This window comes from Chionomys nivalis, chromosome 6 (genome assembly GCF_950005125.1).
Source record: "Chionomys nivalis chromosome 6, mChiNiv1.1, whole genome shotgun sequence".
Lineage (NCBI taxonomy): Eukaryota > Metazoa > Chordata > Mammalia > Rodentia > Cricetidae > Chionomys > Chionomys nivalis.
The window spans coordinates 58,430,867-58,575,045 of NC_080091.1; positions in this window are offsets into that span (position 1 = coordinate 58,430,867).

A 144,179-nucleotide genomic window follows, 5' to 3' on the forward strand; every position below is an offset into this window, starting at 1 on the left:
TCATAGCAAAAGAATAAAGAAGAGACAAAGACAATGTGAAACATATTCAAGTAAAATTGAAAAATTTCCCTGTTTTTCTCTTTATCTACTCCGGTAACACAGAATTCACAGTAACACATGCTTATAACACTAGCACGTGGGAGGTAGAGGTGGAGAGATCATGAGTGTAAGGCCAACATGGGCCACATATGTAGAACCTGCCAAAACCAAGCAAGCAAGCAAATAAGCAAACAAAATAAATCAAATAATTTGGAATTTATTCTTTGTTATATAGTATGAAAAAACTATATAGCTTCATCTTTTGAAAGATGAAATATGCTTGCATTGTCCTTTACTCTGGTAGAGTTAGAGAACCTTCACTTCATCTTTGTTCAGTAGAAATCCTATGCTTATTCTGCAAGTAACTTCTGCTTGCTGCTTTAGCACAGGACTTCTGCACAGAGCTGTGGTTTGGATGGGAAGCTCTTTCCTCACTCCCACAAGAGGCCACTGATTTGGAGTTTGGTCTTCAATTGGTAGTGACTGAGAAGTGATTGGATCATGAGGGTACTAACTCTAGCAATGGCTCAATTCATTGCTAAGTTCACAGCTGGCATTGACCACTGCGAGACAGTCTAATTGGAGGAAGTAGGACAGTAGGGGTGTGTCCTTGAAAGAAAAATCTTTTTCCCAGCCCCTTTTTTTAACCCATGCTCTGCTTTCCAGCTGCCGTGGTGAGTAGCTTTGTTCTGCCATGCCCTTCCATCATGAAGTTCTCTCTTGCTGTGACTGTGAAACCACAGAACCAAGCTATCAGTAGAACAAAATTTCTCAAACCTGGAACTGTTATAAATCTCTGTTTCAATCTGATTTCTTACTTGGCAGGAAGCCAACTAACATAAGCACCATTACAGTTCCTTGTTGTGCAATGAACTTCCTGTGGGTTTGGATTTTAACTTTTGCTTTAAGATTCTCTACAAGGAGCTTTGTTTTAAGGACCTTGCAATTAACGAGGACTGGATTACAGTGAGAGACACACTGGTTGCCTCAGGGTAAAGTGGAATAGTCTTACAAATATCTGAAACCATGCAAATCTAATTCACCCGATCTTATCCAATTGTCTAATTGAGGTATTCAAAAGACAGAGTGCGAGAGGTTAGGACACGACGTTGTTTTTAACTGGATTGAGTAGGACCACAGATGTTCATGTCCAGTCCCAGGATAAGCATTGTCTGCTGGTGCCATTCCTGCTTCAGTTGTTCCGTATTGCCGAGACATCTCCCGCCAGCTACCTGTGTTGAAGGTGATTGCCCATTCCTGGGGTGTCTTGTCTTTTATTTCATGAATAATTCCAAAAATGTTAAACAAACCAAACACAAGGTAAATATCTTATTCTTAGCAAACGGGAAAATTGTCTGGGATGCTATGCAAATACTTTGTTCCTTTACATTCAGGTCAACATTGAACAAATCACTGGCTAATTAAACACCTTTATGTTTTCAGAGAGAGTCATGGAAATACTAGTCATAATTCAAGAAATGATATGGGCAAGATATAGCCAAAAGTCATAGGCATCTGAATCAGACATATATAGCACTTTCTGCATTATGTCGTCATTTCAGACTTTCTTATTAGCCTCTGGCTCTCATGACCAATAATCATCCCATAGACAATGCATGCTCAACATATTGTAAGTCCATCTTGCTCTTCTTTAATTCTTTGTCTCCATTTCTTCATCTTGCTCTTTCTCTGACTTCTGAGGTTACTTTGAGAATAAGTATTCTTCATACATTTCTAACTAGGACCCTGGATGATAGTCTTGATTCCTTTGTCATCAAACCCAATAACGCCCCATAGCAGACACGGCTTGTCATCTACTCCAAATTTATTTCCTCCTTTTACATAATTAAAACTCCTGTTTTTGTTTAAGTCATGTAATGTGCTCCAATAAAAATACCCTCACAGAGTTCCTGTACTTTAGAGGCAACCATGTGATCTACTGATGGCTAATGGATGGGAAGTCTCTAAGGATGTCTAGGAACACCATTGTTTTCCTCATATAAATAAGCACACCAAATTGGTTAATACTTTTTCTTCCCTTTAGCTCTTTCGTAATGTGTGTGTGTGTGTGTGTGTGTGTGTGTGTGTATGTGTGCGCATAGGCAGAGGGTGACAAAGCAAACACATGGAGTTCAGAGGACATTCTGGAGTGTCAGCTTCCACCTTGTTTGAAGCAGATGGTTTTTGCTACTGCACCTAGCTTTATATGGATTCTGGGGACTTGAACTCCAGTCCTCATGCGTTCAAATCAAGTGCTTTATCCACTGAGTTGTCTCCTCAGTTCCCACTTTTACCTTTCTTTCTTATCTCTTTGCCTAAGCATAGGTACAATGCCTACAAATAGAATTCTCAGTTTTTTCAACCATGATGATAAGAATAATGTGATATGAATTAGGATGTAGGGTGAGGATTAAGGAGGATGGAGATGATATTTGGTGATTCTCTTCAGTAGACAGAGTTGGTTAGTCTGTCACCAGCCTTTTGTAATGGGAGAAAAATAAAACCCTTTCATGAGAGATCCACTAAAGGGCTCCTCCCAATGACATGCAAAGCAATCCTAATACACAAGGCCAAGTTCGTTAGTTTGCCTTGTATATCATTGGCAGGAGCCCTTTAGTGGATCTCTCTCCTCCTCTCTACACTCACTGTGATTTCCTTGGTTTATGCCCCTTTCCCAGAGTGAGAGCAGCAGCCTCTTGATTGAGCTTTTCCCTGTCACTACTGTTCCTTTTTTTATTCATTTTACTTAATGTGGTTATACTGCTTGCAGTGAGTCATTACAGCTACCCCAAATATACAAACATCTTCTCATAGTTTTTATTTAAATTCAAGCACTTCATGGATTACAAGACTTGACATACCTTCATTATCCCATCTCTTTCCATTCTTCCTTGAACTTTGAGCTCAAATCATGTTAAAAAACTTTTTCTTTTCCTCCCTTTCCTTCCTCCTCCTCCTCCTCCTCCTCCTCCTCCTCCTCCTCCTCCTCCTCCTCCTCCTCCTCCTCCCCCTCTTCCTCCTTCTTTTGTTGCTGCTTTTTGAGACAGGGTTTCTCTGTATAGCTTTGGAGCCTGTCCTGGAGCTTGCTCTGTAGACCTCAAATTTGCAGAGATCCACCTGCCTCTGCTTCCTGAGTGCTGGGATTAAAGGTGTGTGCCACCGAGCCAGGTGGTGGTGGGGCATGCCTTTAATCCCAGCACTCAGCACTCGGGAGGCAGAGGCAGAGGCAGGTGGATCTCTGTGAGTTCAAGACCAACCTGGTCTACAATACAAGAGCTAGTTTCAGGACAGGCTCCAAAGCTACAGAGAAACCCTGTCTTGAAAAACAAAAAACAAGCCGGGCGGTGGTGGCGCACGCCTTTAATCCCAGCACTTGGGAGGCAGAGGCAGGCGGATCTCTGTGAGTTCGAGACCAGCCTGGTCTACAAGAGCTAGTTCCAGGACAGGCTCCAAAACCACAGAGAAACCCTGTATCGAAAAACCAAAAAAAAAAAAAAAAAAAAAAAAAAAAAAAAAAAAAAAAGAAAAACAAAAGACAAAAACAAAATGAAACAAAGAAAAGTGTGTGCCATCACTCTCCGGCTTCTTCTTTTTAATTTTTGAGACACAGTCTCAATATGTAGCCTTGGTTGTCCTGGAACTCACTGTATATACTAGGCTGGCCTTGAATGTAGATACTCTCCTGACTCTTCCTCTGGAGTGCTGAGATTAAATGTGAAAGTTGAACCATCATACTGAACTTGTAATTTTCTGACTATGTCTGTTCTCTGGAGCATTGAAATTGCATTAAATGCAGCCATGGATATTAGGAACATGAACAGATATAACTGTGTTCCAATGATATTTTATTTCTCAGCATTGGGCTGGATTTGGCCAGTAACCTGCAGAGTGCCAGTGCCTGATCTGAATAGTCATGAACATGCAGATATGACAAGGAATTCCTATTGCTGTAATGGCTAGAGTTCCTTGATGTACGGAGATCACAGAGTGACAAAGTCTCATGACAGTGTGAAAGGCATTTTGATGCAACAGAAGCAGAGGAAGCTGATGCATTAATCCATGCTCCTTATGATTCCAAGACAGTCCTCCAATGCATTTAGCCATAGCTGGGCTCTGTGCCGTGAGCAACTTGGTTCAGTTTTGTTTCTTCTCTTTGGATATTTAATGCTGGTGAATCTTGTCTAGTCCTTTCTCTACCCAGCATGTGACATTTTCCCTTTGTTATCAACTTCCCCGTTCCAGGAAGTCATTAACAACTTTGTTTTTCTTGTAGTTTGTTAGGTCCCATTAGGGGAAGGGGTCAGTCTCCCGTGGGATCTCCACAATCTTGATAAATCAGTAAATTGCCTTGCTCCTAAGCAAAGATGCCTTTGGCCTCTCAAAGCTACGCTGTTTAGGGGTTTATCAAAGAATTATCCTAAACATAAACATAAGACCCCGGGCTTTTAAGTTCTCCTTCTAGAATATGTCTTCGTTGATATGGACAGGACACAGGTGGTGGGAATGATTGATCCCATGAGAGGATCGGATACAAGAATGTGAAGTTTTCATGACCACCACCTTTATGACAACTTGTAGTCTCATTAAAAGATAATTCCCACTTGGCTTTAACAATATAGTCTAAAGAGTTATCTACTTATGTCAAGGTCTCATAAAATAGCAAACCAGCAACTCTATTTTTAGTGTTCCTTCTTGCTTGCTGGAGAAAATTGTATGCTAGGAAAATTAGAGTATTGGTAGCCTCTTCCTCTGCCTAGTTCTGGTAGCAGCTTCAATAATAATACGACCAACAATTTCCTAGCTCTTTGCCTAAAGCATTGTTAGTCTTTTATACATATTTATTTTATTTTGTGTCTTGGACCTTCTAACACTTAATAATATAATTTACTTTGATTACCCCGCGGATGAGACTCTCCAGGACTCAATTAAAAAAAAAAATTAATGCATTTAATTTTGGTAGAAGTATGCAACAAGACACCAGGTGACTCAGCTAAGTAAAAGAAGGGTTCCTAATTATGCATTTTAATCAAATTGTGCTCTGAGTGCCCTTCTGGGGTTACCTTCTGCAGAAATCTAGAGTCATTGAGGAGTGCTGACTCAGTTTTCCCCAGTTGCAAAGTGGGGGATTATCTGTCTGTATTTAAGGCACCCTGAGGTTTCTAAATATTTAAAATTCATATTCACAACTCTTCCCAGAGCATAGTGTTTAGGGATGCTTAGCGATGAATGACTCCCCACCCCCAGGCGGTATTCTGAATTCCACTCAGCATCACCTGCTGTTTTATTGCTCACTTGTTCATAATTGCTTTTGTGTAACTAGAGTTTGTGGGATAAGGGAAAAACCGAGTAGGCACATCTCCAGACATAGAGTCCACCGAGCACCTGGGCACCATTTTAAAAATTATTTTAAAATTGGTTAACTGCTTGTTTTCCTTCTTTCTTATAAGAGGATTTTGCTCGTTGGACTGGGTTTATTTGTTCTGTTTCTCTTCACATTGATGACTGCAATATGAGAATGAATGGTAGGTCTGTCCAGAGGGACATAGGCATGAGGAAGCCATGCTCTCTTTCCTCATTTGAAGTAGCACAGCAATGAAGAAACCAGCTATTTATTTTATATATAATTAATCTCTGAGTATAGCACAACATGGTCTTCAACTCTCAATCTTCCTACCTCACCCTTCTGCTTCTGGGACTTCATGCTTTTCCGAATTTTAAGTCAGGGGTCTACCTAACAGGTTCTCATAGTATGTGCCAGAGAAATATGCCTTATGTTGGCAGCAGTAGGAAGGGAAGAGAACCATTTTTTAAATGCTGAGTTTTACTCAAAACCAGGAGACCGGTGACAGAGGAGCCATCTTGAAATTAGCCAGATCATTCGATTTTGATTAATGAGACTCAAAGAAGAGCTCATGTGTGTTTATGTTCCCATGTATATGTACATATGAGAGTGTTCATCTCTGTATGTGTATATGTGAGGTCCAGAGTTTAATGCTAGGTGCCTTCTTCAGTGGTTCTTCACCTTAGTTTTGAGACGGAGTCTCTCACCAAGCACACAGCATGCTGAGTTGCTAGTCTGGCTAGCTAAACTTTAGGTGTGAAAGGAGCCTGTACTTTTGTTTCCAAGCTGCCCAGGCCTGAATTATCACACAGAAACTGTGTTAATTACAACACTGCTTGGCCCATTAGCTCTAGTTTCTATTGGCTAATTCTTACATCTTAATTTAACCCATTTCTATTAATCTGTGTGTCACCATGTGGCAGTGGTTTACCCGGTAAAATTCCCAGTGTCTGTCTCCGGTGGATCCTTGGCGTCTCTTGGACTCTGCTTTCTTCCTTCCAGAATTCAGTTCTGTCTTTTCTGCATGCCTAAGTTTTGCCCTATCAGGCCAAGGCAGTTTCTTTATTCATTAACCAATACATGAAACACATAGAAGGGACTCCTACATCACATTAGGAGTGGGTATATAGGCAGGTCCAATTTTCACAATAAATGAATCTGCTTCTGCTACTTACCTGACTCCCAGAGTCTATATCATTGACTCCATGTCTTCTTGCCTCTCCCACAAAAGTTTTCCATATAGAGCTGCCTGCAACACCTTAACATAAGAGAATATAAACTGGAAAGGAAGAAGTCAAAGTATTGCTATTTGGAGATGATATGATAGCATGCATAAATGACCCCAATTATTCTACCAGGAACTGTAGATAAACTGCTGATAAATACCTCCAGTGAAGCTGTTGGATATAAGAATCAGTAGGGCTCCTATATAAAAATGACAAATGGGCTGGGAAAGAAATTAGGGAAATAGCATCCTTTACAATAGCCACAAATAATTAAAATACCTCAGGGTAATTCTATCTGGGGCAGTGAAAGACTTGAATGATAAAAGCTTCAAGTCTTTGAAGGAGGAACTTGAAGAAGATATCAAAAGATGGAAAGATCTCCTATATTCATGGATTAGTAGGATTAACATAGTAAAACATGGCCATTCTACCAGAGGCAATCTACAAATTCAATGCAATCCCCATCAAACTTCCATTGCTATTCTTTACAGGTCTTCCAAAAACAACATTCATCTTCATATAAAAACAACAACAACAACAACAACAACAACAAAAACAAGCAAAAAACCCGGGATAGCTAAAACAATTCTGAACAATAAAAGAATTGTGGGAGGTATCACCATCACAGATTGCAAGTTTTATGTACTATAGAACTACGGTAATAAAAACCACATGGTATTGTCATTAAAAACAGACATGTTAATAGATGGAATTGAATTGAAGACCCAGACATAAATCCAAACACATATGGACACCTGATTTTTTATAATGAAGCCAGGAATAAACAATGGCAAAAAGAAAGCATCTTCAACAGATGGTGCTGGCATAACTGGATGTCAGCATGTAGAAAAATGCAAATAGATTCATATCTATCACCCTTCTCAAAACTCAAGTTCAAGTGGATCAAAGACCTTAACATACAACCATAAATATTGAACTGGAAGAAGAGAAAGTGGGGAATAGCCTTGAACACACTGGCACAGGAAACAACTTTCCGAGCAGAATACCAATGGGCAGGCACTAGGATCAACAATTAATAAATGAACTTCACGAAATGGAAAAAGCTTCTGTAAGGCAAAGGACACTGTTAATAGTGAAAAAGGCAGCCCACAGAATGGGAAAAGATTTTTCATCAACTCCACATATGACAGAGGTCTAGTATCTAAAATATATAAAGAATTAAAGAAACTGGACATCAACAAACCAAATAAGCTAAATAAAAATGGGGTACACATCTAAACAGAATTCTCAAAAGAAGCAACTCAAATGACTGAGAAACACTTTAATGTTCAACCTCCTTTATCATCAGGGAAATGCAAATCAAAACAGCTCTGAGATTCAATCTTATATCTGTCAGAATGGCAAAGATCAAAATACACTGATGACAGCTTATGTTGGAGAAGATGTGGAGCAAGAAGAACACTCCTCCATTGCTGGTTGGAGTGCAAATTTGCACAAACACTTTGACAATCATTATGGGGGTTTCTCAGAAAACTGGGAATTGATATACCTCGATATAGCTATACTATTCTTGGGCATATACCCAAAGGACCCTCCATCCTATCACAAGGAAACTGGAAACAACCTAGATGTCCTTCAAATGAAGAATGGATAAAGAAAATGTGGTACATTTACACAATGGAGTATTATTCAGCTATAAAAACATAAAACCAATGACATCATGAGATTTGCAGGCAAATAAATGGAACTTGAAAAAAAATCACTGAGTGAGGTAACACAGACTAAGAAAGATAAACATAATACTCACTTATAAATGGATATTATCTGTAAAGCAAAAGATAATCATGCTGTGGACCATATACCCAGAGAGGCTAAGCAACAAGGATAGCTTTAGAGGGGCTGTGGGGATCTCCTTGGGAATGGGAAATAGAATAGATTTCTAGAGTGGACAGGGACAGGTGAGATTGGGAATAGGAGGGATCAAGTTGCGGGGAGGGAGAAAATATGGGGAGAAAATACTGGCAGAAACAACTAGATTTGAGAGCCATTTTGGGAACTAGGTGGAAACCTAGTGCAAGGGAAACTCCATGGTATCTACAAAATTAACCCTACCAAGGACTCCTAGTAATGGGGAACATGGAGCCTGGACTGGGCATCTTCTGTAATCAGTCAAGGCCTAAAGTGAAGGGATTGGGATATCAACCCAGTCTCAAAACCTTAGACCCATAACTCACCCTGCCTGTCGAGTGTTCTGAGTGTTTTGCCTAGCAGAATCCTCATCAAAGAAACCAGAGAGACTTTATCCAGCAACTGATGGGAGCAGATGCAGAGTCCCATATCCAAACAAAAGATGGAGCCAGTGGAGTCTTGCGGAGGATGAAGAGGAAGTATAGAAGGATCCAGAGGGGTCAGGGAAACCAAAAGAACACAACCCACAGAATCAATTGACCAGGATTCATGGGGGTTCATGGAGACCAGGGAGCCTCTAGGGTTCTGACCTAGATCCTCTGAATGTTTTATAGCTGAATACCTTGGTCTTCTTGTGGGAATCCTAACTGTGTAAGTGGGGGTGAGGGGTGGTCACCGACTGTTTTGCCTACTTATAGGACCCTTTCCCTTCTACTAGCTTGCCTCATCCAACCTTGATGTGATATTAGATAATATGTGTCTGGTCTTATAGTAACATAGTATGATGTGGGAGGCTTGTTTTTTGTTTTTTGTTTCCTGAAGGGAGAAGGAGGGAGGGTGGATCTGGGGGAGAGGGGAAGTAAGGAAAGAGACTTGGGGGAGAAGAGGGAAACTGCAGTCAGGATGTAATATATGAGCAAAGAATAAAAAAAAATAAGTCGTTAGAATATTTTAAGAATGAAAAGCAAAACAAAGGATGGGGCAGGATCCTGTGAAAACCCTCCTAAGAACCACAAGAAAATGAGAAGTGGTGCACCATGGGTAATAGGTTTACAAGAAAGAAAAGAAATAGAAAAGGAAGCAGAAGCAGTATTTGACGTAAGAATGATTAAGAATTCTAGTAAATTAAAGTCAGGCATCCTGTCACAGAGTCAAGAAGCCTAGAAAACGCCAAACATGATAAGTGATTTCCCAGAAAAAAAGAGAAAAATCCTCAATAAACTCAATCATATAATATATAGACTTTAGAAAAATTTCATAAGGATCCTGAAATAAGTAAGAGGGACACAACACAATGCTGTAGAATGGCAATGGTCAAAACGATATGTTGTTTTTCCTAGGAAACCAGGCAAGCAAGAAGATAGCAGAGAAAGTGTATGAGGTTTGGAAAGAGAGACAGAAAAAAAACCAGCAACCTAGAGTGCTGTATTGTGTGAAATTATTCTTCAAAGGAAGAATAGAAATAAAATCTTTGCCAATATGAATTGGAGAAATTTATTGTCAATGTACCTGCCTTACAAGAAATGTTAAAAGAAACAGTTCAGAGAGAATTAAAATAACACCTCAGAAACTAGGTCTATATAAAGGGAAGCCATCAGTAAGAGTACACAAACCTTGTATGTTTTGATTTTAATTTAATAAAGAATAGTTTGTTCAAAACAACAACTGTAATAGTATATTTGGCAATGCATACTTAGTTTATATATGCATATATAAAATGCTTGCATACAAATAAAGTTATTCAGAATTTAAAATTAAGTAGGTATAATAATCACATCCATTTTCTAAAGAAGGAAATTACATCATCTTTGTCAGTAGATACAGAGAAAGCTCTTAACAAAAATCCAACATCACTCATGCAAAACAAAAACAAAAAAAGTATGCTAAAAATGAAGAGTATCTTCCTGAATTTTGGGGAAAAAAAGCATTTGAAAAGCCAGGAACTGATACATTACTTAGTGGTAAGAAAACCCAGTTTTCCTAATGAGAAGAATGTCTTTTCTTAGCATTGTGTTTCAACAACATATTGAAATTCCTGCTGATACAGTAAGAGTTAGAAATAAGGAATAATATATATGAATTGGAAAGACAAAGTGACTTTTTATGTAGGTGAGATTTGATACTGTCCATATTTTGAACTTGGTTATTTTAAAATGTATGTGGAGTGGTTCCATCAGAATTTTGTTTTGCATTTCCCTGATAATCTATAAAGTGAAGTATCATCTAGTCACGTGCTTAATAGCGGTGTACACATGTCCACGAGGCATCCATTCATTCCTTTCAGAAAATAGAATTGTTTATTTTCTTCTATTTGTCCTTGGTATAGTTAATCTACAAGTTATTCTTTATAAAGTAATTACACAAAAAGTCAACCATTGCCCTCTATCTCAGCAATAAGGTATACACTTTAAAAGTATATAGTGCTATTTGTTTTCACTTTCTCCAAAGTAAAACACCACATATGCATCTAACAAAAGAAGTACATTATCTTTATGTTGGCAACTACTAAATTATGCTAAAGCCAAGGGAATGTTAAATAAATGAAGAGAGAGAGAGAAAACTTATATTTGTGGAAAGGAAGACTTAATATCAATACATCAATTTTCTCAACTTGGTCTTGATTCACATAGTCAATTCAATTCTTATCAAAATTCCAGGAATTCACTTTTAGAATATCGATTTGAATACTGACAAGGTGATATATATATATATATATATATATATATATATATATATATGTATGTATGTATGTATGTGTGTGTGTGTGTGTGTGTGTGTTTGTGTGTGTGCATTGGTGTGGAGCCACCCACTGGAGCATGGGAACTCATCAGTGGGATTGGTGTGGAGCCACATACGTACACACTCATCTGTCTATCTATCTGCACGTGTGTATGTGTTCGCATGCATGTGTGTGCATTGGTGCGGAGCCATTCACTGGAGCATGGGAATCATCAGTGGGAATGCTCTCAGGAGAGAATGTGGCTCCTCCCCAGTAGCCATCAACTGTTAACAGCTCCTCATTAAGAGGCAGGGCATGGAGAGCACCTCTCTTCTCTCTTCTCAGAATTTGGGTTGCTTGATCTGCTATAGGTAACCCAGATGCCATGAGCTCATGAGTGCAAAAGCCATGCCATGCCCAGTGGGCAACATTTCCCTGCATTCTCCCCATCCTCTGGTACTTTTGCCCCCTCTTCCTTGGTGTTCCCAGAGCCTCCGTGGGGTGGAGCAGTTTTAAAGATGTCCCATTAGGGCTGAATGCTCAGTCTCCTCTGTGTATTTTGACCAATTATCTATCTCTGCATTGGTTTGTGAGGGCAGAGAGAATTTTGCTCTATCCTCAATGTTCAGACTGTATTTAATGTAAAAGTTCAGAATTTCTTACCAACAATCCCAGTCCTGTTGATAGTTCATCTCCTTCCCTAGTTCTTGCTTTATTTCAATGATGACTTGACAAGTTTTCTTTTGATTCATTCACCATCTATTCACAATTGAATCTTTGCAATAAAAGTTTGCTAAGCATATTCTTTATGCCTGGAACTGTGTTCATAATCTAATTAAATATTAGTTTCTATTCTCAAACTCAGGCACTTATGGGTACCTAGGGTTCAGCATTTGCCTCTAATGAGTTCATTTGTCTGCTAGTGGTGTACCTCACCATCTCCCCATGAGTTTTTGGGAGCAATTGTCACTACTTGGACATGAAACACCTCTTTGGCTAATTGTGAGAAAGGGTTGAGAGCCACATGCTTACAATACTGATACTTCTTCAGGAGGCTGTGATGTGCTAACCAGGCTTGTATTTGTCAAAGACACCTAGATTTGGGTGGGAATGCTAAATATTTGGGTCTCTCTTGCTTTTCTCTTAAGCCAATTAGTTACATGCATACCTCTGCTTTGGGGGAGCCATTATTTTTCGCATTACTGTCTTCTGAGTCAATGGTTCTGTGGAGTTTGTAAAATCCATGTCTACTGAGGATATTTCTGCTTAGGCCTTCCATTATTGGTACCCCCTCCTTGTCTGCTTAGCTTTGACTTGTCCCTACAGGTTCAGTGTCATCAAGTCTGCAAACTGGGCTAGGGAGATTCTTGTGGGAGTGATTTTACCCCATACCTTTATTGGCTTTTCCCACCAAGTGACCATCAATTTGTAGGGAAAGAAATGTATGCTTTTGAGATACAGTAAGCCTAATAATGTCTCCTGGATTTGACATTTTGTAGCTGTTAGACTTAAAAAGTCCAATTTCCAGTTCAAGCCTGAGTATCTTCACTGGGGACAATGATAGCTATTTTACTGGATTTTACTTGCTAAGTCTGTATACTTTCCAAATATATAATAGCGGGAAAGCATTCATGTCTGGTTCTGTCACGTATGTAGCAGTCACTATTAGGGGAATTATGGAGGTAGTTCAGTTGACAAATTACTTTGTATAAGCTGTATAAGTACAGGAAGTTGAATTTGATCCCTAATACCCACAGAAATATAAGCATAGTAGCGTATGATTATAACCCCAGAGCTGGAGAGTGGAGAGAGATGGCCTGGGTTTCCTCACCAAACAGTCTAGCTTACTTGGTGATCTCTGGATCAGTGAATGACCTGTCACACAAAAACAAGGCAGATGACTCCTGAAGAGATACCTGAAGTTGACTTCTAAACTCCACATTTGTGTGTACACCCCCATAAACACCCACATGTGTATCTCATGCATACACACACACACACACAGACATGATGTTACTATTATGTTGCATAATATATATATATAAAATGTTGCTTTTCTTACACTCATCTTTTTTGAAGACTTTCTCAGAAGCACAGGGGTTTGATACTATCATCAATGACCAAAATAAAACAAAACAGAATGTAAATGTTCTTTATAGGCTCCAGTGTCAACACTGGTGATCAATATTATGGTTATAGAAAGGAGAGTGGCCTATTTAGAAGCCCCTATTGTAACTGGAGGTTTCTCTACCGCCTACCAGTTCACGAATTCACTCTGCGTTTTAATATTAATTACAGATTGTTTGTCTGATGGTTCAGGCTTATTACTAACTAGCTTTTACATCTTAAATTAACCAATTTCTATTAATCTATGCATTGCCATATGACCGTGACGTTTTCTCTGGTAGCTGCTAGCATCTCCCTGACTCCACCCTTTTCTCCCTGTGTCTGTTTGGATTCCCACCCAGCTATATTCTGCCCTGCCATAGTCCAAAGTAGCTTCTTTATTAACCAATGGTAATATAACACACTCACAGCATCCAGAGGGACTTCCCACATTACCATACCTCCCCAGTGGTGCCGGCCTTTGGAGGCCCTACTGTGACATGGAGAATGTCACCCCTGTAGAGCTAGAGGCTTTCCTAATTTGACAGAGGAGAACGATGTGCTTCTTGGCCCCTAACCTCCCCCTCTCTCTTATCAGCACCCTGACATCTTCTATTGCTTTGTGCAGATAGGGGTAGTGTCTGATCCTGCTTTGCTGTCTACAATGTCAGTTCCCCAGAGGGCTCAGATATCTGATTAAAGGCTGATCCCTGGAGGAGTGACTTTTTTATTTTATTTTATTTCATTTCATTTCATTTTATTTTTCCCATTATTGAGGTGGATCTCTGCAGTTGATGCAGGAACCAAACAATTTTTGTGGCACAGAAGCAATCTGTCGTCTTTGCTCATTTATGTCTCCGGTGCAGAAGGAAGAAGCTCCAGTGGATAAGCTCATCCTCCCCTGTCACTAGATTCCCATACCTCTTCTGTTCAGTCCACAGAACTCTCCATTCATGTTTGCAGTGATTTCAGCTTTAAAATGATGCAGTCATTTGGTGGAAACTTCATTAATCTTCTCAGGTTTTTCCCTCCTCGTTTTACTCTGAAAAATTATTAAAGGCAGTGTGATGTAGTAGCCTGCTTCCTATAGTAGTGTACTTCGGTGTTGGCTCAAATCCCAGGTCTATTAATTTCCAGCTATGTTTCTGGGGAAAAGATATTCAGTGTGCCAGAGCTCCAGTTTTCCCTTTGGGCAAGAAAGGATGATAACATGTGCCTTTGGGGTTGTTTGAAAGATTGAAAAAGATAGTTTATGAAGCATCTCAGTAGCTGTTAGTTACTCTTTGTGATTTTGTTCCAAGCTTCTGTAAAACTATACTCCTTAGCAGGAGAGGCAGGGCAGGATGAAATGGTGGCCATGGTATGTTCAGCATCAGGCAGGTACCACCTTAGTAAACAAAGCATAACGAGACAGAGGAATACGAAATAATAAATTGTCCCATAATTCTAGAGGCTAGGAGACCAAAACCAGATGTCAGCAATGAATGCCTGCTTATAAAGCTCAGTAGTAATTCTCTAGTTCCTTAGCTCATAGGCATGTCACTATGGTCATATGGCATGTCCTTTCTATGTATCTTCACATAACCTTGTCAATGTTCATATCTGTCTCTGAGTCCAAATTTCTTCTTATTATAAGGACACCTGTCATATCAGATCACAGTCCACCAAAATTTCCATATCATAATGTGATCATCTGCAAAAACTGTATTTCTATATAAGGCAACATTTACAGGCATTTATGTATTCTTTGGTATATCTTTTGATGGACCATGGAACTTACAGCAGCCACCAATGTATTTCCTTATATTTCATTCATTCTCTTTAAGGGTAATGGAGTCTTCCTTTCTTTGTGTGTTCTCTTTTCTCCACAGATATGGTTCTTCTTGCTTCTTCCGAGAAATGAAGAGACTTATCTTAATTAGACTACCCTGATAGTTCCCTATCATCCATCTATCTATCTATCTATCTATCTATCTATCTATCTATCTATCTATCTATCATCTATCTATCTATCTATCTATCTATCTATCTATCTATCTATCTATCTATCTATCATCTCTCATCATTCATCTACCATCTCTGCTTCTAAACATAGGTTTCTTTCTCACTTTGAATTTACATTTCTCCACAGGCATCAGACACGTGTGTGATCTCTTTGAAAGTTATTATAGTTTAGATTTCTAACTTACTGGATAATGAAAAGACATTGAAAGCCATGTAGATACATTCTGCTGAGGAAATATATACAGATTCTTTTATTTTATTTAAAATATTAGCTCCCTAGTGAAAGAAACAGCTCTATCCGTGAAAGCAATGTCATTTGTGATCAAATCATTTAGGAACATTCCCTGGTCCAGCAGCAACACTGGTGTATGCTCAGAAAATCATTTTAATTTACCAACTGTTCTGAAATGATCTGACCAAGCAGAAAGCATTAATCCGAATCACGGTACAAATAGACATGGAATTAGGGTCATGAACCTTGGAGAACATGAGGAGGAATCATCTTTCCTCTGCCTGGAATGGCTCCTTTTATCATTGTTCAGTGTTTTTTGTTCTTTTATTTGTAACTAATGGCACACAGAGTTCAGGTCTGTTGGTCTTAATCTACAAACTAAGCCATTAGCAGGCCCAGTCTGCATGATGGCATACCAATTAAAATTAGGAGATTAAAGAGTAATGTTCCTTGCCTGAGATCAGTTTGCATACCAATGACAATTTCTCCAGCTATTGAATGAAGGGATGCTTAAATGACAGTGAACTTGATACCATTAAATTTCAGGGACAGTAAATGGGGAAGATCAGAATAGGGGCAATGGGCCAGTCAGCTAGAGGGCTGGGAATTAAAAGAGACAGAAGGTTTTTTAATTAACTTGTTTTTATTATTTATTCATTTATGTTTACTTGCCAACAACAGTAGAACTCCATCTAAACTAAAAGTGAGTTGGAGGCTGGATTATAGCTCTGTCCATATTCTGTAAAGTGCTTACTGTATAATCACGAAGACCTAAGTCTGACATCCAGATCCCTCCTAATAAACCTGAGTGCCATTGTACCCATTTGTTATTCCAGTATTGGGGATGCAGGGACAAGTGGACAAGTGGAGAAATAGTTTCCTCAGGTTCCTGGATGGAATGAACCTCTCTCAAAATCAAAACAAAAACTAAGGATGACCTCTGGAATATGCATGCCGAGTTAGACTTTGGGACGTGATAGTTGAATTCTATATTTTTTTCCATTTAAGAAGAACACCAGAGCTCTTGTTTTGTTTCTGTGAAATAAGAAAAGTATACCTAAGCCTGCATTACTGTGAAGGCTGGAACGATGGTAAAAAACAAAAGTGGTCTAGGTTCAGGGAGCAGTCTGACTAAGGTTTTGCACAGTGTCTGAAGGAAGAAATATGAGCTCACTCAGTTTAGTATAAAATTAGAGAGTGTAAACTGCCCCCAGACACACTAGGCCCCTCGTGGACTGTGTGTCTATACTCAGTGATGTCTACGCCAAGATAATTCAGCATCTGAAGAAATTAAATAAGAACTTAGTTTGAGGTACTTAGAAAACCACTTCAAACAACCAAACTTACCAGCTATAGATACACCGTACAAAGCCCTGCTTTATTTTTCTTGATATTTTAGACTTTTCATCTCCCACTTCAACAAATTACTTCTAGAAGTCTTTCTGAAACTGAGTGAGTCCAGATGTTTTGTCTCATGGTACAGTTGTTGTTGTTTTGTTTCCTTTCTTATGCAAGTAAGATTTCCCAGTTTTCTACCATCTTGCCAGGACTTTACCAAAGGCTTTGGTTTATGGAGAAAGTAGATAGCTGTACAGTACATACTGGACTATTGGAGTGGATAAGAGGAGATAAAAAAGAAGGCTAAGAGAATCTATGCATTCATATTTCTTGTCCATTGTCCTTTGGTGGTTGGAAAATGTGGAAGGTTTGGAAGAATGTCAGTTACCCCTTTTGTTCTGCTTATTCTTGAACCACAACATTGACAACAGTGTTATGCTCAACATCAAAGTTAGACTGCTGCCTCTTGCCTGGGTTCCAGAATTCGCCTGTGGTCAGGGAGTAGAATGTATTCTCTGCAAAGAAAACTTATATGCATCATACCCTGACTCCCAGGTACCTATTATTTCAGTCATACAAAATCAGATCTCTTGGGAATTTAGGCTAAGACACATAGTAGGAGTTTTGACTATAATAAGTGGTTAGTTTTTTTTATCATGGTTGAGTGGGACAGAAATAAACACAGAAATTTAGGAAAAGAAACAGTGAAAGCAGAAAATTAAAGCAAGATAGAAAGACAACCATTAAGAACTAAAAGACAGGTTTTCATATCTAAACATAATTTTCAGAGAAGCCCAACTATGTTCAATTTGTTTTTCTTTGGATCCCCACAAAAGTACCTGGTTTTGTTTTTGTTTTCTTGAGCTAACTCAGTGAACATCTGTTCTCATAATAGAGAGTTGACAATGGAATAATCTTCAACTTTGGATGTCATTTATTTAAGTAGTAGCCTTGAATGGGGAACCATTTCTCACGTGAGCTGCAACTCTTATACATATTGTCTAACTTTTTTTGCCTATCTCTTCCCCAAAGGTATATATGTACAAATATACATTTGACATATATAATATATACGACACATGTCAACATTCCTTTCACTGTTTCTTAAGCAAGACTATTTGGGTGTTTCCCTCTCCACGTCCTTTTACTTGTTACCAGTATACTGACTTCACATGTCTTTGGAGCCAGATTGTGGAGGGTGTTTGCAGAGGTGTTTTGTTGTCCGTCTACAGTGATATATTCTATTCTGTAAGATATGCCTACTTGGAGTGTGTAAGCTGGCTTCATCCATAAACATGATTAAGTTCCATGATAACCATAAAAATAAAGATTTCAATAAGACTGAATTTGTAGCTTGAATAGAGATAAATGTTAGTGAGTGGAACAGATGAACACATCCTTTTAAGATAAATGCTTTACGAACAATGAGCAAGTCTATATAAAAGCCACCTCATGGGGTACTTTCCACTGACTCATTACTTGTTTTTAACTGCATGAATAAGACAGTTTAACCCTGTGTCTTGCAGACCATCACTGGGAATGGCTCCATTGCATCTGCTTGGCAGATGCACAATGTGTTTGCAAGTAGAGTCCTGAGCCTGTAGTATGGAGGAGTGGTGGGCTGTATCCCACCGCCTGGCTAGCTTAATCCTGGAATAACCACAAAGAAATTGTATTCATTTAAACACTGCCTGGCCCATTATATCTAGCCTCTTCTTGGCTAGCTCTCAAATCTTGATTTAACTCATTTCTAATAATCTGTGTTTACCACGAGGTCTTGACTTACTGGGAAAGATTCAGTATGTCTGACTTGGTGGCTGGCTCCATGGCGGCTCTTTCTGACTCTGCCTTCTTTCTCCCGGCATTCTGATTTGTCTACTCTGCCTATCTGAGTTTTGCCCTATCAAAAGGCCAAGGCAGTCTCTTTATTTAACCAATGAAAGTAACACATAGACAAAAGAACCTCCTACACCACTGAGCCCTGTGTGTGGCAAGCAATGCATTCTGAGAAATTCAGACCTGCTTTGTTTTCAGGGATGATACCCTGATCAGGCCAATCTGTTGTGTCAATTGCGAAGAAGAGTCTGCAGGGAGAAGGGCTTTGAGAAACTCTGGGAAATAAAATACAGGAATATTAAGCAACCTCTGGTTGAAGAAACAGTCCTTGCCAGTCATGGTTGTAGTTGTGTTTGGTTTAAGGACCTGAAGAATTCAGGTTTAGTAAACTTCCCTTTCTTTGGATATTCTGTGAGTATTTAGCCTTTTGAACAGGCAATTTCAGTTATCATGGCAAGAATATATTAGGTCTTAACTTTATGCTACTAATCTTCCTTTTGAAACATATAGATTCTCAATGGCAGATGAATTTCCTGGGGCAGGGAAGAGCTCATGTCACATAGTCTGTGTCTGTAGCCACCATGTGTGACTTCTGGCTTCCTCTCAGATTTGTATCTGATATTAGAGTAGATTGCAAATGTGTCTGAGCTACATTTTAAATCATTTTTGACTGTATTATTGCTTCTTGAATAGAATCATCTGATGAAAATATGTCTCCAAATTTATGACGGGCAGACCTACAAAGATCATAAAGTTTCAATTGTTTTTTTCTTCTGTTGGCCATACTTTTGGCAAACAACCCAGTCTCTGTGTTTTGAAGATGATTTAATGATCAGACTGTTTACAAAAACATAGCTGTGCTAGGGAATTGAGGCTCTCTGGTACTTACAAGAGAAAACTGTTGAGTCCTGGCTGGAGTTCCCATACCGTTTATAAGTCCTGGAGCTAAACAGAGACATATTACTTGAGCCTGGTGCTCAAGAAGAACTGAAGGTCAGAGAAAGTTGAAATCCAAAGCCAGAAGAAAGTTCAAACCAACCTGAAACTGGAAGAGGGCTGACTGTGAAGAACTAGAATTCAGGCATATTATCCCAATTAGAACATGGAGAAACTTCTGTCGATGTTTTACCAGTCTTTGTACAGCAGACATGGTCAACATTATAAGACATCAACAGCCTGCCCTACTGTTATGGAAATAAACCAAAGATTCGTGTAGGAAATGATGGAGACCAGTTTAGCCTTAGTACAAAGGATGCAGTGGAGTCATTGTCTCTTATCTCACATTGTGGCATCTTACTCCATCATCTATCCCTGTAATTCCCTGTTACAGGTTGATTTTAAATACCTACCTTCTTTCTCCATATTTACCTGTTATATAGCAAGAATATAGATATAATTACTCATTTGGTGTTTTCAAAGTCTGGCTATCTTATCAAAGGTCTTGAATATTGGGACGTAAGTGAGATGACAGTACCTAATTCTCTTTGTTGGGATAGGCAATTCTTGGGCTCAGAACTAGAATACACTCTATGTCTTTCTCTATGTGTGTTTATTTTTTACTCTCACAATAGTCTAATATAGGCATGTGGATTTCCTATATTTTTAACTAAACTTTACAGCAGATGGCTTATAGTATGACCACAAGAAAAGTGGAGTATCATGTGAGATGCTTGTCAGGGCCAGGCAGGGAGGATGCTTATGAAAGTCCTATTCCCATCCTCCAGCTAGATTTGGTCAAGTGGCCTCAATGCAACTGCAGGGGTTGAAAAATGCTTTTACTGTGTTTTTTAGAAAAGAACCCAGTGTGGTACTTTGATAAGATTGGGCAAGGGAAGTCAAGAATCTGGGAAAAGCAGGAAGCAGTCTTATCTCCCAGTGGGTGATGTGTGCATGGTTTCCATGTATTTGGCAAGTCTTATGGATAAGCGCACTTTGGGGATTATTGGTTGGAACAGGACATAGCAATTGGGTTTAATGTAATAATATCTAATTGTGCTGCTAACTTAGAAACAAAAAAAAAACCAGAAACAGAAATTAATTAAGAAGAGCCATATTTATGAAAGCCTGTAGTATTTGAAAACAATACATAGACATTGGGAAGGAATAAGATAAAAATTATTTTTAAAATACCAATTTAGAAAATCTATGCCCATGGCGGAGAAGTTAGAAGATTAATCCATTAGAAAATAATATGACAATGATGGCTTTTGGTAAGTTGTCGTGAATTCCTGGCAGAACCTTCTAGTAGATGCCTGTCTAGGGGGATTTATGGGTGGAAAGTTAAGGAATAGACACAGTGAACACTTTAGACACAGGTGGAGACATACCTACAGAGTGAGAGAGAAAGATCTAGAACTGAGTTTGGGAAAAGCCTTTTGGAGGATGCCCAAACACATGCTATATATTAGTTCAGCCTTATAGCAGAGTCAGGAGGGAAGATAGGAGCAGATACAACAAATTGAGATTTTTAAAGAAGTTGGCTAACTCTTGTCACCATTTATTTAATCGTTCCTTTTATTGTTAACGCTTTGATCCTTGTTACCCCTTTTCAGGGTAAAGCAGTTGGTATTTCACTAAGGAAAAGTCAGCAAAACACTGACCTGCATAAATTTTTACTCTGATGTAAGTACATATTGCTTAGAAATGTGATACTTAGTCTATTTCTGTTCATAGATCTATCTATATCACAAAGGAAGTTGAGGGAGAAGCATTTCTCATAGAGAGCTGCTAGAAGAGTTCATTTATTCCCCAATATTACTTAGTCTTTTATAGCCAAATTCTGAAGTCATTGTTTTATTAAAATACATGGAAGAGCTATAATGAACCAGGTTTGTGAGATGTATTGTCTGCCTTGAGTTGTTCATTTTCTTGCATAACTTTAACCTGTTTTGAAGGCAGATTAGCAACAATTAACAACCCCAAAGGAAAAGTTAAATAATTAATAGTGAATTAACAGATGGTACCACAGCTACAGGGTGCAGTAGGAAGCAGAAGGAACGCATACTGGAGAGGAGATAATTCTGGCACGTTTTCTCCCCCTTGCTATGTTGCATAGTTAAGACTCTCAGAATGCGTTTTGAAGAAATCCTCTTAGTTAAAAAACCTCTGATAGGAGTGCATGAGTGGGCTTCTTTAACCAGGGACTCGGAGCTGTGTTTCTGGGCTTCTCTATAGAAAACTATCAGTGAGGATTTAATATAAGAAAGAAGATTAGGATGAACTATTTTCTGACACAAGTTTTTTAAGAGAATGTAGAGAAACTGGGCCATAGACTGAGGAAGCCTAACTTCCCACCACTCTCACCAACTGGAGAAGTTCCCAAGATACCTAAAGACAGAGGAAAATTCCTCTCTCTCTTTTTGACTGTTATTGTTTTGTGGTGAAAAAAATACTGTTTGAATGGCCATGAGAGCTGTTATCTGGAAAAAGGTTTTAGAAGGAGTGTATCTCTGTGTGTGTATGCATATATGTATATATATATATATGTATATGTGCATATATATGTGTATGTATAAACATGCGTATATTATTTGTTTTTCTTTCTGACTGTGTGTATATATATGTAGGTGTGTATGTGTGTGTGACATACATATATACTTGCATACAGATGGAGAGAGAGAAAGGGAGAGAGAGAAGTTGAAAAGATTTAGATTAAAATACACTTAATACATTAAAAACTATCAAGGAGACATTTGGTTAATTTGCTTACTAGTAAAGTCAATATGGTCTTTTTTGATTTGTAGAATTCCTGACATATATGGGAGGAAGCTCAGGTGAAAACACAGACTGTAGTATGTAGAGAACATTATTTCTCTTTTATTCAGCAGACATTTAACATACTCTGAGTATAGTTTGGATGATGGTCCCTAGAGTTCTTATTTGTTAATAAGAATAGCAAAAGACATGATGAAATTATTTCAAATAGTTTTTTCAAGTATTCTTGGAAATATCTTCTAGTAATGAGTTAAAGTAGTAAATTTATCAATAATTTGGCTTTTAGAATAAAACATTTTAAATTCCTAACTTCATTTGACTTTGTGGTCCTAGAAACACTAGGGACTCAACAGAGAAACCCTTTTGCTTTCTGTGAACATGATGGTAGGTTAGAAAGTTGGAATGTACTAACACATGAGCGCTGTCCCATCAGAGGGTCCTTAAAATCTAGAGAGATGTTGTTTAGGAGTCAGCCTTGCACAAACCTGCAGGATAGGGAGTCAATAAGGTTTAAAAAAATTCAGCACCCTTGACTGATGCTGATTGTGAGAGTGCACACAGCAATAATACACTATGTGTCTCACAGAAGGTTTTGGTTTGAGTAGTAGAGACTGAGTGTGAAGAAACTGGACAGAAACTGTACAAAACAACAACAAAAAAACTAGATAAACTAGAAGATTATGGGTTATCACCATAGAGACATTCCAAAGGGAGCCTGATGTTATTGTGGGAAGGAAATCTTATGGGTGCATGAAAAATGATTGGTTTTTTATGTCTGAGCCGTCAGATGGGTAAATGTGGTAGGAATAGATGTTGTCTTGATGCATGACTTGGGAAACAGCCAATACTTTATTGTGTAGATGTGAATCAAACCAGTTAGAATACAAGGGATATGGAGGATGAACTGTTGACTGTGTCTTTTTTGGTTAGACAAACAAATATGAACCATAAAAGGCAGAGTGCCTGTCTTTATGGTGATTTCTATATTTAGATAAAGACAGTAAGAATGTGGATATACGGATGGACAGAAGTGAAGATACACAATAAAAGGAAGAACTCGTCAGAAGTCAACAGAGATTTTTTTAAAGGAGAGGATTGGAAGGTCCACCTGGTTTGAGATGTTGAGATGGACCAGATATTGAAGGGGCCACTGAGAAATCAAGGAAGGGAAGACAGTGTTCATTGCTTAGAGAGAGCACAGCTGGCACAAGGGAGAGCGGCACTGAGCAATTGGAGACTTCAGCATGGAGACTTGATGATGGCCCTTGGCAGTATGCTTGTGATCCTTCTTGTCTCAAGGTTGCTTTGGGTGAACACAGTATGAAAGTATGGCACACGCTGGTGAGCAACTTCTAAGATTAGATTATAAAAGACAACTCTCTCCTCCCCTCCTCTCTCACCTTCTCTGCTCTCTCCTCCCTCTCTCTTACACGTATTATTTCCTCTTGAATATGCTAGCTGCTATCCTGTTAGCATCTTCCTGAAGACACATGGGGTGAGCAAATGTAGCCTCCTACCAATGGTCTGACAAGTAAGTTTAGAAATAGGTTCTCCTTTTCCTGTCCACCTTCAGATTAGAGAAGCCCCTGCCACAGTTTGGCAGCTGCCACGTGAGAGTGTATACCCACTCAGCCACCACTTCCAGAATCCCAGCCCTTTAAAATTGCGCCTCATGATAAATGTGGTAAGCATCTAAATTTGATGTCACTTGTGTAGCAATAGTAAGGAATTAATTTTATTTAGGTATAATGACCCTTGAGCCAAAGAATGGGGAGGCCTTGGTTATGACCATTGTCTTGAAGGTTGCCTGAGAAACCTAGTGACATAGGTGTTCAGTGATCCTTCTATTGATGTCTTCTCCAAAGACAGTAGGTATTTCCAGTCTTTTTGAGCTTAAGATGTAGATTCAATAGAATCAAGAGGCCATTCTATTTGTAGCTGTCTTGAAAACAAAGCCAAGGCTACTTTTTAAATCCTTGATGAAACAACATTACGCTGTTCAGTTCCAAATGGAGGAAAGGACACGTGGCATACTGATGTCTATTTTTGTTCAGTCTAGTCAGCATTTGTAACTGCAAGAAGCAGTTCTGTGTTCAATGCTGCGAAGCAAGGGCTTCGGCCAAGGTACCAGTTCCTATCCTCTGTCACTTACAATGCAGGGTGGAGATGAGTTACTTCAGTCTTTGCCCAAATTCGTTCCACCTGCTTTCTCTTGGCCAGATGGTGTGCAGTTGGTGCTGATGATCAGGTGGCTGGCATTGCAGAACCAGAGACAAGCACAGGGTTTTCTCTCTGTCTTAACAAACGCATGCACTCTGTGGGTTGCTTCGGGCCTGTATTAGTTACTTTTCTTATTGGTGTAACCATATAATTTGAAAAGGCAACTTAAGGAAGGGGATGTTAGTTTTGGCTCTTGGTCCATCTTGGTCCCAGACGTTGTGGTGGTGTTGCTTGAAGCACCTGGTCATAGTGCCCCTGCAGTCAGAAAGGAGAGAGAGAGAGAGAGAGGGAGGGAGGGAGGGAGGGAGGGAGGGAGGGAGGGAAGGAGGGAGGGAGGGAAAGAGAGAGAGAGAGAGAGAGAGAGAGAGAGAGAGAGAGAGAGAGAGAGAGAGAGATATGCTGGTGTTTATTTTATTTTCTCCATTTGATTTAGTACTAGACCATAGCCCATGTAGTAATATCCAATTAGCTAATTAAGAAACCCCCTCATTGGCATTTCTAGAATTTGTCTCCTAGATGAATTTTGGGTTTTGTTGTTATTAAGGTTGTGCAAAGCAGGGAGTGGGAGGCTTGCTTATAGTCAAGTCCCTGTAAAGACAATAAACTAGAGGAACCTAAGGGACAGAATTGTTTATTTTATTTTATTTTATTTATTATTATTTTTTAGAGTCTTGGGTTTTGCTGTGTTTCCCTGGCTGACCTGAAGAGCACCATGCAGATTTGGTTGGCCTTGAGCTTGTAGTGTTCCTTTTGACTTTGCCTCTAGAGTGCTGAGGTTTCCAGTAATGAACCACCAATGCCAAACTTTGCTCAGAGATGGTCTTAACATATTGGCTGTCCTCCTAAAGGTACTGAAACTCTGGATCCACTATGATCTCTACTCACTATATCATATTAGTAGATTTATGATATTGGAAGCAAGTTTAGATTTTCATAATTTAAAATTTTCCTAGTTTCACATATTCCATAAAATAAAAAAGCATGGCTTAAAATAAAAAAGGATTTTGAGTAGCTACACATGATCCTTTTTTGTTTCAAGTTTCATTTATATATACTTATATAGGTAAATGTATTTATCATCTCCCCAGTTCCCATCTTGTGTCCCCAAGCCATAGTGACTTCCATTCTAGTCCCTGCTTTCATAGGTTTATGATTTTTAAGATTTATACATGAAAGTAAGATTATCTAACAATTGTCTTTCTGTGCCTGGCCAGAAAGTCTCTTTCAATGCTATGTACATGTTCTGTATACTTTCCTTCAGGAAAAAAAATAAAAATGGGAACTACCTTTGAATGTTTCCTTATCTCTAGCAGAAGCAAAACCCCATTCCCTGTCAGTAATAGGGAAGCACCATGCTTAATTTGGGAATGCTTTCTCAAGAGCCTCCTAAACACACACACATGCATGCACGCATGCATGTGCGCATGCACACTCTCTTATACACTCACACACAGAGGGGGGGGAAGGAGGGAGGGACAGAGAGAACGATACAAATGTAAGGCAGAGTCTTAGAGGTGTATCACTGTAAGGTGCCTTTGAGACCTGGGACCTCATTTGGAATTTTGAGCTGTCTTCCTGGGCAGGCCCATCATCTCAGAGAAGAAGGAGGTCAGCTGGGTGCGCCAAGGCAGAACTGATTGCTTATACTGCCAATGGCTGCAGAAGGGGCCAGCAACAGTTGGAAGACAGGAGGACAGAAACAGCTGTACCCAAGCTGTCTCTAATCACATTCACTCAGTAAAAGCTTGGTTATTTACCATAGGAATGACTGGTAAGGGCTACAGCATCTTTCATTCTTCCAAATAATTTTGCTAGACTTTTCCTTCCCCTCGGTTTAAAGAGCCAGGTGTTGAAAAAGCACATTTGAAGATGGGTCTGTATCTTTCGTCAAAATTTCAAGCACTAAGAGAGTTGTCTGCTTCTTGAAAAAGGGAACAAGTCAGTTCCCTAGAACCCTGCTAAATCTGTGTTGCTGCCCTAGAAAGATGAACCAGCCAAAGCCCTCATTTGTCTGATGGCAGTCATCCCAGGTTAACTATGTTTCTGAGTCAGTCCAGGTGATTGCCACTGGATTCAGTTTCCCGATGGTTCACTGAAGAGACTGTACTACCCCATTAGTGCTCAGACTGACATTAACAGGTCAATAAAGACCTCATAAAGTCCTTTATACGCTCGTGTCAGCTAGCACATAGTAAGACACTGGTAGCTGTTATATGGGGGCTGGCTGAATGGCGCTCACTGTCAGAACCTTGTCGGTGCTAGGTCCCTAAACAGACGTGTCGCTGTGACACACGGGGAATGTGCTGTTTTATAAAGCTCCACTCAGGTAGAATTGCTGCTTGTAATTTCACCGATGAGAGGTGAGAGCTTCTATCTGACATGGCAGTTCCTAAGACTTGTTTTTGAACCAGACAGATGAGTTGAATTCCATCATTTGTTTCTTACATGAAATGAGCATGTGTTCCTTGATCTTACTGAACCTTGGTTTCTGTCATATATCCAGTGGAATAAATGATAAAAGAATTAAAAAAAATCTAAGTGAGAAATAAAGATGAAGTAATATGAATGAAATTAAATCAAGTGAAGGGAATGCCTTTAAACCTTCCCAGTTATATGTCATCATACTTTTGGCCTATACAATACACACAAAGTGCTTAGAATGTTGTTTAGAACACACTGAACTTCCGGGAAGTACTCTGTGCTATCACTGAGCTACTCTAGCCTATGTACTAGTAGGAAAACTGGTGATGCCCCTCTGAGCTGTCTATGAGTTAATTGTGAGAGGGAGATCGTGTGTTCTACAGCTTGCTTTGTAGTCAAAGGTACATTTTTAGAGCCCATGGAAAAGTCTGGAGGAGGCACCCTTGTCGATTGGATTTTGGCAAAACAAGTAGACAAGTTCATGAATTTCTTTTCAGAGTAAGCACCTTGAAGAGGCCAACCCCCTACTCTCTCCTTGCTGTCCTTTCTCTGCTCTTTCAGTATTTGTCTCGGGAGAACCTGACATCTCAGGCAACATCTACTGACCTTGCAAGCACCGTCTTTTACAGAAAGAGTCCCATTAAGCGTAATCTAAAAATAAAGATAGTAATAAAGTATGAGATCTTTTTCTTCCTGCTTTTTTATTTGCTATTTGAGTACTTTCAAACTGACACAATGTATTGGTAAGTCCAGGCAACAGGGGCCAGGTGCCATTGCTTTTGCCAATCTGATCAACTGGCAATGGTTTCCTGGCAATGGTTTTCTTCTGAAGGCAGTGCAATGCGCCATGGTTAACAGGACAACATCCAGTGGATTATTTAAAATGATTGGTCTAGGTTCAGGGGCACAGGTGAGGTGATAGTACTTGTTCTGAGTGCTTCCCCACAGGTGAGGCAATAGTACTTGTTCTGAGTTCTTCAGCGATGCCTTAAGGTTTGGATGGACAGCAATGAAGGAAACACTCTTTTGAAAAAAGTTGTGATTGATGCATCTTGACTTATTCTGAAATACATTTGTGGGTGGCTTTTCATTTTGTTTTCCAAATTTTTAACTTATTTAGTACATATATTAGCAAACTGGTTACCCACCTAGGAAAATAAAATTTTGTAGACAATATATAAGGCACAACAAGCTCACCGTCTTGTTCTCTGTCTCTCTTCATTTATCAATCCTGTTTCACCTCCAGACTTCAGCATCTTGAGCTGGATTATCATCCCCAATTTTGTGGGGAAAGAGAAAGACTTCATCTCACCAACTGCCATTCTTAAAACATTTATGTACTCTCCCAAGGGTGAGATGAGTTGATGGCAAATAAGACAAAAAGAAGAGCCTAAATGGCAAAACAGATAGACAAATATTGCCAGTGAGAGAAAAGAAGAATTTTTAATTTGGAGAGAGTTTTCACATTTTTTTTTGAGACAATCTTCTACTATATAACCATGGCTGGCCTGGAACTCCCTATGTATACCAGTCTGATCTCCAACTCAAGAGCTCGGCCTGTTTCTGCATTCTGAGTGCTGTACAATAAAGGTGTGTACCACCATCCCTGGCTTTGGAGATAGTGTTCTAAAGCTGAGACCCAAGATGACAGACTTTTCTTGATTTTTTTGGGGGGGGAATTTGGTAGATACATCCACCCTTTTTTATCTTTGGTAATTATAAGAACTTCTGACTATGACCGTCTCATGGCCATCTTGTCCCATCTGTTTTATCTGCTTTACTTCCTAAACACATTTTTACTGAAATGAACATCTCTGCTAAAGCCCTTGTGCCGCAGTGAACCTCTCTGTTAGGAGCTCTCAGTGCCTCAGAATGGCTTGGGAAGTATGTGACACTATGTGAATTTAAATTTGAAGATGGGCAGTGATTCAATTTGTATGCATGATTTTCACAGATGTATTTCCCTGGATTCCTGTGAGTAACATGCCGTCAGCGGTCAGTTTCTCCTATGTCATGAAATACTATTAGTTAGTTGCCATCAATGATTTAAATGATATCATTTAAATTAATATCCAAGACTTGGGAGTGTCCAGAGTGTCCTGCATGTCACTAAGCAAACACAGGTCTACGTGGAAAAGCCTCTGTCCCTCCACATAGCATCTGAACTTCACACAGGCATCTTTAGTTTCATTTGCTCGCCTCTCGAGAAGTGTCCATGGATACTAACCTCTTGCCACTGTCTGCCTTTTTAATATTCTTTCTATTAGAAATGGTTTTTTTATAGCCTACCCTACTCATTGGTTCAATAAGCCCCTGAAATATTTTAAGGACTCAGGTAAAGCATCCAGTCTTCTATGAAGTCTGCTTTGATAACCTATTCTACCTCAGGTAGAGGTGAGTGTTCACACTATTGCACAAACATTTGTAATAATGGGGGTATTTCTCTCTTTGTCTCTTATTCATTTCACTGTGTCACCATAGAAGGTGCCTAGTGCATTCACCAGGATAGTTCAGTACCTGCCGTGAGAACCAACTGTTTCCAAATGCAAGAAATTTACAACAACCAAGTCTTCTTATTGCCATGTTCCTTGCCTACTGATAATTGACTCAGACTTTTCTCTACAAGCCCAGGGTAAGAGAGCAGCCAGTACCTTGAGCATGGTTATTGGCGACATAGTTTGTTCAATCCCAATGTCACTCATGTTCCTGATGCATTAATTATAGCTGAAAACATGTTCCCACTGAATCCCAGGGAAGCCTAGACATGCAGAATAACATGCATGGACAGAAGAGAGAGGACTAGAAATATTTGACAAATAGAACTTCTTAGGATCACATAGACCCAATGGAAAACCAATTTTAGCTATTGATCTGGAATTACCTAAGGCTCTATTTAACTGAACACACTTGATGTAACCTGTCTTCACAATTTACTGTTCCTTGGTAAAGAAGGGATAGGTTGATGTTGGGCACTACCTTTTTTTTTTTTTTTTTTATCATATCTTGTTCCTTCAGTTCCTACAGGTAAGTTCATGGGTTGGGGGGGGGGGTCCAGAAGCAGCACAGAGTACTCTATATTTTCAGTTCGGTAGAAAGTCCATTATATTTGCATACCTAAGAATTCTTTGTGTTGGGAGCTTCATATGTAACATACCATTGTGAGTCTTAATAACCTCGTGAGCTGGGTATTTTCCAGATGGGGAAATAGCATACGAGAGAGGATAAATAGCTTGCTCAAGGTCACAGAGTGAAAATGTGGCACAGCTAAATTTCATTCCAGCTCATCCTCTGAATCAGTAACTCCTGCTCTTTTCTTTATTTCCGCAGCATTGTGCAAGAGCCTCTGGGGTTGTATTAACCTCTGTTAAAATTAAACATATCTTTAAGTGGTCCCCACTACTGTATGAGGGCAGTTCAGGTCTTAGGCTTGTTTTCTGATACACAAGTCACCTTTCTTTTTGTTTTAAACATTTCTCTCTCTAGGCTTTCAAGGGTTTATCTTCATATACAGTTCTGTTCCAACAACACGAGGGCATTTTGCAGTGACAGTGCACTTTAATTCAGAAAAATGGATGGCACAGTCGTTCCCCTGTGCGGGAGATTTACACTTATTTCTTCCTCTCTGTTAACAGGATTTATTCATCAGCCCTACAAAACACATGCCAACGGCTGCACTTTCTCCTTCCTCCATTGCCCCCAAAATAGCGATTGGTACTTAATAAATAATCATCGTTATGACTGGAAGTGCCTGCTGTAACCAGATCAAACAAGGCAATCAGCTTTTATTTTAGAAAGCAATGAAGTCTAGTTAGTTTACTACATCTCTTTCTGAGAGCTTGAGTGGGGGTTTCAGCCACAATGGTGCCACTTTATATTATGAATTTCTATCTATGGAATAGACCCAAATTAACATTTGATGATTTCTTCATTGCTTTCTGACATTTTTTTTCTCATAGGCAGAGTCTAATAAAGAAGTCAGTTAGAGCTATTAGACCTATTTTAGACGGATTTTTTGATGCATATCTTCACTTAGATTATGAAATTTAAATCATTTCTGCTATCAATATGAATACTAATGATACAGCCTGCCAGATGGAAGGCTGTCATGAATTTTCACTTTTCTCTTACAGTGGGCTGTAAATCTTAAGGAAATGACTTCTTGGTGACCTATGTTGGTGTCAGCGTTAGAGCCTTCTGTCCACACTGATTCCAATGTCATAAGTACCTGGAAGGCAGGCAACTCTTAATTAAATGTCATTTTCTTTTCCCATTATTGAACTGCAGCAGAGTGCAGACGTTCCCCTCATTGTGTGTGGTGAAGGATCTGCGCTGGCTCTTGTCACCAGTGGGCTCTTTCAGAGCTATTTGAATGCTTTGGTGTCACGCAGTTTCTCTTTTTTTAAGGGGAACTGTCTTCCTCGGTGTGTATTTCAGATACGAATACCCTGTTTCCTTAGCTCTTTGTTCTCCATTTTGACAAAACACGTTCTGTAGGTTTCTGCCTCATTTTTAACATTTTTTCCCCTCTAGCAATTGATGTTTTAGTTCTCTTCAGGAGTGCTAATCTCCATCTGAGCGCTACACTGGATAAGGCTCCCTTTCTTCCCCCTGGGGATGCATCAGTATTCAGAAGAAATCTTCCCAAGGACTTGTGTTTCCAACCAGGGCTGGGGAGATTGTGATAACTGTGTTGCTTATCGCCACATCACTTAGATTTCTTAGGAGTTTTTATTTGTCTTTTGTTTTTAAGACTGAGCCAAACTTTGAAACTTATTATGGCTTATTCTGAAACCAAAAAGGATATAAATATGAAATTAAATGAAAGATTTTTCAAAGCTTCTAGTCCTTGGAAGCCCAGAGGAGAGAGAGGTTTAATAAAAAACACAAGAAAAATAGGTAGGTGAGCTAATAAATAGTTCCAATAGAAATCTTAGAAATGCTACAGGTAAGACAACCTTTTCTATTTATTGAGTTACTTTTTTCTCACTGGTTATTTGTTTATTGATTTGTTTTCCTGTTAAGTCAACAGCCCAAATGATGAGCATGCTAGCCTCTTGTTGTTACAGCGTACTACACTGTGCTTCCCCGCAAGCTTCATTAAAATCATATCTAAAGTATGATAATCAGGAAATGACTAATAACACCAAACACGGAACAACCGTTCTGTGGAGCTGTTTGCGATTGTGGACTTTTCCACCAGCTCTGTTTTATTCTCTGCCTTACGTCCACCGCAGGGAAGCAAACCCCTTCACATTTATTTTTTTCGCCAAGCATCAAGGACCACCGTTTCATAGAAACAAAGGCATCAACAAAACATTTCAAACCATTAAAATAATTTTCCAACATGATTTCAGTAATTACCATATTTCAGTTCAACAATTGTAATTAAACCTGACCTTTAAGCTAATTATGGCTTGACATTTATGATTTTAAGCTGACTTTCCCTCTGGTGATGGTGTGCTATATTCAGGTTCCAATGAATAGTTGTGTAGTGTTTACCTGTAGTCAAAGGGTCTCTGTTTGCGATTTGGAGAGGACCACTTCACCCAGCGTCCTGCCATTGGAAGTATAATAGTGCCACTCTGAAGGGGCATTATCCACAACAATATCAGGCTGATGTTGAAATTTTGTAAGAGTGTTTGTATATAATTATAGAGACAGCAAAAAAAAAAAAAAAAAAAAATCCCTGCTGGAAATTTTCAAAGAATAGGCCAAAAATTAACTCAGAGTTTGAGTACAGATAAGTGGGCTTTCTCAGAGAATGATAATTTGTGGGAGGTAAACAGAATAAAGAATCCCAGTCACTGTGTGAGAAAAGCTGAGTCAAAGAAGATTCAGGCAGGGGCAGGGGGAAGCAGGAAGGAGGGGTCTGATCTTTTGGGCCCTTAAAAGACTGAACACTTGGTACAATTTTTCAGTTTTTAAAACACGTCTCTTCCAATTGATTTAAAACTCAGTTTCTCCTTTTCTGATAATATTAACAACGGTTAATGTTTACCACACAGTTACTATGTGGCAGGTGCCTATGTTCAATTCTTCATAGACATTATCTTAGTTGCGCCAAAGGCCCGTGAGGTTGGTAATACTCTGGGATTTAACAGTCAATCCACAGTACTTTGATTTCCAGCAAGATTTCTATTTCAAAGTCGGAGAAATAAGATGGCATTTTGAAACTATTGCAAGGTAAGCCCACCAAGACCACCACATGGATACTCTTAATGCCCAAAAGAAAGTCTTGATTGCCAGCCAGTGACTACACAGGGAACTTGCCCAAATCATGCAGTTCTGAGCCTAACAGCTCTTGATCTTTTATGCATGGAAGCAACATCCTGTTTGGTACACTTTAGTTAGCAAGAAGCAGCAATGTTAGCACATCTAGGGACTTTTTTCTTGGATAGTTTTCTCAAACTATGGACTAGGCCTTTGTTCTTATTTTTGGCAGTTTTGGGAGTCTATATGCTGACTTTTAAGGTTAGAATGGTGCCTCTACCATGGTATCAGTTGCACTAAGGTCTGGGGGGCCTGTTACATTTCCCATTGGTTCTATGGGCATAAGTAAATCCATGGACTCATCTAGGAGCAGGGGTGTAGAGGCCGCATTATATAGGCCATAGACTTACATTGCGTGACAGACAAAATTCTGAGTGATCTGGCAAGGCACAATTTGCACCTTCCACACAGAAGGTGGTCGTCTAGCCTTTGATAGGGATAGTGAGACAACCTGACGCCATCCAAAGCAAGTGGTCAGGATATTGCTAATGACATTCTGCCCCTTCTGTTGTAATTTAGGAAGAGGTGTTTTTCAGTGCCGGAGCTGGCACAGGTGGGGACGTGACCTAAGTCATTCTCCCTGCTACCTAAGAAACAGAATGCTAATGAACTTCCCTGTCAGTTTATGTTTTGATATAAAAGCTGTTTGGATAATAAATGTGGGTGATCTTCAGGATTCGAACAAACCCTGAGACTCCCTCTTGATATTATCGTGTGAACTGTGTCTCAATTATTACTGCACCTCCATTCTGGTACAAGAAATGGTTTATGTCTGGGTTGCTCCCTGACACAGGGGGTATGTTGTCCCATCAGCACTAACAATTTACCAGAATTTACTCTCTGTTTTCATAGCCAGGAAGGCAGTTGAACAAGCAGGGTCCTATAATGAGGATTAGGGGAAAAAAGGTCAATGACTCAGCAATGGCTGTAAGTAAAGAAATTAACCAGGGTGGCTAGGAAGAGGAAGTGCATATCTTGATATCATTTGTCAGATTCTTGGTGTCTCTTTTAGTTTTCTTTAAGGTTATTTCTGACCATGTCCTAACGTTCTCTAATGGCCCCTGACTGGTTGACATGAAAGCAACAAGTTTGGCCCAGTGTCATACAGAGATTTTTTTATTTCATGAAGAGGAGGCCAAGTCTCCCGTGATTCTGAAGAACAACCTCTGCTAAGGAGTCTACCTGGGCCTTTAGACAGGAAATAGAATTTCTAGATGGTCTAGGCTATGTCTACATGAACACTGAGTTCCTTAAGTTTCTTGTACCCCATAATTAGGGCTGAAGTTCCAACTGCAGCAGAGCCTGGGTTGCCCACACCAACAGGGGGAGTGAGAAGCGAGCACTCAGAAGTCCATGGTTTAGATAGGCCTTGCCCTCTTCTCCATTGTATATAAACATTTACGGTGTGACTGACATACATGAGAATGTCCAGGCGTGGTCTTTAGTGCAAGTTCTTGAGAAAATGCACACTTGGTTAAGCCATTAGTGCTAGCAAGCCAAGTTGTCTCTCGGTCCTAGAATTAGACTTGACCACCATTTCTGAAGTTAACATGGTATTTATGACTGCAGGCATCTGTATAGGGGGAACTATCTGGGGGTTATTTTGGGGACATTAAGCAGGTATCCTTTCATTGGTAATCCTCCAAGATGAACTTACAGTTTTTAGGATTGAAAGTTGAGATTATTGTTTAATTAATTCCAATCCCCCAAAAACATGGAGGTTGGGGCTGATGAGCTGGATGATTCTAGTTGGAGGTTTCTTTTGGATAGTAAATTTGCTGCCCGAGTCTTGATCATTTACATATAACCTGACTTCACAGGTTCTACCAGTTTCCCAATAACGATTTTCAGTTTTCTGCCAGGCCCTAACCTTTATAAATATGAGACTATATTTCCCAAGACCACAGGTAGATTGTGTTGGTTTTCTTTCTAGGACTATGGAGGAGTAAGTGTGCTCCAGGAGGCATCAGTTGTGTTAAGGTCCAGGAGTCTGTTAAAAAGAACGGATGTCTAGTAACTTTGTCTCGCTTCCACTTATATGGTCACGTCTCTGTTGATCAGAGGTTATTTGTATTACATTTAGGGATGACAAAGAACAGCCCAGCCTGCTTTTCCGATTTCCATAGTCAGTCCTAAGGGCCATAACAAGAAAGCTGCAAATAGGAAGGAGTAAGAAGCAGGGAGACAGACTTCTTCCGTCCCCACTACACCACAGTTTCCTACATGGGAGAAAGAAGCGAGGAGGATAGTAATCCCAGGGGAAGGGAGGGAGGGAGGGAGGGAGAGAGGGAGGGAGGGAGGGAGGGAGGGAGGGAGGGAGGGAGGGAGGAAGGAAGAAAGGAAGGAGATGAGTCAATGTGAGAAATGATGACATTCAGCTTGGAGGGTGGGAGTGGGTAGGTAGTGAGATTAATCAATCAGGATCCTAAGAAGTCCCTTGAAAGTCTGGCTTTCACAGGTTCACCACTATAGACAGTGTGGCACGTGCATTACAGGTGGGAAAAAGGCCACGTGAATGGAGCCATGGTAGTCTTTTCTTACTATGAAGGTAGGGAGCCGCTGAGAGATTCTCAGTAAACCAGGCTCCTGTTACATGTGGGAAGAGGACTAGGTCTTTGCCTTGTATCAAATTCAGACAGTTATTTGGCTTCATCTTGCTCGCTTCATTAGCATAGCAGGAAGGAACATTCGGGGGCCTGGTACATGGGAATTCCTGGTGGTGAGAAATCAGGAGAATGCTGATTTTCAAAAGTTAGAGTTCAGCTCAGCAGCCGTTACCATTCCAGTCTGGGATCAGGGGTCTGCCTCAGACCATTGGTTAGGTGGTAGTGTCACAGGTCACTTGTTCCCTCCCTCCCTCCCTCCCTCCCTCCCTCCCTCCCTCCCTCCCTCCCTCCCTCCCTCCCTCCCTCCCTCCCTCCCTCCCTCCCTCCCTTCCTTCCTTCCTCCTCCTCCACCTCCTCCTCCTTCTTCTTTCTTTCTTTCTTTCTTCTTCTTTCTTTCTTTCTTTCTTTCTTTCTTTCTTTCTTTCTTTCTTTCTTTCTTTCTTTTTTCTACCTGCAATGCTTTGAACTGGTGATAAATGCTTTTGATTGAGTGAGTCCAGCTCTTGATAAACATTTACCTTTTACTGAAGGGAGTCACCTGACTTTTAAAAAAGATTGATCGACTTAATTAATTTTGTGTGTGCATGTGTGTTGCGTCTATGTGTGTGAGTACATGAATAAACATGCGTGAAGGTGCACAAATACCTGTGCCTGGATGTAGAGGCTAGAAGATTCCACTGGGGTCTTCTACCACTCTACCTATTTCATTGAGACAAAGTTTCTCCCTGAACCTGGATTTGTGTTTTCTTGACTAGCCTGAACTCCAGGTGGCCCTGGAGAGCCTCTGTCTCTGCTTCCATGGTCCATCTGTCTCTGTCCCTCTTGTAGATGGCAGTCCAGGAGTGCACAGGATGCCTGGTTGTTATGTTGGTGCTGAGACAAAACTCTATTACTCTTGGTTGTGGGATAAATATTCTTATCCACTGAGCCCTCCCTCTAACCCTTAATGTGACTTCTTGATTCCTCATCTTTTTATGGCAATTCCTGAGAAGGATCGGATTTGGAAGACAGTGCTATTAGAGACAGTGGAGACCCTAGAGAGGGCAAAGACTCCTTGCTTTGGTGGAATTCCACTAGCATGCTGCTGAGGCAGTCATATTGGTGACCACTCCAGCTGCAACTACTGGGCAGAGACCTTGGAGCACACCTGCTGATACTGACCTTGAAAATAACTGGTGGGATGCACTTGAGGTTTGCTATGTTTTGTTTGTGGGTGGTTTTTATACGTTGGGGTCTTCTGTCCAACTGTGCCAGACCTCATCTGTTTAAACATGTTTTATGAGTGAGATGTCGAACAGGGGTCGCACAGCTCTCATCCCTGGTGGATTTATTACCTGGATCTCACAGCTCCTTGGCAACTCAAGACCAAATTCTGCCAACTGTATGATGTGTAAAAGAACTAGCCAGATTGCCACTTCTGATGTGTTATTGACCTGTAACTATGCCAGGAAGACTCAGCAAACATAAATCTGATGGGAATTTATGGTGGCAGATGAAAGTGTTGTCAATGACGAGCTGTCTCTATCACTTAGAAAACACCAACTTATTGAGAACCAAAGAGCTGGTCTGCCATAAGTTAAGATATCCCATGCGACTTGCCTTTAACCAAAGCTGTCTAAATATTTACTGTGTATTTATTTGCCTCCATAGCTCAGAACCTTTCCCAAACAATATCTCTATATTTCTCTGCCAGCAGCTTATTCTTTGTCAGGAATGATCTTTCTCAGGCCCTTTGATTTGACTGAATGACATATGATATTTAGATAAACTGTGCTTTGTATTCTCTGGCTTGGATCATGGAGTTTGGTGACATGTTTTATGGGGGATCGCCTGTGATGAGGGAAAAGGTCATTGAAAAGATGTTCAGACAGAGTTGCTTGGCCTCTATCAGCCCATCTGAACCTCCACTTTCGACCTGTTTCCTGACCGGGTTTGCTAATTGGGTCTTCAGTGGAAAGCAAGACACAATGCTCAGCCTTGCTAACTGTTTGTTTAGCTGGAACATGAAAATCAATCTACAGATGACCAAAAGGGCACAGCAAACAACATCCCTGTGGAGTTGACTGTTTTTGACCTTGACACTCAACAGATGTGGTCTGAGAGCTTCTGCAACCTGTGTGCAGATGTGGTTCACATAAATAACATGATATTTGCTTCTTGCATGAAGATTTTCTTCACCATGTATAGGGCTGCAGGGAGATGGATAAAAGTATAGAAGCAGAATAAAACAGTGATCTTGGATGGCTGCTTGGGTCCTGTTGAAATCATTGGTTGTATTCGGATGTTATTCCATGTATCTTCTTTTGACTGATGAAATGAGAAGCTTTTATAGCTTATGGAAGAAAAGAATATGCACACACACAAATGCATAAATACACATGTACATTCACATACATACACATATATAATAATATACACAAGCAATCACACATATATACATATATATATACAACCATACATAATACATAAATAATCACACACATCCATACAGCTATATAACACATACACATATACACCTGTATTCACACACATACACACACACATTTCTCTGGATAAATTTCTTAGACTGTTTTGGAAGAAATGGCTTATTTGGATACATATTTTGTCAAATATGGCTGTCTGTATACTGGGGTAATATTTGTGCTTTCTGGGTCCTAAAATTCTTAACCCTCTAACTCAACTCTCATTACCATATAAAACAATTGATCATATCTGAAAATTATAAGTAGGATAGGATTATTCATGATATTTGAAATGAAAAAGCAAAAAGCTATTGACTTTTCTGTAGTGGCATTTCATTTGTATTTTAACAAATAAATGCCACTAACTTAATCATTGGTGTGGATTTAGAAATCTGCATAGGGAAATGTGTTAGAATTTAGTCTCCTAGTGCCTGATTTTCTAAGGTACAACTGATCAGAAGGATTCCAAACAGTGAGTCTCCTTTTCATTTTACCTTGTTCACTTAATGATTGAATTCTTTGCTCTTTTGTTGGGTGCTTAATGTTGGAGTGGAAACAAGGCAAGGGAACTTATTTTAATCAGGGGATATTTTTAAGGCTTGCAGCAGTAAGTTACATTAGCTCTATCCAGAAAGGCATTTCTTTTCTTTATTCTCAACCAACCCAACCTGACATACTTTCTTTTTTAACAAAGGTAGGAAAAGGAAGAGAGGCAATAAAGGAGGAATAAATTGAGAATAATGCGGCAGATGCCTTTCTCGCTGTCTATAATTGCGCGAAGAAACAATGCGGAGCAGTCAAACTCGGTGGATTCTGTCTAGTTTATTAGTTCCCCCTGCATCTCAAGCTGTCTCACTGCTCCAATTTTAGACAACACATGACATCATAATTGCTTCTGGCATTTTACAGTAATAGATAACCGTGAGAGTCGTCTGAGCTCGCTCTCCCCACTCCTCTCACCTTATGAGCACATCTTTGGGAAACAGCAACGTCCTGTTTGCCGTGTGTGCACATTTCACGGTGATACTTTTTCACTGGACTGCCTGAAAAGATCTTCTGCCTGATTTAAGTTTTAAAGCAGTTTTCTCCAACACATGGGGTGATAGATTTCGAGCATCTCACAGTCACTTACTAACTTACATGGGATGGTATGACTGTCCAAGGTGCTGAACTGAAAAAAAAATCAGCAAAATTAGCCAAGATGAGAAAAGCAATGACACTGTTCTCAGAAAATCCAGATCCGTAAAATGCCACCTTGACCACCTTGTTGTAGGCTTAAAATAGTCTCTTGAGTCTCGTAATACTTGCAGAGATTTAGTCTCTGCCTGAATGACCTCTGCTAAGCGCTGAAGATCCAGCACACTAACCAGTGTGTGTGTGTGTGTGGGGGTGGGGTGGGGAGCTATATGGAGCTACGAATGAAAATGTGAGTTTAAAATTGACCCAGCACTGGGTGATAAGGACATTTTTATAAATACGTGAAGCTGATGTAAGCATTGACTGCTATGAGGAAGATTAGCATTGTTAAACTGTGTCACAGTCTAAATACTGCATGCCTTGAATATTTATTATGTTCCTTAATCTTGCTGAGCAAACAGACTATATTTACCAACAAAAAGAAAGAGCTTCCCTTTTATGGTCCATTGTGCCCCCAAAGACTGCCATTGGGAGAAATGGCAGGCTTGACCCACCCAGTGAAACCCCTCCTCTGCAGACAGAAAAAAAAAGGAACCAGAGATGAAAAGTGATTTGCCCAAGGTCACCTCGCTAGCAAGTGGTGGTGCTTAGCCTGGCTTTCTGGACCTCTTATTCCGAGAAAATTGCCTTCCCATTGAGACAAGTGTTCTCATACTTGAGGCACGTGACAGTTCTTCAGAGCCGTACAGTGATACTGAGCAATTCGGAGTCAGTCTTGAGCACTAGCCTCTCAGAGGAAGGAACACATTTTCTAACTCTTCTGCTTCATGAACCATGACTGGTAGACTGTGGTATGACTTTCCCTTTAACCCACCAGAGTGCATGATGGGCTTGTTCCCTCATGACTGCCACCACCATTATTTACAGGTGGATTGGGTACAGTGGGAATAAACATTCTCTTCTATTATATAGTTAATTATTTCTTTGTGTCACCTTATAGTCCCATGTAATATTATTTTTCCTATATTAGACATGTTTAAGAATGATATTATTACTTCCATGTTACAGAAGAGTGGGCAAGGTATTGAAGAGATCTCAGATAAATAAAACTAGCTGTTCAACTAATTGACTAGTAACAAAGAAATTTATCTAGCTCTGACCCTAGTCTCTTTCTCCTTCCATGCCTTGCATATGGATACTGATTAATAAATTTCATATGAATGAATGAACCAAAGCTTACATTTAAATGCCTCCCATTTTACATCCAGAAATACCTTAACTGCAGGTATCCTGATATAAATTTGCTATTACCTCCTACAGATCTGCTTTTCAAATTCTGATCCCTATTTCACTAAGAGATACTCTACCTATCTTATTACTCAAAGCACGTCATTAACAATTCAGGAGTTATCATCTATGACAAATGATAGAAACTACACCAAAACCATGTATATAGTGTGGTTACATCTATATACAAATATAGGAAGTACCACTCATTATATACTGACAAAAATCAAATCAGTAGTGGCCCATTGATTTTTTTTTTTCTGATGGAAATCAGTGGAATAAGGAAGGAGTCAATTGTAAAGGGAACCTTTGTGAGTTCAATTTTTTTTATTTATAATTGTTTTTTATGTTTTTACTGTTTGATTATTTGTTTGAGGCATGGTCTCACATAACCCATTCTTGCCTTAAATTCTCTAAGTACTTGAGGATGACTTTGAACTTCTGACCCTCCAGTCTACCTCCCGAGTGTGGGGACAACAGACATGCTCTACCCATTCCCATTTTATGCAGTCCTAGGGTCAGAACCCAGAGCCTTGAACATGCTACGGAAGCTCTCTTTCAACTGAACTATTTCACTAGATCTTTTGTGCATTATCCTGATTATATTTATTTCATCTTTATTTAAAATAATGCCCCAAAGAATTCTTTGAACAGCATGGCCCCAGGATGGAAAACTAAACACCTGTGGAAAGAGCTCAACCATAAGTAGCCTGAACATCTCAAATGTTGGCAAATGGGTTGCTTAAAACCCTGCTTTCCCTTCCCTCCATGAGAAGTGAGGACACATCCATGATTTCCAGTTGTTTAAAGGTGGTCACAGGATAGTCCTGCTTGGTGGGTTATGAGGAAAAACAGTGAGTTCAAGTTTTGCCCCATTGCTAAAAAGAGAACAGTTACCCACCCGACTTATGCTAATTTTCCTTACCGAAATACTTTTGTAGATGTTTCTATGTTCAAGCTACAACCATGTGGAGGATAGTTCCCCAGAGAACAGCAGAGTCAAAATTTTGAAGCAATATGATTCTGCGAATAACTGGGTAGAGTGGACTTGTTCACAAACCTCGCGAATTGCTTAAGGGACCTTACACAGGGGTCATAGCTTTCTTCTTCTCTTTAAAGCCATACTGTTTCTGTGTCTTTTACAACGAGAGCTCAGTCTTTCCCTGTATTCATTTGGATAAATACAGTAAACAGAAGACTTTTCAGAGAAGAGAGATTCTGTATGGACATGTGCTTAAAGGAGAAAGGGATTTAGGTTCACATTTTCTAAGTGGTGTAGGAAAGGGGATTTCAATGAAATGATGAGATTGGGCAAAGGTTTAGGATTTCCAGCAGAAATTAGCCATAGAGTTTTACCCTCTCACTCAACTATAGACAATTTCAATTTCATCTTTTCCTACCTCATACCACACAGATGTAGACTATCCTAATTTTAGAAGGTTAGTTTATATACACTCTAGCCTAAAGATATTTAAAATCTTGTAGGGTTTTGATAAAATACTTAAAACTATTTTTAGATGTTCTGGCGAAATTGACTATTACAATTAATCTTATTTTATTACACTGCCCCTAATCCTTGAAACATCACTGTGGTGAAATGAGGATAACTGAAGGACTGTGCTGTGAGACAGCCCAGTCGGGAAGGCCTGAATCATCTGGAGTGCATAGATTTAAGAGCACAAATCGTCTGAATGCCTTTCCATCTTCCACAGGAACCTACATTTTGTAGGTCAATGAGTACTCTTAAGGATACCTTTACGCTTCATATACCTTCCCACCTCACCCAAGGTGGCAACACAATTCTGGTATGTTTGGGCTCATGATTGCAATGGTTTGCTCTATAGTGAAGAAAGTGCTGGAACTATCTATGATCTCATTCTAATGTACGAAACTGTGATAGTTAATTTAGTCTCTCAGCTTGATTGGATTGAATTTTGGTTGAGAGATTAATACGTTACATCCTTGGATGGGTCTGCAAGAAGATTAGGTCATGGAGGTGCTGATACAATCAGTGGTTTCCACCCACTGATGGATTCAGAATCTGAGTAGACTATTAGAGGGTGGCAGGCCTGCAGAGGGTGAGGCAAGGTTAGAAGTGTGCCACCAAAGTCACTCCTTTGAAAGAAGCCCTTAGGCCCTCCCTGCTACTCCAGGATGTCTGTCATGAGATGCTTTTTTTTTTTTTTTTTTGGACCACAGTGTTCTACTTCACCAAAGTCCACAGTAAAGGAGGAAACTGATAATGGATTGAAACTTGGACAAGCCAAGCAAAAATAAAGCTTGCTGCGTTGAAAGTTGTTCTCGCACATATTCTAACAGTGTCAAAATGGTTCATCGACATAAGGAGGCTCCATTTTATACACAAGGAACACGGGAATTTTGAAGAGATTGCTGGATTAGCATTTTCCCTGTAGATCATTGTAGATCCAGTATGCAAACTTAGGTTTCTTGAGTCTAACTCTGGTATAACTCAGACTTTCCTGTCAATAGTTTGCTTCCGGCAGACATTGCTGGCCAATGTCTCTGCAGGGTTGAGAGGAACGTGTTGTTTCTGGGACTATACAACTGAGGCATAGGCCATCATAACAACACATTTCCTCCAACAAGACCACACCTACTCTGACAAGGCCAAAGCTCCTAATAGTGCTGCTGCTTGTGATGTTTTGGGGCCATTTTCATTCAAACCACAACACTGACAATGACTTAGTGCCCATTGATGAACCTTGTGTGTTACCTACTCAGCAGATTTTTAGATTCTGTCTCTTCTATTTTGTACAATGAGGCTGACGTAAAGAAACCTTACTCTTGAAGCATTTCAGAAACTTCACTTCTTACAGCAAGATCCACATATAGCTAACTCAACTGACATGTTGAAGTTTGTAAGACAAGAAAGAAAATACAATATTTATTCTGGCACCACCCATTGTCTCACCACCAGCATATTTTGTCCCAACTAGCTGTGTGCTACTTTGCCCTCCCCTGGAGGCTGCCACATATTAATAGTTTTAGAAAATCCTAATGATTGTGAGGTAAAGATTTAAGAAAAGCTCTTACTGTTTGATGAGACAGATGCTTCAAAAATTTTATGAAGAAAAATAAATAACAGAGTATCTGTCACCACAATCCTGGTTGTGTCTTTCTAATAATTCTAAGAGGTAAAAATAGTACCACTACTCAGATTAATGGCATCAAAAGCTGATACACAGAAAAAGAAAGTGTCAGATCCAATAGTGTAGTTAATAAGTTTTGTGAAACCAGGATTCTCTAATTTCAGTTGTATTCAGAGCAAATCATGATTAATCATATCTTTAGTGTCTGTGTGCCTTCACTTCTAATAACATATTAAAAATGTTCAGAGAAATTGAACTAGTAACTTAGCTGGTAAAATGCAGTGACAACAGACATATGGAAAGATGATTTATTTTTATAAAAAGACAAATGAAAAATTAGGAGAATATTGTTTTAGGATTAAGGTCTTATAGTCTTTGTAGCAAACATTCTGTGATGGGATACACAAAATATTTTCTAAAATGAGAATTGCTATGTACAAATAAAACTTTTTAGAAATAAGAACAAGCTGAATGTGTCCAGAGTACTATAGCCCACTGACTTCTGCTTTATGATATTTATAGAATATGACACAAATGTGAATAGAATGAATAAGAGAAATGAAGAACGTATCAAAGATCACATTAAAGGAAAAGTAAGTTTTAGTGTAATACACATGATAGAAAACAACTGTAAAAGACATGATAATTATATATTTACACAGGCATTTCAGGTTATGTTGCTAGGGAAATTCCCAGAAATCCACAAGGATGACCCCAGCTAAGACCCTAAGCAGTAGAGGAAAAGGAGCTCGAACTGTCCTTACCCTGTAGTCAGACTGATGAATATCTTAAGTATCACCATAGAACCTTCATGCAGAAACTGAGAGAATCAGAGGCAACGACCCACAGTGGAGCACTGAGCTGAGCTCCCAAAGTCTAGTTGAAGAGTGGGAGGAGTAAAAATATGAGCAAAGAGGTCAAGACCATAATGGGGACACCCACTGATGGTCTACCTGAGCTAATGGGAGTTCACTAACTCCAACCGGGCAGGGAAGGAACCAGCATAGGTCCAAACTAGTCCCTCTGAAAGTGTGTGACAGTTATATACTGGACAGTCTGCGGGGCCACTAGAAATGGCACCAGGATTTATTCCTACTGTTTGTACTGACTTTTTGGGAGCCCATTCTCTTTGGGTTGATGCCTTGCTCAGTCTAGATATAGTAGGGAGGGCCTTGGACCTTCCCCAAAGCAATGTGAGTGCCTTACCCTCTCTGAGGAGTGGATGAAGGGTAGGGTGTGGGGAGTTGGAAGGAATGGGAGGAGGGGAAGGAGTGGGAAGTGGGATTGGTATGTAAAATGAAAAAGATTGTTTTCTTTTTAAAAAATGAAATTAAAAAGTGGAAAAACCTAAAAGAGGCTGTGAATTTGAGAGAGAGCAAGGGAGGAGATGTATATGGGAGAAGGTTGGAGGGAGGAACGGGAAAGAAAAATAATGTAATTATATTTTGACTTCAAAAAATTAAAAACTGAAGGTGGAAACTTAAAAAAAGAAAATAGTGCATAAATTGTCATGTATTGTTATGGGAAAAGTATAGAATGAAACTTAGGAAGCTATTTATATGGAGTACTTTTAAGATACAATTGTAATTGAACAGAGCATATTGACACTTTCTGTAAATGTTCTTTTTTGACTGGTTGTGCATATATCAACACATTTTTTTATATTTAAAGAAGGAAATAGTAGTTTGTAGAAAATAAGAAGGAATGTGAAAGAAGGCAAAGAAGATTTTCTCAGTTGTTTCTTTGTTATTCTTTCCCAATTTCATATATGAACATGTAATGTAAACACATATAATACTTAATTTGATCATATTCTTTCATTGTCCTTTCTTATTTCCCTACTCTCACCAAACCCTCACTTCCTCCAACAAGTCCTCTAACTTTTAGATATTTCTCTGTGACCCACTGCATTTATTTTCAATATCTTGGTTGAGCATGAGTAGGAAGATTATTACTTGAGAAATGGCAAATTTCTCTGGCTACACCACTAAGGAATATAATGTCTCCTACCTTGGATGAGGTTAGTGTCTGTCAGCTTGACACAAACTAAAGTCACCTCGTAATAAGGGACCTTGATTGATGCATTCCCGCCACAGATTGGCTTGCAGGCACATTTATGGCAGCATTTGCTTGTTTTGAGCAGGTTTGTGCAGGCATAACCTCTACTGCTCTGAGTTCTTGGGTCCAGTAGCCTTGAAATGTCCAGAAGACAATGTTTCACATCATTTTAGTCTAGCTCCTATGTTTTTTTCTGACCCCTCTTCCATGATGTACTCTGAGCCTTAGAAGTAGTGACATATAGGCTGGAGACCATGTTGTTATCTGTGGTCTGTGCTGCTGGAAACCATGTGAAGTCCATGATCCATGTTGTCAATGGCTGATATGGGCAATGATGCTTCTTTCAAAGTGTTACGGATGACTGTAGACTCATAACTAAGAATGAAAGACATTGTAGGCTTCTGTGACAACCTCTACCCAAAAGCAACAACAACAAAAAAAAAAAAAAAAAAGAGAAAGAAAAAAATGAAAGGAAGTTCAGAGAGGAAGCTATTGAAGAGAATCTTTAAAATTTTTGATCAAGATGATGAAGCGTAGCTCTTCATAGTTCATGGCTTCTTGTGAGGTGGGGTGGGGAAGGACTCAGTTACTTTTAAGGGACTGACCACTGGAATTTGAGCATGCTCTAATGAGTATATGGACAACTCATATACAAATATGACTTGTGTGGGGGAGGTGTTGTAAGGGAGAGGGCTGTTTGTTCATCCTGGCCTCCCAGCTAGCTTAGCCCCGAAATAACCACACGGAAACTGTGTTCATTAAATCACTGCAGGGCCTATTAGCTCTGACATCTGATTGGCTAACTCTTACACCTTGATTTAGCCCATTTCATTTCTTTTAATCTGTAAATCACCATGTAGCAGTGGCTTACCAGGAAAGATTTGGCATGTCTGATTCTGGCGGCTCCATTGTGTCTCTTCCTGACTCTGCTTTCTTCCTCCCAACATTCAGTTCTGTCTTCCCCGCATACCTAAGTTCTAACCTATCAACTAGGCCAAGGCAGTTCCTTTATTCATTAACCAATGAAAGAAACACATGGACAGAAGGACAGGGGAGGTGCTGGGAGGGCACATGGTTGGGAGGGTGGACCTGGGAGAAATGGGAAGCAAGTGTGATTGGGGTGCATTATACAAAATTCCAAAATAATAAAATATTATGATGGGGAAAATTACACACACACATTTAAACACACACACATTTAAATACACACACACACACATAACACACACAAAAGTGGTAACACAGGTTCTCTGTTTAGAGCTGAACACTCCAGGGAATTCTTGTCATCACTGTGACCTTTTATGAGTTTCTCTTTCACTGCTGCCCATTGGAAATGAAAGCTTCTCTGGCTAAGTCTGGGAGCAGCACTAACGTATAGACATTACTACTTAGTGGGCAGTTTGAAAATATTTCCATTTTTATCAGGACAACCGTAGAGGGTTCCTAGCTAAGGGCCTATGACCTCAATAGATGTTTTAGCAACTTTTCTGTTACCTTGATAAAATACCTTGACTTAAAAGCAGAAGGAAGGGTTTATTTGCATTCGTGGTTTCAGAGGAGTAAGAGTCAGCCATGGATGCAAGGCTGAAGCTGTGGTAGCCAACGGGGAAAGAGGAGAGCTTGTGGCCTCAACTGCAAGTACGAAGCAGTAAGAATGACCTGGCAGGGCCAAGAAGTTTCTAAGTGACAAAGTATGTCCCTGCCTCCAGTGAGCATCATCAGTACCCAAAGAGGCCATACAACAGATGACTCAGAAGCCCTGCCTTTCCTATTAACATTTTGGTTACTTCCGTGTCTGCTAGCATTTCCCTACCTTTCTGGTGAAAAACCTTTCTTCTGCCATTGTTGTTTCCCCTCCCCTTGGAGCTTTGTTTCACTCCTAGCTGCTTCTCTTCCCAGGGTTTCCCCTCTGATCTCATCTGGTGTCTGTGCTCTGCTGTGTCTGTCTTCCCTAGGTTTCTCTGCTTCAGTAGTTATAACACTTAGAGAGAAGACTGACTCCCTCAGGTCGCAATCCCTCCTGCCACAGAAGATGGGACAAATACTGGTGTCCGGGGTTTTACCAATATAAAACAAAACAGCAAAACAAAATCCATAATTCTGAACTGCAATGAAGAGAAGCCGAGTCTCTGTCACTTGATGCCCCCCTTACAAGGAGCATCATCCAGCTGCCCAATTCCTTTGCCTACTCTTCCTCCACATTTTTGTCTTCTAGGAATGTTTATCTTGGCATATAAGGTCATGACAACATTTAAAAAATTCTTTCCCAAGTCCTATTTGGATTTCATATAAAGGGAATGACTAATGAATCTTTAGTCTCTCAACTTCCTATCCAAAGTTTTCATACCTTTGACACATGCTGAACTAGCAATACTATTGGAAATGTAATTTTGGGGTGGAGGTGATGAAGGCAAATGCATTCTTTTTCTTCAATTTTTAGTGGTTTTGCTGGTGGCGAAAGACATTGCTATCAATTAGAAATGACTGGAATCTTAGGCCTGGGGAACTGTCTCCAGATAACAGTTAGAAGATTCCGATTTCTTCTGCTATCTACATTGCCCCAGGTGGTCTCTCCTGCATGTGAGATTAGCTGAAAAATTCATGCGTGTCTGACTTCATAAACATTTATAGCCCTTATCCATTTCATCAGGAAACAGGAGGTTAAAATTTGTACTTACATCCTTCCAGCTTCTCTGAGGAGGTTGACTTTTCTTCTGCTGGGAGAAAGCTTTCCCAGGGCAGAAGAGATACCTGACCCAGCAGGTGTGGAGCCAGACATCACAGGTTCACACTGCTTTTGATTATAAGCCTGGCATTGAAAGTTCACACTGTACCCACAAAAAGACAAGTTTAAAGACCAGCAATCGCAGAATAGCTCGGTACTCATCCATCTCTATAACGACACATTTTCCTCACATTTTCACTTCAGTCGTTATCACTGGCTGCAGGATGGTTCCATTGCAAGTCCTCTGCTAGAGGAGTAAACACTCCTAGCTACTGAGGCATTTTTCTAGCTCCAAGGTCTTTCTGTTGTGCTTTAATTTGATCTAATTCCCCCAGATGGACACTTCTGTAACCCAGACACCCTAGCCGTTTCCTTGTTCTCCTGGAGAAGTAAGCGAACTCCTGAGTCTGATAAGCTACCCTTTGAACGCAGAACAGCAGCAGTCAGGACTATTATTGCACAGAAATTCAACAACATAGTAGCGACTACTCACTACCTGTATCAAACTGGCAAAATCTAACGGCATAGAAGCCATTTTAATAATCCCTGATATTAAGTCACTCTGGACTTCTCTGTATTTGGGGGGGTGGGTGAGAACAGTTTGATTATTTCCTTTCAGGCATATTTTCAATGAAGCAACCCCAGTTTTAGACTGAGTTATTGCATGCCCTTATTGCTGCAGTGATGTGCAGTAGGAGCTCAGGCCCCCGAGTGCTGACAGTGCACGGGAAAATTTTAACAGAATGCATTCTGAGGGGAAAGATAAGCAGTATATGTTCTTTGCCTTCCTTTTTTTTAAGATAGTCTATTCCAACTTCCCATTATTTCTTCCTTCACTTTCTTTTAAAACCCACGGGTAATAATGTAGAACAAGGTCCAGGCCCCGTGTAGGGGACTGTGTTGACTCAAGTCTGACCTCTCCCAAATTGCCATTCTGGTCTTTTGGAAACGACGACCAATAAGCAGCACCTGGGCCCACACTTGTCCGATTCCATCACATCGTGCTCTTTGGCTTCCTTGCAAAGCTCTTTTCCGTTATGATAAAGTAGTGTGTATTTGGAAGACTCAGGGATGGCCTGACTTTCTGGCTCTTCTGCCTCGGTCAATATGTCAATAATCAGTGGGGGTGCTTGCTCGTCTCCATTCACCCCTGGCCTCGGGACGCACTTTTCAGTTTAGGTCCTGATCACGCTGGGCTTAGCTTCCACATGCACCTCTTGTTACAGCTGTGACCGTGCTCTAAAATAATGAGACCAGCCAGGGCAGAGCGCTCTGCGGAGAGCTCCGGCTTCTTCCGTGATCAGCAGTTCTTGGGTTTGGCCTCTGGTATTTTTATAAAGTTCTACTTTCAGACTTTAACCGCATCCTGCCTGTTCTGAGTGCTGGGGTGCCTTTGCTGGGGGATGCGTTTTCTTTTGATGATGGTTCCCTCATGTGTGTGGTTTTGAGATTGTTTCTTAAAGGATCTGTAGGCCAAACCCCAACATGTATTTGTCCTCTGATTAAAGGACAATCCTTTGCATATAATTCAAGCTTGAGAAAGGGATTTGTGGATGTTTGATCTCCATATAGAGAATAAAAAAAACTTTCCTTGATAATGACCAGTGTACTGAAGATAATTTTAAACCAAAATAAAATATTACTATCACCAAACTGAAGAAAAAAAAGCTTGTGACCTTTCTTTATGTGGGGAAGCAAAAACATGGATTTTGTTAGCTCAAGAAAACTATTATTTGGAGTTTAAAATTCATCCATAGGCATTATGGTAAATGCATCTATCACATAAGACCTACAGAGGATAATTAAAGCAGTTAACAGGATAGTTGCAAGTGAATGGTGATCGTTATTGTTACTGTTGCTCTCCTGAAAATTCAAGGATCTGATGGCTTAGGATAAAGCTCAGCTGGTAGAGTTGTTACCTGGTATGCAGACAGCCCTGGGATTGATTCTCAGTGCCGCACACAACAGTATAGCGATGATGTCTATAACCCAGCACTTGAGTAGTGGAGGAAGAGCGAGCGATCAGGTAATTACGGTAAATGTTTCATTCTGTTGCCGTGATAAAACACTTTGACTAAAATAAGTGTGGAGAGGGAAGGGTTTAGTTTGTCTTACATTTCTGGGTCACATATTCCATCATGGAGGGACACGAAGGAGGGAACTCTACGCAGAAACTGTGAAGGGATGTTGCTCACTCGGGCTAGCTCTCGGGAGGTCTGTACCACTTGCCTTAGGAGATGGCCTCACTCAGACTGGGCCCTTCCACATCAACAGAGACAATCCCATTGGCAGGTCCACAGCACACAACTCAATTGCCACTAGAAAGACTACTATTCAATTGACACCATTTTTCAGTGAGTTCTAGTCTGTGTCAAGTTAACAGTTAATGTTAACTAGGCTAAACATCTAACATCCTTGGTCACGTAGCAAGCAACCATAGCACGAAGCCAATTATGGAGGGATATATGAGACTCCATCTCAATAACAATAGTATTTGTAGAAATGCAGGTGAATTCAACTGAGGACTTTCAGAGAGAAAACGTAAAGTTTTGTTGAGATATTAACTATATAGCCCCCATATCTTAGCTAAGATATTAACTATATAACCCCCCATATTTTAAATAATTTGAGCAAAGCAACTGTGATGGTTTAAAAAACCATGTAAATTCTATAATATTCTTCCTACTAAGAAGTATTGTGGGATTTAACTTTTTCTGGCTGAATATGGATGCACCTCAGTTCCTGCTTGTATTGACTAACTGAAATAGAGCTGTGGCATCCCTGACTAGGTCATAAAAGCCAGCATAGCAGACAGTGTTTAGCCTTTGAATGCTTTATTAGGATTCAGTCATATAAAGGAGGTTGGCCAACGACAATAGCCCATGAAGTCCCAGCTGAGAGCCACTCTCAAGGCCCACTCTTACGAATAAAAACATTTTAGAGGTAACTGTCCTAGCCGCCCAGTGATTGCAGTCACATTAGAAAGCTTGATTTTGACTCATCCATCTATAGAGTTCCAAGAGATGGAATAATACCAAGTGATTCCTGTCATTATACCAATAAATGTAGTTATTTATGCATAAATATATGATCAGAACTCACAGTCAAAACACTGGCATTAGAATCAACTTCCCTTGATTTTGACCAAAACTTTATCTCACTAAATTAAATTATTGACTAATATTTGTCTTAAGTGAGAATTCACAGTTTATTTAGCTGGAAAGAATATTAGAGATTGTTTAAATCCAATTATTATGCAACCAAATCAACTAGACACCAGGGAGTTCATTATTTTGGACTGTGGTAAACACACATCAACCTCTTCTAAACTCGCTAGCTAAGTGTTGCATTGCAGACGGCAACAAGAGTCCACACGGAAGTGCAGGCACTCCTGCATGTAATTGACCACCAATGCATGGTTACCTTTTTATCAAGTTCACATAATCAAATAATTTGAACTTCTGCTTGATATTGGAATGCCTGAATTATGCCTGAGGAGTGAATTTATTTTCTGGAATCTAGTTCCTTTTGTGCTTTGTCAACGAAATTGGAATGTTCAGTGAAATGCGCACAGGAGTGCACATGCCTATGCTTATTCGTTTGTGTAGTGTTACTGTTAGAGTCTGAAAGCGCCCCCCCCTTCCCTTGGAAGCAATTGGAAGAAATGGATTAGAAAATTGAAAAATATGGGAGAAACTCAAGGTGTGTGAAAAACAGGGTATTTGCTGAGAAAGTCATTCCCCTGTGGTTAGGGACAAAAACACTGCTATTGTACGCTGCATAGTAGACTTAGAGAATCCGGGGGAAAGAGTGTAAGAAAGTGGTGTGGAATCTCTAATTTTTTGCCTTTTGCCCACTCTGCATATTTCTGCTGGAGGGACAAAAAGCTAATCTTCACTTACTCAGGCCTTTTTGCCCTAGTGTCGCCAGCACTTTTTGGTTGCTGGTTCTCTGAGGCTGAGAGGGGGTGGAGGCTGCTACTCTTCGGGACACATGACCCTCCTGAAGATTTGATAGACTGAGCATAGAGTCACCCTTTCTGCATGCTGACTGTACATCAGTATTCTTGGCCTCCTAAAGCCTCTCTCACAGTGACATAGCTTTTCATTTCTACACTTCTCGATTTAGTTTTGTTGACTTATGGATCTTTGAAGCCTTTGCTGAGACCTTGATTAGGATGCAGCATCTCTGTGGGGCAGTTGTTGGGAAGCAAAGGAAGAAAGGGTGGTGATGCACACACTAGAATGCTGGAGATGTGTGAATCGGTCAAAATTATGATAAAATATGTACAATAACCAAATGAATAAAGGGAAAACAATATTTTGTTTTTATATATATAAAGAAAAATTTCAAGTATAAGAAAGTTTAGTTTAATTTAAAATTGTTTTGTATTAAACATGTATTAATAATGTATTAAAAAGTCTTGTCTTAATGGGTCTTTGTATGTGAACCCCTTTCTTCACATACAATGCCTGGCTCCCTGGAAAACAAACAACACATTAACTCACTCCATATAAGTGAGTTCTAGATAAACCTAAAACAAATACTCCAAATACTATGTAGGAAGATAGTTTCCTCTGCATATTGCCATGGTTATGCCAAATTTTTCTTGAAGATGTTCCATCTGCTGGGCTTACTGAAGTCCAGTGATTGTAGAAGGAATGTTCTAAGCTAGTAGCTTGCATGGCATATAACTATAATCATTGCTAGGAGAGGTGGTGCAATCTTTCTTTTCTTTCATAATATGAAAATCCTGTAGATCATCAAAATTCAGCCTAATGAAATACAGTATGGAAAGAGAAGGCCTGATCTCTTACACTGACCCCCCCCCCCCCCCGCTTATATTAAGGTTGTGGAGAGGAAATGCTTTTAAGTCAACTCTGAGGGTCACAGGTTGCAGGTGTTGTGCCTGATATGACAGCACCTTGTCATTGAGGTTCCACTCGGAAACTTTGGGGAAAGCAACTTAACTGCATGCTTGCACTGGAAAGTCACTGGGTCCCATTTTTGCTCCATTGCTGGAACCCATGTCCTTTTCTTTGCTTGAGCACCAGGGGAGGACTCGACAGGGACTGGGAATCAGATGTATGAAAAGTAGCTATGCTTGGCTTTTGTTTACACTGCATTTTGTACCAGGCACTTGTGGGGACACGCTGAGTGGCTGCAGAGGCAAGCCTCTGCTATTCTCATTCCCAGGCATACTACTAGAAGGGGAATATCCATCACTGTACTGTGTGTGCAGTTATTTCTGCCTTTCTGATACTCTCAGCATCTCTTTCACTGGAGAATATATATTTCAAGCCTAAAGAGTTAAACGTGTCTCATGGATCTCCCTGGAATATGCTTTGGACTTCTGTCTGTATTTCTGAATTGCACTGTCTTCAGAGTCAGGGTTTAATTCATATTTTTTGATTGATTCCCTTTCATCCTCAGAGCTCTGAGTCACAGATGCTGACACAAGTGTGCTCAACGGCTGACGTACTGTCTGGGCTCCCCGAGACATTGATCCCTGTGGTGTCTACTGAATGACACAGGAGACTATGGAGCTTTCTGAAGGGGGTTTGAGGCTGTCTCCCTCTTTTCTAAATGTTTGGTCTTTTCCTCTGTCCCAGTAAATTATTTATTTAATGCAGACAGCTATGACCAAAAAAATTTCATTTGTATCTCATCAAAGGAAAGACAAATTCTGCATCCATTTTACTGGAATTCCCCCCCCCCCCCTTTTAACCATGTCAATTGGAAGGAGTTCAGACCTGGACAGTAGAGGGAACTTGCGAGTTCTAAAGTTTTAGAGCATTGTGGTCCTATATAAGTGTTCTGGACTTGTAGCCATTTGAATTCCAGCTAACATAAGAGCTAATACCAACTGCAAGTCTTACTAACTACAAGAGCTTTGTATAGTATCGTGTCTCCCAGATTCGTTGAGGAAAGGCTACTGTTAGCATGTCAGATAAGACAAAGGGAAATGAATCTACTTCCCTTTGGCCATCCAGCTTCAAAGTGCTTGGAATCAGAACGGGTTGACCTAGCTCAGTTCCTGCCTGCTTTCTCCTCCACCATGCCATTTGGGTCTCAAAATTCTGCACTCAACTACTGTCATCCACAGAACACAGACTAGTCACAAGATAATCACCTGACAATGCAAAGGAAGATGGAAATGATTGAAGCCCAGGCTTCTCTAAAAGGCATCAGTCACTAGAATATTATGCCAAAGAATGACCCAAGTTTAAACTCTAAGTCATACCCTGTACAAGTTATGTGACTGTTTGTCAGGCATTCATGTTTCAGGAGCCTCAGTTTCCTTCTGTGTACAGTCCTGTCCACTCGCAGGTCTGGGGAGTGGAAGCAGCCTCACAGCACAGGAAGAGACATGATTCTCCCCAGTGTCCTTGGCAGTGTGTAAGGGAGCCTTTTTGGCTCATTGCCTTCTTCCATTTTCAAGGACTCAATACAGTGAACTGCTACCTTGGAAGAGTTACTGTCCTTCTTTATGCATAGAAGTGACTTCCCAGGAGAAATTCAGGCACTGAAGTACTTGGATCTGCCTCATCAATCTATGAAGCAGAGAGTGTCTAATTTTCTTGAGACTTTGCTCAGGAGTCCAGGCTCAGCAAGAACCTGGAGGGAAAACTAAAGATGCTTCAAATAACACCAGATTTTTTTTTGCACAAAAAAAGCTATTGCGAGGAAGAGAAGTATCTGTTAAAATAAGACACCACACTATTTTGATGAAGTTTTATTCCCATGGCAAACATGCAGTCTTATACATTTGGTTTGTGTGATACAGAAGTAAGGACTCATCATGGGTAGGCTGATGATATTTTAAAAACTCATTCCACTCCGAACAGGTATCATCATTCATCTTCCACAATCCATGCATACTAATCCATGAGTCTTGTTCTGTAGGCAAGCAAGGGCGGGGCAATGAGGAATTGGGTTTATGAGAGGCAAGTTGGCAATGATAGAAATGAACCTACAGCGAGAGCCTGGTTTAGAGTGAGTGGGGAGGTAGACTGGCTTCAGGTACTAGGAATGAAGTCGTTAAGCTGGCATTTAACTTAACTTCTTTCAGTAACATTTTTTTTTTTTAGTATTTTCGAGACAGGATTTCATCTGTAGCTTTGGAGCCTGTCCTGGAACTAACTCTTGTAGACCCGGCTGGCCTCTAACTCACAGAGATCTGCCTGCCTCTGCCTCCTGAGCACTGGGATTAAAGGCAAGCACCACCAATACCTGGCTTCAGTAACTTCTTGAAACATGCTTTTACTAAACTCTCCTGTAAGTTGTCTCTTGCTGTGTAGTCATTTGGAGGTGGGTGGGGTAACAATCTGCAGGTTTGCCACTGTGTGCATATTCACCAGTGGGCATGTTGTTTGGAGGTTGGATTCTCTTTGTATAACTGAGAGCTAGATTCTTTTGTCTCTTGTTCCTTCTTAACCTAAGGGAAGCTGGGCTGGACCATGTCAGGAAAGTATCCTAAGAAGGTAAGCCTCAAGTGTATAAACTTATTTCAAGACCGTGAAAGTAAAAAGGCACTATTGCCAGGGTAAAAAGGTGAAGGGACAACAGCACGTACAAATGATGTGATCTGGGAAAAGGAGAAAAAGAAAGGGGAGGGATATGAATAAAGAAAGACGGAGGAGGGTAAGAATAACAGTAAACATATCTGAAAAAAGTAACCATCCACTTGAGAGAAAGCCTACAATACTCATAAGTCTGTATTAAATAACATATATAGTTCAAATGGAAATTTCTTGTCTGGTCTGACAGTGCTCCTTCTAAGATCCAAAGACTATATAGCAATAAGCCCTACATCAGGTATGAGCAAATCTCTTTTCAGTTAGCCAAGGTGATTGCTATGGCCCTTGATTGCTCCTGAGAGGTGGAAGTTACACCCTGTTCCTTAAGACACCATGTACTTCAAATAAAGGGTTCAGAGATCTCTGAAGTAGAACTGATCTGAAGCTCCTCTCTGAGGATTAGCTTTCATGTTACCAGAAAACACCATGCAAACTTCTAAAGAGGGAAGCAACCAACAGTCCTATTCAGCTATGGTGCCTATAAACCCCAATGACCAACATGACATGATAATCCCAAGGGTGCAGTAGTGACGTGTATATCTTGGTAGAAATGAAAAGCTCTCTAATTAGAATTAAGACCTGCTCAACAAGAGGCCTACCTTGCCTGGTACTGGAAATATAGCCAATTATCTAGGAGGACTAGTGAGCTCATGAAACTTAGGAAACTTATAACTACCACGTTATTAAACCAGCATAATACTACCTACATTCTGAATATTTGCTCTTATACTCACAGATAAGTTTAGTTCTCACCATCAACTTCTCTTTGCAGCAGATGAAGACCATTACAGAAAAACACAACCAAGCAAAATGCACATTTATGGAGCCCAGTTGCAAAGGATTTATCTACAAAACCAACTCATATCTAAGGCTCAGAGAACATTGTGGAAGTGGAGGTGGAAAGATTGTAAAAACCTTTGAAACAGAGAGTTTGCTGTGACTCTACATCTCCTATATCACAAGTGACACAAATAAAGTCTCACTAATGTGACTGAATAAAGAAGAAGTCCATTAATAGGAGATATGCCAAGGTAGATTGTGGAAAGCCCTACAGAATCCAGTCCTACAGAAACAATTACAGACAACTAAGGATTGTATGATGTCTGCAGTGGGTGATCAAACATGGAACTATGTCCAAGACAGCCCTTAATAGGAATCTCAGTATGGCTATCTTTATCCACTTGGTACATGGTAGAATTTTTTTTTTTATGAATGCATTCTACACATGCATATGAAAATGTCTCAAAATAGATGGTAGAGTAGAGAATATAGTACAATCTTGAATGTAGCACACATGGGATGAGATAATTAGAAGGGTCTAATGTCAGGTTTGTTGCTTTGGGGGTTGTGATAAGACCTGAAACTGAGACTCAAGAAAGAACATGGCCACACAAGGAAAAAAATTAGAAAACAAAAGACATGCAATGTTAGCTACTGGATTCTTCAGGAAGAGTTGGAATATCATTTCTCCTTGAGCTAAAGGCCGCATAGCCCGAGGCAATATGAGCAACATCAGTCCCCAAAGCACTGAATCATACAATTTATTAGGATTAACTGGTTGTTATTATCTGAAGTTCTTATGACTGTCAGGACCTAGAAGACAATAGAGGAAGCACAGCATTTACTGAGGGACCTGGACATGATAGAGGTGATGTTTTATGATCAGTTTACTGGGCTTGGTAGGACTGTGTTCACAGGTGGTTTATCTGATTCCACAAGGACATTACATTGGGACTAGTATAGGACTTCAGTGGCTTTGCTGAGACCCTTGTGCAAAACATTTTCTCTATGAGGTAGAAGAGCCCTGATGGATCTGTGTGACTTGGATGGCCAACATGTAAATCAGAATTGTAAGTGAAAAAAAATTTAAGTGGGCATGAAGGAAGGGCAAATAGTGGAAGCTGCTTTTTGATGATGTGGTATGTCCTGTTTTAATAGCTTAATGAATAAAGCTGCTTTTGCCTATGACAGGGCAGAATATTGCTAGGATAGAAAGGATATATATAGAGAGAGTAGGTAGAGGCAAGGAGATACCATGTAACTGCCAAAGGAGAAAGGTGCCAGCTACCAGCAAGAACCTTACCGGCAGGCCAGAGCCTTGTGTCAATACACAGATTAATAGAAATGCGTTAATTTAAGATGTAAGAGTTGATTAGAAATATGCCTAAGCTATTGGCCAGTGTTGTAATTAATATAGTTTCTGTGTTATTATTTACATCTGAGCAGTTGGGAAACAAACAAGAGGTCTCTGCCTACAGTCTGCAGCACATAGAAACAAATGTGGCAAGATTTGTGCCAAGCAAGAACTTATAGGGAAAAGATAGAAATTTGGATTCCTTGTTAGTGAGTTCCTGGAAGGTCTTAAAGCCCAAGGAACAGTTCATAGATGGAAATCTTAAGCTTGTCTTAAAGGCCAGCAGTCATCTGTCCAGAGCATGAATTGTAAAAAATATTGGAATGGGGATTATTTTCCCAGTTTGGCATCCCTTTAGTAGTCAAGTCTTCTAAATGGAATTATAAGGGCCCTCCTATTGTCCTTGACTCTGTCAGAAGTAGGGAATTGGTTCCATTCATATACAAAATAGGGAAGAGCATGGTTATGTTTTCTCTGGGGTCTGAGCCAAGGTAAGCAGCACAGACCAGCCCAACCAAGTGTGTCAGGGTGAGGATACATAAAATGCCTTCAGAGTGGCAGCATCACCCAGGATGAGAAAGCCATATGTCTCATGAAAAATGACTATGGATTATGGAATACTACATGGGATAGTGTCCTTCAATGACAAAATGGTATCAACATTGTTTTTTAATGAAACAACTGATATGGGTGATATTCAAATCTTATTAACATTTCTGTTGTAGTATCCAGCTTATACTCTGTGCAAGGATTTCTTTCTTCCTCCCTCCCTCCCTCCCTCCCTCCCTCCCTCCCTCCTTCCCTCCCTCCCTCCTTGCCTTCCTTCCTTTTTTCCTTTCTCTCTTTTTGACATTTAGACCCTGACATTTAATCAGTTTCCCCTCCTCTTTTATTAAAAATAGATCCTTTTCTTATGCAATATATTCTGACTACAGTTTTCCATCCCCATACTTCTCCATGTTCCTTCCAGCCTCCTCTCTGTTCCAGATCCATTCCTTTTCTGTCTTATCATAAGAAGAGAATACGCTTCTAAGATATAATAACCAAACATAACACAATAATATATAATAAGATAAAAATCATCATGTCCAATTGGAGAAGGTAAAGTAACAGAAGGGAAAGAGTCCCAAGAGAAGGCTCAAGAATCAGGGGTCCACTTGTTTACACATTCAAGAGTCCCATAAAAATATTAACCCAAAAGCGATAATATATAAGCAGAGGAACTGGTGCAGACCTCTGCCAGCTCTGTTCTTGCTTCTTTAATCTCTGTAAGTTTCTATGAGCTTTGCTCAGTTGATTGGGAGACCTTGTTCTCTTGGTGTTCACTATCACCTCTGGATCTTATACTCTTTTTACCTACACTTTCTTGGAGTTCCCTGAGATCTGAGGGGAGGAATTTGATGCATGGAGACATCCCATTTAGAGATGTGTGGTCTAAGGTTTCAGTTTCTGCATAATGTCTGACTATGAGCCTCTCTGTAATTCTTTACAGCTGCTACATAAGAAATTTTCTTATGTAATGTTAAATCTTGAGTATCTTTCAGGTTTTCAAAAACATCTGAAAGAATGGTGAAGACAAGTAAGGACAGCAGTTAATGAATTTAATGGCATTAATGGGAAATTATGAGTCATAAGGTTGCTAGATGAGTCATAAGGTTCCAGAGTGACCTACCTCTTTGTGAGTTGTTGGCTGGGAAGATCCCTATAGCCTCCCCCATAAAGCTATTGCTATAACTCTTGGTTGCACATCAAATGGGAAGCCCATCTTGCTGAAGACACCATATATTGTCTGCAGGTCATTGCAGAAATAAGGCTGTGAGGCCATTGAAAGCTCTCTTGCTGTTAGTAGGATTTTGTAGTTCTGAAAGGCAACATGCTTGCTGCTGAGGGTAATTGTCACAAATCATCATATTTGGCTGTGGAGCATCCACACTATAGTAATCAACATCAACATTCCAGGTAATTGTTTACTTTAGTGCAACAGTGGCATACATATCACAGGTTCAACCAACTGCTTTCTTATTAGATTTGTGGCCTATTCCACAGGGAGAAATTGATATCTAGTACTATGTAACAGGGAAAAAGTCCATGACTGATGAAAAGACAGGAGGAAAATCAGCAGACATCTATATCACTCCCTTCAAAGTCTTGAAGAACATTTAAGAAGAGAGAGCATAAAAAAGTAAGCTCCACAGGACTATGTGGTATGTTGTATAACTAGATATTCCCTCTAAATTGAAGCATTCTCCTTTAGAGGAAGAAAGCTCATAAGACTCAAGATATCATTAAAACACATGGCCCAGGAATTTCCTGAAACTCAACAAGATTTAAAAGGTCATTTTTCCAAGGTTATAAAACCAGTAAAGAGATGTGGCAGGAATGAGATTCCTTTAGGTGGAGCTTGCTACAAATTTGTTTGGGAACTCTAGAGACACAGATTTTTGATCTGTTGTTACCCATGCTGCTGTGTGGGATTTTTGATGGTGAAACTGTCTTTGAATTATTCATACTTCTACAATTACTCACCCTTACCACTGCAAAGAAATGCTCCTTAAATTCACTGGTTAATTAAACTAATCATGGATGAGATCACATTTTTGGCTGTTGTTTGTCTCTTTTCTGAGGTTAACAGATGCTTTTTACGTTGTCCAAGGAAAAGTCACACATGTCGTTTTTGACTGATGTCTCATTAGTAAGAGAAATTCAGACTCAGAGTCATTGTAGCAGGACAACTCACAAGATGGTTATTGGGATATAGTTTACGGTAAGTTACTTAACAGTGTGCAATTATCTATTGTTTTCTCCCATAAGCCTGTGTTTATTTCTGTGATGTGCAAAGTTTTGCTTAACTTTATTTGGAGTTTATGGATTCTCTGATATGAAACACATATAGGTGTAGATGAGGGCTTTCATTGTAATTTGTCTTGATCTTGAGTTCTCTGAACTAAAATGATAGGTATCCAATGCCTTCTGTCTAACTGTGATGAGATAGAAGTTAAGTCAGGTTAAGAACATAAATACTGCTATTATAAAAGGAGTTACATGACAATTACAGGCTCATTGAAATTTTGAAATTCACAGGGCAATGTTCTCAGGGCTTTCATTCTGGAGGAAAGGATGTCTCTTGGTAAGGACCCTATTTTCCATTGTTCTCCATGACCCTTAGTTCTACTTTTGCATGCAGAACTTATGCTTGCCTTTCCAGTCAACTTCCTTCCTCAATCTGCTCTCTGATTGTGGAATTTCGGGGGTCCAACATGCACCTCTTTTCACTTAAACTTTCTTTGTTTCATGAACTTCAGGACGGTACCAGATTTTATATATCTTACTCAGTGGGGATTTTATAAATTTGTCTGGGTTCATTTTGTGCTCCTAAAGCCAGTTCATAATTCCTTTTAAGACAGCCCTCTGTCTATTTCGGTCTGAGTACAGGTGCTGTGGGACACTGGCTGTAAGATTTTTAAGTAACCCTTTCGTCTAGTTGGAAGGCTCTAACTAAGTGCGCTGCTGAGTCTTTCTGAAGTCTTAACAAAAAGTCTTATAGACAAACCATTGACTTGATCTCAATCCTGAGGCTACTTCTTATTTTTAAAATCTTTTACTGACTAAAGATATTGAAGATCTGAAATAGTTTTATTTTTCAACCCAGCACATAAAAGTAAAATGGTAAAAGTACTAAATTAAAAGAAAATTTCTTGAAGTTCTGGTTACAAATTTAACCTTTCTCTCTGAAGATACTCTTTCTCTTCTGCAAGAGGAAAGACAGCCAGTGGCACATGAAATACTCATCCTGGAAGTCCCCTTAAAGGAAAAAAATCTACTTTCTTCCATACTTTTTAGGCAATAGTTTCACCAACTGATTTTTATCAGAAATCTCTAGCTATGATCTTTCCAGGTTCATATTCTTATCATTTTAAAAACTGTGACCATTTTACCTTGCATGGCATGAAAGACCAGGTCATTGCAAATAGCTGAGGATTATGAGTTGGAGAAATTATCCTGGATTATATAGTGCAACCAATGTAATTATGAAGGTATTTAAAAAGGAGTAAGAGGAGAAAAAAGGGAAAGTGGGGGGATAGAGGGAGGAAGGGAGAGGGAATTCACTGATGTATTTGAAAACGGATGAAAGGACCTTAGTGCATGAGGTTCTAGGATGATATAATTCCATTAATACCTTGATTTTAGACCTGTGAGATAAATTTTTGATTTTTCAGAATATAAAGTCTGGTTATCATATCACTTTTCCAAAAAAATTGGGATCAGAGATTTACCTGTTTCAGAGCTTTTCAATTTTTGGAACATTTGCATAGACTTTATCAGTTGAACATCCCTAATCTAAAAGTCCAAAATCTGAAATGCACCAAGATCCAAGCCATTTTGATGAGGAGGAATGTTAAGCTTGCCATATCTGTGTACTTAGTTGCTACCATGGCTTTGCTAATTTGTTGAGGTAGGTGATTAGATCACATTCCATTTAACAAGTTCAAGCAGAGAGACGCCTATTGAAACTGACATTCTCACGAGCAAAGAACTCAGAATAACAAAAGTGAAGAGTGGTGTTTTCTTTTCATTTTTTTAAAAGCCCGATCATCTGCCTTCTGTTTTAGAGTGTCTATTGTAAATACGCTGTCACAAAGAGGAATTCCGTCCCTAAAGCCTCTGTGGAGAATTGCTCTTTACTGCGATATTTTAGGTATTTCTTAGGGAATCTTGACTTTTATTCTATTCTTGTTTGCCATGAAAGGAAGGAAAGGTACCATTTGGCAAAGCTTACTGGTAGAGAAAGGGCTGGGATCTGTCTAAGTTAGCACAGCTAAAGTTTGTATTATGTCAGTCCTGAGAACTTGATAGGGCAGTAAACAGATGATGCTGATGTGACGAAGTGAGAGTCCCACCTGCAGCTCTGTGCTCTGTCAGCCCCACACTTGGGTGATAATTAACAGTGGACATTTACTGCACTGAGAAAGTAACAGCGAGTGTAGAAGAGCAGCTCTCTTAGAATGTGACCATGGGGTTTGTAGAATATGAACCTATCAACACAGCGGATGCCAAGGGTTTACTGCAGGCCAGGCTTCATGGGCATGCTTGTTGGTATATTTTGCTCACTAACCCGAACCCGGGAGTCATGATCATTCTGAAAACCTTAATACTTTGACAAATGTTTTGAACAAATAGTTTGAACAATTTATAGTAAGTTGCTCAAGAGTTCCTGATTTAATTCCTCATTTGAACTTATGTGCAAGTTCAAGGAGTCAATTTGTCTTGGGAATATTACAATAAAATGAGAATTATAAGTAGAATTTCAGTCTTTTCTTAGGATAGAAGACAATGCCTATCATTCACAAGTCTAAGATTAGTCTTTTATTAATTAGTAAAGAAAGATTTCTTTAATATTCCCAAGAGTATATGTGTGTGTGTGGTCAGGGGCTGACCTCTTTCTTTCACCATGCTAGATAAAAAAAAAAGTGAATTATTGGGATGTCGGCCAGAGTGTAAAGCTGTCAGATGATGATAAATGATGCCAACCGGTCCATAGCAAAAAAAAAAAAAAAAAAAAGGTAGAGCAAAAGATGGCTCTGATTATGAGAATTGGATGTTTGGAAGGGAGCACTGTGAAACTGTTTTCTGGTCACAACAGGACCACTGTGCTTAAACATTCAGTACAGCTGTGATTGATGGTACAAGACCCATACAAGATAGAACCCCTCACCATTTTATCATGCATAGAGGAGCAGATCATGAGACCCCACTTCTCACCGAGGGACTGTGAGCTGCTAGGGGAGGGTTATCACATTCTTTAGCGGTGTAGCCACTGGCAAGTTGCCCATGCTCTGGTACATAACCATCTACTCATGCTCATGAAAGAAACCATAATAATTCCTAATGGGTCAAAAAAAAAAACATCAAAGTATTGGGGTCTTTCTAGGAAAAGGGGTTTTAGTAGGAGAGAAATTTAGTATAAGAAAGGGTAATGAGAGAATGAAAACCCAGTATATAAATGTGTGAAATTTCCAAAGAACAACAGCAAAACAAACAAAATTTGTCAATTTCTATGGCATGAATCCCCAAATTATAACCAATTTTACCCACATATCTAAACATTGCCAAACACAGATTTGGAAAGAGACATTCTTGGTCACTTTTCATCCTCTAGTACAGGATGGTGCTAGCACTGATTCCAGGATGTAGAATAAGACATAACAGCTATGAGATTAGGATCAGTCACAAAAACACTATCCAATGCATTGCTTAACAATGTGATGGAAGCTGGTCCAGGGATTTCTAATGCTAACACAGAGATTACTGGAACTCTATGACAATAGAAGCAAAATATTCTGTTCACCATAGAGCCAAGGTCACCTCAGCACAGACAGAACTTTTTGAACCTTAATGCTTAGTCTTACAAGAATACCTTAACTTTCTTTTAGCAAGGAAATACTCATAAGTGACCATATCTGTGACAGGAATAGCAAAAGGAGATTTGAAAGTGTTACACGCTGAGAATGATCTACAGATAGAGTTCATGTGGATGTATGACTACTGGCAATCTCTGGCCCATGCCACTGGCTGGCTCCCACTGCTCATCTGTAAGAGGAACACCGGTTACACACCCTAGCCATCAGAGGGTGCCTTTCAGTCCAAGAGAAGACGTTCCTCCTGGGGAATCCTGATTAATCTAGGCCACCTAGAAGCCCTAAAGGCGAAGATTTTGGTCTTCTTTTGAAGACCTACTTGTACATTAAACCATTGCAGACACATTGAAGGCAAACAATTTATAGATTTTTGTTTGTTAACTTTTTCTCCTTATGAAAATAATTAAGAATACTATCATTTTTTCATGAAAGACAATGTCATGTCTGTCTTTTTGGATGAGCTTTATTAAGAATATATTATAGAGCCTGCATCCTTTTGGATGGGGGCAGAGGTCAATAAAGCCACTATTGTCAATGAGAAGCACTTGTAGGTATGAGAACAGTTGCTGGGCTTTAAAAAAAATGAAACTGTGATTCCAACATCAATTTTTCAGAGACCTGTTATATAGGAGATTAAAGGACTCTTTTTCAATGATTCATTTAAATCAGTTATGAACCAGTTGACATCCCTGAGAAGCCTCTGAATTTTTTATTATATCTATGGATGGCACTTTTTAATTGGAGGGAGTTAAACTCACCAACTCACCTCACAGTTTCCCCGGTGCAGGCCCCCAACTCAATCAATCTTAAAGTGGCTGTGTTTAAACATTATTTCAAATCATTCGCTAGAGAGTGAGAGTGAGAACTCTCATGGTTTAACCTCTGCATTCTGTGAGAGGGGTCTTTTCTGACTCTGACACCAGCATATCCCACGATGGGGCAGGAACATCTATTCCTCTCATTCCTTGAGCTCTGCTTAGTAGGGTTGTGGCAGATGATCTTTCTGCAAGAGGTGGTTTTTTTTTTTTTTTTTTTTTTTTTTTTGTGTGTGTGTGTGTGTGTGCTTCCCATGGAGCAATTGTTTATCAATAGTTTGATGGCAGAGCCAGAAGCACAGGTTGACCTAGAAAATAAAATAGTGAAAGTTCAAAATGGGAAAAGGAAGTTTGAGAGAGATGTTTATGAGGTGTAGGCCATATTTGTATCTGTCGTCTCAGGCTCCTGTTTCTCCTGTTCTATGTATTTCCCTCTGCCCTTTACAATTCTGTTTGGCTTCGTTATTGGAGCCTAGTGGGGTGTTCAGTGTATTTATTCTCTGTTCCTTAGGAATCTACTCCAGACTATATTGTACAGCTAGAGACCAGGGTCAGGGAGTTTTCCTAAGAAGATAGGGTAAACGTGAACTATATCAGAGCCCAGAGGAAAAAGGGTTCTGATGGCATACCGTGTGTAACTTGCAAGTGAGACTTTTTGGGTTGCCATCATCACCAATGCCCACACCCAGACCAGCACCTCAGTTCCCTTTGGTGTCTCCTTTGTCCATCGCCAGGCTCCTGCCACAGGAGATGGCAGGTCCTGGAGAATCCTCAAGTAGCTCATCAGAATGCAGCTGCCCTCTTTGCTCGATCCTACTTAATGTCTATGTCAGCATCTCCCTCGCCTGCTCTATGTCTCAGTCCACGAGCTGTGTTTTTAAGCTTTCCTTAATGGAAGCATGTCTCAAGAGGAGGATTAGCCAATTGGCTAAAGAACAAAGAATCAATTTAGTTTAAAATAGCTCTTTTAATGGTGGTATTCTGCATCCACAGTAATCTTCCAAGGCATTGTGCGCTTTGTGGGAACTCCTCAGGGAACCTGGAGTGAGCTTGCCTGTCATCATTAGGCAGGGAGAGGTTGGGGTGGACCCTCACGTTCCATCAGATTGAGAAGCTGAGCCAGGGGAGGATATGACTTTAAAACTATCTGAAGTGCAGTGACAATGGCATAGGGTGTTTCCTGGGTGTCTCATCTTCAATGAAAAGAGGAAAGGAAGCTATCCAAAGGTAGAGGCAGAGGACAAGCTAAAGAATTTATAGCCTTGCCTATATACCCACTAATTGATTACAAGAAATGATCTAACAAGGTCCCCTGGCACTGAAATCTATCCCTAGCAACTCAGGGACTCATCAGTAATGTTTTAAAGTAAAAACAGTCTCTCATTGCCTGGTTAGCCAAATAACTGGGACGTGTATCTCGTTTAAAGTAGAACACTGAATTCAGCCGATAGTGGACATTCGGCATAATACTAAACATTGCACTACATAATGAAGATATTGACTAATCTTTGCTCACAAAAATTTATCTGCTTACCTCATTTCCCAGAACTAACTAACAATGGGATTCTTGACTTGCTTAGGTTTTTTTTTTCTTTCTTTCTTTTTTTTTCTTTTTTGGATTTTTCGAGACAGGGTTTCTCCGTAGCTTTTTGGTTCCTGTTTTGGAACTAGCTCTTGTAGACCAGGCTGGCCTCTAACTCACAGAGATCTGCCTGCCTCTGCCTCCCGAGTGCTGGGATTAAAGGCGTGAGCCACTACCGCCTGGCTACTTGCTTAGTTTTTAAATAATTATTTTTCTATTCTTTATTCATGTGTATGTATGTTTCTGTGTGAGTGTGTCCACACATATACAGGTGCCTGCAAAGACCATAAAGGTGCTTGTGGAGGAGTGAGGGAACATCAGATGCTTTAAGGTTGCAGTTATAAATGGTAGTGAGTCGCTTGATGTGGGCACTAAGACTTGAACCTGGGTCCTCTGAAAGAGTAGTAAACACTGCTAAGTGTAGAGGCTAACTCAATTAGGGAAACAACCAGGCTAGCTTAAAGATAAACAATTATATTTTTATTTATTATAAGTGGAAAACTCATGGAACCGGAACAAGAAGTCCAAGCTCAGCTATAAGGCAAGAGAACCAGAGAGAGAGAACCTGGGACATGCACCTGTTTTTCTCGGGGTCCCAGAAAGCCCTCCCTAACTTGGTCCCACCTCTTAAGGATAATTGGTTAACAAGGCTTCCCCATCAGCCAAGCAGTGAACCATCTCCCGGCAGCTGGAGTTAGGGGCAGTTGTGTGTTATGCTGGGATTTAAAGTCGGTTCATTTGCAAAGGCAATATACACTTTTGATCTTTGAGATACCTATCCCACTTTAATTTAAAAACAATTACTTACATTTTTCTCACGAGTCATTTAAAATGTAATACACATGATAATAAGAATGGAAAATAAGTGTATTATAGTATTCTCAATAACTTGATATATACTAGCACTAACCGAACAGTAGGTATCAACCATTTCTTTTAGTACAATAATTCTGAAATATTAAATTGTGATTTTTTTCCTATTTGTTGAATCTACAACTTTAGGCCACAGAGTTTTTCATTTTCTAAGACTTTCTAGCCTGGAAATGGTTACATTTTGGGCTTTCTAATTTTAAAGGTACCAGCCTTCCAATAAGCCCTATGACCTTCCAAATGGGCAGAGAAGGAGGCCACATATCAAGATAAAGTTGTAGGTTTGCTAACTTAGAGATGCGAGTGAACTTACTATTTAAAAGATTTATTAACATGAGGCATGTTAAGTATGGAAGCTTCAGGAAGGAACTGTCAAGGCAACAGAGTGGAACAGAAGCCCTGCAAATGATTAGTAGAGACGTAATGAAAGGGAACGGCAAGGAGACGTGGTCAGAGGAGGCCTGAGGCCTGAGTTTCTGCAGAGCTTGGCCTTAGACTGTCTACTGCCTGGCACAGTGTTTCTCAAATAAAAAAGGAGAGTGTATTTCAAGAACATGTATAGCACTCTTAGACTAAAATTGAGATTACCAAGATATAGAGTCCCAGGTAGACCTCACACATTACCTATGCAGCCTAGAAATATCCTCAGTGAATGCTTGGATAGGAGTTAGGAGCCAAAGGATTATAGATGTGTTTCATCAGGAAGAAGGTCTTTGTATATAGGCAGTCTACTGCACGCAAGACAATTTTGGATGTGTGCATGTCTTAATAGGGGAAGATAATGCATTAGCTCTCACGGATGCCAAAAGTAATTCTGAATGATGATAATAGTGATCACAATAATAAGAAAAATTGATTGGAAAACAAGGAAGATTCAATGCCTGGCCTTTCTCTTCGGATTCATTTCCTTCTTTCCATCCTCTAAAATGTCAAGGTTACTATTCTTGACTGCATTTCTTTCTTTATTATGTCACTAATGTTGACATTTAAATGCTGTTATCTAGGCACTTTCTTTCCATAAATGTTACCTCATTATTTTGTTTAACTAACTCCTCTGCATCCTTCGGAGCCCAGAGCTTCCATATCCTTTTAAATATTTCTTGAAGGTTCTGATAGGGCTAATATCTTCCCACTCCAAATTACTATAGAATTTATGGTTTGTCCTATATAAATTGTCATTTAGTTGCATATTGGTTATCATTGTTATTTCATTCAGCTGATTTTAAAAAACTATCGATAAATCCTTAGGCACAGAGGTAACATCATGACATAGTAGTTTAGAGCTCTTGCTTGGCTGAGTGATCTTCTGCTGTGTGTGTGCCCTTGGGCAGGCTACTGTGGCTTACAACAACTTTCTCCTCTGCAGTGACAACAGTGGTGAAGCCCAGACCATTAGGTTTCTAGAAGGATGAATGAGTGGGGACATCAAAGGTGCTTAGCAGAGCCTTTGCAAAGAGGGTCTTGACTTGGACAATAGCATTAATTCATCATTACTCTCTAGCTATTCTAAATCATATGCCCCTGGTCTCCATTTTTCAACTTTGTGACACCATAAAATTGTTTAGTTCTGTAGAACCTCATTTTCTCTATCTTCAGAACAATGCTAAGATCTTTGCAAACAAGATTGTTGTAGAGCTCAATTTGAGACTATAAGCCATCCATTTAGTTTGAAGCCCTAACTTTATAGTGACCTTGGGTAGGATGTGAGGAGTCTGCCCAATGTTTCCATCCTAAAGCAGTTGAGGTGTTGAAAGGCTGATTCTAAAACTTCCAGGGAAAAGCCATAGAACTCTTCTAATAGAGAGTTAGAGGAAAATTGAGCTCAAACCTGTGGAGAATCAGAACTCTGAGAAAGAGGGTGTGACCTGTATTGAGCTCCATGTTTCCTTCCACATTTTCTATTTTCCTGGTTTTGTTATTCACTGAGTTGGTGAGTTAAGTGCTCTTCACTGCCTTCAATGCCCTTTCCACCAAGGTTGGTTACTCAGAAGAAGTACTCAGAAGGGAGTACTTCTGAGCTTCCACATTCGTCCTTAACTAGGACAGAAAGTGAAGAGCTGAGCTGGCTATTCAGTAGAAGAATCTTTGTCTGCATATATATTTTCAATTAAAAGAGAAACAGAAGAGAAATATTAGCAAGAACGTAGGAAGCATACATTACACCGGGACTTCTTGCCACTGCCCAGCCATCCAGGCAAAAGACAAAAACCTTTCTGTTTCAACAGAACTTGAGGGGTACTAGTTGTTCTTGTCCATAGAACAGATAGATGTTTAGAAGAAGTGTAATGCAGGGCAGGTGTGAAGCAAGTGCTTGTTTTACTGGACCACTGAGTCTTTAAGACAGTGGCAGCGGTTGCAGTGGTGTGTGTGGAGGGGGGGTGTAGGAACATTACTTACAAGGGGTAACAACTCCTGGGAGAAACATTCAGTGCAACAAGGAGAGGTGGGAAGGCAGAGCCTTAGCAATGATTTTCTTAGTGATGGCACAGGGTAATTGCTAGAGGCCATTGCAGCAGTGGGAGCTAAAAAGCCATCTCTTCTTTGCCAGGAAGCAAAAATCCTTGGTTCTTGGGAAAAACTTGGGCTTCAGCAATTATGTCAATGGGGGTCTTGTCAAGGTTACATACATCTTTAGAATTTAGGTTTAGATTGCTTTTTTATCTAGGTATCAAATGGAGTTTAAATGCTTGCATGAACACCCTGGAGCTAGAATCAAAGCTTTTCAGAACCTACATCATACCTTCACTAGATAAGGTGCACTGTCTAGATACATCACCTACCTGCCATTCATTGCATTGGTGGCTGCAAAGTCAAGTAATACTTGTTCCCTGTGTCTCTCTTTACCCATTCCAATAATACTAAATTTATAGTGATCGTGAGGAAGCCTGTATTTTTCAGAATAAAAATTTCCCCTCTTGTGGACAGCTTCCCAGGATCATTGGAGGAGACTTCATTTTTAAGCAACTTATTTTCAAATAAGTGATTATGGAGGTAATAAGTCCTCCTGTAAGAATACTTGGAAAAAAGATAGGAAAAGCCAAAGGAGAAAATGAAAATGGCAAGAAGGAGGCCCCTTTGGGAACAAAGTCATTCTTTTGTCATTTTAATATGAAGTCCTTTGTATTTGATCCAATTGGATAAACATTCTTTGTGTCCTGTAGACTCTGTGTTGGGTGAATACATTTTGGTATAACACGCTTCCCTGCTGACTGGGAACTGGTAATGAAGTACGGGCTACAATGACTCTTTGTATGTGAGGATCAGCGCCACAGCAGCAGTGATTGCAGTGAGGTCCCAGCCAGTTCACATGTCATAGTTTCCAAGAACACTGAGGGCTTTGGGGAAGAAAAGAAGGTTTTCTTCCAATAAAACCTCCAATAACCGGCTAAATGAAAAGGGGAAGCAGCCTTTTACCTTTGTTTCTAACACTGGGCCAGACTTCACGGCAGTTAGGGTCTAATGGCAAAGGTGTGGGAAGTTGCTTTTTCAATTGCATGCCTTGAGGAGGAGGCCATTGCCAGAAAGATCTAATGCAGGTTGGGACAGACTATTAACCAGCTGGGTGTCTCCCACGTATGGGTTGAAGGCACTGTTACCAAATTGCCCGAGACAGGTTGTACGAAAGCTATCTGCTGCTTTTGACTTGCTACAGGCTCCTTCTCGTCATTTCTTATTATTGTCTTCGGGTACAAACACGTCTGTACAGACGACAGCATTTATTCTTTGGGTAATGCATGCTCAGGAGGAGCATGTCTTTTCGAAGGACAATTTGGAGTAGAAGATTAAGAGCGAGCTTGGGTTAGCAGGGAGGCTCCAAATGAGCCAAGCTACTGTGCATAAGTGCACAGGCAATAATATTCATGAGTGATTCCAGGAAAGTTAGGCAGTTCCCATGTCTCCCAGGGATGCTTTACTGTCTCTGTAGCTGGATATAGGCTTGGAGGTATGGGTGCTATAGGTTAGAGAGAGGTGTGATGCATATGTATTGACGTGCACCCACTAACATCCACCTTATACCCTACATCAACTTAAAGCAACCAGTGAAGGGAAAATCCAAAAGAAAAAACGCTGCAAGTAGCAATGATGAAAACACAGCATCTTAGGAGGATTAGTGAGTGACTGTGATGACGGGATTGGGGTCAGTTCTGTGTCTGAAATTAAAGCCTGAAAATAAATTCCCATCAGCTAAGAAGAGCTAAGTGTCTCCCTGTGAATTGTCCACAGCTGTTCGGATGGTAATTTTCTTTTTCTGTTGCAGACATTTTAGGGAAATAAAGGAGGAAATGAAATGAACCCCACTGTTTAAAACACTCTATTTCATGCATGCTATCTTCTACAGGGCTTCATCCTTCAGGCAGGCTGCAAGCAGGAGGGGAAATAGTATCTGGAACTTCTACCTGCAGTTGACTTTTGCTGTCTTACTTGTCAGAGGGTTCTCATTCCCTCTTAAGCATCCACAATGACATACTGCAAGGCTCAAACACTATTGGCTAGTGACTTTTGATATGTATGACCTAGTCTAGGGGATTTGACCTTTGGCTCTAATGGGATGTTTGTTTGTGACACTCACACCTGAATGAACATTAGCTTAATGCTAATGTCTATCCTACATTCATATATTACAACCTTGTTTGCAATGCGGTAGTAATTACGGAATGGGATGTTTGGTTTGGGTATGAGGATGGAAGACTTACACGTGACAATAGTGGCCTTATAAAAGAGGCCATACACACCAACTTTGCCCCTTCTGTCACATAATGACATAGCAAGAATACTGTCTCAAGCTAGGAAGTGAGTCTCCAACTGACCTGCTTTTGGTGGCATTTTGATCTTGAGCCTAACCAAACTGGGAGAAACTTATTTCTGCTATTTAAGTTACATTATCTTTGGGTGCCTATCACAGCAGCCTAGGCAGAATAAAGCATCAAACCTGGATTTTACAGAAATCAACTCTCCTTGTTTTTAAAGGTGTTAGCTTTCCTAGGTTAAGATCTTCTCTGTCACTGATTTTTGATTAAATTGTAGTTGTGATGTATTTTTTTCAATCCCATGAAAGTCTATGTCTCTCTCCTCCATTCTGGAACTTTCCTGTCCTGGCTTCTTCAGGGTATTCCCTTCAATTCTGGCACATCCTGAGTTTGACATTACATACTGAAGAACTGGCCCTTGGGGATCAACACATTTCTTAGAGTCTCAATGAAGAATGGGGGTTCATTCACTGCTATAACAAACCCTCATCATGTCGGACTGTCTATGCCAGTTTTGAAACCTTTGCTTGCTTATCTGTAAAATAGGACTAATAGTCCAAGGGTGTTGTAAGAATCAAACACAGTAATATCATTTAAAAACCTGTAAAGTGAAGTTCTCTGTTCACTTGAAATATCTTTGTCTCTGTTTGACTCGGTATGCTATAAGGAATATAGAATTTTTGTGAAACAGGCTCACCCAAGATTTTAGCTCTTGTAGTCAAGCTTGAGTGTAGTTAAAATGGAGGTTGTCATTAGCTCAAGACTCCACAGAACTTCCTTTCATGTGCATTTCCGTGGGATCTCCTATTTTCTCCCACTTTGCGCCTGGTAAAAAGAAAGCTATGGACTGAGGGTAATTTTTTATAGAGTGTACTTCAGACAACTCAAAATCAATAGTTTTCTTTGTTGAAGGCACCCAGGAAAGTGAAACATAAGGAATCATACGGCTTTACTATTGCTTTTTGAGGTTGATGGTAAAACTTTACAGGGTTCTCATAAAATGCATGGTTGAGTACAAAGTGAAATTGTATTTCATTATAGTTTATCATTTCCTGATGATGGATAACACTGCATTTTGTAACACTTAACCCCAAGTATGAATGCGGTCAAGGAACCACACCCTCTGTTTCTTTCTTCCTAGTTACAAGGCAACCAGAAGATACAAGGCTTAAGGAAGAGTACAGTGAATTATCATATGGCTGCTATAAATTTTCAGAGGCCAAATGACTCCAGAAAAAATATTGCTGATGTCCATTGGCCTAGAAAGCCCTTGACATAAAGATGAGCGCCTTTAAGTAAAATTGCTGGTATCAATGCCAATCACAATATAATAATATTATCAGTAGTTGATGGATGTTTATGGAGCATTATAATATTGTAGATATTGATGTTAAACTTATGGTTTTTCAGGAAATATCTCAGCTTTCTAAGAACTTAGGTGTGATTGAGCTATATCCAGTGGTGGTAAGGGTGAGAGGCAGCCTTCTGGAAAGTCTGAAAACATGTGTAAACATGAAGCTATAGCATAAGTCCAGCCTCACACAGAACAAAGAGGTGGGGTAGTTTTTACAAATATTCAGAATGTGAAGCTTCAAGGCTGGGAATGTAGATCAGTTGGCAGATTTTTTGCTCAGCATGTACACAGCCGTGGGTTTGATACCCTACTCCTCATAAGCTGAGGATGGTGTTACATGCCTGTTCTCCCAGCACCAAGAGGATTAGAGCAGGTCAGACTATTAGACGTTCACTGTCATCCTTAGCTATATATGTATTCACGGTCAGCCTGTGCTGCAGTATATGAGACCTAGACTGAAAAAAGGAAGGGGAAAAAGACAAGAATGTGAATCTTTACTTGGTTGTTGATGAAGCGGGGGAGGAGGGGTGTCTCATGAAAGTGTAGGAGATCCTGCTTGTTTGTCCCAGACGCCTGGCTAGCTTAACCCTGAAATAACCACACAGAAATTGTATTAATTAAAACACTGCTTGCCCCATTAGCTCTAGCTTCTTATTGGCTAAGTCTTACATCTTAATTTAACCCATTTCTATTAATCTGTATATCGCCACCTAGCAGTGACTTACCGGCAAAGCATATCTATCTCTGGTTGAGGATCCATGGCTTTCCTCTGACTCTGCTTTCTTCCTCCCAGAATTCAGTTCTGTCTTCTCCACCTACTTAAGTTCTGCCCTATAAGTCCAAGGCAGTTTCTTTATTCATTAACCAATACAAACAACACAGAGGGGACTCCCACATCATGAAAGAGTAGAGCTAGAAGGATTTGCATAGACCTGGAGGATTTGTGTTTTCCTTACTACAGAACTATGGGCCTCCATTGACAACCGTATGAGCTGTCTAGGGAAGGGCTGTCATGTCTAGCAGAGGAGAGCAGTTCTACCTTCTACACTTGTCCCAGCACTGCCACTTACCACCAGAGTGCATAGCAACTCAAGACTCAACAAGGAAGGGTTAAAGAGCTACCCGAGAGGCTGATGAGACCTCTAAGAAAAGAATATTTACAAGGGGAACTGATGTTTGGAGTAGAAATGGTTACAAATCTGGTTTTCCGAATGGGAATTTATTTTGGCTCTTGCATTAATTTTCTTGGACCTCCTTAACGAAAATAACAGCCTTTCCTGCCATATTTTGTCATATATTCAGTCACTCATTGATGTTTTGGGAAAGTTGCTTCTCTGAGTACTGAGTACCAGTTCTGTGAGGGAATGACTCCACTGTCTCCATCTGTCACTGGTGGAATGTGAAATTTCCTGGATTTTGCACTTATCCTTAGACATGCATTTTTCTCATTTGGGTTTCATCTCATAGTGACAGAAGGAAGTAGGTCGTATCAACCTATCAAGAGGCAAGTGGAGTCACAAAAATTAAAGTCAGAGCAGGTAATGATTTTTCTTTACTTGGCTGTGGGCCGCTGGAGCTTAGGGACTGAATGTATTCCTCTCTTTCACATCCCGCCCAATGCTGGTCTGACATGAAATGCCCTGGGAATGTTTGCACAAGCAGGGAATGGATTATTTCCTGGGGAAAAATAAAAGAAAGGGCAGGGATAGTATAGTCTTGCTAACAGTTATCTACAGTTGTTTGAAGCACTTTGTAGGTGAGAAAACTAATTGCCCTCCTTCAAAATTTCCATGTATTTAAACATTTGGCTAAAAGTTCTATAAACCATGACCCCCCCCCCATTTTAAAGTAAAATAGCATAGTTGCACAGAAAAGTCTTGTTGTAAAATCTTTTTCACGAAGGAAACAATATTCTAGTCCAAAGAACACCATGCATGAATTGATGGAAATGGCGTATCTCGTTAGGTGGTCAAATTATACCCAGAGCTTGGGCTGTTGTGCTATATGTTAGAGCAACTGTGGCTGGGGTTCTTTCCTGGTTCAGGGTTGCATATTCAATAGATGTAGATGATCCTGAGACATGAATGATAAATAGTTGCCATGAATTTAGACAAGATATTGTTTGACAGACGTGTATGGAAGGGCTCATTGTGTCTATAGCCACATGCTAAAGTGAGGTGGTAAAAATGACAGGATGCAGATATTGCCTTGGGTGGTACACAGTTTAGGTGGCATTCTAAAGAACATCATGCTTTTATTTCAGTAGCTATGTTCCTTAATTCGGCTTTTATTTTCAAGTTAACTTTAAAGAAGGGATCCATGCTTTATTGAGGTTGGTGTTGCTGTATCATGATCATAATATAATGAAAGACATTAAAACCGCTTTTAGTCACAGTGAGTAAATTTTTTATCAAGTAGATGAGGGTATGAGATGAGAAAGGGAGTCAACAGGCAACAGGATGACTCAGCAGGTAAAGACAAACTTAGCAACCCAAGTTTGATCCCTCCAACCTAGTGGAAGGAAAGATTAGATGCTACAGAGTTGTCCTTTGACTTCTATACATGCGCCATTGCCATGGCACCCAGTCAGCACACACACACCACGTACATATATGTCCACATACAAATGGAAAAATACATATTTAAATATAAAATAAATTGGTGAACAAGCATTAGAACACAAGCTAGAAGCCTTACGTTAAAAAACAAGCAAACAAACAAAAAACCAAAACAGTTTTTTTTTTTTTCAGAACCCAGACATAGCGTGGTGTTGAAAGTGGTGGTTAATCTTCTGGAGTTGGTAATGTAATCAAGCCGGGTGCGGCATCATAATGCTTGCTCTGTATATTAAGAACGGAAAACAACAGCAAAAACCCATCTTCACCACACTGAACACATTTCTGATTCAAAAGCAAACCCACATTTCAGTATTTATTGACATTTTAAAGTAATGTCCTGCTTTGAAATTCAGAAACACAACTTTAAAAAGAAATCCTACACTGTCAGAATTGAAAAATTAACCGGAGTAAATCATTCTGATTTTTGTCAATTTTAATTCTTGCCATACATATATGTTATTTGGAGACCACACTCATTTACTTATAATTAAATGCAAATGTAACACTTGCTGTATCTTTTAAGGACAAAAATCAGTAAGCCAAGTTTCACTAAACAACAAAGACAAAGAAAAAAGGATTTCCTTGGTTGCTTTTATAGAATAACATTTGGGTCTTTCCCCCAAAAGTATTGGGTTGAAAGCTAACCTCAGTGAGATGCATATTGAGGTAGACCATTTACAGTTTAGATCGTGAAGGCATAGTTCTTATGAAATGATTATAAATGCAGCCCAGGGATCTTCCTTGCACCTTTACTCTTAGGAGAACTCTGATGGAAAATGTCTGTTTCTTATCTAGGAAGTGGGCACTAATTCTTCCTATGTTTTAACCCCGAACCTCTTAGCCTCCAGAACTGTATCAAATATATTTCTGTCCCTTAGAAATTACTCAGTTTATGGGATTTTATTACAGCCTGAGCAGAATTCTTTAATCTGCATAATATTCTCATTATTTTTCCCACTTTATATGAGATGAAAGTGGGGTTTAAAATTTTCATATTACTTGTCCTAGGGTGTACACTTGGCAATACAGGAGTAGACACTGATCACGAATTGTCCAATTATCTTCTCAGTTCTGACCCATGTGTCAGAAAGGGCATAAGGGAAGCTATGGTTTCCTACTCACAGCTTACAAACCACCCTTCACATTTAACTACATAGACTTGACTTCATTTTTATTTGGGAAACTGCCCTTGTCCCTAATGTATATGATTAAGTAGTTGAATTTCTATGTGTTGCAAAAGCTTTCTCTCTGAGGATAGGACTCTTAAAATAAACAACAGGTTTATTTACATCCTGGTTCTTGATTTGAAATTTGCTTTTATTGTTGTTTATAAAACTTGTCAAAGAATCACTAGTCAAACAAACATTTATCCAAACAGTCTGCAAACAAACAACATTCACAGGTAATTCCAATAGTCACCAAATGCTTTTAAAAGTTGTATGTATAAGCATAAGTGTGTATGTGTGTGTTTTGGGTATATATATATATATATATATATATATATATATATATATATGGATACACGTTGCCTAAAATTTTAAGCTTACTTTTGGCATTTGGTTCAAGCTAAGTGAACCTGATGTTGGAGTGAGTGATTTGATCAAGGGCATACCTCACAGGAGTTCCAGCAACAGGATCTTTTGTTAACACTGAGGACAGGCTAGCACGGTAGACCTGATGCTGGAAGAATAAAATCTCATTGAGATCCTGCCGAGTTTGCAGGGCTGCTGCACTTCTCCGAGGAGAGCGGCTTGGAGTGCTCTGCCCCATAATAGAAAATATCTCTCAGCAAGCTGCTCTCTCTAATAATTTTTATAGCAAAGCATAACACTTTTCCAGCAAGGTCAGAAATGTCAATAAAAAGGTCCAAATGGACTTGCCTACTTTTCTCAATTTCTAAAAAAGAGCCTGGTCTCTTCAGTGTATTGGTGCTGAGGCCTGAAAAGCAAGTCTGTTTCCAAAGGGGCTCTTGAGCCTCTTCGACTTTTAACCAGCATGTCTTTCCAGGTAGCCAAGGGGGTCCTTTGGGGACCATGCCACGCGTTGACTTTGGGCTAGAGTATGTGGAAACAAGAAGGAATTGAGTTGTGTAGTTGCTTGTGTATCTGACATTGGTTTATGATTTACAGTGCAGGAAGATGAGGTAAAACAATACCCGTATGTATCATAAAAGGTCTGTCTAAGTTTACTATTGATGTATAACAAATTACCACCAGTGCAATGGCTGTACACTTCACAGCTGTGTAGGTCAGAAATTGGGGTGAGCCTGTTAGCTTCTTTGTTTGGAGTTTTATAAATCTCAGAGCAAAGTACTGCTGGTTTGCATGGTGAAGAATCCACTGTAAGTCCTCTCAGGTGGTTCGAAGAATCTGACTTGATAGGTGGCAGTCTCCTTGAGGCAGAGGAACAAGTTGTGTGTTGGATTCTGAGCAGGACTGACTGTCAGCTCCTGCAGGCTGCTCCTAGGTTCTTTATATGTAGCCTTCTCCATCTTCAAATGCATCAGCTGTGTTGAACTCTTATATCTGGAATCTCTTTGACTATGACTCCTGGAGTCAACCAGAAAAGCCTTCCTGCCTTTAAGGGGCCTGCGTGGGGCTAGGGAGACATCTCAGTGGGTAAAGTGTTATTCTGGGGCCTGAGTTCAGATGTCTAGCATCCATGTAAAGGCCAGGTACAGCAGTGCATATGTGCCCTCCCCCTGCTGGGAGGTGGAGATAAGCAGTCTAGCTGAAAGGTCTAGTTTCTAGTTTTGAGACCACGTCTCAAAAATAGAAGGTGACCAGTTGTGGGTCCCTGAATTATTACAGAGAAGAAAATGGGGGCATTTATGTTCCATTCTCTCTTTGCAAAGTTTAGCGGGCGTCACAGAAGAAGGGGGAGAGCAGCTGGAAGAACGAGCAGTAGAGATGTCTATAGTGAGACAGTACTTGCTCGATATGACAGCACAGGTGCACAGAGGAACTCACAGCGGCTGTGGCTACATGTGCAAGATCTGCACAAGCCACCCTAAACCCCGGCATGGTTGGGGAAGAAGCTTATGAAGTCCCTGGCGGAGGAACCATTGGAAATTGATGGTTGTGTAAGGGTCAGTTTTCTTCAGGGATTTGGGCTCTGAAAGGCTACTTGTCCTCTAGTAGATGATCACATACACATGCACATACAGGAAACACTAAGAGGACTCAGTCTAAAGAATAGTGGGGAGAGGAATAATTGGAGGAGAGTGAATGGGGTAGTGGATTTGGTCAAAACACATTGTAAGTGTTCATGAAATTCTCCATAAAATTTAAAAACAGTTCGGAGGCTAGTGAAAATTAAAAAATGTAGGAGATTGATTAAGGAAGACATCATGACTTCAACATCTTGCATTTCTGTGTGTCCATCTGGTAGTGCACAAGAGAGAGAGAAAGAGAGAGAGAGAGAGAGAGAGAGAGAGAGAGAGAATAAATAAATACACGGCATATATCACTGCATTTTGTTAGATGCTTTAGGATGTTAGTCAATACCAGGAAAATTCCTTCAGATCACCCTTTCAATCCATGTTTGAGTGAATAACAATTGGTCCAAAACCTTCAAAGGTCATCATAAACTCTGCGTACCAAAGGACCAAGGAGAACTTTACCTTTGTGTCTGCTATGTAAACGTTTAGATAGTGTCTACGGATATAAGTTCATTACCCGGGTCAATCAATCTGCACGTGATCAATTTGTTACCAGTCTTCCCCGACTCTCAGACCCGTGCTCTTCCACATTAGCAAAGAACAGCTTATTAAGAGCAGAGGTCTTCCTGGGCCAGGAACAAATACTTCTCATTTTCTAGCTCACCTAACCTTCACAATAAACCTGTAGGTCATTAGTTCCATTTCCTAGTTGAAGAAGCCATAGAGGAGGCAGCCATTCACCAACATGGTCCTCAATAGTGTAATTAAACCACTTGACCTTTTATATCAATGTAGCACATTAAAATTCAGAGAAGAAAATTTGACCAATATCAGTTGTGGACTTCCTGGCTTGAGTACTTCTCTTTTAGTCATTTCTTTTCTCACCTGCATAACAAAAATTGAAATCCATTAAGACTTTCAGTGTGTTAAAGCAAAAATGTGTTAGACGAAGTTAAATAGTCAGGGAGGACATCCATCAAGACTCTGGAAATACGGATGACAGGCCAGGAAGCAGTCTGACTTTAATTCTATAGAAATAATGGCTGAGGGTTTTCGAGAATAGGATGGAGGAATGGGAGGTCATCAGTGTTTTCTGATTGGCACCACATTTAAGGAAAAGGAACCCTCATGGTCTCATGCCCGTTGTGGTTTTATAACTTGGGTCATATTACTTACTGAGGCTATTCTCCTATGATGTGCAGAAATCAATAGGTAGGGATTCTGTCTTCCTTGATACTTGTTGTTCTAAAATACGGTTCTTAAATTCTTGAGAATGAGACTTTTGGGCTATAAAATGAACATGAAGTTTTAAAAATAATCCATGTGTTCAAGGGGCTATGACAGATTTCATAATGATTTTTTTTAATGCTCCAAAGAAAGGGTGGTCAGGATTTAAAATTCAGAAAGAAACTGGCCTAAAGTTAGGAACAATGAAGAGAAATGTGGTTAAGACAATCTTGGCCCATTTTGAGGACTATAGTGTAGGCTTTCTTGACTTATGGAAAGTACTATTCAGTACTGTCTTCCCCTAGGAAACTCTTTGAGCTTTTCTTGTGTAGTCTTAGCATAGGCAGCACTTCAACATTGCATGTCAATGATGTAGTGCTGCAGATAGCCCAAGTGTCTGTCCTACGTTCCATTTCTGTGGTTATGGTAAAGATATTGTGATAAACACAACTTCTAGAAAATAGGGTTCATGTTAACACACAATTCTGAGTTATAGTCAATTGTTGTGGGAATGTGACTGTGAGAGGAGCTTGGGTCACAGTCAAGAGCAGAGAGAGGGAGCTCATGCATCCTTGCTTACTACTTGCTTGCTTTCTTGTGTTCAGCTTTGTTTCTCTGCTCAAAGTTGTTCTGGACTTCCTGCCTAGGGAATGGTACACCTCACAGTGTGCTGTGTTTTCCCAAAACAGTTGACTTAATTAACACAACCGCACACAAACCTGCCTCACTGAAAATCCCTCATTGGGTCTCTTTTCTCATGTGATTCTAGATTGTGTAAAGGAGACAATTAAAGCTGACCATCACAGAGCTTATCCATGATAGAATAAAATATTCTTATTGCATTTATGCAATGCATATAACAGCTATTAAGGAAGATGATAAGATATTTAATGAGTTGTAAAAATTATAGATTGCTATATAAAATAAAATTATAAAACACTTGGAAAATTATAATCCAATTATGGAAAAAAACAATCAAAACACCAGAAGTTCTTGGAAGGATGTATGCCAAAATGACATGTGCATCTGTGGGTTGTGAGCTTGTGGCTGATTTTTATTTCATTTTGTGTGCTTTATCATGTTAGGGGGATTTCCTATAATGAAAATATATTACCTCTGTCACTAGGATAAAAAAATGGCTTTTACCCAAGGAAACATGAACAAAACCCCACAAAGGCAAGTTTCAGATTCCCAACCATAATCTAATATAGGCAGACACAAGACTTTGTTTTATGAATCATTTTATCTTTCTTTTGCTACTGTTTATTGGTCCAAATCTGGCCAGACAGGAAGGAGCTTAATTCTCTTCCATTCTACTGATCCTTCTTTGAATAAATATAGCTGCTAGCCCTGCATAGTAGAAGGTTTGGGGTAGGCTGGACAGCAGTGCATTGAGTGTTCTTCAGTGTTTTGGCTCGTTAGGATCCTCAGCCTTGACTTAATGACATTAATTGATTTGGTACATGATGGCTCATTTCCATGAATTGCTACCTCTACCTGTGTACGTGACTAGAAAGAGATGTTTATAAATGGCAGGCTGGGCAATGAGTGCAGTCCCTAGAGATATTCAAATAAGGTGTGTTTGGCTATGTATCAGGAAGCCAATGGAGACGTCAAAACTCAAGTACTAGCTTGTTATCTTGTGGAATTTTGGACTCTTGCTTAGTTCAAGGACAAGAGAATTGATTGACAGGATCACTCTTGTAATCTTTGAACAGAAGAGGAAACAGGCCAGTTTACGGGGAACTGTGCTGGGGCAACTGGGCATGATGCCCCAAGCATGGAAGTTACTAACTCTCAGGGTGGTGAGGTCTCTCCATTGTCTGCTTTTCTTTGTAACTATATCTTACATGATGTTTGCTAACCCTGCCTCCCTCTTTGCCACAAAATCTTTCCTCTGGTAAATAACCTAGGTGAGTTGGGGGAGGAGAGAAAAGACAGAGAATTCAGTTCAATCATGTGCCTGTGGATGGGCACAGAAGACTGGCATGCACTATTACAGCACCTTAATGAAAACTGTATCGATTGATGAACATGCTCAAAACTTCCTCAAGGCTGTTCTGCAGGGGCAAAATTTCACACCACCTCCTTCACCCCTTTCTCCTCTCTGAACCGGCTTGTTTCACGGCAGTGTTCTCAGAGAACAGCATCCTCTGAAGCAAGCTGCTTAGGAAAGCCTTCCGAGGTCAGCTTTCTGAATTGCTATTTGAAATTTACTGTCTAGAATCCAAATAGCATATCTGAATATTTCAGCTCAATTATTCTGATTAGAGGCACATGTGCATTTTTATGTTAATCTCAAGTCATTTCTTATAGTGTTTATTCATTGAGCAGAGTTATATAGCTAAGGAACTAAAGATATATTTGAAAATATAGAAACCCTTAACGAATATGGAAAGCAGAGTAAAATTCCTCATTTTTGTGTCATAGCAGGACCTGAAGTAATGGGTGCTGGTTCATTGTATAACCTTTGCTGATTCCTGCCTCCTCCATTGGCTGCCTTTGCCAGGAGCTGATAACGTTTCCTTAATAATTTATGCCATGTTTTTCATTTCCATTCACTTCATCACTTAATCAGCAGACCTGTAATTCCTCTTTCCCTAATACATCTTCATTTTCGACCCCATTACCTGCACAGTCTGCGAAGGCTCCCTATTCCTGGCATGGCACTCCCAGCCTCAAGGTGCTCTCCTGGGTCTCCAGCAATCTGCTCCCTGCTAATAGGTGCAGATGGGAGTGGGAGGGATCAGAGCACAGGGGGGAGGCAGCAGATTCCACTGGTAAGTAAGGGGTCCACGGGGACCAGGGCACTTCGAGAAAGCAGCTTTAACTGTCAGGCAGAGAGAAAGAGACCTTTATGGAGACCAGTCCAGGACATTTTCCACATCCTTCAAAGAGGTATTGATGAAGGGTACTCAGGTCCTCCAGATCCTCTTGAGAGCTATTTCTAGCCAGGCAATAAGAACAAGCACAGCAATAAGACATCTTTCTTATTGAGTCAAACTTAATGCTTACTGAGCATTCTACATCCACCAATCCGTTCATTCACTTGGACACTCTTTCATTCATAAGAGGAAATCTATGAGGTATATAATATTATCCTTTTAGTATAGATGAAGAAAATTAGCCACAGGGTCATGTAGAATATAGGGCTTTGTACAGCACTTAGGCATTGAGCCAGGCTGAGATTTAAGTTCAAATGTGTCACTTAGGTGGGCAACTAGTTGGAGTAGATGTTTTCTGAGCTAAAGTTTTTAGTCGTATAAGAAGCAGGATAACCATGGACAGGTAACTTGGTCAAACATCCCATTTGATATGCGCCACAGTATCTGTGTAGTGGTGAGGTTTACATGCTGACTTGACTGGACTAGGGTATTCCTAGGCAGCTATGTTATCTCTGGGTGTGACTATGAGGATCTTTCCAGAAAAGGTCTGTTTTGAGGGAGTGACCCAATCAAAGCAGATGGTTCTTATCAATGCAATCAATTTGTGTCACCCAACACTATGAAGGTCTGAGTAGGCTGAAAAGGTGGGAGAGAGGGCGTTGAGCTCTTTCTTTGTGGGAGCTGAGGCATTTTTTGCTTTCCAGCTTGGATAACACTAGTTCTTGGGATTTTGTACTCAGTAAGATTTTCATTACGTCCTTCTTCTCCCCACTGTCTCCCAAGATTTGGGAGTTGAATGGAATTCCACCAGCAGTATTATTAGTTCTCCAAATGACAAAGATCAAGTGTTGAGTATCTATTCTTCCTATAGTTTCTCAATCCAGGTCCTATGAGAAACTTCTTATATCTACACCTAGCCTGTTGAATTCTGTTTGTTCAAGAACCCTTTCTAGTGCAGTGTCTGTTTTGCTTATAAAATGATTCAGACACTACAGGCATTCTGTGTTTATTAAACTGTTTCTGATGCAATTCTGTCTTAGAAAGTGGTGAAGGAGGAGGGCCTGATTTTTATCCCGGCTGCCCGGCTAGCTTATTCCCGAAATACCACACAGAAACTGTATTAATTAAATTACTGCCTGGACCATTAACTCTAGCCTTTAATTGGCTAACTCTCACATTTTTATTTAACCTATTTCTATTAATCTGTATATTACCACGAGGTTGTGGCTTACCAGGAAAGATTCAGCATGTCTGAACTGGCATCTCCATGGTGGTTCTTTCCCTCTGCTTTCTTTGTTCCAGAATTCAGTTCTGTCTTCTCTGCCTACCTAAGTTCCGCCCTATCAACTAGGCCAAGGCAGTTTCTTTATTCATTATCCAATGAAAGCAATATACAAACAGAAGGAACTCCTACACCATTAAAGTAGAGGCAGGTCAATGAAAACAAGAGAATTCTGGGAAGGAGGAAGCCCATTGCTCCCCAGTCCTGCCCAGACACAGAAGAAGGATGTGACCTGCCCCGCTGAAAAAGGTACTGAGCCATGTGGCTAACATATACTAGAATAATGGGCTAATATAAGTTATAAGAGTTAATAAAAAGCCTGAGCTAATGGCCCACTCAGTTTATAACTAATGTAGACTTCTGTGTGATTCTTTGGGACCTAATGACTGTGGGAACAGGGCAGGACAGAAACTTCAGACAACAAGAAAGAAAGCTGTAGTTTGGGCTCCATACACTATAGTTTCGGTGCAGATTATGCCTGCTAAAATTCAAGTTAAGGACTGGTCTTCCAACATTATGGTGCTCTGAAGTAGAAGTAGTAATACCATTAAAATGACATGGAAACCCCTTAAAGAACTAATGGCAATTTTTTATTGATATTTATTGAACTCTACGTTTTTCTCTGCTCCCCTTGCTGCTTCTCCCTCCCCTTTTAACCCTCCCCCAAGGTCCCCACACTCTCAATTTACTCAGGAGATCTTGTCTTTTTCTACTTCCCATGTAGATTAGATCTATGTAAGTCTCTCTTAGTGTCCTCATTGTTGTCTAAGTTCTCTGGGATTGTGGTTTGTAGGCTAGTTTTCTTTGCTTTGTGTTTAAAAACCTCATATGAATGAGTACATGTGATAATTGTCTTTTTGTGTTTGGGTTACCTCATTCAAAATAATGTTTTCTAGCTCCATCCATTTTCCTGCAAAATTCAAGATGTTGTAATTTTTTTCTGTTGTGTAGTACTCCATTGTGTAAATATACCACATTTTCCTTATCCATTATTCGGTTGAGTGGCATTTAGGTTGTTTCCAGGTTCTGGCTATGACAAACAATGGTGCTATGAACACAGTTGAACACATGTCCTTGTGGCATGGTTGAGCATACTTTGGATATACACCCAAAAGTGGTATTACTGGGTTGTGAGGAAGGTTGTCCCCTAATTTTCTGAGAAATTGCCACACTGATATCCAATGGGGTTGCGTTCCCACCAGCAATGCAGAAGTGTTCCTTTTTTCCCACAAACTCTCCAGCATAAGTTGTCATCAATGTTTTTGATCTTGGTCATTCTTACAGGTGTAAGATGGAATCTCAGAGTTGTTTTGATTTGCATTTCTCTGATGACTAAGGATGTTGAACATTTTCTTAAGTGTCTTTCAGCCATTTTAGATTATTCTGTTGAAAGTTCTCTGTTTAGGTCTTTACTCCATTTTTTAATTGGATTATTTATTCTTTTGATGACCAATTTCTTGAGTTCTTTGTATATTTTGAAGATCAGACCTCTGTCTGATGTGGAGTTAGTGAAGATCTTTTCCCATTCTGTAGGCTGTTGTTTTGTCTTGTTGACCATGTCCTTTGCTTTACAGAAGCTTTTCAGCTTCAGGAGGTCCCATTTATTAATTTTTTTAAGTGTCTGTGCTGCTGGGGTTATATTTAGGAAGTGCTTCCCTGTGCCAATGCATTTAAGTGTACTTCCCACTTTCTCTTCTATAAGGTTCAGTGTGACTGGCTTTATGTTTAGGTCTTTGATCCATTTGGACTTGAGTTCTGTGCATGGTGATAGGTATGGATCTATTTGCATTCTTCTACATGTTGGATAGGCCAGCCCTTAGGTGGGTGGAGTAAACAGAACAGGATGCTGGGAGAAAGAAGCCGAGTCAGGGAGTCGCCATGATTCTCCCACTCCAGACAGACGCAGGTTAAGATCTTTCCTGGTAAGCCAGCTCGTGGTACTACACAGAATATTAGAAATGGGTTAGATCAATATGTAAGAGCTAGCCAATAAGAGGCTGGAACTAATGGGCCAGGCAGTGATTAAAAGAATACAGTTTCCATGTAATTATTTTGGGGCATAAGCCATGCGGGCTGCTGGGTGCCGGGGACGCAGCCCCGCCGCTCCTATTACAACAATTATAGAAGTTTCTTGACAGGATAGATTTTAATACTCAGTCAGGCACGCACAGAAGGCACTCAGCAAGTGATCTCCATTGTACTGTTGAGAAATATTGAGAAATGAAATTTCTTTCTTTTTAATGTGGGTATGGTTTTCTCAGGCTTGAGCTTAACATTTTATATTGAGTCAAATACAATTATCTATCTATAATAAATGAATCAGAAACATACATATGTTTAAGTAATGAAAGCAATAACATATTCACAGTTTGGGCTATGGCAACCTGAATTCTAATTCAGATCCTATTGTTTTTATGTGAGATATTTCAGAAATAAGTTTCCATATTTGGTTCTGAATTTCATCTGTCTCACTGGGCAGGAGAAGGTGTCTCAACTAATCTACAGCAGTCATTCTAACTGAAGAATTCTTAAATTATTCAATTTAGAAGTGGTAAAACCTGAATTCATTTCCTGTCTTCTCAGTAATTAGAGACCATGTTGGCTATCCTTTCGATACTATCTTGTTATCCATATGAGTTTGTTAATGGTTAGACTCTGCTTAACATTTTAAATTTGTGGAAACAAGAGAATATTTTTCTTTTATCTTTCCTTGTTTTATGTAACTGGTTCTCAGTTGGGGGCAGTTCAGCTGCATCCTGTAGCCCCAGCCTGCTTTGGGACATTTGAAAAGGTATGTAGACATTTTCAATTAAAAGAACTAGCAGGATAAGTTACTTGTCTTTATGGCAGACTCCAGTTATCTTGCTAAACAACTCACTATACAAGAAAGCCCTCTCTCCTATGCACAACAGTTATTTGGTTCAAAATGGCAGCAGTGTTGAGTGGACAAAGTGCTGTTTTATGTGGGATATTATTTGCAAGGGATTATACTTTCTTTGAATTGCTCTTGAGAGTACCCATTCCTGACATCTGCCCCAGGAGCAGGATGCTCCAAGGTGGGAGTCTGGGCTTAGTGATTAAACAGACGCATAAAAGTCCCCTGGTGTTGCAGAGGATTCACAGGCACAAGAAAGGAAACTATTACAGTGCATCAGGCTCCTGTACAGAGCAAACACATTACCTACCTGTAATGAAGGATTTCTGTGCAGATAAGGGCTGCAGCCTCTACGGGGGGATGTTTTAGCTGGGGGCATGTGGATTTTAGCTGCATGAATAATATCAACATTAATGGGAATCATTACCTTGCCCTGCTTGGAAATTTATCCCTGAATAGATAGCAATATCCCACAGACAGAGGCCATTGAAAATCTGTTCTACTGGCAGCCTGCATGCAGAAGTCTTCAGCGAGGAGCTGTGCTGGCTGCCAGCTCATAAATGACTGTGGGCTGACTGGTCTGTTTGGGGACAGGGGAAGCCACATAGGGCAATGTTATTCAATGACCATTGTGAACTTAGGATGACATTGGAATAGGTCAATGGTCTCTAGTGCACTTCTCTTTCCTCTTTGAGAACTTTTTTGTTCATTTCATGGTTATTGCTCTGGATCTTGTCACTTGCCTAGAGCCACAACTCCTCTGACATCCTGAAGAAAGTGAGCTAATGAACTGACTTTTTCTAATGTGTCTCAGACTCAGGTATTAGTTTTTTAGGGTAATTTATGATCTATCTATCTATCCATCTGTCTGTCTGTCTGTCTGTCTGTCTGTCTATTATCTATCTATCTATCTATCTATCTATCTATCTATCTATCTATCTATCTATCATCTATCTATTATGTATCTATCTATTTATCTATCTACCTATAGATATATAATCAGTGAATAACCTCATGAAATGAGCTTGAGGTAGACAGGAAGGCACTGACACATGTGTGAATCTATAGGGTCTGTAATGGTACTCGCAAGGACACAGTCTGGCTCTGCATAAATCAGAGTTTCTTTGTCTGCAGTGAGGATTTTCCTCACTTCACAATATGTAGCAGCACAGCAATATGTAAAAAAAAAAAATCAAAAAGTGTGTGCACTCTGTCAGCAGTGGAATTTGGAAGATGTGGGAGTCAGGATCTGAATTCCTCAGAGCTTTGGCTCCAGAAACTCTCTTCTGGGATTATTCTGCTCCATTGAGCAATGTCTCTCTCAAAATTTCTCTCAATGCAGCATGCATAGAAAGTGATAGCATTTGTTTAGAATCCAAGGTAACCTAAGGATATTCTTGTATGCTGGACGATAGGGCCAGTCCCCCTGAGGGTTCAATGAATCAGTAATTGGACACTGTCTGCCTTAAAAAGTGGGGATACCATATAAACCACTGTCCATGGGTGACCTTGACAGAACTTGACATTTTTAAGTCTTTGACACTAAATGAATAAGAAGATTTCAGTCGTATGGCTTACTGGCACCACACCAGACTCAACAGGACTTAGCTTATTCTTCTATTTACCAAGTAAATAATTCTGGTGTTCCCACTAAGTGGCAGGCACTTTTCTAGCTCTTGGGCAAATGAGTTAAATCCCTCTTGTTTTTGAGGAGTTTATGTTCCAGTGGGAGACAATGGGAAAAGGTAAACACAAAATAAATGAGAGAAATTTATAGTCACTGGACTTCAGAAAGTAATGCAGGATTAAGGATAGCTTGTGTGTGTGTGTGTGTGTGTGTGTGAGAGAGAGAGAGAGAGAGAGAGAGAGAGAGAGAGAGAGAGAGAGAGAGAGAGAGAGAGAGAGAGAAGATGCAATGGTCAGGGAATTCTTTCTGAGAAAGTGGCCCTTTAACTAAGTGAAGGTCAGGTATAGAGGGGTTATTACTATGTAGACCGCTGGAAAAGAACATTCCAGACACAGGGTATAACTTGGGTAAATATCTTAAGGGGAAACTTGACCACCATGTTCAAGGACAAAAGACATATGATGCTGTCCTCCAATTCAGAGAGGCAGTTCATTTTAACACCTTACTTATCGAGTCCATGAAAACAGACACTCCTTTGAGCTTCTTACCCACAGATGTCTGGTGACATTAGAACTAAAGTTCAGAGGGAGTTCCTAGATTTTCCTGGGGTTGAACTCTGTGGCAGGTCCTGAGCAGGAGACTGTAGAGAAAGACTTTCAACACAGCAGCATCAATGTCAAAACCCACAGAAATTCTCAGGAATACTCATCATGGGGAAAATTACTAATCATACAGTATGGACTCAGATGACAGAAACCCAAGCTAAGCATACGTGTTTACTCTCACAAGATTCCATGAAATATTATTATTATTATTATAAATATAATATTATTATTATTAATATTAATATGAAACCCAACACACTCTTCATTTCATCTAGCTTGTCCTTGCATCTGTGTCTTTACTGTGACATGCCAGTTGCCCTAATCAGGTTGATCTACTGTAACACAGCACTAGAACCTAGATGCTTTACAAACAACAGAACCTTGCTATTTGCAATCCTGTAATATGAAAAGTCCAAGTTCAAAGTACCAACTAATTTGGTGGGTGGTGAGGGCAGTTTTCTTGCATTCTTATTTGTAGATGGAAGGGGAAGGATAGTTGTCTGGGGTCTCCTTTTTAAGGTGCTAATCCCACAGTGGAGACTCCTGATGGGATTGTCTTCCAAGGGCCCAGCTCTGAATGCTTGCAAGGGGAGCATTGCGTTTTCACGTGCTGATTTTGGGCCACACAAGCCTTTAGACCACAGCAACATCATTAATGGAATTTGAAAGCACATTTAATTAGCAATCACTTGTTTTTTCTTCTTTGGGCTGTTTTAGGGGAATTGCAACATGAATTCCTGAAAAGGCTAAGTATATGAGACAGTGTGTGGGAAGAGGTTCACATGGAACTTGAAACAAGCCCTCCCCCTCCCTTTGCATATTTTGCGGACTTTGATAAGGCTTCAGAAACTGCCTTTTATGGCTCTCTGTACAGAGCCTCAACCTCCATCTTTAGCATTCTGAATGTGACCGAGCTGTAAGTGTGTCATGCCGGATGGCCAGCAGAAAAGGATACTTCCAAGAGAGATTTGTGTCTCTGCCGCTGTTCAGGTTGTTTTCTCCCTTAATGACTAAGTCACTTCTTGAAAATAAACGAATCATTTGCGGAGGCACAGGCAGACTTTCAAGCCCTTGGGTACCGTTTTTGCAACTGGAGAAAAATTGTCTGACTGTTCTGGTGTTCTGTCCAGCCCAATTCATCTGTTTTGCATTTCCCCTGGGCTCTTCAAGTTGCTTAAAAATCAGGATAACTTATTATTCCAAGATCCGAACCCGGTTCAAAACTCTTATTCATCACTCACTAGCTGTGTGACCTCGGGCAAGTGATTTAACCTCTCTGAACGTCAGTTCTCTTATCAGAAGTTAGTGTGAGATTTTCTGAGACATTGTTTATCAAGTGGCTAGTAGAGTGCCCAGTTCATAATTTATACTCAATCAGGGGGTGACACGGAGACTGTTGAGAATAAATTTATGTTCTGTTCTACTAAACACATTGTGCTCATACTCCTTTCTGCTAGAGATATAGAATAACAGCGTCAGGATGAGAGAAGTCAGAGCCTTCCGGGGCAGGGACGGTGTTTAATTAATTTGCCTGCCCGAGGTTAGTAGAGCTCTGAGCAGAGAACATTTAATGATAAACGAGAGGAGTCAAACTCAAGGACACAGTCTGAGATTGATGGAGGAACAAACCTAGAGAGTTAAACAGTTGTGTAATAGACTACAGACCAATTCCCCAGAGTCACAGGGTCCGGGCAAAGGGGCAGGTGCCTTTTGGGAAAACTACAAATCCGGAGTCAGGGAAAAAGGAAGCTGAAGAGTTCAGAAGCCTCTCACTATCCCTGAAGAGAGATGATCCAGAACCAGGGCACACTCTTAGACAAGCCACTGCAGGACCAGGAAACACTCCTGGACAAGCCACCGCAGGACAGAAAGCATGCCTCTGCTACAGTGCTGTCTGCTCCTGGGGACAATAGAAAGGTGTGTGTGTGCATGTGTGTGTGTGTGTGTGTGTGCGTGTGTGTGTGTGTGTGTGTGCGCGCGTGTGTGTGTGTGCATGTGTGTGTGTGTGTGTGCATGTGTGTGCGTGTGTGTGTGTGCTGCTTGGGAAAGAACAATTATACCATGGAGCAGCAAGCACTCTGGTGTTCGGGTCGGCTGTTCATAGGGGTCTCTAGTACCTGGGGACTTTGCAGTCTGGGGAATTACAACCCTTCTGTTAGAGAGAGAAGCCCCTGGCCCTGTGGGCAGCTGGGTGATGGAAACTTTCCTCTCACTGAGTTAGCAGGAGCCAACTGCAGCTAGCTCACCTCTCAGGTGAAAGAAGCCCGAAGTTCATCTTAGTCCTTCCAGAGTCACGTTTAGCATATGGGAATGACCATAGCTTTGCTGTTACTTTATGTTTCTTCTTCAGTTCTTCTGTTCATTGGGTTTTCACTTTATGTGTGTGCATGCTGGTGTCCCCATACATACTTGTATGCATGCACACGTGTGCACGAGCTCTTGCACATTTGCACACTGACTGTGAAGACAGAGGTCAGGTCAGGTGTCTTCATTCTCCACATCAGTTTTTGAGATAGGGATTCAAAAAGGGATGACCCTGGAACTCACCCATTCAGCTAGACTCACTGGGTAGCAGCTCCAGGAATCCTCCTTTCTCCATTCATACTATACCCCCAGTGCTAGGGTTCCAGACATACACCAGATTTTATGTGGGTTCTGGGGATCTGAACTCAGGTCTTCATACTTAATGTGACAAGAAATTTCTCTGAAAAAAAAATTAAGCCTATTTTTAGGTTCCTATGTATTTCAGTCACTTAACATAAAATTCTTCCAGGGACCATGAGAGACAGTCTTCATTAAATCCAACACTCAGACGAGGAAGCGAGTTTTACAGAATTGAAGTGTTTTGCTAATGTCTACAGAGCAAGATGTGGTGATGATGGGACCTAAACTGAGGTCTCTGCTTCCAGGGTCCATTGACCTTATAAGATTTTCTTTAGAGATAGGGGAGAGCTATATTTTTCTTAACTTTTCCATTTTCCATGGAAATCAACAGCATGCAGTGGCTTCTCCCCCTACTTCTATGAGGCTGGGTGCAGGCAGCTCCCTGACACACTGTGTTGCCTGCTCCAGGAGTATTAGTGAGCTAGCATGCCCAAAGAGGAAGTCATTATGTCCCTTCTGCCTGCATACCACACAGACTAGCAAGAGCACGGATCAGAAAGTTATGAATATCAGCCAAAATTATTCACTCATACCTGCAGGGCTAATAATTCACTAACAGCCTATTTGATTCAGTTGGTATGCCAAATTAGCCTGAGCATGCGACCTGCCACCATGCTTCCTCAATCATTAATGAGAAAAAAATAGAAAAAAATTGGATAGCTCATAAGCATGCCATAAAAAGTGAGCATCACCATTCTAAACGGAGCCAAATCGCTGTCACAAAGAATGTCCGTTGTTTCAACCCTATCCATTTACCTTACGGAACTTCGAACTCTATCCTTAACTGGACATTTATCATGTCTTACAGTATTGGACATCCTACCTGAAATCTTCAAATTGCTGCAAAGCCTCAGCCCATTACTAAAACGGCCTGTCACTTAAATGGGGACCTTTAGCTGAGGGTGACATGGGAAGGAAAGGCCAGGAACCAGAAGCCACATTTTGGCTTAAGAGAGTATCACATGCCGGCAAACCTCTTCTCCATTCTAACTAATTATTGTGACACTCAGGGGAAGGAGGAGAGAAAAGACATAGGCAGAGAGGCAGAAGGAAAGGGAAGAAGGTAGGGAGGGAGGGAGAAGGGAGAGAGACTCATCAATATTTCTAAGACAGTTTGAGCATACGAAGGCAGAGATAAGAACCTCCCAGTCTCATGGCCAGCCACGTATTGATTGCACAAGCTGTTCGTTAATGAGGCAACTGCAAGAAGGCCAGGACCAAGCCTGTCTATCTCCACATATGCTGACATGCGGAAAACGGGAAGTTGTTTGCACGAAGAGCCACGTGTGAACCTGGAGATAGAAGATAAAACCCCTTTGGAACTTCTGACTTACTTCCTGGGATCATAGATTATTTATGTTGGGAATCAACTGCAAAGTCTATGCATATCACAAACAAAGAAGAGGTAGGGTTCAAAACAATCTTGAGAACACATTGCCATAACTGAATACTTTTCCTAGAGAAGAAATGTTTTTTTTTTTTATTAGTCTTTCTGACTTGTATTCTCCTTGGGCAAGGAATTTCCTTAAAATAGGCAGGATCATTGTCCTAGAAATTAGGAAGGAGACACATCCCTATCATTAAATTGCCACTGTTATTACTGCAGCTGTCATAGGCTGACATATACTGAATTTTCTAGAATCTAAAAACTTGACCTCAAATGTAGACACAAAACATATATGTTAACAAATCTTCCCCTCTCCTGGAAGTGTTTCTGTGTGTGACTCTCAGGGCAGTGCAGTTGAAAATCACCATCCACCAGCACTCGGGAGGCAGAGGCAGGCAGATCTCTGTGAGTTCGAGACCAGCCTGGTCTACAAGAGCTACTTCCAGGACAGGCTCCAAAACCACAGAGAAACCCTGTCTCGAAAAACCAAAAAAAAAAAAAAAGAAAATCACCATCCACCGCCAGCTGATGGTGTCCCTTGGACTCCTCGGTGTAACTGGCTGTCAGGAATGAGGTCCCTGAGAAAAAGATGCCATGGCTCAAGTAAAACTTGTACTTTAGGTCTATAAATTATATTTAAAATACTCGTTTCTAATCAAAGTCTAATATCAGAAAGCACAGTATTATAGATACTGTTCAAATAGTTTTGCATTCTTAAACTAATATAGCTCTTAGAGGAAGAAACTTCCTTTATTGTATAATTTGGACATTGAGTAGACACCCGATGTCTTCCCATCCTAGCCTTGGCTTAGAACCTCTGCTGCCGATACTTTGCTCTGTAGCTTTTGCTTCTGAACCTCACAGTGGCCATCATTTCCCATGAGCTATCCAGGGACATAATCACCGCATCGACCCTTTTGTGGTTTCAGGGGAAAGCAGACTTCAAAATATTCTAAATAAAATACCTTTCTACTCGTGTAACTGAAATTCTCATGTGCAGAACTGAGCTCAGTTTCAGACTTACCTGTGGCCTGGTGTCCCTCAGGCACAATCAGGAAATTATTTCCAGGTCCTACTCCCACCACTCCCTGGGTTGGCTTCCTTTTCAGGATGCTATTCATAGAGTGGCAGAAAACATCTTATAGTCTGCCAGCTGAGCAGTGCAAATGGAATGTTCTGGAATTTAAATTTGTCTATTAGTTCCTTTTATGTACTACTTCAACCATAACAGTGAAAGAAAATGGCTGCTCAGAGGCCTGTGGTTGTATTGTACCCTGTGAGTTCATTAGTCCTTTTAAGATCAACTGTCTTCATTAGCTGCTGATGAAAGTAAGGCTTTAAGGAGAGGATCGAGGAAAGGAAAAAGTCCTGTACTGGGGTTCATATTGCTGTTGATAACACTTCATATATGTATAATTTAGTATATGAAAAGTCTCTTGAAGCCTTTCTAGCTGACTGGCCTAGGAGCTTGTAGCTGTTTCTTTTTGAGACATAGTCTTTTCTGACGGAGCCTAGGCAAGCTCCCCAGTTCTGCGATTACAAGATTACAACAATAAATTCATCCAATCGAAGTACTGGAAACAAGACCTCAGATTCTGGTGCCCAGTCTTACAGAAGGCACAGACAGACATTATTTTCAGTTAAGACTAAGGAAGGTTGGTAGATGGAAGTAAAGTTTGGAACTTTCTCTGGTTGATAGAAAGTTTTTTGGTTAAGTCTGGGAGAAGGGTGTTGGTAAAGAAAAAGTAGGGATGAGGCATTGATTCTTGCTGTTACATCCTCCTTCCTATTCTCCTTTTCAGAGGCTATGACTAACATTTCCTGCCTGACTAAGACAGAGTGGACAACTGCCTTGGATGGAGTTTAGATGTTAAGGATGTTAGGATTGATGACCAAAGCAGAGAATAATGAAAGCTAACGAGTCACTAACCAAGGGTAAGAGATGTAGGGATCCAGTGAGAAAGCAAGGGTGCCAAGTAGAGACAGGGGAAAAATTGAACATGGCTCTATGCGGCTTTAGGATTAAACTGTGTAGATAGAGTTCATATTTTTCAGTACTTCCTATAGACTAGATTGAGATGCAATAAACTACAGAAGGCAAACCCACAAGCAAAGAAGTATCAATGAGAATACCAATGTGAATAACTGGCCAAGATAATGTTAACTACCAATATAATCAAACTAGAATGCTGACAAATCTATTCTGGAAGTACATTAAATTTAGAAGATTCCCCAGTGAGCACAGAATGAGAAGAAAGGGAGTTAGCTTTAGGGTAGACTATTTTCCTACATATTTTTAGTGTTGTAGTTCCTTTCCCCAGTTCCTGCCTCCATTTCCCTATTTTGCTGTCCCCCTTCCCCTCTCTATGTGTTTCCTCTTCTTCTTTCACGTTTCATGTGCTGTATTACCTTCACCCACACCTTTAAGGACTCTCTGAGTCATCCTCATCCTTTCTGGGCCTTTCCTAATATTTATCCCCACATACACAATTTAACAATTAGAAGCTAGGATCTGCAGGATACAGAGCATACAATATTTGTCTTTTTGAGCCTGGTTTACTTCGCTTAATACTTTCTCCACTTCCCTCTGTTGTTCTGCAAACTTCCAAACTTTAGTTTTCTTATAGCTGAATAAAATTCAATTGTTTATATATATTATAATTTCATTACCCCATTTCTGTTGATGGACATATAGACTAACTCTATGCCTGGCTATTATGAGCAGAATGTCTCTAAACATGCATGAGTTAGTACCCCTCTGTGGTAGGATGTAGAGTCTGTTAGTTATATGCCTAGGTACAGCTGAGTCATGTTTACTAACTTTGGACTAAGATAGTTGGTGATTTTTTTTCACAAGAAGGACACATGAAGTTTAGAGGACTCAAAGCCAGGACCCAGTGTCTCTCTGCTACCAAGAGGAGGCTGTGAACTTTGTTATCCTCAGTGGCAAGGCACTGCTTCGGCACCCTTCCTTGATCTTCCTGTTCCTTAGAGAAGCTGGAACTTTTACTGTGCCACATCCTTTTGATGTTCTTACTCATTTACCCCATATAGTTTTATTTCTAAGGCATCCTTTACATAGGTTAAATCTCTTGCATTGGTTTTGTTTCAGAATTCAGACTGTGTATTGCTGTTACCTTGCCTATTTCTCACCTGTTGGGACATTTTAATCAAACAGTAAAATGCAAGCCAGCCTCTCTATGTTTTGGACTTGGGCCCTCCTGCTTTCTCAGTACTAAGGAGAATCTCCCCACGTCCCCACATTTTTCCTTCTGCTATTTGAGTCTTATCCTGTGGTTCTCATATTTTCCCCTTAGGTTGTTAAGGCTCTGTAATGATATTTGAGACTCCCAAGGTACTTGGCAGACCTTGCCCTTTGATCGACGAAGCTTAAAGCTAAGGGCTTGAGATATTTATTTGGTGGTATTATTATTATTATTATTATTATTATTATTATTATTATTATTATTATAGACAGGATATAAACAGAGTGTGTGCTTACATTTCACAGCCGCCCAAACCCAAATAATCATACAGAAACTGTTTGGTCAATAGTTTAGGCATATTCCTAGCTAGCGTGTATATCTCAAATAAACCCATTTCTATTAATTTGTGTATCACCACGAAACTGTGGCTTATGGGTAAGTTTCTTGTCCTTTGGTAGCTACATGGCGACTCCCTGACTCTGCCTACTCTCTTTGTATCTCTGTTTGGATTTCCTGCTTGACTGTACTCTGCTAAGCGATTAGTCAAAACAGCTTTATTCATCAACCAATAAAAGCAACACATATACAGAAGTACATCCCATATCAACAGGGTTTCTCTGTGTTAAAGCCTTGGTTGTCCTGTAACTTATTCTGTAGATCAGGTTGGCCTTAGAAACCTGCCTGCCCCTGCCTCCTGAGTGCTGGGATTAAAGGATTGTACTACACAGCTGGTGTTAATTTGTTTTATTTTTTTAATTCTCTCTACTAGCAGCCAATGACAGTATAAAGTCAGGGTGTCATTGTGACATCTCCACACAAACATCTCTTCTAATCTGATCATATTTACTCGTCTTTGATCCCTCTTCTACATCTCGAATATTCTGCTTTTTACTTTCATCTTCCTTTCCCCACCCTCCCTGGAGTCCATGTATGAGAGAAAATATGGGATAACTGTGTTTGTGTAAATTAGTTCATGTGGTTTCATAAACTCCAGCCATTCTATTTTTCATGAAAATAGTATAATTTCCATCTTCTTTATGGGCAAGTTGTGCATGTATACCATGGTTTCAATATTTGTTCGTCTGTTATAGTCCCACAGTTTGATATTTGGCTATATTGAATAATGACAGTTTTGCAGGTATCTTTATAAATATTTTTTGATTCTTTGGAGTATATGATCGGGGTCCTATGAAGTAATCCTGAGATGACTCTGTAGTCCTCATTGGGCTGAGATTTATGACATTCTAGGATTTGAATTTATTATAGAGAAGTTTTCAAAAAAATGAATGGAGCATGTAAAAAAACAAGAGGGTATATTCTTATGATTTTTTATCAAGCACTTCCTTAAAAATGTTCAGGGTTGTGTTATAAGAAATGTATATGGGTTTGAGAAGTAGGAGGTATCAGACATTCCACCAACTGAGTTTATGAGGATAACTGACTCTTCATGTTATCTGGCTAGCTAATTTTACTTATAATGAGATAATCCACAGAGCTTTTTTTTCTGGTAGACAGAATAGATAGCAATGATTTTGGTGAACTGAATTGGTTCAGTCTCTGAGTTTGAAGGACAGCATCCAAGTAAAATGAAAGAAATTATTTTAAAGGTTAATAAACTATTAGTTAACCAACAATAAATGACAAACAACCCTAAAATGTTTCACCTTAATATGTATACATGCACATATACATACACACATGCACACACACATATGAGCACTTGCATACCCTTTTGTGTTTCTTTTCTGTTTTTCTTTTGTGTGGTTAAAAGCCACATTTTGCATTCAGAAAATTAATGCTCCTTACAGGAATACACTGAATACCTACTGGTAACAGACATACCTCAAATCCATTATAATAACGCTGTTTTGAAATTATGCTGGTAGAATATGAGGTTAATTCTGGAATGGCTGTAAGCATCCTTTGCTTAGAAGAAGACATGCCATAACTAAGAATTACTTCCTCAGATTTCAAAGGGGGAGCAGATTATTAAAACTGTCAAGTGATAAGGAAGTTGTACATCAGTGGATGTGCTCTATGTGAACACTGTCAGCAATTCAGAAGAGCATGTTCATCAGAAAGAACACATACAGCCTCCTTCCTGTGCTCATATGAAACAACAGGAAAACTCAGGGCCAAATTTAGGAGTATCTAGGGTAGTCTGTGTTTCAAAAAGATCAGGTGTGCTCAGCCTCCAGGTGACAAAACAAACACAAAATAAAAACAACAAAACCCATAAGTTACTTCCTGTCTCTGATCTTTAATGCTTCCATTTAAAGGGGAAGACCAGCACTCCCACTCTTGTGCAGGGACCCTATGAGGGAAACCTGGTGTTTCTAGAACACTGTGGCATCCTTGGATGGAAGGTGGCATTGCTTCTGATCGTCATAGTGAATAACAGGTATGTAAACTGAGTGGTTCCCAGATTGCTCTTCAGAGCTGTGTTTTGACAGGTGGCTCCTTTCTAATCACTGTCTAGTTGTTTCTTCTGTATGGAAACAGAACTTCCCTTCTGGATGGAGGAAGGAGTTTCATCAGACGCTGGAAGTGAATGAATGTTAGAAGGCTCAGAAAGCTCCTGAAATGTACAGGATTCACTTTCTTAAGTTCTCTAACAGTAACAGTTTCTGGAGAGAGGGAACTTCCTACGTGGCTGAGCTACCTGAATGTTTTACAGATAACTTAAGAGATGTGGGTTTTGAAAGTCAGCACCCATGCAGGGTGGACCTCTTGGTGATATAGCTGCCTCTGGGTCGTCCATGGTCCTGTGACTAATCCCATATTCATACCATAAGCTCACTGGCCCACTAAACAAGACTCCAGTGGGAATATTTTCTTTGCGCTGTCCTCAGCACCCTATTTGTGGTCAATAGACATTTGCTCACCTTTCCCCAGGAAAAGTCTACACAGCACTACTACTGGACAGAAGCAAAGTCAAACTAGTCTTGGAAACAGCTAGTCTTCATCTTCCCACAGGTGTCAGAATGGGAGAGATGTGAAGACAGTGAAGTCAGAGGGCTCCGACTATGTGCACAGCTCTTTATAGGGAAGCTGCAACTTGCTTCTGGGTAATCATTTTGGAAGTTTACTGTTTTTGCTTAAAATCTTTCAGTTGGAAGTGCTTAATGTTATTCAACTGGAGCTCATTAATTCATTAGAGGGTGGGGATTTACATTCCACAGAGACCTATTAAGGGAAGTAATTTTTATTAAAATCCTAATTATTATTTTAAGGCATATAAATTAATATTCTTATTTGCGAAGTGCTCCCTCTTGCTGCTTGGAATGCTGCATTGACAATTAAAATATAATAAAGATGATTAAAAATGAATAAACATAAAATTAAAATATCGTAAAATACGTAATTAAAAAACAGTAAAATCGGAGCTGAGCAGAATCTTTTAAAAAGGCTAATTGTGGCTGTAAGAGAAGACTGTCTGGAGGATAATGTTGGTAGGCACTACTTAACCATGGAGACGTTTTAAAATGCCCAGTGCATTCCATCAGAAAGAAAGGTACAGATAAGACAGATGCTCAGTGCCCTAAATGTGAGACGAAAAGTGTCCTTTATCACCTTTACCCTTCAGCTACTACAGTTTCCTTAACAGCCAGACCTCAACCTTGGCAGAAAGTGGCTGGGTGAACTTTCACTCACACAACCTTGCCATTAATAAATTTTAGTATTATTTAATTAAATTGAATACTGTTTCATGAATATTGGTATGCACACATTAGTAAAATCAATTCATTAAATATTGCTCTAGGCAATCCCAAAAATTCTCATTTGCTTCTTCATTCTATGATATGGTGGCCTTTAAGAGATGTTGAACAAGATTTAAAGCTCTTGGTCTGGGCTGAGGGTAGTACAACCCATGAAGATAGTTTTGAGGCCTTTGGGTCCTTAAATTGGGAGAAGGTGTGGACCACCATAATTCCCATTTGAGTGTATTTTATTGTTTTCTGTTCCCAGAAATAGTCAGCTAATTTTCATTTCCTCATGGCTTCTTTTCCCCTCAAAGAAGAGTTTTCATTTCTTTGAACTGTAGACAATCTCACCTTGAATGTAGTGAGTTTAGCATGTAGGGGAGATTGAGGCTCCCTCTCTTATCCTAGCCAATCAACAACTCAGTTTCTCATGGAAAAAGATAGATGTCCAATCCCAAAGAAAACACAGTTACACTTAGACCAGCAGAAAACAGGAGGGAGAAGTTTATTGGTTGGAACATCCTAAATCCACATAAAACCCAAAACCCTCTTAAAGTCAATGCTCTCTCTGGGTCTAAGGGCTCCCATCTCTACCTGAAAAGTTTGCAGCATTTGTCAATAAACATATGCACTTATCACACTAGACATATTTTCTCTTTTAATTCTTTGATGGAGAAGAAGAGCCTCTCAGCTGGCCAGAATCATTTTTAATTGCAGGGCCTCAGTTTCCTTATTTGTGAAATGTGGAGGCGGTGTGAGAAACAAAGGAAAAATAAAAAAAATGTGAAAACACTTTAGAAGTATAAATTCTTAGAAATGGTGTAAAGATTTACTTTCTAGATCTCGTATTACAGACCTGCAAGTCTGGGTAAATTTTTTGGTGAACAGGTTGATATCATTTCTGTTTCCAGTATTTGGTTTGTATGCCTTGAGCTGTTTCTTCTACCTTTGTTTGGTCTTCTGTAACCTGGGTGTTTGCGTTCACTGTTCTGGAAGCTGGAAGTGCATGGTCAAGACACTGGAAGATAGGGTGTGTGGAACTCCTACCTAGTTTCTGTATTTTCACTGTGGTGTTACACAGAAGGAAGAGGGTGAAGGAGCTCTGTGGACCTCTTTATTAGGTCACCAGTCACTTTGATAATGGCATCATCTCAGGGTCTGGTTCCCTCCCAGATACCCCACTTCCTAACACTGGCATTCAGGATTGCAAAATACAGATCTGGAACAATATAATACTGAGTCCATTGCACCAGAGCTTCCACAGGCTTCTTTTTTTTGACACCACTAGATTGGTCTTCAATGTCAACATTTATCAAGGCTAGCTGCAATCAGATCTGGGAACTGACAGGGCCTGACCCATGACTAACCTGCATCTGGTTAGTTGTAGTGAGAGCAGTGGCAGGCTGTGTTCCGCGGGATCCCGGATTCCCAGCTTGTTTACACTGGAAATAATTACATGAAAACTGTATTCATTTGAACACTGCCTGGCCCATTAGTTCTAGCCTCTTATTGGCTAACTCTCACATCTTGACTAACCCATATCTAATAATCTGTATGCCACCATGAGGTCTTGGCTTACCGGCATGAGTCTAGCCAGTGTCCGTCTCTGGAAGGGGAATCATGGCGTCTGCCTGACTTTGCTTCTTTCTCCCAGCATTCTGTTCTGTCTACTCTGCCTATCTAAGCTGCTGTCCTATCAAAGGCCAAGGCAGTCTCTTTATTTGACCAATGAAAGTAACACATAGACAGAAGACCCACCTACATCAGCTAGTTTCTCCCTTGGGACTCTTGATTGGAACTGTGGTTTACATCTTGTGATGCACACAGGCCTCCCATCCCTCTACTCAGCAGCATTCCACTGCATTCATGCCTCTCAAATGCAGATGGCCTCTTGTTTCCTTCTAGGCACAGACCGTCTTTACTGTCCATTCCCCAGAAGGGTGTCATACAGGTATCGCACCCCGTGATTACCTCTGTGCCTCTGCGCCTCTTTATTTATGCACTCAGAATATTCCTGACTTCCCGATAGTGCTTCCTGGACGTTGGGAATGTGCTGGGGCCTGGTTTAATCTGGCTTCTTCACACCCCTGAGAAGATGCTAATCATTTGAATCCAAATCCACCTGAGTACATCTTATTGATGCACATAAGAGTCTATTGAATAAATATGTAAGCAAGGAAATGGAGGAAGAAGTGTGTGAAAAGGGTCTGCTTATGATTAGAGAAGTTTGTTTAACATGTAGCTTTCTAAGGTATTCAGTGTTTGCTTGGATCTTTTCTTTGGAAACCTTGTAACTTGGAATTGATTGCTGATGATGTTTTTAAGGTAAGGTCTCACTGTGTGGTCTGATCATGACTGGAATGTTGTAATATGAGCGACAGGGCTGCGTCCCCGGCACCCAGCCGCCGCATGGCTAGCTTATGCCCTGAAATAATTACACGGAAACTGTATTCTTTTAATCACTGCCTGGCCCATTAGTTCCAGCCTCTTATTGGCTAGCTCTTACATATTGATCTAACCCATTTCTAATATTCTGTGTAGTACCACAAGCTGGCTTACCAGGAAAGATCTTAACCTGCGTCTGTCTGGAGTGGGAGAATCATGGCGACTCCTGACTTGGCTTCTTTCTCCCAGCATTCTGTTTTGTTTATTCCGCCTATCTAATTTTTTGTCCTATCAGGGCCAAGCAGTTTTCTTTATTAATTAACCAATGAAAGCAACAGATTAATACAAGACCCACCTCCATCACTGGAACTCAAGATCCTCTTGTAACTACCTCCAGAGAGCTGGTACCAAGCCTCTTTAGTTGGTGTGTAACTTGGAATATTCTTTTAAGATAACTTACAAATATTCACTAAATGTTTGACTTTCAACATACTCTTGATCTTTAGCCAGTTAGGGGCACATCAGTCAGTAGAATCCCAGGTTCCGTATCTGCAAAAATGAATAAAGAATTCCTCCTAAAATCTTCACATGTCACAGAGCTAATTAAGTTTGCTGATTTGTCACTGATGTTCTCCCTCTAGAGAACTGATCACTGCTCATGTGACAGATTCTTCTTCTTCCTCTACCCATCCTAACACCTTAGGTGTCCTCTCTTCCCTGTGTAGCCACATGCTTTGATAGACACTTAGTATAGATGCTATGTGCTTAGCATGGAAAGCCAACACTTTGCTTGTGAGTAATGTGTTAGGAACAGACACAGGATTTGACTTTGGTCAGTGAGAGGGGGGAGGGAAGATTCTGGTACGCTTTGGATTGTTTTCCTGCTGCTGAAGTAGAGCTGCAGACTCTGGCTATAAACAATATGTTTTCTCAGGTTCAGAGAGAATATTATAGTCAGGGGATTACAAGCCTCATTAATAGTAATAAAGAGCATGCTTTCTTCCAAAGTAGATGAACAACATGCACATAAATTAAATATGGAGAGAGCCACAGGGAGCAATCATCACTCTGGGCATTATTGTCAAGTTGTGACTACTGATTCATTCATTGTGCTACCCCTTAGAGGTCATCCATTCTGTCTGAGGGATCTACAGGGCCAAAGCAGGAACAGTGAATTGGAGTTGTAAAGTTCTAAGTCTCTGACTTACCCGATTTAGATGTCTGCCTATCCTGGACAGTAAGTTATTACAGAAAACACATTGTCTTCTTATGGAAGCCAGTTTGAGTTAACACGTCTACTGGCTGTACTTGTCAGCGTCCCACCCAAGGCTTCTATTGCCCCAATGCTATTACTTCCCCCCAATAAACAATTTACTTTCTCCATCTTTTTATTCCTGTTCATTCCAGGAAGGAGTCCATTTTCCTTTTAGCACCATCAGCTTTTCTGCAAACCTCTAGCATACTTTGTTTAGCTTGCTTCTCTAGGGAAGCTGTTAGTCTTTTAAGGAACCCATTCTTCATTGATTGTTCAAACTGCAGAAATTGTGAAAAGAAGCAAGAGCTAATCCCTACTCTGGCCCATGGCTGTGTATAGTCGAAACAATTCTTATATCTTATTAGGATGTTGCTTACATTTGTGATCTTCATTTACTTTTAATTTATAAATATATTAAAAAATGCTTGCAGATAGTTACTAGGTAAGATTGTATGGCAGAAGAATGAAGAAATGGAATGATTATTTCTTATCATTTAGAGATTATTTTTTTCTGTCCAATATAAGGAGAGGGTAGGTTTTGAGAATGATTGAGAAGGAACACGTCCATAGTCCTTAAAGTCAGAAAGAAAAACATAACAGAAGATTCTGAACATTTTCTCTTCCCAGATCTCCCAGGGAATAGAGTCTCCTAGGAAAAGGTCTGCCTTGCTAGCATATTGTCTTAATTAGGATGGTTTTTTTTGAAGAGAACATGACCACAGCAATGCTTACAAATAAAACACTTAATTGAGGTGATGGTTTACAGTTTCAGAGGTTCAGACCATTATCATCACAATGGGGAGCATGACAGTATGCAGGCAGATGTGGTGCTGGCTATATCTTGACCAGAAGGCACCTAGAGTCATATTGAGTGAACCTTGAGAAAAAGACTCAAAACCCACCCCCACAGTGACACATTTCCTCCAACAAGGCCACACCTTCTAAGAATGCCTCTTCTTTGGGGACCATTTTCTTTCAAACCACATTCTACTCCCTGGACACCAAAGATTATAGCCATATCACAATGCAAAAATACATTCAGTCCAACTTCAAAAGTACCCATTGTTTATAACAGTCCCAAACATGGTTCAAAGTCAAAAGTCTCTTTTGAGACTCATGGAAATTGCTTAACTGTAATCACTTATAAAAATCAGAATCAAAAAGTAGATCACATACTTCCAATGTATAAAGGCACAGGATATACATTATTGTTCCAAAATACAGGGAAGGGAGCATTGTGAAGATGTATTAGATCAAAGACAGACAGAAAACAAGCTGGGCAAACTCAAGGCTCTACATCAAAACGATCTTCAGCTCTCCAGTTCTTTTAACTGCAGCACACTTTTTTCTCTTGGGCTGGTTCCATTCCTAGTTAGCAGCTCTCCTCGGAAGGTATGACTCTGACATCTCTAACATCTTGGGTTCTCTAAGGTAATCCAGGCTTCAACTTGACAGCTTCATGCAGTGGCCTCTTTACTAGGCCTTAGAACATCCCTGACACACACCTGGCCTTAGTGTTTTTATTTCATAACTTCTTTCTTTTATCCTTAACTCTAGAGCCAGAGCCACATGGCCCAAACTGCCAAGTTTTGCTTCTTTCTGGGTCTGGACCATGGTCCCTCATTCAATCACTTCTTCATCAGCTTCCAGTCTTTCACTTCCTAAACTTGACTGTCCTGAAACTTGCTCTCTGGACCATGTTGGCCTCACATATAGAGCTCTGCCAGCCTCTGCCTTCCCAGTGCTGGGATTAAAAGTGTGCCCCACCACCCCAGATCTAAGCTTTTCTTGAGTTCCTTTTCACAAGTTGGAAATTTAGCTGGGTGAAATTTTGCCCTGAGGTCACCACTCTCTTTATTTTATTTCTTAATCCCTTTATCTCCTTGAACAGAGGTTTTAGCTCCATTCCACTTCCTGGTACTCTTTTTCTTCTCAAAATTTTGCATTTTATAAGTTACCCAGTTCAGTTTGCTGCTTTTCATTATAAATCTTCATTAGAGGTACCTAGTATTAGAGTCTATACTAGGCTGTTTCGAAGTTTATTCTGCCAATGAAATTAATCCAAAAGAGTCTTCTCAGGCAGAGTCTTTGGACAAGGGCAAAAGGTAGTCACTCTCATTACCAAAATATTACAAGAATTATTTCTAGGCAACATATGAAAATTCTCCTCTGAAACCTCTTGAGTCAGTTCCTGACATTTCAAGTCATTACCAGCTTCATTGTCTTTCATGTTCCTACTAGTATGCCCCATTAAGCAATGCTTAAAGCATTCCAGTGCTTTCCTAATCCAAAATATCAAAGTCCAAATTGCTCCAAACAAAAACATGATCAGGCTGATCACAGCAGTACCCCAGTCCTCGGTACCAACTTCTTAGTACCAGGATTTTTTAATTTAGTAATGGTTTTTTATGGCTGTGAGGAGACAGCATGACTACAGTAACTCTTATCAAGAAAATATTTAACTGAGGCTGGCATATGGTTTCATGGGTTCAGTTCATTATGATCATAACAGGAGCATGGCAGCGTGCAGCTAGACGTGGCACTGGGACTGAGAGTGATGCATCTTGACCAAAAGGTAATAAGAATTCACCTGACTGCCACATTGAATGATGCTTGAGAAAAAAGACCCCAAAGCCCACCCCCACAGTGACATACTTCCTTCATCAAGGCCACACCTCCTAATATTGCCACTTCCCTTGGGGGCATTTTCTTTCAAACCACCATACGTACACTCTACTAGAGAACTGCAGGGGCTGGTGACCTGGTGGCGCTGTGTGTTGCTGCATGTGGTGATCTGGACACTCGGTACAAAAATATTAGTGGGAGAGTCTTCTTGGACTTGTGAAGGGCTCATGTTGTGGATCAGGACATGGATTCACTTTGAGTACTATATCTTGAGGATGTGAAGACTTGTATAGTGGGCTGTCCTCTGAAATGTGATCATTAAGTTTACTAACTTATAATCAATCAAGAGGCAACAAATACCCAAAAACATTTAGCTTAGCAAGCACAAGGAAATGATTAAGTTGAAAATATATTTAGACACACTCTATTATTCATAAAAGATGAGGAATTCTGGAGTTTTGCAAACCCAGAAGATATTTTAGAAACTAAAGTGCAGGATTTTTTTGCAACAGAGACTAAAACACATAGAGATTCCCAAAGGATTTTTAACTCAGGACTCTACAGCTCACAGATCCACTCTTTCTGGTCATTTTACTGATGCTTAGGTTTCTCATTGGGTTCTTGGGAGGAACAGTCACAACCAGCACTTTAGTTGTGTGCCCATGGATCCTGATCCTGTTTCTTGGTTCTTTGTCTCTGAAAATTTTCTAGTTTCTAGCCTTAGAGGTAAGACTTTTGAGAGTCAGCCTGAGTAATCTCTCTCTCTCTTTCTCTCTCTCTCTCTTTCTCTGAGTTTTTGCACAGCAAACTCTAAATATGTATTTGTTGACAATAAACCCTTACAGTATATTCCCCAAACTAGAGATACTTTGAAGAAAGAATAAGAACACTATATTTCTCCATAATTTATTGATGTTATTGAGATACACACTTTTTTCTGCTCCCCTCCCTTCCCCTCCCCTCCACTTCAACCCTCTCCCATGATCCCCATGCTCCCAGTTTACTCAGGAGATCTTGTCTTTTTCTCCTTCCCATGTAGATTAGATCCATGTATGTCTCTCTTAGGGTCCTCATTGTGGTCTAGATTCTCTGGGATTGTGATTTGTATGCTAATTTTCTTTGCTTTATGTTTAAAAACAACTTATGAGTGAGTAGATATGATTATTGTCTTTCTGGGTCTAGGTTACCTCACTCAATATGATGTTTTCTAGCTTGACCAAAGAAGGGATAAGGACAATGTGGTACATTTACATAATAGAGTACTACACAGCAGAAAAGGAATAATGGCATCTTGAAATTTGCAGGCAAATGGATGGAGCTAGAGAACACTATTAATAATTAGGATGAGATAACAGAGTAGAGTGGATCTTACACAGACGCTGTCCATCGTCCCTAGGTATTTGGAAATAGGGGATTGTATATATAATGAGGAGACAGAGACATCTTCCTAGGCCATTGTTCCAAATAAGAATTGTTCTTATTTACTACTACAGCTGTCTGCAAGCATCCCTATATCCTACCTCCCTCAGTCCCTGAAGTCTTTACAAACTCATTAAAATATATGATTCACTTGCTTTGTTGTAAATAACAAATGATAGACAGATTATTGTCTCATAGGAAGTCCCTTTAATTTGTCACTTTATTAAAATTTAGATAAACTAGTGAATAATCACTGCTTTTTCTCAATATAATTAATTCTAATCTTTCACATTTTCATTTTCTTCATGTTTAATTCTACCATTTTAAAGGCAGACTCAGAAGCAGTTTTTTGAAAATTAGTGGGATAATTGTGCTGCTCTTGCTACTCTTAAGAGATTGTTTTATTTTTTCAAAAATACCATGGCTCTCTCTTAGACACTGAATGGTTTAGAAGTGAGACCTTCAAAATCTGATTGAAGGGATTGCATTTAAAATCATTTTTATCTTGGCTTATATTCTGTCTGATGTGTCCTATCTCCCTAGCACAGAGCTTTACTCTTAGAGAATATTAAGCAAAGGTTTTTTAGTTAATTAGTTAATACTATGGATAGCTTCATTTTTATATTTCCAACTTATTGTTTCTGGCATTGAAGGGTATCATAAGGAACATTCAGTTTTACCATGAATAATCAAAGTATGGAAATGACCTGGAAAGTACCTCAGTAATTGCTTCTTTGCATACAGAACTTTTCTCTGCTATAGAGGGGGAGGTGATTTCAGGGCACTTCAAGGCCCCTAAGTTGAAGGAAAGGATCACGATTCCCCAGCTGGAAAGTCATAATCTGCTTGGTCCAAAAATTTTAAGTGCCTTTTATACTCATAAACCCTCCTATTTATAAAAGGTCTACCATTCCCTGGTGGTGAGGGATTCATAGAGACATTGCATATAGTAATTATAATAAAAATAGAACTCCAAATTTGCATAGCAGATTATAATTTACAAAGTATTTTTGCATACTCATTATCTCATATAACTCTCTCTACAACCATTGAAGAAAGTGTTTCTGGCAGAGACTGTTGCAAGTTCACCAAGCTCTATTTTCTTTCCTTGCTGAGTAAACACAACTCTTTTCCAGGCTTCACTGGACTGTAGAGTGTTTATGGAAGGGGCAAAAGTAATACATGTTATTTTTCAGCTTACCTCTTAAAGGGTCTTATCTCTGTCTATGCTTTAATTAACCCCATTAACCAATCAGTTTAGAAGTCCTGAGACAGGACTTTAATAAGCAAGGTAGATGTTCAAAAAACAAAACCAAAAACTATGGATAGTTGAATAAATGCTACCTGCTATCCATTTTTGTCTACAGATGATCCTAGACATACACTGAGCTTATATACAGATAAATCATTAATTAATTTAAAGTGTTTTCAGTTGAATATACATTGAGTACAGCTGATAACTAATCACCAAAACATATAACTGGGAGAAATAACTCATGACAGAGTAAAAACAAAATGTTGTCTTCCTTTATCATTACACTGATGACTAGAAACTATGGAAGCCTGCGATTACCAGCATCCTTGTCTCCAGAGAATGTTATACACTGCTTATGTGAGGTTCAAAACACAAATTTTCAAACAAGCTTTGGGGTAGGGATGTCACTCCGGTCATAAATTGCTTACCACACAGGCACAATGGCCTGAGTTTCCAATGAGAAAGCCGAGTGTGGTGGCCTGCACTAATAATCCCAGTAATCCCAGTGCTTGGGAGAGACAGAAGTGTGCTTCTTGTGTTGTTTGTTAACTAGTTTAGCCTGATTCGTGAGCTTCAGCCTAGTGAGAGAAATGTCTCAGGAAACACTGTAAAGGAACCTGAGGACCAGCACCCAAGGGTGACTTCTATTTGGCCTCTGTGCCTCTGTTGTACACCCAATCACACATCTAAGTTCACTTGTATACGCATGTGCCCCCATGTATACATGAATATGTATACGTACATACCCAAACAGGTGAGGTTGTTGCTGAATGTGTATTGATTTTTTTTTATTTCATCAATTATAGACAAAGTTTTTTGAACTATCAGTAAAGCTTTTTTTTCCCCTCCATTTTGGTTTTTCGAAACACCCTGTAACCCTGGCTTCTGGCTGTCCTGGAACTTTCTTTGTAGACCAGAGGTCTGTGTGCCTTTGCCTCCCAAGTGCTGAGATTATAGTCATGATCCATCACCACTCAGCTAGTAGAGGTTTTAATTGGGGCTCAAACATCCTTTTATTTACATAATTTCAAAGAATGCTTTTATAATAAAGTTGAACATGTAAAGAATTTTAACTCATATCCCATGAAGTCTAAAATATCTTCTGTCTGGGCCTTTGCCCCTAAGTAGATCCACAAGCTACAAGGAACCTTTCTTTCTTGAGTCTCTGTGTAGAAGGCTGTAAGCTCATCACACTGAATGAAGAATGTGGACAAGGATTGCTCTTCTGTGCCAGTAAACTTCTGAGGTCGCCTTGCGTTTTTCAGTTATTTTCCTACTTTCAACATCACAATTTTTTTCATCTTGAATTTGCCAATAGGGTAACTATACTCATACAAACTGTTATTACAGAAGTTCGCAGAATCAGAAAGTAGTTGTGATAGACTATTCAGAAGCTGCGCCTCCCAGGGGCTTTTCAGCAGTTCTGGTGTCATCACTGAAGGTATCATATAGGAAACACATTACACATTCCTAAAAATCAAATACATTGTCTAATGTCTGCAGTCTATTAGCCATTTCTGGTAGGAGTAATATTCCTCTCAAGTGTCAACAGGAATCTGGGAAACCTTATTAGAAGGTGTAGTGGCCTCCTGACTTTGTATACTGACAGAATTAGGGCTCGGCGAAGTTTATTAATCACAGTTTCCAAAACTTATGAATCAAAAATTAAAACAAGGTCTTCAAATTCTTTTCAGTGCCTGTCTTTCAGACAATGCTAACGGGAAAATAAAACGAAACAAACAAGTTCACAGTGGCTTGTGAGGAAGTCAGTGCTGTTACAAGGAGAACCCCTTAGAACAAGAATACAGCTGTTGGAAAGTCACAGGCCCCTCTCTGATGGGCTTTGTCACTTTTGAGGAGGGAATTGCTAGGATTTTGGGTTTAGTGAGCACCTCTGTGATTTAATAGATGTGGTGGCACCAATAAATGGGTGCTTTGTATTAGACAGAGTCAAGTAAAATTATAATGTCGTGTAACTCTTTGTGTAAGTGCATTTTAGAGCCCTAGTCTCACCTGAAAGAATTTGATATTGTCAGGAGCTTTGGGGCGAGGAGTAGCTGAAAACAAAGGGTATGCTAGAAGGTTGGAGACATACATTTTCAAGATGCTTCTCATAATCTGAACTTAGGAAAGTCACATCACAACTGTCAAGATACTGGAGAGAAAGGGCAGCAATAGACCAGCTCATTCTACACCAACAAATTATGTTAATTATTTTTCTTATTGCTCATGTTAGCAAAAGCAAATAAATTCTGGGCCCCCAACTCATCCCAGAGCCATATTTAAAGGACTGTCATCCAGTAATCTGCAGCATTTGAGGTGATGGAAGGATATCTCGCCTCTCATTCCTCCACTTGCACCCTCAGATTTGTCCACATGTTCCAGTTTTTCCATTCCTTTTTAAAAAATAATTCAGGATTCTTTGTGATGATTTGTGGACATATTTCTGTGGGTTCTACTTTGCTTTCCTCACCCCCTTTCTTTTAGACTACTATCAAAATCCTTTCTTAGTTGGGCAGGTGGGTAGAGTCTGAGTGGAGAAGAAGAGGCTATATGTACTTGTTTAGTAATGACTCTCTCCTGATTATGTTAGAAAGCAATAATGGAAGGTAAATGTTTTGGGACTAAGTATAAAAAAAAATAAATTTCTGAATGGAGGTTTCTCTGCCATGCCCTGTTCTGTAGCCACATCTAAATAATCACTCAGAAGCTTAACAGTAATTACAGAATGTTTGGACTATAATTCAGGCTTATTACTAACTAGCTTTTAAATTTCAATTAACCCATTTCTATTAATCTATACATTGACATGTGGCTTGTGACTTATTGATTCTCTGACATCTTGCCCCTTGGGTTACTGGCTTGTGTCTCCCAACTCTGTCCTCCTTTTTCCTGTATTCAATTTGGCTTTCCTGCCTAGTTATATTCTGCCTTGCTATAGGCCAACACAGCTTTCATTATCAACCAATGAAAGCAACACATATTCACAGCATACAGAAGGATTATCGCACAGCATACATTTTCAGTTTGAAGTGAATTACAAGTTGACTAGATATTAAGCAGAGACCATTTAATAAATCTAATCTTTACTTTCTGGCTGTTAGGCTTTGCAGAGTTGATTGAAAGTTGCCTCTGGGGTTCTTGATAGCAGTTATAAAACACCTGGTACCTCATTCTTATAAAATAAGGCCGTCTGTGACTTCTTATCAGATGATTCTATACCCCCATGACATATTCCTGACCCCTAGAGCCCTCCTATTTTCATCCTGGCATGGAGACTTATTCTAGCCAAATGAGCTCACTGCTAAAGAACATTCACTCAAGGCAGACATTAAACAAAGTGGCTGAGAATGAAAAGTGAAGAACCAGCCTCTCCCAGGCCACTGTCACAAACACAACATGGTGGTGATGTGTGAGGAGCTTTGGGCTTGATGATCACATATGTGTACACGAGGAAGTCCTGCTCTTCTTGAATATATGTAATCTAGTCCAATTAAGTGGTGTTTACAGTAACTGAGAGACTATGAAAAACTCAAAGCAAATGAAATGACACATAACAAAAGCTTCTTTCTATAGCCCTTGAAGGAAATAGACTTTAATTAGAAACTGTATTTCCTTAAACTGTAAATAAATGCATGTGTGTGTGTGCACAGTGTGTGTGTGCGTGCACATGTGTGTGTGTGTGTATTCCTCTACCACTCTCTACTTTATTTTTTTTTGAGGCAGAGTATCTTAGTAAACTTGGGGCTTATCATTTTGGCTATACCACATGTATGTCCTCCGAGCTCCTGGAATGCACCATGTCCCTCCCCACTGCTGGGGTTACACACTCAGGCACACAACCTTTTACTTGGGCGTGCAGCACATCTGAGTTCAGGTCCTCATATCAGGACAGCACGTACTTTGCTCACTAAGCCACCCCTCAGCTTATAATATTTAGGTAAAAAAAAATTGGCCATCAGGCATTGCATCCAGCTCAACCTATTACACACTCACTTCTCTGTTGAAATACTCTGTAAGACATTTAGTGGTCACTTTGAAATGTGATGTGGAAAAATGTGCTTCAGTGTCAGAAGCACACTGCTTGGGACTCTAGTGTGATGTGGGCTTGAAACCTTCCTTATGCCCTTCTTGCTATTCTACACAGAAAGGCCTTCCATTTCTAATCGTTAGTGGGCATTATGTATTTATAGGGATGCTGGGCTTTAGGAGAAGGATTGTTGCAATTATTTGTGAAGGAAGTGTCTCTTTCCACACAGAACTCTCACTCTAGCAGGCTATGAGCTGCCCTAACATGTTATTCATGCTTACTCATGTTTACAGCATACAGCCTGATGACTCTATGTTAAATGACTTGCGATTCTAGAAAACGTATGCCCCACACATCGTCCATCAGTACCATTGGTCTGGTGAAGGGAACACTTGGAGTGACCTGTCAGTGAGGTCTGATGCTGGTGTCTGGGGCTGCAGATACAGGGGCTGTGAAAAACGGGACTTGTTTTTTTTTTTTTTTTTTTCCCTTGGTTTCAAAGAGTATTAGGTAGGATTCATACCTGTCAGAATTAAATATGTGGATGCCGGTTATCTAGAAGACAGATTTTTAAAAATCATGGTAAATACTGCTTGATTTTATTTGAGAAAAATATGTGATTTCAATGAAGAAATATTTCCCCTTTGGTGTGGCACTTGTGGTAGTAAAGCCACAAAGCCAAGGCGAATTGCATTCTCCCCACCTGTACGTTCTCCAAGTGCAGTGCATGTGGGACTTGCCCAGCGACTCGAGCTAAAATAAAACCTGAACACTGCCAGATATGCAGAAGAAATTATTTTCCTGCTGCAGTTTGCTTTTCTTTTCCAACCATGCCCACATATTTCCTTAGTGTAAAATCCCCTAGATGGCACTAGAGAATATAACATTTAATTGGTTCTGATAATAGCCTTCTGTAGAGGAAGAATAGCAATTTTTACTTTTCTGAAAATAAATATTAATAAGTCGAGAATAGGACAAAGATGTAGTGTTCAAGGTTAGTAATTGTACGTTCTGAAAGTAAACCAGTTTCAAGGCACAGAATGCTCCTGTGAACCAAGAAGTACTGACCAATAGGAAAGGGAGGTCTGATTCCCTGGTAAACACCAGGCTCCCTCTCCCTGATGCTGACTGAGTTATGTGTTCCCCACTTCCCAGAATTTTGCACAATTAGAATTAAGGTAAATACTCTAAGAAGTCCACCCGACCCCAAGTCTTTTCTGGATGGGTTAGAGTTAAGATAAAATGAATTGTGGAGAGTATAACGAAGTTGCTTGAATAATGTGAATGAGAGAAGACCCTATGTTACTCCTCTTCAGCAGGCTTGCGATGCCTTCATTTGACACTGGTAGGCTTGGCATATGAACAGGGTCATTGTGGGGATCACGAGGACACAAAATTTCTTCTAGATTCCCTAAGCATTGTGTGAGAAGAATGAGCAAAGATGGGACATCCATCAGGTTCTGGATAGAACTGAGTCTTTGACACCAGTGGAAGCCTGGGCTACCAATTCTACTGCTTGCAAATGACAGTTTGAGGTCAGTTCCAAAGTGAACAACAAAGTCTGCCTGGGTAATCTGTGACCATAAAAGCATAGACGAGCATACGCCCCTTCTTCACTACTTGTCTTGCATCTTCTAATCCCATCCTTTATTTGCCACCATTTTGTTCTTTCTCCTCTATGATCAAAAGTACAGGATTCCCAGTTACATTTAAACCCTAGATAATTAATGAAAATTCTGTTGGTATAAGTGTGCCAGCAATTTGCTAGTCTAAGTCTATCCAAACTTGCATGAGACATACCTATTCTGATAGTATTTGCTGTTTATGTTAACTTAAATTTGACTAGGTGTCCTACATTTTATTTGGCAACCCTATTCCCATCTCCTCTTCTCTAGTTGCCCTCTATTTAAAGAATAAATAAATCAAGCTAAATAAATATTAGGTGCTCTCACATGTTCTAACATTTGGAAGTGGCTGGAAGACCGACCCACGACACCTTCTGCTTCCTTTAATGTACAGTCGCCCTGCTGGCCCAGGAAGAGAGGAAGAGTCTTTTTTGGATGAGACACCAGCACATTTCCAAACCCATTTTCACCTTACAAACTTCGTACTTCATCTTGCTTCAGAGCGGGTATTTCTTTCCCAGTTGGCTGTTCCCCGTCTGCATAGATCTGCAGTAAATACTGTACTGCCGTGCTGAAAAGGGAGGAAAAACATTACCATCTGCATCTACAGCTTGCAAATTACAGCTTGCAATCACCTGCTATTAAATAAAGACACTTTAACAATATTTTGGGTTTTAAATTAGCAATTTACATCACAAGACTCTGAAAATACTAGTCTTTTAATACTGCAATTTTCTTTCCTTTTAACCAGGCATCAACATGTATTGAATTTTTTTTTTAAGAAGCCATACAAAGTAATGTTTATTTAAACAATGGCCGCCAATGGTATGAGACACACAGATGGAAATCCAGTGGTTCCTTGCTCAGTGGGAGGCATCGTTGGAAGACCTCCCCGGAGCTCCAGCTCCCTAATTTACATCGTGGGGGGAATCTAGACATTGCCCTTCTATTTATTTATTATTTTTAACTGCTTGGCCACACAAGGCAATGTGTCATCTAAGAAAGTGGTCTCAAGCCGGGAATCCAAGGCAAGGCCTTTGTTTGAGGGAGACTGGGAGCAAAAAAAGCTGAAAGGCAGAGTTGGAGTGGGCGTATTTCCTCTGTCACTTGACATCAGGGCTGAATTGGAGAGGACTGGCACTTGCACAAAGCACACTGGATGCAAAATGACTAGGGATTTGGAAGCCTGCAAAGAGAGAAAAATTAAGCAGCTGAGCCTCGTGGACTCCACATCTATAGACAGAGGGGTATATCTATATCTAAATATAGTGGTTGGTCTTCAAGTTCTTATTATTGGGCCTTTATTACCCCTTTTTCCTGACATCTGAGTTATTGAGTGGGAAAACACCAGGAGCTGGCAAACACTGCACAGAGCTTAGTATTAGCTTTGCAGCGTGGATTACTGGGTTGTAAATTCCTTCACACAAACACAAAGCACCGTGGAGTGCCTTGACTGAGTGGGCAGCCTGTCCGTGTGTCCCTCTTACTAGGCCTATAGCTGCTGCTGGTAGGCAGCTGCTTCCCCAGCTCTCCTGGATCCAGAGACTCCGTCCCTGCTGCCTTTGCTTTAATTCAACAAAAATGGATGCTCCTCTTTGTTGTCATACCTTGTCATGCTTCTTTTTCTTAATTTTTAATCTTTGAGGGTTTTTTGTTTTGCTTTATTTTTTGACAAGACATTATATAGCTAGTCCAGGCTCTCTAGTCAACATCTCCACTGTGGATGACCTTGAGTTTTCCGGTCCTCCTGCCTCCAACTATCTAGTACTTGGGATTTAGGTGTGCACCACTCTATTCTGTTCATGTGATTCCCAGAACTGAACCCAGAGCTTCTTATGCTAAACAGGCACTCTTTCAACAGAGCAACATCTGCAGCTCTCATTTTGGCTTTGTGATGACCCAGGATAACTGCCTAAATCTTAAACTTGTTCTTTTTCATTCTACACTAAATTTTAATTCCTCAGTCAATGCCGTATATTATTGCTGCTAGTTGTGATAGGAAAGTTTTTAATGTTACAGAATTCTCATTGGAAAGGAAAAGTATCATTGAGAGAAAACACAGTTTACATTTTAGCTCATTCCCTGAACTTTTGGTGGGTGGTTGATCTGTAGGGCCGGGCAGGTTTTGATTCTTCCTGGTGCCGGGTCATGATGTTCTCAACCCCACAGGTTCATGGAGCTGAAATATACAGCTCCCTTGTGGCCCACAGTCATTTGCATTGTGACAATCTAGCACACAGATTGGCTTCCAGGTCTTTCCAGTCATTTTCCTTAGCCCGTGATACCACTTACCACACTGTTTTGTTCTATCTGATCAAATCTACTATCAGCCCCCGTGTTGAAGGCTTCAAATTAATTTCAAACTATTCTTCCAAGTGAAGCCAGATGCATTATTTTCTGGTTGGGAGGCTTTGCTCAGGTCCTCATCTTTGGTACATATTTATAGTGACACTTCCTGTTCCAATTAGAGGCCAATGACAGAGTTTGCTGTTGTAGCTGTTTTTTGATGCAAAGGTTTTACTATGAAGCGCAGACTTGAGATCTTCCTGCCTCTGCCTCCAGGATTTTGGATTATAGATATGAATTGAGTCTGGTAGGCAATTTTTAGTTCATATTGATTGTGTAGATGTTGTTTTTAAAAGTTTAACAAACCAAAAAGGATAACTTGTCACCAATGGAAAACACTGGGGCCATTTGCTCTTGCTGAAATGGCACTCAGCACTCAGAAAATGAAACATTTCATTCCAAAGTTAGCATATTTGAAGATATGAAATGTCCTTGAAATAATCACTGCTCTAAATCACCAGCATCTGTGGATTCTGGGCCTTTTATTACTCTCAAAGGCGAATATATCTCTTTTCTCTGTGTATATCTCTGTCTTGAGGTCTCTGTCATCTCTGTCTCTGTGTCTCTGTCTGTCTCTCCCTCCTCTCTCTCTCTCTCTCTCTCTCTCTCTCTCTCTCTCTGGTAGATTTCTTGACATAGAAGAAAAAGTATATGTGATTCTCAAATCTCTCCCTGCAACTGAACAGGAGTTTGAATGATGCTGAAGTAAAATTGCTATTTATAACCTGTGGAGTGTTGTTATAAAAAAAAAAAAAACAAAACATAGCTAAGAGAATGACACAGTGAAGTCAATCCCAGATTGGTGTCAGAACCGGAAGCGATGTCTAACTTTGGTAGTCTTAGTGCACAACACTTGTCTCTCGCTTTGTTGTGAAATTGTTTCTTCTATGTGTAAAACCAAGTTTGTTTTAACATTTCTGTTGGATATTCTTCCTTAAAAATATTTTCCAAAGTGCTTACTGCACTTTCTTTTCTATTGCAAGACAGCTAATTTCCTGTTTCCACAAGAGGTTCTTGAACCATTTCGAGGGAGTGAGCAATCGACTGCAAGAGTAATTTGCTAACCTTTATTAAGTCTTCAAAAACATCTGCAGTTGCCGTGCGTTAGCCCTCGCTCGCTCAGGGCTCCTGACATTTCCCAAATTCTCGGGTTACTTCTTATCATCCATCACATCCATCTTTATGTTCTCAGCTGGAGAGAAGATGCTTTACCTGTTCTCAGCACCTCTAAGCCTTTGGCTAATTAAGTAGACATAATTCCATGTAATGGGCTTGGCTTTGAGTTAACATTTTAAAGAGTCTTTCACAAATATCCACCCACTCAGGGTTTCCATAATGAACTTGGCATTACTAGTCTGTAGCTGTGCAAAATATTTAAAAGCTGTGGTACATGGGAAGGTACTCAATGCTGCTGCCCCCAATTCTTAGTTTTACTAATGTCATAAACAGCTTTAGTTTATTTATCTCTCTCAAGAGCTGCTAGCAAGAAGCTAAATTGATCAATTCCTTTTGTTTTTTAAATATTTATTTCTTTTAATTTACTCCCCTCCTCCCATTTCCCTCCCCCTCCCCCCATCTCCCTCATCCTCCCTCTTCAGTCCAAAGAGCAGTCAGGGTTCCCTGCCCTGTGGGAAGTCAAAGGTCCTCCCCACTCCATCTAGGTCTAGGAAGGTGAGCATCCAAACTGCCTAGGCTCCCACAAAGCCAGTACATGCAGTAGGATCAAAACCCAGTGCCATTGTCGTTTGCTTCTCAGTCAGCCCTCCTTGTCTGACACATTTAGAGAGTCCGGTTTGATCATATGCCTCATCAGTCCCAGTCCAGCTTGCTTTCTTTGGTGAGCTCCCATTAGATCAGCCCCACCGTCTTTTTCAAAAAAAAAAAAAAAAAAAAAAAGAAAGAAAGAAATATTTCTCCTTGGTATCTACTTTTGGGCCTGGTAATGATCACAGAACACAGAACCACACACTTTAAATTTAGAAGGTATTTAAAGAGTCATAAAATTTCAATAGTTCATGCCACGCTTAGATCTCCTACACACCATTTTTGCCCAAAAATTAGGCAGGCTTCCCTTGAATTCTTCAAACCATGGGGTACTCATTACCTCCCAAAGGATTTCACTCGCTTCCATGCAGCCTAAGTGGGAGAAAAGTATTTATGATGCTGAGAGGAAATTTTCTTGTTGACTTTTGCCTTGTCTCCCCTGGATAGAGAAAAATACTTGTGCTGTCTTTCCTTTTTGAGAGAAAAAGGATCAATTTGAAGACAGCTATCCCATTCTTCCTCCAGGCTAAGTATCCCCAGTGGTATCTGTGTTTATGTGATGTGATTTTGAATCTAGCCGTCCTATTTACCATTGCTTTGGAGGCATTACAGTTAGCTGATAATTATCGTTGTAATAAAAGCTGCCACACTGAACATTTGCTATGTGCCAGGTGTCTTACAAACATCATATTTAATATCTAAGATTGTGAGCTACATGGTGTCTTTATTATCTCATAGACAGAATACAAAGGTCTTTGTATTGAATCAATAACATTGAATGAATAGCTACATCAAACCCACAGGTCTAGTGGTTGACTGAGCCAGGATTTGAACTGATGTCTACTGATTCCAAGTACCTATTCTTCACTCTCCATTATAATTTCCTTTATGAGATGAGATAGCAACTCACTGACCCATGTAAAATGAATTGAATGTTTCAGGTCTGGCTTGAACAATTCAGAGCTGAGAAAGGTTGCCACTTAGCTTGTCCTAGACGTGATGCCAAACCAAAGAACTGATAAGGCTGAGACAGCCAGAGAAAGAGGGCAGGGAAACAAAAGAGATGGCATGATGAATAGGGTGGCTCATGAGCCTGGAGTAATTGAAAGAGCTGTGTCTGGCAGGTGGGGAGGAAGTCCTACACGTGTAAGGGCTGAAATGGGAAGCTGGCAAGCAGAAAGCACAGAGGCAAGGGCGCTGTTGCAGAAATCCCTAGCGATGGCTCCAATCAGAAACTCAGCTCAGGAAAAGCATATTCTGTGGCAGCTTTTTCAGGAACTGTGCTGTCCATGGCCTCTGGGATGAGGACAATGCAGGCTGGGGATGGGAGGGGACAGTACCAGCACTTAGAGTCTTTTCGCTTGTCACTGTGCTGGGATCCTTGCCATCTTGCTTTTATTTAAATTGGATTTGGAAGAAGGCTGTGGTTGTGAAGAAACAGGCATTGAAACCGAGCATATTCTGGGTGTACCTGTTCCTCCCTTCACAAGGACATAATTTTCCCAGAAAAATAGAGACCTGAAAGAAAAAAAAAAAGCCTTAGATTTATAAATGTCTTTAGCAAACAACCATACTTGATTAGAGATGGAGAACAAGAAGTCTTCTAGTACCCTTTTGCTTGTTTCGTGACTAAGTGGGTTACTATGCTAGAGGATTTTGTTGGGCAAGAATTTAAGAGGCTCTGTAGTTAAACTATATTCTTTAAATCTGAATATGGGACTGCATGACTGCACCCAGGATGCTGCACTGGAGAATGTGAAGTTCAAGGCCAGCCTAATCTATGTAGTAAATTCCAGACCTATGCAGCCTACAATATTGTTTCCTGTCTCAAAATAAAAGAACAACAAAAAAAGTTATTTCATTTTTTGTAGGGAAACTGAGCTCCACAGGTGAGAAATTCTCACTCAGAGACTTATATCTAGGTAAAGCCTAAATAGGTTGAGTTAAGTCTCTGGGTTACAATACAGGACTCATTCTTGTGTGTGTGTGTGTGTGTGTGTGTGTGTATGTGTGTGTGTGTGGTGTGTGATGGTCTGTAATGACTATCAACTTGACAACATCTGGAACCTCCTAGAGGATAAGCCTGCAGGCACATCTGTGAGGGACATTTAAGTGAGGTTAGCTTCTGGGAATGCTTGTGAGGGATTATCTTATCTTGGTTGAGGTTGTGAGACCCATCCTAAAGGAGGATAACACTATTCACTGGGTTCAATTTTGAAGCCATCAGGAGAACAGGCAGCTAGCTGAACGCAAGCATGCATCATTCTCTCCTGGATTGTGAAAGTGACAAGCAGTTGCTTTGAACTCTTGCGACCTTGACTTCCCAGCTATGGGACCACTCCTATGAATTGTGAGCTGAAACAAACCCCTCCTCCCTTGAGTTGTTTTTGTCAAGAGTTTTTATTATAGCAATAGGAAAATAATATGGTGAGCATGTGTATATGTTTGTGTGGGTATGTGTGGGTATGTGTGTGTGTGTGCATGTGTGTGCCTGCTAATGGAGGCCAGATGTCAACATTGGTTGTCTTCCTCCACTGCTCTTCACATTATTTTTTTAGACAGGGTCTCTCTTTGTACCTAGACTTCACAGATTGGAGTAGATTATATTGACTAACAAGTCCTAAGAATCCACCTGCCTGTCTCCCTAGTGCAGGGATCAAGGGTGTTTTCCATCATACCTGACTTGTTTATGTGAGCATTAGGGCACTGACTTAGGAGGTCCTCATGTGTCAACCACCATATTGACAGAGCTGTGTTCCTGGTCCTCTACTCTCTTTTCTTGCATTTGTGGTTTTTTTTTTTTTTTTTTTTTTTTTTTTTTTTTTTTTTTTTTTTTGGAACATTATACACGCTGCTGAAATTCACCGACCTAATGAACAGTGTTACTCGGTCAGAGAGTGTCCCTCCCGACAACTGATAACAATAGTCCACCAACTGTCTCTGATACCTTTTTACACAACTGTTTATGTGAATCTGGCTTTATTTATTGTTTCTCAAAATGTGGTTTGTGGAACACTGGACGGGAATCATGGAAGACACAAATGTGTCCGTTATAATTCAAGTTCTTACTCTTTCAGGCAGACAACCTCCATTAGCACTTTTTGAGGAATGAAGACTTGTCAAATTGGTACCTGACAAATACCCCTGTAAAGCTTGTGCATAGTAAATATATGGATTGTGAAGAATTATTGAATTATTTCAGCTCTTTAGTGCATTTTTTTGTGTGTGTGTGTGTGTGTTAGAAAATTGACTGGAGTAAACTTCCCCAGGCTTTGATGAAGGTGTGGACAGGCTAAGACCCTCTGGAGGGACCAAGGAAGTGCTGCCTTATCACAGTTTCCAAAGTCTCCCTTACTTCTTAGCCTGTGTCTTCTTTCCTCTTTCATGTCCCCCTCTCCCTTGTCCTAGGATCTCATTAATCAAAATGCATAAAAAATAAAAAATATTACGGTCTAGTTGGGGCACTGAGATGAACAGAGAATTCTCAAAAGAAGTTCAAATGGCCAAAAGACACTTAAGGTCATGCTCAACTTCCTTAGCAATCAGGGAAATGCAAATCAAGAAAACTTTAAGATACCATCTTACACCTGTCAGAATGGCTAAAATAAAAAACACCAATGATAGCCTTTGCTGGAGAGGTTGTGGAGAAAGGGGTACACTCATCCATTGCTGGTGGGAATGCAAACTTGTGCAACCACTTTGGAAAGCAGTATGGTGGTTTCTCAGGAAATTCGGGATCAACCTACCTCTGGACCCAGCAATACCACTCTTGGGAATATACCCAAGAGAAGCCTTATCATACAACAAAAGTATATGCTCAACTATGTTCGTAGCAGCATTGTTTGTAATAGCCAGAACCTGGAAACAACCTAGATGCCCTTCAATAGAAGAATGGATGAAGAAAGTATGAAATATATACATATTTGAGTACTACTCAGCAGTAAAAAACAATGACTTCTTGAATTTTGCATGCAAATGGACAGAAATAGAAAACACTATCCTGAGTGAGGTAAGCCAGACCCAAAAAGAGGAACATGGGATGTACTCACTCATATTTGGTTTCTAGCCATAAATAAAGGACATTGAGCCTATAATTTGTGATCCTAGAGAAGCTAAATAAGAAGGTGAACCCAAAGAAAAACATAAAGGCATCCTCCTGAATATTAAACTTCATCAGGCGATGAAAGGAGACAGAGACAGAGACCCACATTGGAGCACCGGACTGAAATCTCAAGCTCCTAATCAGGAGCAGAAGGAGACAGAGCACAAGCAAGAAACTCAGGACCTCGAGGGGTGCACCCACACACTGAGACAATGGGGTTGTTCTATCGGGAACTCACCAAGGCCAGCTGGCCTGGGTCTGAAAAAGCATGGGATAAAACCGGACTTGCTAAACATAGCGGACAATGAGGACTACTGAGAACTCAAGAACAATGGCAATGGGTTTTTGATCCTACTGCACGTACTGGCTTTGTGGGAGCCTAGGCAGTTTGGATGCTCACCTTACTAGACCGGAATGGAGGTGGGTCATCCTGGGACTTCCCACAGGGCAGGGAATCCTAATTGCTCTTCGGTCTGACGATGGAGGGGGACTTGATTGGGCGAGGGGGAGGGAAATGGGAGGTGGTGGCGGGGAGGAGGCAGAAATCTTTAATAAATAAATAAATTAATTAAAAAATATTTAATTATACCCACCATGACTTTGACTACAAGGTAACCTATGCCCAGAATTTGGGTGTTAATTTGTGGATCTCTCTGGAGATTATGGAGGCCACCTTCCCCACTTAGCATCAAATCTCAAAATAATCATAAAGGGTATATTAGGTATCTGCATTGTCCTCATCCTTTCCCAGGTATCCTTCTAGGAAACTTGGGGGCCCAGAAGAGCCATGTTTGACAAAGATGGATGCCAGAACAAATGTAAATTAAATGTCTTTGAGAGTCTTTGGAAGGCAGTTTTGCCCTCAGGTTTCACTTAGTGTGTCATTCATGGTTTGTAAGGTTTTCTTTGATTTCTATGATCAAGCCTCCCCTTTTCTCAATTTTTTAAAGAGACTCCCAAATTCTCTTCTCTGCTATATTGCTGATAAAACCACTGCTTTCATTATTAATGAGAGGATGTGTCCATAGAATGATAAGGCACTTCTTGATATCTTTCTATTCCTGGAAATACAGTCAAACTTATTTTTAATTAAAAGAAAAATAAACAAGCAATTAGTGACATTTCAAAGCCATTTTTCTATTGTTCGTGTCTGCACAGCTTTGCTTCTCATCTCTTATGTATTACCCTTTTCTTACAGCCTACTCGCACTATTTTCCTTAAATTAAACTTGACATTGATAGTGAAAGCTTAATTCCTTTTGGCAATATTTTTCCTTTGAGATACTATTTGGGTAATGATAAAACTTGTAGGAATTCCTGAGTTAATCTAAGAAAATCCTGAGTTATATATTTTAATCAATATATGGGAGCAATAAAAGTTATCTAATGGGAAATTAACCAAAGGCAAATAATTAATGTTTACTTACTTAAGAGACATAGTTGTGTATTTTTATATATAGAAAGGTTTGGCTTCTGCCCTTTACTGGTGCTTATTTTTCCTGGAAAAAGATTTGATAACGTTTTTAGTTTTCTTAATTAATCAACATAGCAAAACAACACAGGCTGGAGGGGACTAAACAATGGAAAAATATTTCTCTTATTCTGAACCTTAGAAAACCAAGAACAAGGTATCAGCAAAACAGGTCTGATATGGAATTCCTCTCTGTATGCTGTGAATACCATTGGTTAATAAAGGAACTGGCTTGGCCTGATAGGGTAGAACAGAGCAAGGCAGGGAAAACTAAACTGAATTCTGGAAGAAAGAAGGCAGAGTCAGAGAGAAAAGCCATGGAGCCAACCTCCGGAGACAGACATGCTGTAACTTTGCTGGTAATCAACTACCATGTGGCCCTACATAGATTAATGCAGAAGGGTTAAATTAATATGCAAGAGTTAGCCAATAAGAAACTAGAGCTAATGGGCCCGGCAGTGATTTAATTAATACAGATTCTGTGTGGTTATTTCAGGAGTTTGGGCAGCTAGGAAATAAAAAAGGGGCCTCCCTACAACACAGGTCTCATCATGAGGCCTTTTCTTTTTCTTGACTTAGACTTATCTGGCTTGCTATTGTGTTCTCATACATTAGAGATGGAAGGCAAGAAGTTGGAAGGGGAAACAAGAAGAAGAAAGTATGGAACATCTCTGATGTCTGAGACCACAAACTATGCTGGATCAGGGCCATTGGTGTCTCTTTCTGTTGCTATGCTACATTAGGTCCACACCTTATCCTCATTTAACTTTATTCAATGCCTTATTTTGTATGGTTTCAACATATAAACTTGAGGACTTGAGAATGATGCAAATCAGCTCACATCAATGTCCTTCTATCATCACAAGTGTTTCTCACAAAACTTACCCATAATTTCACAGAGATAATTTATAAAATTACAACAAGGGGAATAAAAAGCCAAAATAGGTTGTTAAAAACCTCAGTCATTTTCCTTGAATGAAGAAAGTTTTCGTGCTTGCTTCTCTTTCTGGCAATGTCTATTTTAAATAACTGAAGAAGTACATGCAAGACCCCTAAGTAAAATAATTGACATTGGATACAGCCACTTTATATCATATAGAATCTCCAGACCCCCATCTTGAGAAGCATTAATTACATCATGGCACAAACATGGCTGTGAACAATTTTCTTTATCACTTTTCATTCTAAGATAGATGAGGAATGGGGAGATTCTTGTTCACTCTGATGTTTGAAATAATCAAAAGAACACAGCAAAAGGGGGCATAGGAACCAGTGAGGATATTAGTCGCTATCACTTTCATTCTAAGATAGATGAGGAATGGGGAGATTCTTGTTCACTCTGATGTTTGAAATAATCAAAAGAACACAGCAAAAGGGGGCATAGGAACCAGTGAGGATATTAGTCGCTACCAATGTTATCTGTGTAGAAGCTTCTTTGATTGGCATTTCTTCCTCAGAGCTCTGAATACAACAGAGGAGGCAAATAGGAGTTGACTTGGGAATGTCCTCAGCCTTGATATAAATATGACTGTGTGAAAAGAAGAGACATAATTGTTGAGAGAATGAGCTTCAAGTTCTGCCCTGAGAATCATTGTCAGGGTGACTGGATTCTGAGAGCAGAGATCACCAAGGGAGGAGTCCATGTTGGACTGTAGTGGCCAAGCTCCAGAACATCTGTGCTTGGCCAGTCACAGGAAGCAAAGCCAAGTGTTGGGTACCATGGCAAATTCCTAGGTGGACTGGAAACACTTCTTCATATCAAAACACTAGAAAGGGGAGCCAAGGGAGCACATTTGTAGCTATCACAGGGAACATTTTATATTTTATGTTTTTAAAAAAGCCAGTTAATTTAGCAAGCATAGCAAAGGGATTATGATTATCCAGATGATCTCTGGCTAGGAGTGCCTGCAACCATTATATTTCAATTTCTATTTCCCCCTCCTCCTTCTGATATGGGAATGTCTTTATCTATCTGTTGCTTTCATTGGTTAATTAATAAAGAAATTGCTTGGCATTTGATAGGACAGAAAATTAGGTAGGCGGAGTAGACAGAACAGAATGCTGGGAGAAAGAAGCCGAGTTAGGCAGTCGCCATGATTCTCCTCTCTGACACAGACGCAGGTTAAGATCTTCCTTGGTAAGCCACCTCATGGTGCTACACACATTATTAAAGATGGGTTAATCAAGATGTGAGAGTTAGCCAATAAGAGGCTGGAATTAATGGGCCAGGCAGTGTTCAAAAGAATACAGTTTCCATGTATTTATTTCGGGGCATAAGCTAGCCAGGCGGCTGGGAGCGGGGCAGAATGCAGCCCGCCGCTCCCTACTACATCCTTCTACTCTTCTTCCTCCTTCTCTTTCTTCTTATTTCTCCTCTCCACCTTCCCCTCATCTCCCCTTGTCACTTTCCCCTTCTTTACATTTAAATAGTTTATCATTGGTAGAAGGAATCCAAACCTTGCTCTTGACACACAGAAGACAGCGACTTCCATCAATCTAAGCTCTCTTCTCAATGCCAGGATTGTACTAGTTAGTTGCCAAAGATATCCTTTGTTTTATGAGACAATTTGGCTAGAAACTCAAGAGTATCCAGCCTCAGCCTTCCAGGATCTGGCTTTAGGTATGCCTCAACATGCTTGACTCCCAAGAAAATTCTTAGGTTTCACAACAGGTGACACTCTCCTCTTACCAGTCCCACTCCTCTCCATGTTCACCCCTTTGAAAATTCCTTCTAGGGAACCCATCAAAATAGGGTTTTGTTCATTAAAATTTCTTATCATTCTTAATAAAATTTATATTTAGACTTTTCTGGTTGTTTTCTAGTCTATAGTTTCTACATTAACCAAAGCCTCTAACCTTGCTAACAACAACAAAAAGTTAACCATTAAAAAATACCACAAAGATCTGGGTGTGAATCAATGGGAAAGTACATGCCATATATTTGTGAGGCCCTAATCGAACTCAATCAATACTCACAAACCAAAACAAACACAGCCTCAAAATCATAAAATATAAAATGTAAAGGCTATGAAAATGTAATCTCTATTTTGATAACTTTGAATGATTAAGATCAAATTGACAAACACAAATGGCCCACGGATACTTCATTAAGTGAATATGTGGAAAATGATGGAGGTGGGTCTTGTATTAATCTGTTGCTTTCATTGGTTAATTAATAAAGAAACTGCCTAGGCCCATTTGATAGGCCAACCCTTAGGTGGGTGGAGTAAACAGAAGAGAATACTGGGAGAGAGAAGCCAAGTCAGTGAGTCGCCATGATTCTCTCACTCCAGACAGACGCAGGTTAAGATCTTTCCTGGTAAGCCAGCTCGTGGTGCTATACAGAATATTAGAAATGGGTTAGATCAATATGTAAGAGCTAGCCAATAAGAGGCTGGAACTAATGGGCTAGGCAGTGTTCAAAAGAATACAGTTTCCGTGTAATTATTTTGGGGCATATGCCATGCGGGTGGCCGGGTGGCGGAACGTAGCCCGCCGCTATAAATACTACAGGAAAATAAACTAATGAATGAATGAACAAAGGAAAAATGCCTGATAAAATGTTTCTGAGGGTGTGTGAAAAGGAAAATAACTGCTTTAAAATCTCCAGCACTCTGGACCTCTATTGCAATTTAGGCTTTATCCTTATAGCTCCACATAATAGCCTCTTAGGCCCTCCTTGCAGGAATTCTTACTCTACCACACATTGGCTGGCTCAGTGACTTTCTGGAACTCTGAGTCACAAATCTCCATTCCTCTCGCATATATGCTTAAATATGTGATTGTGTTTATCACTGCAATGTCCCTCTTCGTGGTACCAATTTCTGTGCCAGTTACCTTTCACATCGCTGGGACAAACTCCTGACAAAATATAAGGGAAGGAAGGAAAGACTCATTCCAGTTCACAATCCATCAGGTTCAGCCACCACACAGCCCAATTTTGTGAGATTACTTGGGAGCATTCAGTAACTGTAGCCAGGAAAACAAGCCTTGCCTAAGTGGTTGCGTCCTACAGAAAGTTTGGGCAGCGAGTATGTCACAAAGGAAAAAGCATTCACTTTGGAATCAGAAGATAAGTGCTGAATTTTTGCTCTGCCACTATTAAGCCCATTTCCAATGTTTTTCCCCTCATTTTCTCAGTCCCTAATCTGTTTTCTCATCACCTGGATGTTTGGCTGAACTGGCTTCTGAGTTCCCCAACAGCCTAGAAACGCCACAAAACTGGACTGATAAACTTAGGCTCCTGTCAGGGTGTTTTTGCAGAGCTCTATGGACTTCAGCTGGGACATAATTCACGGAAAAGAGGATACTTGGTATAACTTGGACAAAGAAGACTATTAGGGACTTACTTAGAGAACTGTTACAGAAAGCTGCATGCAACACTCTCAACATGATTTTTCAAACAAGATCCAAGTATTTTCAGGGATGCTTGGAGCAAGACAATGCTCTGCTATTTCAGAAGAAAGAATAGGAGTTGTTCTGTGAACTTGAATTCAGTCAAGGACATACATCATAATTGGAGCCAAACCACCATTGCTTGGATAAGGAACTTTTGGAAACAATTGTTTTCTGGAACAAAGCTGTGTGAAGTACGAAAAAGCAGTTAACACTTTGAATATTATCTCTATGCTAAGGTAAAGGGTTTTGTTGTTGTTGTTATAAGTTTTAAAAGGATTAAGTTCCCATATTATGAATATTATGTAAAATGATGGGAGTCTTTGAAAGTCATGCAGGAAATACTGTTGGGGATATTATGGTGAATATATATCATTTTATTACAAATTTCTTTTATGTTCTGGTGCAGCCCTAAAAGAAATATTCCTGGCATATTATATGCTTATGTGTTGGGGCTGCACAGATGAATAATGCAGGTTCCTACAGGAACGTAGAGCATAATATTCTAAAGCAACTGTGTGAATTCTAAGGTAAACGGTCACTCCAATTTGGCATGTATTCAGAAGCGGAGTGGATAATTGGCACTTCTGCTCTCACTGGCAGCCACACTTGTGAGTGCTGGCATCTCTGGAAGAAAGATACCAGCACCCTTTCTCCTCCTGTAAGTAGTACTATAGGTATTTAAAGCTGAGAAAGTTAAACAAACAAGGAATGGTTATATCCACAAGGCATGAAGTTACAGTCCACAGGAGGAGCAGGGTGCTTTCCGTAACTGCATTTTCTCTGTAGCTAGCTCCTTGGGGACTTACTAGGAACAAATCATCTTTAGAAAGCAAGTTACTTGTTCCTAGGATGTCTGCCTACTCAGTGTAGATAAGCTCCAGGTCTTGATGGATGGCAAGCACTGCTCTCTCTTCCTGTGTATCCTTTAAGGGTTTCATAAAGCGATATGAACACTGGTTTTGACAAAGACTTCTGATCAAAGATTGCTTCCTTTCCTGTGGTTGTTAGAAGGTATATCTACAGTTTGGGGGTTTATTACCCCTTTGACTCTTACTGTTCACTCTTCTTGGAAGATTCTTTTGTTTTGGCCTCCATTTATCATCTAGGAATCACATTATATCTTTTTTTCATCTTCAGGTCTGTATTACTTTTCTATTGTTGTCTTAATAAATTACCAAGTAGTGACTTACACTGTGGGCATTTTCAGTCTTTAGAAGTTGATTGGGACTCACTAGGATAGCATCAAGGGTCAACATGCTTGTATTACTTTCTGAAGACTTTAGAGGATCAATGTCTTTAATCATTTGTTTTTTATAGAATTTAGTGCTGTGAGGCTATAGCACGGTGATTGCCACTTTTTCTGTCTATAAGCTGAAGGCCATTCACCACTATTAGAGGTCACTTGTTCTTGATGGCTCATACAGTTCTTCAGTCTTCAAAGCTAGCAATAAAGAACTGAATTCTTCTCAGGTTTTAGTTGTAACTTTTCCACCCTGTTTCTCTTTGACCATACCTTGGAATGAGGGAAAGTCCCCATCCTTTAGAGACTCATGTGTATATTAGAACTACATGAATAGTGCAGTGTACACTGATGATTTTAATGTCTACAATCTGGTTCATATAAATGGTGCTTTTTCTCCCTAAGTGGATAGATTCCCAAGATCTGCATATTAGGAAAATGGGTATATTTTGGACTCCATTATTCTACCCTCTGTAAAGTCTCAATTTAAATTGCTATCAGATTCTGTGGACTATGCTTCCTTTCTGCTTCCTCATCAAGCCTCCCCTGTGTATAATAAAGTCTTCTGGTTCTAGTAATCCACTTCATGGATGTGTTGGTTTTGCCACATTTTCCCAAATCTCTCAAAAATCTAATTAAATTCATCATAAGCTAAAAATTTCAGTGTCTTCCACTGCCTAAGATAAAGTTCAAAATCCTCAGGAATGCGTGAAGATTTTCTTCCCCTCTCCTTTATTTCTTTTCTAGCCTTAAGAATTAAAGTTGTATTGTATTTATTGCCTTGATTTTTTTATTTCCTTTTCCATCTTGACCACATTTGTCTCTCAGATGTTAAATGTGTCAGTGTCATGCATTCAGTGAACCAATTTTTCTTGTATTTAGTACTGTCTTCATGTTAATGACCTGCCACAGAATAGACTTCTACCATAAAATTGTTTTTACTCTATTATCCTTCTGGTTTGAGTCTGTCTCTATTTCTCTGTATCTCTTTCTCTCCTCTCTCTCTCTCTCTCTCTCTCTCTCTCTCTCTCTCTCTCTCTCTCTCATTCTCTCTGACTCCTGTAGTGTAATTTTGTTTGAACTGCTAGCTCTCAAATAATGACATGGAGACTTACTATCAATTATGAAAGCTTGGCCTTAGCTTAGACTTGGTCACAACTAGCTCTTATATCTTAAATTAACCTGTTTCTATTTATCTACATTCTACCACATTGCTCTTTACCTCTCCTCCATTCTGTATGTCCACTTCCCTCTGCATCTCACTGGCTTAATCTGAACATCTCAGATTCTTCCCAACTTCCTCTCTCTCCCCAGAAGTCCCGCCTGTGCCCTTCTGCCTACCTATTGGCCATTCAGCTCCTTGTTAATCCAATCAGAAGGCACTGTAGGCAGAGATACATCTTCATGTTGGAAGAAGGGGCTGCTTGTTGGTTCCGTCCACCCAAAAACAAAATAATAACACAGAAACTATATTATTTAAATCTCTGCTTGGCCCATTAGCTCTAGCTTCTTATTGGTTTACTCTTGCATTAATTTAACCCATTTCTATTAATCTGTATATTGCCACATGACAGTGACTTATCGGCAAAGTTCCAGCATTCTATATCTTTGGCAGCAGCTCCGTGGTATCTCCCTGACTCCGCCTTCTTCCTCCCAGCATTCAGCCATCTTCCCTGCCTACCTAAGTTCTGCCCTATCAACAGGCCAAGGCAGTGTCTTTATTCATTAATGGTAATCACAGCACACAGAGGGGAGGGGACTCCCACATCATTTTCACAGAATACAAAAAGATTATGTCATAATCGTCTCCCTTTCCTGTCTTCCTTCCTTCTTACTCCTTCTCTCTGTTTATTTACAAAGTCAAAGGTTATAAGGATTTGAAGTTTTCCACTGTTGTCTTCTTATTGCCTGAAGAAGTGCTTGAAAGTACTTGATGTTCAAAATATACTTTAGGATAAAATAACAAATGAGTGAGCGAATAAAATGAACTTGTTCTTTGAGGAAATATGTACTTCTCATAAGATTAACGAGTATTTGTTTTCAACTTAAAATCTATTACTTATTATTACTTATTATTAACTAGCTATACACATTTGGTATCTGATGTGTATATGGAAAATGGGCCATCAATACTGTTAATTATAGATAAGCTTACATATTCAACTATATTTTCTTCCAAGTAACTGAGTTTTGTAATAGAAGGTGCTCTATAAACAGCAATTGAATTGAATTTCTACCACTCCTCCATAATAGCTATGATTAGTTGAGGGTAAAATTGTGGAATTAAGTGGTTTCAACATCATTATCACCATCCTAAGAGTCTGGTTAGCTGACTGCAGAGGGCTATCTACTAGAAACATATAAAGCCAAGGCTACTACAATCTGAGGAGAAAGTAATTCCAGAACTAACAGAGTAAGAGATGAGAAAAGAGTTGTTCTTGAATGCTCATCATATTTTCTGCCCATGAGTAAGAAATTGTTTATAATTAGTGTATGATTGACACTGAGTAAGGAGCTGCTGACAGTGAACTGAAGAAGAATTAATTGCTATCTCTTGTCTTTGCTTGCAAATAATCAGGCTTGAGCCAGTGGGTTTTATACAAAGAGATAATTTTGTAGTAATAAGGGATTTGAAACATAACCTGAAACAGAAAGAATACCCGTGTTCCTCTTGGATTTTATTTTCTTTCTTTACTGTCTTCACAAGACAACAAGACACCTTATTCTTAGCTGTTTGTTTATGCCCAGAGGTACAGAGTTGCTTCAGGGAGTGGGAAGAAATCTTGCCAACAGTGAGTTTGAGATATCAGCTCTGAGTACATGGGCCTGGTATATATTATAAAAGTCTTGCCCTCCAAACAAGAAGGGAATAGAAGAGAAGATGGGGAAGTAGGCCTGAGTCATGACCCTAGGAGGGCAAAGACCAGCTAACTTCCTTGTCTTTCACTAAATTTGAAAAGGATTTTGTCAAAAGACAGCAAGAAGCTTAAAGTCAAACTAAAATGAAACCCAAACAAAACAAACTTTCTTAGTGACAGTAAGATTTGGAAGAAACATGGACTTCACTTTCTTAATAATTAATTGAATTTGTGTCTTATTATGTTTGGTGAAGTGATCAGCTGACTCCAACTTTATTTTTAAGGAGTGCTGTTGACGTGGATGGTGGGGCAATTGGACCAGGACTGCACAGAGTTCCACAATGAGTCCTCCCTCTGAAATCAAGTTCTTATGGAAACCAATTACAGAATTGGCAAAGGTCTTGAATAGACATCTTTATGTCTGAAGAGCAATACAAATGCCAAGAAGATATAACAAAAATTTTCAACATCCTGTTCTGCTAGGGAAATACAAATCAAAATGCAGTAAGTCCTCACCCTACACTTGACAGAATACTACAGGGCATGTGAAGAGCACTTGGGAATGTAAAGACTTTGGGTGAGAGACCACAAAGAGTACAGCTGCCCTGGAAAACAGAATAGGCAAACCTCAAAAAAAATTAAAAATTCAACACTATGTGTTACAGAAATTCCACTCTTAGTAAATATCCAAAGGAAGTTAAATCAAAATCCTATTTGTATTTATTTCAACATGACCCACAAGAGACAAGGAGTATGAAACAACCAATAGTTTTTTTAACGGTTGGCTATTATAAGAGAATGCTATATATAGAAACAATGGAATATTATTCAGCCTTAAAAGGATCAAATCCTGCTATATATGGTGTTCTGGATGAAATGTGACATTATGATAAATGTTGAGAGACAAACACCCACATGGGACACCTAAGTATGTAAATACTTGCAACTACAAGGAGGTGATGGTTACTGGCGGTAGAGAGCAATGGAGAATGGCTTCGATATAATGACTATCCAGTTTCAGATAGAACAACAAGTAAGTTCTAGATACTTGCTAGTCAATTGTGTGCCTGCAGTTAACATTTCTTTGCAATAATTCTCTTGTGATATCATACCACATATGGGAAAAGCAAGAACTCAAGTTGATGGCTGTATTGTCTTTCAGGATCCAGGCCCTTTCTGCTCTTTCAGTGATCTGCATTGGAGTTCTTTTCCTGAAGCCAGAGACTGACTGGCAGGCTCAGGAGATCTAAATGTAAAGCGTTATCAACCGTACTGCCCTGTTCCAATAGAGAGAAAAGCCTCTGATAAACAAGATGACTTAGTAATGTGCTTTGGAGTAAGTCCTGCATTCTCTATGGCCACTTCTGACACAGGAGCTTGGACTTCTATGGATATCTAAGTTTTCAGTTACTCGAGAGTTTGGTTATAGTGGGAAGTATTACCAGAGAGCCACAGCTCTTCAGAGAGACAAACGAGTCAGCCCAGCTTTATAGATGAGAATAGTTTCCAGTTCTTCAGTGTTCCTTTTCCCCATCCCTGTGATTGATCCAGCAGGAATTGAACCTCATCTGCTAACTGAACAAGGTGATGCTTACTGTAACCCAAAACATGAAGGTTACTTACATTTCCAACACCAGTTAAAAGCTTGGGGGAAAAGCAGAGAACGATTATTATTGCATTTCTCTCTGCTTGGGCTGGAGATAATGAGCCCACTCCTGCTGCCCCTTCACATGCATAATGCCCATTGATGTCAACGAGAGCCCCATGGTGCGCGAGAGCCGTTAGAGCACATGTATCATCTCGGAAATAACAAGGACAAAGGGACGCCTTTTTATTTAAACTCGGCAAAGAGAACCTGTGTGGATCCAAGCCTCTCTAGATGGTCCCAATTAAGAAGAAATAATCATCTTCCCGGAGTTGAGTGGCTGCCACCATTTCAAGGTGAGCTTTTCATTTGGAAAAGATGGAGCAGTTCCCAGGTTGGCTTTAGGTTTCCAAAGTCACTTCTCCTAGGAGACATGATTAGGAAGTGTCACCAGTCCTTTCGGGGATTGATCAAAAGCACATAACTCCTATACATCGGTGGGGAAAAGAGAAGAGTTAAAAGAAGAAAGAAAAGGGAAGAAAAAAATCCCTTCTCATTTGGGGGAAAAGAGAGATTTTATTTTGAAAATTATTGAATTCCTTTGGGCTTTTGGTTCTTCATTTGGAATGAAGGTTTCAGTCCAAATCAGTATATTCTAAACTCAGTTCATTATTGGAGTAACTCAGGAAACTCATCCAGAGAAGAATGGGTGTATGTTTCTCCTTCCTGGAAACTTGAAATAAGTTGATTGTGGCATACCTGGACACTTGTACTTTGATCAAGTTGTTTTGAGAACTTTGTGTATTCAGGAACTGTGTTTGTAGATAGCTTCTACTATAGTGAGTGCTGAATCTCTCTCTTCCTTCTTATTATATTCTGGGTTTGCCTGGTCTAGTTAGCGGGTTATATTAGAAGAGATCATAGACTAAAAGTAAGTTGAATTCCTGCCTGGAAAGAGTACTAGAAAGTTTTGGCAGCTTGAGATATGTACTGTGGTTGATGAGACATACTATTAAATTTTAGAACCACAAGCAGAAAGAAGATACTGGGGCCAGCAAGTTCATTGACCTGGCCTGAGTTAGGTAGAGTTAACCTACACAAAGTATTTCCTGTCTATCCTGTGAATTTGGTGAATTTTCTCCCTTTCCTGTACTTATCTCAACTTCCTTTCTGTTCTTCCACGATCCTTCTTCAGGGCCTTTGCAATGGTTTTTCCTCTGTTTGCATGTCTGTTTCTGCAGATATCTATATCACCAACTCCATGATCTCCTCTAACTCTGCTTGAATACCACTCCTCTAAAGACCCTGTGTATTAGAACTTGCTGTAGCCTCCCCTTGTGGGTCCCTGAAGTCACCTCATTTTGCCTTTATTTCCCCAAACTTAGTGCACCCCAGCATACCATTAATTCAACTACATATTTTGGTCTGTAATATAAACTCCATGAGGACAATATGATGTGGGATTCCCCCTCTGTATGCTATGCATATGTTTTATTGCCATTGGTAAATAAAGAAGCTGTTTGGGCCTATGGCAGGGCAGAATATAGTCAGGTTGGAAGAGATATAGCAAGAGAATAGATGGAGTCAAAGAGAAGCCATGTAGCTGCTCCAGGACACAGACACCAAATGCCAGATAGAATCTTACCAATAGGCTACAACCATGTGGCAATACACTGATTAATAGAAATGGGTTAATTTAAGATATGAGTTAACCAGGGATATGCCTAACTTAATAGGCCAAGCAGTGTTTTAATTAATACAGTTTTCTGTGTGATTATATCAGATCTGGTTGTCTGGGAAACGAACGAGCAGCCTCAGACTACGCAATACTCTTTCAATTTGATTTACTGATGTAGCTCAAAAAGCCTAGAGACAAATAGACACAAGAAGTCTGGAGGGATGGAAATGAGAAGGCTGGTGTGTGTGTGTGCGTGTGTGTGTGTGCATGTGTATGTGTGCTGTTGCTATTTAAAGATCAGAGACAACATTTGGACAGATCTCACCTGCAATTTCTCTTTCAATTTTAGACCATTGGGAGCTTCAATCCTCTCACCAAATGATGTTTACAAAAGAGAGTGAGACCTCACATGCTCCAGTTTCAGGACTTTGGAAGTCTTCTCTGGCTCCATTTCTTCACTGCCAGCCATCCAAAAGGAACAGGTATAGCAAAAGGAAGCATTGCCTACCTGTACATATTTATTTTCCCCTTGAAACAGCTCAGTAATGGCAAGAGCTGCCCTATACTGAGTGTTCAGTCTATCTAAACATAGTCCTTCCATGCATCCTGGATATGTGAGACTGTTATTCTTACTTATACATGGGGAGAAGAAGCATGGAACTTTTAAAATGTATGCACTTACTTAAGGTCATATCACTAAGAATAGTGATGCCATTTTTTTTTTTTAACAGAAACTATTTTAGTGACCGCAAAAGACTTTATTCCCAGCTCTTGGAATGGTTGTTCTTATCGCTATTCATGGCATAACATGTTGGGACATTCTTATTGGATTGATACAGGGAATACTTTGTGTACCCCAAATCTGTATATTTATCCAGAAGTGTGGCTGTATTTTATGTATTGGAAAAATCATAACCTCCCAAAACATGAGTGCAGATAGTGAAAGCAACAAGCTTCTTCAATCTGGTCTCTTATCAGATAGCCTGATGTTTCTAATCCCCAGAATACTTATCTATTTCTAGGTGCTTATTTTCCAATACAAGGGCAAAGAAAAATTTTATTTATTTTTTTAATAATATTCCTTCTTTTTCTCCCCACAAACTTTTCCATTGATAAGTATTGTGAGCTGAATCATGTCTGCCTGAAAGTTATTTTCAAGTTCTAATCCCCATAAGGTCAATGAAACTTTATCTGGAAACTGGTCCTTATGCTTGTAAACAACTCAAGATGAAGTAGAACTTATCAGGGGTAGACTCTCATCCAAGATAACAATGCCTGCAGAAGAGGCAGGGTGGGAGGAGGGGATACAGATATAACATAGAGAGAATGCTGCGAAGAGGTCCGTGATGGAAGTCCACGTGAGAACAGAGGCAAGAGATAGAAGGGCGAGTGTGAACTGAAGTTCAGGCATTGAAAGGGAGTCACACTTGTGTGTCTTCTACACGGCTGACTGACTGAATAAATCTTCAGAGGCTGTGGAGAGTTGGAAGGTTACAGGTCCAGAGGAAAATTATCTTTTTGTTTTTGTTTTTCAAGACAGGGTTTCTCTGTGGTTTTGGAGGCTGTCCTGGAACTAGCTCTTGCAGACCAGGCTGGTCTCGAACTCACAGAGATCCGCCTACCTCTGCCTCCAGAGTGCTGGGATTAAAGGCGTGCGCCACCACCGCCCGGCGCAGCAAAATTATCTTAAGCCATCTTAGGTCCTAAAGAGCAATTTATTGCTCACCCCGTTGCACCACCAAACATTCCTGTGACCTTTCAGAATCTACAAACACATTCCTAGTTTTTATCAACTCAAAGGCTGAGAATGGCATTAAAGAACATTTAAAATAAAGCAGAGATTTCTCCTCTTTGCTGTGACCAGCCTACCTGAAGATCCTACTTGAAAAGTGCCTTGGTCATGACTTTCTCTCTGTTACTATAAAAACTTTATTAAATAATTAAAGTGTTAGAAAAAGGTTAACCCAAATATGTGTCCAGGCTATGGTCACTCATTATCTGGCTCTAGAATAAACCATTTTTTTTTTAAATCTATTTGACTTGAGAGTTAGGTAACCAGTGACTTGACATAGTATAATGTTATTTTTCGGATATTAGAAGTTTAGGCAGTCACCTTGTTTGTGACACTATACTATAGCAACCTCAGTACATTAATAAAAGCCTTTAGCAATATGTTTGGATGGTTGGTATTGACTTAAAGTTTTCTATTTATTCATTATTGTCAATGGCTTCACTTTACTGCCATTGGCATTAGGTTTATGTATCAGATCATGTTTCTATTTCTCTGCAGAGAAATGTATGAAAGTTGTTTGTCTTATTGTTGGGGAGACTGTACTTAAAGACCAGTTGTGTCTCCTGCCCAGAGTTCATGTCTGGACATTGGAAAGGAGCACTCTTTTTGCCTTCCTTACAATGTCCGTACCTAAATGTTTTGTGCTATTTGCTAATTTGAAAGACAATTTAAACTTATCGTATACAGGAAACCGTGATAAAAGGAGCCTCTAACTTGTTTACTGACCCTGTTAACAGGCTCACTTCTCCACTGAAATAATCTCCTTGGTCTACAATGGCTGCTTCCGGGGCACCTGCTGTGCTGCTGTTTCCCTCCCTTGGAGAAGATAACATGATAGATAGAATCATCAGAAGTAAATTGAGCAGGATTATTTATTCAGTGACAGACTCGTTCTCACTCTCTAACACGCTCATAGATGCTGATGAGCTTGACAAAACAGGGGCATTTTCTCTAAATGAAAAGAATTACATCTTGAAACAATGTAATCTTAACTCTTGTTTCATACTGGGCTCTGTTTTGGACCCACGTCCTGTACCTTGAACGCGAATTTGGTGGAGATCATCACTTAAACTCTCCTTGATTTAACTTGCTAAAATGCCATGTCAGTGACAGAGAATCAAGAAGAGATATGAGCATCACTGTTCTTTAGCTGGATTTCATTCAGCCCCGTGGTGTCCCATAATTATTGCTTAAATTATTTTATTATGCTTATGTGACCTTAAGGGTGATTTATGATGCCTTAACGATTTCAGGCTTTGCTTTTCGGATATAAATTATTTAAATTGTCAGAAACTGGACTGCTTTGAAGTACATGTGACAACCAAAAGGTTGGGGTCCAAGATGGAAGAACTGCTTGGCAAAACTTCCTTGGAAATTGAAATTGCTTCTGACTGTTCAGCAGTGGCTGAGGATAAATGACTCAGGACTGATATTCCAACTCTGACTATTTATACTATATTGAAAGGACAGTTTTGCTGAGTGTTCAGGATCAAGTGCATATATGTTTTCTTTCCTTATTCATCTTCTTTTCTTTGGCCAATACTTACTGCATACCTTTTTCCACGTTCAATTAATTTTAATCATGTAGTAAACGCATGGAAATCAAATTTGCAAATCAAACCAACACCTTTAAAATCTATATCTTACTATATTGCTTATCTGGCCAGCCCAACAAGGTGGACGTCTGTTTACTGCCTCTGAAACTATCAGGTGGAAACTGTCCTCATCACCTCAACTCTGGGTAGCACGGTGCACCCTATAAATCCTTTTTATCTGAGTAAAAGCTAAATTTGCCATGTAGCACACTGCACAGCCTGGAAATATCTCTGTGTGTGGTGGCAGGAATCTGCCATGCTCTCCTGCCTGTGCACTCCTAGCAGACCCAATCCCAATGTCTGCCCAGGTTGGGAGTGCTGAGCCGTAGGCTTGATCTCAGCTACTTTCCTCCCCGCCCCGAGTGGGCACACAAGCACCCAGACCCAAAGTGGGTGGTGGGCATCAACACCAAAAATTTATGTTCCATTTTGTTGGCAGAGACTCCTTGTTTGTTCCTGGCTGCCCAGACCTGAACAATCACACAGAAACTGTATTAATTACAGTACCACTTAGCTTAAACATATTTTTAGCTAGCTCTTATTCATTAAATTAACCCATCTTTATTAATCTGTGCATCACCACGAAGTTGTATCCTGCTGGCAAGTTTCCAGCAGGCTCTCACAGGCATCTTTCTCTTCTGGCAGCTTCATGGCATCTCCCTGACTCTTCCTTTTTTTTACTTCTCTTTCTGCTTGGAATTTCCACCTTACTCAGTTCTGTCCTGCTGTAGGCCAAAGTAGCTTCATTCGTTAACGAATGGTATTCACAGCATACTGAGGAGAATCCCACATCAGTGCCCAGTCATTTGCGAAGGTTATAGAACCTTTATGAGGAAGAACTTTGTTGTCAGAAGGGACAGGCTGTGTTTTATAGTCCAGCCATACTTCCTATTTCTGTTCGCTTGCTGACTCTGGACATACGTCTGCAGCTGACAACCTATTCCAACCACCCTGCCTTCCTATGCTGCAGTGGAATGTGTCCTCTTGAACTGTAAGCTAGGACAATTGCTTTTTTCCTCAGCCATTTTGTCACAGGAGCATCAATGACAATAAACAGTACCAACCTCAAAAGCAAACAAAGAAGCAGATTTTATTATAACAAAAAGAAAACCTTCTGTACAGTCAAAAATAATAATAGAGTGAAGAGAATATGCGTAGACAGATTGAAGACTGTGCATCCAATAAGGGCTTAGTATCCATTGTCCATACATAAGGAAGTAAAGCAACTCAACCACACAGGGAAAAATAACACTGTGGAAATTGGGAAGAAGACTTGAAGTAGCATTTCTCAAGGCCAAGAACAAGGCACTGAAGTATGTTTACCACAAATTTATTAACTTATCTCTAAATAAGTCTTTTTATTGCTAAGAGTAGATAAACAGGTATCTATCATCCGTCTATCACCTATCTAACATCTATTTGTTTATCTATCTTCTATTAGATAATTGTGTACTTTCGTTTTATTTTCACCCATTGAATTTGATTTTATTCTTGATTTTTCACTAGATAAGCTAATTTGTTAGAGTAACTATTTAGATCATTAATTTTAAGGCTTTATTTTTTTCTTGTGCAAGCCTCTGAGAGTATAAAAGTTTAAAGCCACTGTGTTTGGTATATTATACATGTTTTGATACCTGCTATTCCCATTCATACTTGAAGAGGTAAATGTCCTTAAGGTTTGTTCACTAACTGATGAATGGTTACTCCAGAAGCTTTTTAAATATATCGATTTAAAACCACTGTTTTTTTTTTGTTTGTTTGTTTTTTTTCTGTAGTGAACCCTGGCACGTTAATCTCTCTTTCATAATCTTGGGAAGAGAGATCATAATTAATACAAGCTTTGGACAAATCAGTCATTTATTTGAGCTTCTGAACCACGTGACACTAGTAATCTATAAAAATACCATCCTCCACTAGGTTTCGATCCTAATACATGAACTGGCTTTGTGGGAGCTTAGCCTGTTTTGATGCTCACCTTCCTGGGCCTGGATGGAAGTGGGAGGACCTTGGTCTTCCTGTAGGGCAGGGAATTTGGACTGCTCTTCAGTATCGAGAGGGAGGGGGAATGGACTGGGGGGAGGAGAAGAGGAGTGGGGATGGGGGAGGGGAGTGGGGGGAGGGGGCAATGTGTGGGAGGAGGGGAGGGAAATGGGAAACAGGGAGCAGTTGGAAATTTTAATTAAAAAAGAATAAAAAAAAAAAAAGAAAAAAAAATACCATCCTCAGTTGTTACAAATGGGAGAATTTATTTATTAGTACACTCAGCCTAGGTAAAGGAAGCATTTTGGGTAGCTTCCATATGAACATTGATTTTTCATTTAATCCTACGTTAATTAATAATTAAAATTTGGACAATGCTGCAATGTGCACACACTATTGTATTTCACAATAGCTTGATATTCCTCATCTCCACACATTTAAGAAAGAAATCTTGTGCTCTTAGTAGCATAAGAATAAGTCACATTATATAGCCATAACAAAAGAAAGGTTCTACCTACATCACTAAGCCTTAAATGAACATAATATTTTTCTGAACAATGTAAGTTTATATGCTCATATTAATTGAATAACGATATACTCCATAACCAGAAAACATAAAATAAGATAGTGTTACTAAGGGCTAAAGATAGATTTGCTTTTGTGGGTTTAAATCTTAGAGTTTACATTTATAGATACTTAATTAGTGTCTTCTCTTACTGTGAAGATGCTCTTTCTAAAACAAGACCCATTCTGAAGAAAATCCGCACACTATAGCACAAAATAACCTCTGTTTGCTGTGTGAGCTTTCCTTTGTTCCATTTTTGGATACAAACTAACATAAAGAAACAAACTATACTTTATATATTTCTATTGATTTATAGTTTTATGTGCATTTCTCTGTCCATAATCTCCTTTGATCTTTCTATTTCTGTGAGTTAAATGGGGAAGTATTATCTTGACACCTGTTTTATAGATTTGCAAACAAGAAAGCCCAGAGCCAGACAGTGGCCTTCAGAGGATAAATTTCAGAAAGTAGCAGAAACAGTACAGAGGTCCAGATTTTCTAACCCTAATCAGTGTCTATCCTGACAAGAATTTTTTTTTTGTCAATTTGACATAAATTAGAATTATCCTCACTTGAGAAAATACCTCCACTCTATGGCTGTAGGCCAGTCTTTATGATATTTTTCTGATTGATTGGTATGGGAAGGTCCAGTTCACTCATTCTGAGAAGCTAGCCTTCGATGCTGTAAAATAGCAGAGTAAGCTAAATATGAATAACAAGCGTGTTAGCAGCATTTCTCAGGTGCCTCTGCTT